We start from the raw sequence: 144179 nt of genomic DNA on the forward strand, positions 1-144179 counted from the left end.
ATTGTCACTTATTATATAGAGTAAAGCTTCAAATCCTTTTTACACAACGATGTCAAGTAAGGTAAGAAGGTTTAGTTGAATTACACAATAAGTTATTAATAATTTGGTATCAAACATTCTGGAGAGTCGAACGTAAAAACTCTTATTTATAAATTAAGTAAAATACTACTAAAAATGTTAGTTGTGAGGATGGATTCACAAATCACAATAAATTGAATATTTGTGTTAGTGTGTGATATTATTTTTTTCAACTGAATTGAAATCTCCAACATAATTTAAAGGGCAATTAGCTACAATAAATTTTGACGTTTCATTGCAAAAATAATCAATTTTCATGACATCATCATTGTATTGTCGTTATGTCATCATTGTATCGTCAATATATGATCAATATATCGTCGTACTGAAAAATGATTATTTGTGCAAACCAAATATCAAAATATGTTTTCTGTAACTAATTCCCTTAATTTTAACAAGGCCACATTAAAACATTTTAACCTCTTTTTTTTGTTTAAAAAATAATATTATCTACACTGATGGCTGGTAGAAGAGTGGGTGAAACCTCATAGTGGGTGAGTCAGAATAATGTGGTTCAAATTAGTCTTTGACGAGAATCGAACCTAAGACCTCTCACTTACAAATAAAGAAGAATATCATTAAACTGTAATACTAAGTGGCAACACATTAAACTGTAATACTAAGTGGCAACACTCTAACCTCTTACACATATTCTTCAACATGCATTCAAATTCAATAACCTCGAGGGGGTTGCAATTCGCCAAGAGCCCTTTCGATTTAAGTTCCCTGCACCTTTGCGACCTTTGTGCGTTGCCAAAGCTCTAGGCTTCTACAATCTTGAAAAGGAGAAGTCGTTCTCTTGTTCAAAGAATACCGCATGGAAGAGAATAAAGTTTGGAATAAACGAAAACGTGTCGTTTTATTTAGAGTAAATTGTACAAATGGTCCCTCAACTTTAATCAAATTTGAGCAATGGTCCCTCAACTAAAAATCCATTACCTTTGGTCCCTCAACTTATCAAAACATGCAGCTATGGTCCCTCAACTAAAAATCCATTACCATTGGTCCCTGAACTTTAATTCAAGTGGAGAAATGGTCCTTTAACTTTAACTCAATTGTAACAATGGTCCTTCCAATATAACTCGTTTTGACAAATTTTTTGACATAGTTGACGAAAAGAACCATAATTATATACTTTGATGAGTTAAGGGACCCTAATTATATAAATGGTCATTCCAACATAGCTTATTTTGACAAAATTTTGACAAAATTGATGAAAAGGACTATAGCTACACATTTTGATAAGTTAAAGGACCAATGGTAATGGATTTTTAGTTGAGGGACCATTGCTCCAATTTGATTAAAGTTGAGGGACCATTTGTACAATTTACTCTTTTATTTAATACCATTTCTATTTTTTCTCTTATCAATAGAAATACTAAATAAAATTATTAATGGTAGATAGCACTTACCGCAGTGGAAAAAAGAAATAATGCCTAAGCATCTATGTGTGAGTTTGATCTCCACCACTTCCTCTTTTCTTTAACAATTTAACTCATTAATGCTACCGTTTGTATAAAAAAAAATATAAATTACTAATAGAAAAATACTAAAGGAGGTGTTGTCAAATGAGGATTTTAAAGGATTTTAAAGGACTTTAGAATCATGGTGTAATCAACTAAGATTTTAAGGAGGGTGTATTCAATGGAATTTGAGATATTTCAATGGATTTATAAATCCATGAATTATTAAGGAGTTTAATTGATTTGTAAAGATTCCATGTAAAACTTTGACTCAATTCCCTCGAAATCTCAGGGGGTGTATTTGACACACCCCAACCTAATATCGAGGCATGCTGGCCATCACGTGAGGGTGGCGTAACCATGTGCACAGTGAGGAAGCAATAATGATATAAGAAATGCGAATAAATAAAAACCAACTGACTAAAACACTAGAGGAGATAAAGTAAAGGTGCGATATTAAAGGTGACTACACACCACCAAAGCGTAGGTAACCTAAGTGCAGCCCAGCAGGACGAATACTAATTATACTTTACCAAAGATGGTCGTACATTTGTGATGATCTGTCAGAACCACCGTCAGTTTCTCGTGAGCCACCAACGATCACTTATACCTAAAACCTGGAGGGGCGCAAAACAGAAAGTGTGAGTGGGCAAAAACAAAGCTTTTCAAAACAATTTCACTATCAAAAGTAGTAACTCATCGCCATAAAACCTGTATAATTCCCAGAAAATAACATATACGATTATATCTCAAAATCATATTCAAAATAACAAATCCACCGAATATACCATGTCAAATCTCAGAAAGAAATAAGTAAGCCAAGTGAAATAAATCAATATGAAATAGCATGCCAGCCGAAGTCACCTAAAGTGACCTGTACGGTTGGGTCCACAACTCATCAATCAAATTCTGCACACAAGTCGGAACCACCTAAAGTGGTCTGTACGACAAGCTACGTGTAAATAAATACGCTCAAGTACTACGGTCACGTGAAGGCCGTGCGAAGTATCGTAAGTCACCTACGAGTCGAAACCACCTAAAGTGGTTATGACTGGTTACGACAGGCTGGCACCTGCCTTGGATCCAAGGTGATCGTGTGGTGCGGGAGGTGAACGATAACGTGAAGGCTAGGCCCTGTCCTCGGGCAGAGCACTAACACCGGGGTGCAGAATAATAAGCTCGAAATACATCTTAGCACTAATATATTCACTACCATCAATATACTCATCTGAAGCTTACCTGAGCGTCCACAACATCGAGCAACAATATATATACAACCATAATAATGCACAATTAAACATAAAGAGCATTTGACATGGCATTTCAAAGTATCAAACCATTTAATTAAGTTGTCTGGAAAATACCAAGTGTATATATATACTGAAAGCCAAAAGCCCACTCACTGAGAAAAGACTTTTTGTTGTTGGAGTCAAAAAAGAAATCCTAAGAAATTCATGAAAAAAATCCTTATAAATCCATATAAATCCATAATAATCTGTTAAAATCTATATTGTCACAGCCCGTCCCGGAAATTTCATTTCCGAGGACGTGAAATTACGGAAACGCCCTTGAACAGGATTAAGGTGCGTAAATTTGGTATTTGTTTTACACTAAGATCCTAAACTAGGGTTAGAATTATTATTAGTATGTGTTAAATTATCTGTGTTTGGACTTAGGTGGGATCCCCACCTCCTGAAATCCTTCCCCAAAAACCGTGTTGTTGTCTCTCTCTCATCTCCCTAGTCACTCTCTCTCTCTTATTCTTCAGAAAACACTCTCTCTCTCTTACTCTCATTCTCTCTCAAACTCTCGGACAAACACCAAGAACAACCACAATTCTATACGAACGTCCAATCTAAGATCACCATCGTGATCTAGGGAACTTCACGATCACGGAGGTATAAGTTTCAGGTGAGTTCCATTTCGAGAAACCTAATTCTAAACACCCCGTGATTAAGCACTATTCACGAACTTAATTTTGGTTGTGTTTTAGGTTAAACAAAGATCACCACGAGTCTTAGGAAGTCCCAAGGAGGCTCGGAGTGCCTCGTTTGAACAAAATGGACGTCGAGATCGTCGGGTTCGAGTTTGGCCGAAATTGAGGAATTTTGGAAGGTATGATCTCGTAGTTTTTAGGCCTTAAAACCCTTCTAACATGTTAGAGGATGTTAAATGCTTCATTTTGGTATAAATTACGTGAAAAATGGACCAAAAACGAGTGAGAACAGTGAAGGGGAAGTTTTTCCCAGTTTTCCGGTGACCGGAGTCCGGCGAGGGTCCACCGGAGAAGATGACGGCATATTCCGTTATTTTTAACGGAATATGCTAACGCCGTTAGTTAATTTTAACGGAAACCGTTAGTTTTTAACGGAATATTCCGAGAATATTCCTGACGGCAGTTACTGTGCCGTCAGTGTGCCTGGCACGTGGGCCGCGCGTGGGGGGCGCGTAGGTCCGTGCCACGTCAGGCGCGTGGAGGCGCGTGAGGACTCCAAAAATTATTTTAAAAATATGGGGATGATCCTGAGGTTGTGTAGGTCACGGTGGTATATTCATATACCCAATTTGAGCAATATATGAGGAGTTATTAGCTAAGAGTGGGATTATGCGTTAAATAACGTCAATTTGGTTACTTCTCGTATAGGCGAGGATTATACGGACATCGGGCATGGCCAAAGGATGCTCAGGGACCTACGAGACGTCGATGTAATCTGTGAGTGGGCAGTTTTGTTTTCCGTATATATATATACTTGACGATTTCCCAGAAATTGAATTAGAATGAAATTATGTTTTAAATGAAAGGTATATAGAATGATATGAAAACGTGAATTGAAAGATCATGCATAGAAGTATATGAAATATATATATGGAAATATAAATTGAATTGCCATGCATGAAATGATATGAAAAGTATGATTTGAGATATATGATGCATATGAATGAATGGTGCGGCGGACGCACAGGTGAGTATCAGGTGAGTATTTAATTACTGTTATGATGATGTTGATGTATATTGAGCTCAAATCCTGCACCTTGGTTTAGTGCTTATAGTATTCACCGCATCGCACGCTCGCCTTGGATCCAAGTAGATGCTGGTCGCACAGTCCACGCGGAGTGGGTGCGACGGGCCAGTCGAAGAGTGTTAGTGAGATTTCGACTGGTGGGTGACCTTAGATTATGTGCACAGATGATTAATGAGAGAAGCACTAGAGCGTAACCTATGTGCAGAAGGCCGTACAGGTCACAGAGGTGACTCAGGCAGAGTGATAGTGATAGATTTTGAGCTCTAGATTCAACCGTACAGGGCTATTAGAAGGTCTCCGGTTGATTTCTTTCTTGCACCTGATATGATTATTGTTGATGCATTCATACTTAACTGTTCAAATTAGACATGGCATGGCATAACTGATATGAAAATGTTGAGTTAATGAAAAGTAAGTATTGAGAATATATATGTATTTTTATATTTTACATTTCTGGGAAAGTATACAGGTTTTACGGAGAGGGGTTATAACGTTTTGAGAAATGTTTGGAATTGGAAAAGAATTGTTTTACTGACCCACTAAATTTTGGTTTTGCGCCCCTCCAGGTTCAGGAATCACAAAGGTGTGGTGACTACGAGGAATTCAGCGGGCTTCTGACAGATTGGACAAAATTAGGACTCACCTTCGGGTGTATCAAATTATAAATTGTATAATTAAAGCTTCCGTACTGTGCAAATGGTTACGTCACTCTCACGTGACGGCCAGCATGCCCTCCTTCGGGACGGGGTGTGTCAGTTGGTATCAGAGCATGGTTGCAATCTTGGATATCTTGAGACGTTTCTAGTGAATTCTGTCAGAACTACACCGCCTCGTAGCAAACCACGTAGATAGAGGAATTTAGTCTCCCTAATATAGCGGTTTAGGGGAAACTATTATTATGGTGATTCAGTCTATTATAAAAAGAGACATTTTAAGACGGTTATGAGTTGAATTTGAATCACCTTATGAAATGATGAACCTGAGGGAACGAAGTGACGGTTTAACCGTTTGGAAAAGAAGTTTTGGATTATGCAAGTCAAAGGAATCTTCCTTCTGACAAGGGGTCGAGACGACTACCTGGTTTTGGGTATGAATTTGTATCCTGGTGGAAACAGGATTGTTAATTGTTGTCACCGGAGAAAACAGCTGATTGAGAATTATTTAAGGACTTGTTTAAGGAAAAGTTTATCCCTCCGGCATTTATCGATGGTAGTAAGCAAGAGTTTGCAAATGTGAATCAAGGAAGTTGACGATAAATGAATATTATAGAAAGTTTTCAGACTTGCCTCGTTCCATCCAGATATTTGAGACAAGGTGTCTCGAGTAAAGGAAATGTACCTTGTGCAGCAGGTACAAAATTAACACTTTGGGAAGTGTGAAATTAAGGAATGTGTTTATGTGAACAGAGGGGACACAAAATTGTGAATCGTCCCTAGAATCAGTTGTACTCAACAATTTTCCATGATATCATAGTGTTGATTCAGTAGAGTTATGGACTTAGTAGTTTGGTCGGATTGACCGGGAGTACAGAGAGATTTGATGAGTTATATGTTCAGCCGTACAGACCATGAGAAGTGGATTCGACTGACACATGAGAAATTGGTGAGTTATAGGCTCGGCCGTACCGACCACGCGGAGTGGATCCGGCTGACGTATTATTGAGATAAGAGTTGAATCAGCCGTATTGGTCATTCTAGTTGACTTCGGCTGATATATTTCTTATTATGTATGTTATTACCTAGAGAGTAGTAAATAAATGTAGTTGAGACGAGTGTATGTATTTGGTATTGAGTAACAAAATAGTAATGTTATATCTTTGAGAGTGGTTGCCTACTTATCGAGACAACGATGATTTATCAGTATTGCGGGCTGCAGACCGTAATATTAATAACTCATTCGTGGATTCGTTAAGCAAGCAAACCGGTAGGTTATTTTATGTTAGTGTTGTACTTATTTAGAATGTTCAGTAATAATAGAATATATATTGTGTCAGTTAATTCTGTTCCATTAGATTGGTTGGTTATAATTGTGACTAGATGGAATGTTACGGGAAACCAGTCACTTTCCAATGATCTGGATGATCAGAGGTTACCTTGATGGGTATGCAAAGTGGAGTGAGACAGACTGTTAAATTGCTGTGAGAGTAAAGAGGTAGTTATCGAAGATCTGTCAAGGATACTTAGCTTATGTGATGCTAAATAATGTGGCTCCTAGTAGTTGGAAAATGTAAAGGTAATTGGACGCTTTCTTAATGTTGTCCTTGAAAGTATACCTAGATTGCCTTCAGGCAAAGATGTGAGGTTCATTATTGAATTGTTGCCAGGTATAAATCTTATGATAGAGATTGGTTCATGATGAGTTAAGTGAATTGGAAATTCAATTGAGGGAATTGGTTGATAAAAGTTTATTCAACCCAGTATAACACTTTTGAGGAGCACCAGTTCGTTGGTGAAAAAGAAAATGGACTTAGAGATTGTGCATTGATTATAGATAATGGAATCGGGTAACGAATGAGAACCGTTATCCATTGTGGTGTATTGACGCTCATTTGATCAGTTCAAAGGTACTTGTATATTTTCTAAGATTGATTTGAGATCTGGGTATTATCAATTAAAGATTAAAGATGATGATGTTCATAAAACAGCTTTCAGGACTCGTTATGGACATTATGAATTTTTGGTGATGCCATTTGGATTGACTAATGCTCCTGCAGCTTTCATGAGATTGATGAATGAAGTATTCCAGGAATATCTTGACAGGTTTGTTATTGTTTTTATTGATGATATCCTGGTATATTCTAAGTCGAAATCAGACCATATTCGACATCTTAACTTGGTGTTAAGGAAATTGAGGGAACACCGATTATATGCCAAGTTTAGTAAATGTCAATTTTGGCTGGATCAAGTGGCATTTTTGGGACATGTGGTATCAGCTCAGGGAATTCAAGTGGATCCTCAAAAGATAGTAGCAGTGGAAAGTTGGGAACAACCTCGAACGGTCACTGAGGTGCGGAGTTTTCTTGGTTTGGCAGGTTATTATAGACGGTTTGTTCAAGACTTTTCTATGATTGCCTTGCCATTAACGAAGTTAACCAGGAAGGATGTTAAGTTTGAATGGGATGAAAGTTGTGAGCAAAGTTTCCAGCAGTTGAAGTATTGCCTTACTCATGCACCTGTGTTAATACTTCCTGATGATAATGGTAATTTCGAGATCTACAGTGATGCTTCTTTGAATGGTTTGGGTTGTGTTTTGATGCAGCATAGTAGAGTGATTGCCTATGCTTCTAGGCAGTTGAAGATTCATGAAAGAAATTATCCGACTCACGATCTTGAGTTGGCAGCTATTGTGTTTGCTTTGAAGATTTGGAGACATTATCTCTATGGCGAGAAATGTAAGATCTTTACAGATCATAAAAGCCTTCAGTACCTTTTCACTCAGCATGATCTTAATCTTCGTCAGAGAAGATGGTTGGAATTGTTAAGTGATTATGATTGCACGATTGAGTATCATCCGGGTCGTGCAAATGTGGTAGCTGATGCTCTGAGTAGAAAACCTCAAGAGCGACTTAATGCTTTGTATGCCAGTCGTGTTTCTCTTTTGGCAGAGTTGAGATCTACTGGAGTAGAGTTAGAATTGGTAGAACAAAGTGAAGCTTTTCTTGCCAATTTTCAAGTCAAGCCAGTCTTAATTGATCGGGTGCTTGTAGCTCAATCGTTGGATGAAGAAATCCAAGAATTGGTCAATTTAAGAAATGAAGGGAAGAAGAAAGATCTTAGGATCCGAGGATCAGATGGTATGCTTATGCAAGAGAACAGGATGTATGTGCCTAATAATGAGGAACTGAAGAAAGAAATCTTGGATGAAGCACATTGTTCGGCTTATGCTATGCACCCAGGAGGAACTAAAATGTATCATACCATTCGACCATTCTACTATTGGCCGGGTATGAAGAGGGAAATTGCGGAATATGTTAGTAGGTGTATTGTTTGCCAACAGGTTAAGGCTGAAAGAAAGAAGCCGTTTGGGAGATTGCAACCACTTCCCGTTCCCCAGTGGAAATGGGAGAATATAACGATGGATTTTGTGTATAAGCTGCCACGTACACAAAATGGTTTTGATGGCATTTGGGTGGTTGTAGATCGACTTACCAAATCAGCACATTTTATTCCAGTAAGGGAGAAGTATCCTTTAAGTAAGTTGGCTCAGTTATTCATATCGAAGATTGTAAAGTATCATGGTGTCCCAGTGAATATTATTTCTGATCGAGATCCAAGATTTACTTCTAAGTTTTGGATAGCTTTTCAAGAAGCTTTGGGTACTAGATTGCTTTATAGTACAGCTTATCATCCACAGACAGATGGTCAGTCAGAGAGAACTATTCAGACGCTCGAGGATATGTTGAGATCCTCTGTGATGCAATTTGGTGATTCTTGGCATGATCGCTTGGATTTGTTGGAGTTTGCCTACAATAATAGTTTTCATTCGAGTATTGGAATGTCTCCATTTGAAGCACTTTATGGTAAAGCTTGTCGTACGCCATTATGTTGGTCAGAGGTTGGTGAAAGAATACTTGAAGGGCCCGAGATTGTGGATGAGACTACTCAGAATGTTCAGGTAATTAAATCTAACCTGAAAGTGGCCCAGGATAGACAAAAGAGCCTAGCGGATCGACATACCACGGATAGAATGTATAATGTGGGCGACTATGTATTTCTGAAATTATCGCCTTGGAGAGGTGTGGTTCGATTTGGGAGGAAAGGGAAGCTAAGTCCCAGGTACATTGGACCTTATGAGATCACTGAGAGGATTGGTGAAGTTGCTTACAGGTTAGAGTTACCTCCAGAGTTGTCTAAGGTACATAATGTGTTCCATGTCTCGATGCTTCGGCATTATATTTCAGATCCTTCACATGTGATTCCTCCTCAACCATTGGAAATTAATCCAGACTTGACGTACGATGAGGAACCAGTGACTATTCTGGATTGGAAAGATAAGACTTTGAGGAATAAGACCGTGAGCTTGGTAAAAGTATTGTGGAGAAACCATTCAGCTGAAGAAGCTACTTGGGAGACAGAAGAACGGATGAGAGATATGTATCCGAGGTTATTCTATGACTTTTGATGTTCTGGTTGGTGATTGGAATTTCGGGGACGAAATTCTATAAGGAGGGGAGATTGTCACAGCCCGTCCCGGAAATTTCATTTCCGAGGACGTGAAATTACGGAAACGCCCTTGAACAGGATTAAGGTGCGTAAATTTGGTATTTGTTTTACACTAAGATCCTAAACTAGGGTTAGAATTATTATTAGTATGTGTTAAATTATCTGTGTTTGGACTTAGGTGGGATCCCCACCTCCTGAAATCCTTCCCCAAAAACCGTGTTGTTGTCTCTCTCTCATCTCCCTAGTCACTCTCTCTCTCTTATTCTTCAGAAAACACTCTCTCTCTCTTACTCTCATTCTCTCTCAAACTCTCGGACAAACACCAAGAACAACCACAATTCTATACGAACGTCCAATCTAAGATCACCATCGTGATCTAGGGAACTTCACGATCACGGAGGTATAAGTTTCAGGTGAGTTCCATTTCGAGAAACCTAATTCTAAACACCCCGTGATTAAGCACTATTCACGAACTTAATTTTGGTTGTGTTTTAGGTTAAACAAAGATCACCACGAGTCTTAGGAAGTCCCAAGGAGGCTCGGAGTGCCTCGTTTGAACAAAATGGACGTCGAGATCGTCGGGTTCGAGTTTGGCCGAAATTGAGGAATTTTGGAAGGTATGATCTCGTAGTTTTTAGGCCTTAAAACCCTTCTAACATGTTAGAGGATGTTAAATGCTTCATTTTGGTATAAATTACGTGAAAAATGGACCAAAAACGAGTGAGAACAGTGAAGGGGAAGTTTTTCCCAGTTTTCCGGTGACCGGAGTCCGGCGAGGGTCCACCGGAGAAGATGACGGCATATTCCGTTATTTTTAACGGAATATGCTAACGCCGTTAGTTAATTTTAACGGAAACCGTTAGTTTTTAACGGAATATTCCGAGAATATTCCTGACGGCAGTTACTGTGCCGTCAGTGTGCCTGGCACGTGGGCCGCGCGTGGGGGGCGCGTAGGTCCGTGCCACGTCAGGCGCGTGGAGGCGCGTGAGGACTCCAAAAATTATTTTAAAAATATGGGGATGATCCTGAGGTTGTGTAGGTCACGGTGGTATATTCATATACCCAATTTGAGCAATATATGAGGAGTTATTAGCTAAGAGTGGGATTATGCGTTAAATAACGTCAATTTGGTTACTTCTCGTATAGGCGAGGATTATACGGACATCGGGCATGGCCAAAGGATGCTCAGGGACCTACGAGACGTCGATGTAATCTGTGAGTGGGCAGTTTTGTTTTCCGTATATATATATACTTGACGATTTCCCAGAAATTGAATTAGAATGAAATTATGTTTTAAATGAAAGGTATATAGAATGATATGAAAACGTGAATTGAAAGATCATGCATAGAAGTATATGAAATATATATATGGAAATATAAATTGAATTGCCATGCATGAAATGATATGAAAAGTATGATTTGAGATATATGATGCATATGAATGAATGGTGCGGCGGACGCACAGGTGAGTATCAGGTGAGTATTTAATTACTGTTATGATGATGTTGATGTATATTGAGCTCAAATCCTGCACCTTGGTTTAGTGCTTATAGTATTCACCGCATCGCACGCTCGCCTTGGATCCAAGTAGATGCTGGTCGCACAGTCCACGCGGAGTGGGTGCGACGGGCCAGTCGAAGAGTGTTAGTGAGATTTCGACTGGTGGGTGACCTTAGATTATGTGCACAGATGATTAATGAGAGAAGCACTAGAGCGTAACCTATGTGCAGAAGGCCGTACAGGTCACAGAGGTGACTCAGGCAGAGTGATAGTGATAGATTTTGAGCTCTAGATTCAACCGTACAGGGCTATTAGAAGGTCTCCGGTTGATTTCTTTCTTGCACCTGATATGATTATTGTTGATGCATTCATACTTAACTGTTCAAATTAGACATGGCATGGCATAACTGATATGAAAATGTTGAGTTAATGAAAAGTAAGTATTGAGAATATATATGTATTTTTATATTTTACATTTCTGGGAAAGTATACAGGTTTTACGGAGAGGGGTTATAACGTTTTGAGAAATGTTTGGAATTGGAAAAGAATTGTTTTACTGACCCACTAAATTTTGGTTTTGCGCCCCTCCAGGTTCAGGAATCACAAAGGTGTGGTGACTACGAGGAATTCAGCGGGCTTCTGACAGATTGGACAAAATTAGGACTCACCTTCGGGTGTATCAAATTATAAATTGTATAATTAAAGCTTCCGTACTGTGCAAATGGTTACGTCACTCTCACGTGACGGCCAGCATGCCCTCCTTCGGGACGGGGTGTGTCATATATGAAATTGTAGAATTTATTAAAATCATTTGAAATTTGTTACTTTAAAATGTCCATTAAAATCATCTGAAATCTAAATTGACTGCACCTCCTTAAATAATAAGACTCCTAATAGTAATACGACATTTTGGAACACTTATTATTATTACTACATTAATTTTAATATTTTTAATTGCCGAATCAATCTGCTCCCAAATTAAGGTGTGGGATTTGACGAATCGCCAAATTCACCACTCCCGAATCTCAGCTCTCACTCTTGAATTCATATTTCATAGATCTATACTATAAGGGATTTTTCAGTGTGACGGAAACATGGGCTGATACACCAACTGTCATAATACAAATGATTGAAGATTTTTATTTTTTTTCCAATTTCTAACCATTTGTATTATGACATTTAGTGTACCGAAATATGTTTCCATCCTATAGAAAAATTTCTCCTACGCTAGAGGGAAATATTTGAACTTGAGAATGTAATGGATTGGAAAGAAAGACCCCAACTACCGAGGCAACACCATTTATAGTATAAAATATAATGTTGGCACGCATCCAAAGTAGTTGTGGGAAAGTAAAAGGTCATGGACAAGGATCCTCATTACAATAATGGAATCAATCAACCGTATTCGTTCATTGTACACCATGCAACCAGTTTTCGTTAAGCACTATTTATATTTAATTTTAAATTAAAATTTTAAAATAATTTCTAATTGCACGATATACGATGAACGATCACGATTGATTGATCCTCCGGATCCCCACAAAGAGGATCCTATTCCAAAAGTCATGGAGTTATTATATAAAAGACTCTTTTAAAGTGAAACTCTCTATAGACTCTCTGTCATATCATAATTTAACGTTACTTTTCATGCAAATATTATAAAACATTGTGTGAAAACATGAGGTGATAGAAAATCTATAAAAAGTCTCACTTTTAAGAGAGTCTTCTTAACATTTCTTCACATATAATATCAATACAAATAAATCCTACTTTTGCTTCTTTACCCTTGTTGTACTGTATTTTTCTTTATTTTACCACATAAGATTTGAGAAAAAAGAATAAAGGAGGAAATCAAAGAAGAGGTTGACAATGCCTCTTCTCGTAGCTCTCTTAATTATCTTAATTGAAGAATATGGATGTAGATAATATAGATCTTTTAGCCCGCCTCTCTGCACAACAAAGAGGCTTCATCTATTTGTATTCTTTCGTTTTATTTTTTGGTCTAAACTGTATAAACGGTCCTCATGACGACAGTGTATTTGGAAGATAGTTCTTATTTTATATATAAAAAAAAATTAAAACCTATATAGTGAAGATAATTAAAAATTGTGTAGTTGAAAATCAAATTTTCGTTTAGACTTCGCTCATTAGCTTAGCCTCACACGCGTGGTGAAATTTGCCCTTTTATCTCTTTTAATCTATTCAACGTCCCTCTTCATTTTGAAACAATAAAATCAGAATGTGCACATTTGCCATGTATAAAACAGCTTCCAAAAAGAAAAAAAAAAAAAAACACAACCGTGTACTTGAGCAATAGTTATAGCTTTAGATTTGAGAAGTTCAAAGTTTATCTGAATTATTGTGAAAGACCTTAACGTAGTTCTTGTTTAGAAGGTTGTAAATTCAACTTATGTACCATGTGTAACAAAGTGAAAGTTGAAACTAAATGAACAACGAATGGTATTAGACATACGGAAGAGGATTCTCTTCGGATTCATTTTGTGGGGATCGTAGGGATTCTCACATCCTAACCGTTCATCGTACATCTTGCGGTCAATTTTTGTCAGATATTATTTGTGTTTAATTTTAAATAAAAAAAGTCAAATGATTTCTAACCGCACGATACACGATAAACGACTAAGAAATGATCCCCACAAAATGGATCCAGATGGGATCCAATTCCTAGACATATGATAAAGATTCGAAAGCATAGTAGGCTCAATCACCACGGGATGACTTATTGGTTGGAGATGAATTTAAATCTCGTATTACACACGGCACGTCCTAAGTTTGATTTTTGAAATTGATGAATCACAAGATGATGATAAAAGAAAACTGAAATGTCTCTATAAATCTTTTTAATCTCAAAAAAAAAAAAAAAAAAAAAAACTACAAAGCTATTAGCTAAAAAAAAGAAGGCATAGACTCGCAAGAGGACATGTTCGTGGTTGGTGGTACGCATGGCCCGTGCCATTAAGAGGAGAAACGAGAAGCTAGCGTCCAATAATTCGAGGCATAGAATGCCTTAAATTCGGTTGAGGCAGTTGCGTCATCGTTCATCATCAAGTCGTGTGGTGATGCTTTGGTTTTAGCTCCCATCCAAGTTATAATTATGTACCAAAGCTTTGTCCTATTATCTCCCGAATTATTAGTGCCCTTTTCCATGACAGCAACCTATATGACAATGGTTATCTGATGAGTAGCGAAATGCTTTGATTTTTGGCATTATAGTTTATAATGTTGACATAAAAATTGACGTTAAACTAAAAAGTGACATAGAGTCATATTTAAAAAAAAAGTTCATTTAGTATTTCTCGAGGTAAAGTTCCTTTAGCATTTCTCGAGGTAGCCCATGTTTTTAGATCAATAAAAAATAAGCATGTTAATAAATGCTTAAATGATAATATAATCATCACCAACCGCGTCATACGATTTACAAAATATGATTTAAATTTATGATTCCCCTAACATTACCCTTATACTTTTATATTAATAATACATAAAAATAATACTTGCATTCGAGAGGATGAGCTTATTTCCTTCGTTGCAAACAACGTTATTCGTCATAGTTTACCAAAAAAAATAAACAAAAAACAACGTTATTGGTCATTAAGAGCATCTCCACCCATCCTCAATTGCCCTTGCAATTGGCTGAAATTGCCTTCTTGCCCGGAAGAAGTTGCTCCCTCCATCGGTGCAAACTGCAAAAATAGGAGGGCAATTGTAGGAAAGGCAGGTGCTTTGGTAGCTGACCTTCCAATTATTGTAAGGGCTTGTGCTCGAGTGGAGAAGCAGCAGAACTGGAGGGCCCGCCCCACGTGAAGGACCAGAGCTAAGCGGCTCAATTTTGATGCAACAACAGGGCAATCAGGACTGTTAGATTCTGAAAAATTGGAAAGTTCAACGGCCAGGATTAATTCAATTCTAAAAAATCCAAAAAAATCTTAAAAATTACCACAAAAATTTAAAAATTTATTTAAAAGCATTCAAAAACAAAAAATTTAAAAAAATTTAAAAAGTATTAAAAAAACTTACAAACTTCACACTTAAAAAATCTTACAAACTTCAACACACTTGCAAAGTAAACATTTAAAATTACGACGATAACAACATGTGGAGGATAAGACGAAGAAAAAATTTTAAAAAAAAATTTGTGAAGAGTAATCGGTCTCACTGTTGCCCTTCCTCCTTCCAAATGGGTGGCTTTTGCACAAAGACAATTACAATTTAGAGTGAATAGTGAGGGCAATTGCCCTTGTCCTTCCAATTACCATTATAAGATTTTATAATCCGGACAATTTTGTTTCTTAATCTTCATTTAAAAATAATTCATACAAAAACTCATTCGAATTCAAGATTGTTTAGTCATCCAAATGTATCAAATGTATTCACGGTATAGGTACCAAGTAATACTAATGATGAGCCGTTGATTTATTTGATACATTTGAATGATTAAGTGGTCTTAGATTCAAATAATTTTTTTTGTAAGGACAATCTGCAAATGAAGGTTAAGGAGTTGAGCAGTTCCAATTATGAAATTTGTAAAGTAAAATTATGTTATCTATAAGTGAAAGAATGAGCTCATACTCAAAAGGGTAATGCAAGTGTTATCCATACATAAACACTTAAAAAGAGAATTTATATATATCTTTGAATGATTAGCACAGAAAAGTCACCGTAAAATTATACACATCCATACAAGTCATTTACATAACATAGATATACCGCCTAATATGGCGCCCAATCCAATAAAATAGAGACGCGTACTATTTTATCTAAAGAATCTTATTTTATTAACATAAAACGGCACGAGAGGGTAATATCTGTGTCAATTAAGCTTTCGCCACTATTAAGCCAACCAATCTAGTATTCAATACTCCTATCAAAGGAGAGATTTTTTAGTGTGACATTCACACAAGATGGTACATTACGTATTATTATATAAATAGTGGAATGTGTGTGTTAAAAAGTTTATAACTTAAAAAATGAAATTTCTTATTATTTACATAAAAACACATGATATATCATCCGTGTTCTCGTCACAATTAAAATTTTCTCTTATCACAGTAGTGGTCCGTAGCTTGGGAGTTGGATGGGGCAGGGCTAGTAGGACAAGACAACGTAAGCACGACCACACAAAGTACAAGAGTGTCACACGCGCCCTAAATGCTTTGGTGGTTGTTAGAATCGACGAATTGCAGTTGAGGAAGTGCGTCTCTTATGCAGCAAATTGGCTGTGAAGCCACCAGAAAACGCTCAATTTATATAACAGTTTAAGAGAGATAGACGGACAATTTTGTCAAAATACAATTACAGCGTGGACTGATGAAGATAAGATGATTTTTTTTTTTTTTTTTTTTTTTTTTTGTAGTTATGGCAGCAATTCAACAAGAGGTTGATGACAACTCTCTTCTCGGTTATCTTGTTTATGGTGCTTCAAATTTTATTTTAATTTTTATATAATGGTATTGGAGATAAGGAGGTTTAGCTGAGTCACATAATGAATCATTATTAATTGGTATCAAACTTCCTAATTATGAGAGTTGGACTTAAGAATTTGTACTTGCAAATAAAGGAAAATATTACTAAAACGTTGTGTTAGTGGTGAGGATATGATTCACAATAAATTGTATATTCGTATTAGTTGTGATATTATTTTTTTGCTTAATTGAAAGCCTGACATATTTTTAAGGGTAATTAGGCCATCTCCAATCGAGGGGGTCATATTTAGCTCCCGTTTAGATTATAGCCCTGCAAAAAATTATTTTTTAATGAACAATGTTAGGTGATATTTATACGTCATCTTCAACCGAAGAGGGCTATTTTTTAGCCCCCTCAATATTTTTTTAAAGTTTGCCTTTAACATTATTGGTTAATTGAATTAAATTACCATATTTATTAATGAATAACTTTTTATATTTCTTATCTTTATGAAATCTTAGTAATTTTTCGGAATGCTATGTTTGTTTTGCTTCAAAAAAAAAAAAAAATTCAGACAAGAGTTTAAAGAATGCGAAAAATTGAAATAAAATGAGGTAAAATATTATGTAAAGGTGAAAAGGATGTGAGAAATAACTTAGATATTTATAGAATTTAAATTTCATCTAAAAAAAAAAATCTAACGGCTAGTTGACGCCAGCTAGCATGTGAATTGCTGACAGCTGGGCCCAGCTTTCGAGCTGATTGGCTTCAAATGCCCAGCCTGATGGCCATGGGCTAGAGTTTGGCCCAGTGGGTCCCCTTTTTCCTTTGACCTGAACCTCTATTGGAGATGGTTTTTTCTTCATTTCGAGTTATAAAAGAGCCTATAACCTTATGCTTGATCCGTTGGAGATGACCTTATCTACAATGAACTTTGATATTTTGTTCCAGCAATGATTAGTTATCAATATATTATTGTTGTTTTGTTTTTATATCATCGTTGTGTCATCGATATATAATCAACATGTCGTTGTACGAAAAATGCTCATTCCTTCAAAAAAAATGTCAAAATTTATTTATGGTAGCTAATTCCCTTAATTTTAACGAGGCCGCATTAAGCACTCTAATCTCTTCTACATATTCTTCAACATGCAATCAAATTCAATAACTTACTTTAAAAAATAAATAAAAAAAACTTAGTTTTCAATTTACTCGAAATGCAAGGCACTACACCACATTTTTTTTATAGAATTAAAAGACATTACAAAATATATTGGGTTTGATCATAGAAAAGATTATCTTCAAAAGAACCAAACTATTTTCGTATGGGGCTTAAGCCGTGAATAGAACAAAAGCACATTTTTTTTTATGTTGTGAACTTAAATGTGGTAGATAGACAAAGTCCCCATCGACAGTCACACACTTCAGCAATCCATTTTATCTTTGAAAATTTTGAACTTTCCACTTATAACATAACACGTAATGTATCAACGAGAAAAAATATCTCCAACTTTAGAAATAGCAGACATGGTTTGCACAAAACTATTGGCAAAAAAAGGTCACACGCCTATGTGTGATGTCATATCACTAACATAATCACAATACTTGGTTGCTGGCGAGGGCAATGTTGACTTTTCAGGGGCCGTCTTTTTCAAGAAAAAGTGTGGATGTTCCAATCTGAATGCACCGCGCTTCCGGGTTTGCTCAAGAAGCTCAGCCTCTTAAACTCAGGAGATGATCTTACTCCCCGACAGTAGTGACTCCAAAGGCTATTTATGTTACTTCACCAAGTACATATAATAATAATGGAGACATTATTTAAAAGGGAAATGTTCCGAAGATTATTTCAAAATAAGATTTTTTGTAAGACTATATGGTCTTTATCACTTCATATTTTAATTTCAATTTTTATGTTATCATTATAAAATATTTGTCACTTCACATTTGAATTTTAATTTTCATGCTATCATTATAAAATATTGTGCAAAAAACATGAAACGACAGTAAGTTTATGGAAAGTCTCACTTTTGAAAGAGCTTACTTAGCATTTCTCTTGCTAAGGAGATTATCTAAAAATGAAACTTTTTATAAATTATCTAACATTTTATAATTTAACGTTAATTTTTCTTTCAATATTATAAACTATTATGTAAAAAAATTAGGCCACAGAAAGTGGAGTCCCACACTTTGAATAGAGCCTTATTGACATTCTCTATTTAAAAATACCTAATTGTGTGTTTGTCACTCTGGTTGTCTCATTTTATTTTTTCGTTTGAAGAAAAATTGGGACGTACGTCTCTTCTCCTGCAGCTGCCCAGATGCGCCATGTTTCTCCAAATTTCCTATAAATTTTTCTCCACGGTAATTATATCTGCTACTGCTGAATTGCTCACGTACTTCTTCATCTCTTTCTCTTCCTTTCAATTTTGTTTGGTTTTTTTGTTTGTTTTTACTGCAAGAAATTGATTTTTGGTTTTGGTATTGGTTGGAGCATGGATGGTGGTGTTCTTCATGTATGACATAATTTACCATCTATTTTATATTTATTTATTTGATGATTTTGCATATTATTGAGTTAATTTCTGGGTATTTGACTTACTGGGTATTTTTCTTAATTAATTTTGGTGTAGATCTTGTATTTTTGTTATGGATTTACATGTATATGTAGTTGTTTGTTTTCTTGTTTGCTCTGCTGTTGAAGTTTAATGCTTTTTGTACTACTGTTTTGAAGGAAGGAGAGCAATAAATCTGAATTAGGTAACATATTTGGATGTTGAAATTATGTTAATGATAAAGTGATTTCAATTTCAAACAAGCAAGGATGGAGAGTTTAATTGCAAGCCGAAACCACATGTATCTGCGATTCTGTTCGGTTCTTTAGCAATAGTGAGTAGCAACTAGAGCCAGGAATCCAATATAAAGAATTCAACTCAATCGGAATAGTCTGGAAAGTTTGAATGAAATGTACTAAAAGAAAAATGTTGCATCTAGAATCGATACTTGGTAACACGAGAAATTGGAGAAATATCAACCGTTAATACGATACCAGATAAGTACTGGTTAAGAGTTATTAGAATTAAATCGAAGTCAATGTTTAGTTGTTTGTTAAATTGAAAGTACAGATAAACTGAGTATGGGGATTTTGTCCCGGGAGTGAAAGCGAGTTGGTAATGAGAAGATGCTCTGGTTTTGTAGAAATTCTGCGGTTGCCAAGGAACTCTAGAAAAACCTTGATATGCTACTTGTTTAGTTTAAGATTATTGACATTGATTTGTTTTTCCTTTCTTCTTTTTTGAAGGTTGCTGTCTTTGCTTAGGCAAATAAAAACAAACTCGGTTGCAATTGTCAGGATTTGGAAGTGCTTTGTTCTTGTCAAACTCTGTTGCAACATGGCGAAAAATTTAACAACAGTTAACTCATCTGTGCTCTATAAGTATTGGGTTATAAATGTCAAATTTATGTTATTGAGTTGTGCGGTCTCCTGTTGCTGTTGCACCTTTGGATCGTGGGTTCATGGTTATGAGTTGTGAGTTTATATCGGGGATTTAGTTTTTTAATTCATTTGTACTGGCATTTTATATTGGATGTTTCCATATTTTTTGTACTTGGTTTGCAGGAAAATTTATGGTTCAAATTCTTTCCAAGTTCAGTGCATTATTCAATCTCAAGTTTCTCCAAAATTTTCATTCGTTTGGTTAATATGTGGAAAGCTAGATATTATTTGTCAGACTGCACTTGATTGAGATTCAGACTCTCTTGCTTCTACTTATTTTTCTGTCATACATTATCAGAATGTGTCATGTTGGACTTTCTGAAAACTGTCTCTTCCTCTTGAATTGATGTTGGCCAGAACCTAGAATATTTTCCTTTTGTTTCTTGTTTTTTCGGAACTAAATTCCTGCAGTGGAATTGCATCACATTGTTTAACTTTTCAGCAGATATCATTTCCATCAATTTGGTTTATTCATTAATTCAGTTGAGTTTTCTGTTTTCCTCTTACTTCAGGGTTAATGAAGCTAAATGATTTCACAGAAGGGAGCACAACAAGCTCCAACGAACTCTGCACGGCAATATTAACTATTCTTATAAAGGGGTTCTATCCAAGAAACGTAGTCAGATATTTTTGGAAGTGATATTTTATTGGTTCAGGTGTTGGGTCTGAGTTTGTGTAAGATGGACAGGTCAGACACATCGGGCTTTCTTAGCGGTGGAGGTTGCACATTAGCTTCTACTTCATTTACTTCCGATGTGTCGACTTTCTAATTGCTTGTGGTAAAGAGTGATCTGTTACTTGTGTCTCTTAAAGCGCAATTATTAGAAAATGGATTTGAACAAGAAGAGTATGCTATTTTCCCATGATGGGCAGTTCACGAAAAATGACCACTTTGGTGATACTGCTCTATGCTTGAATAGCCCTGGCTCAGGTGGAAGCAACGCAGCCAGGTCTAGGTGTACGCAAAGCAATTTTAGGGTTAACTGTTCTAGTGCTCCTGATGACAGCTGCAAATTAGTACTTGGATTGGGCCCAACACCGAGCACATACTGTGATGATTATTACAAATTTGGACCCGCAAAGAATAGAGGATTAACCACTGCATTGTCTCAGGGATTTGCATCTGAGGGTGATTCAATCCTTCAACTTGGTCTTTCTGGTGGGACTTTTGAAGCTTCAACAGTGCTTGATTATTCAATTTCGAGAGAGACTGATGTAAATATTAATTATGGCCAGAACCAAGTATCTTCTGGAGATAATCAAGTCTCAATTGCACTTGTTGACGAAGGTTCTACTTCAGCCAGGAAATCAGGTGGTTATATGCCATCACTTCTTTTTGCTCCGAGGAGAGATTATGTCAATCTTTCTCTGTACGGTAAAGAGATTTTAGACCTCGGGGTCAAATGCCAGCTATCTGAGCCAAGGTGTGAACCTTCTGCTACAACAGATTACTCAACAGAATCAATCTCTGAGCAGACAGCTACAGGGGAATCTTCGGACTACCGAACTAGCAATCCAAAAAAATGCAAATTTTTGGGCTGTAGAAAAGGAGCACGAGGGGCATCAGGTCTTTGTATTGGTCATGGGGGCGGACAGAGATGCCAAAAACCTGGGTGCAACAAGGGTGCTGAGAGCCGAACGGCGTACTGCAAGGCCCATGGTGGAGGGAAGAGGTGTCAACACTTAGGGTGCACTAAAAGTGCTGAGGGGAAAACAGATTATTGCATAGCTCATGGTGGTGGCAAAAGATGTGGCTATCCAGGTGGATGTACAAAGGCTGCACGAGGAAAATCAGGGCTTTGTATTAGACATGGCGGAGGGAAAAGGTGTAAGGTGGATGGCTGCACTCGTAGTGCTGAAGGACAGGCTGGTTTGTGCATCTCACATGGAGGTGGTCGCCGTTGCCAGTATGAGGAATGTACGAAGGGGGCACAAGGGAGCACCATGTATTGCAAGGCACATGGTGGTGGAAGGCGTTGCATATTTCAAGGGTGCACCAAGGGTGCCGAAGGAAGCACACCACTGTGCAAGGGACATGGTGGGGGGAAGCGTTGCCTCTTTGATGGTGGTGGGATTTGCCCTAAGAGTGTACATGGAGGCACTAATTTCTGTGTTGCTCATGGTGGTGGAAAGAGGTGTTCAGTGCCAGGCTGCACAAAAAGTGCCCGTGGCCGCACTGATTGTTGTGTTAGGCATGGTGGAGGTAAGCGTTGTAAGTTTGATAATTGTGGAAAAAGTGCCCAAGGGAGCACAGACTTCTGCAAGGCCCATGGTGGGGGAAAGCGATGCACTTGGGGAGAGGGTCAATGTGAAAAATTCGCCAGGGGCAAGAGTGGTTTATGTGCCGCTCATAGCAGTATGGTTCAGGACCGGGGGATAAATAAGGGAGGTCTCATTGGACCAGGACTCTTCCATGGGCTTGTATCTGCGTCTTCAACTGCAGGGAGCAGCTTTGACAACAATCATTCATCTTCAGGCATCAGTGCCATTTCTGACAGCATGGATTCGCTGGAAAAGCCCGTAAAAACACATCTCATACCCTCGCAGGTATTGGTTCCTCTGTCGATGAAGTCTTCATCGTCCTATTCACATTTCTTGAGTTCTGAGAAGCCTGAGGAGGGGAGAGATGGGTATGGCGTTGGTGTTGGCAGTTGTAGCGGGATAAAGAGCTTGGACTTCAAAATCCCAGAAGGGAGGGTCCATGGAGGACCTCTCATGTCACTATTTGGCGGTGATCTGAAAAATGCTATCGATGGCATGTGAGTGGTAATTTTGTATCTTAATTTCTAGATTGATTGGGTTTGGGATATTTTTTGGTGGAATTGTGCATAATTTTGCCGCCTGTTCAAAGACTCGTATATAGTTTGTGTGTTTTACTGTAATGCTATGGATATTTGATCTTGTTTGTGGTTATTCTGATGAGTGTTTAGATCAGTGTGGTGCATGTTTTAGATCTGTAGGTTTAAAACTCAGCTCAGTTTCTTTTCTTTCGTTATCCGAGCTGACATACAATATCTGACAGTCTCGTTTGGTGTCTAAGATTGAATTGGATTGGATTAGACGAAATGTGAGGTCGAAGGAAAGAAGTAGATGCAACTTCTAATTTTTTTTTATGGATTAGTCACAAATGAAGCTTATCCGTTCCAATTTTTTGCCAGTTTTGTAGAGATTGAAAGGGATGAGAGTATTCTTTTATGACTACGTCATCTTTTACCTTCAACTTCACAAAACTAAAAGTTGACATTCATTTTTTCATCCAACATACATATAAATCTTGTGAGTTTTCTATTCCAATCTAATCCCTTCCTAGATGGCAAACGAGAAAGAATGCTTGACACTTGACACAGTCATCAGTGGCAGAAAGGAAGCACAGATTTGATCTTTAGCTTCTTGACAAGAAATAGAGAAACATATCAATTCGATAAATACCGATAGTCGATTTGTTGCCCATGTCTTAAACTGCAATGAAAGCAATTTTATCCCAAGCTTGAATAGACAAACGGCGCGCATAGCCGCACTCATTCAAGTGTCATTCTATTCTTGATATTATTGGGGAAAATACAAAACAAAATCTATGCTTCCATCAACGGGTTCAAAATTATACTGCCCAATCACTGAAGAAAGTTGAGGTTCCACCATAAAAATAATTGACAATATAAAGAGTTAGCTCAATTATTTATAAACACATTGTTGACCCTAAAAACTACCAAGCCTACGTGGCGCGCAGGCCGAGTAATCTATAAGCTAACTACGTCCTTCAGTGAATGCGGGGCGTGCCAACTCGTCGGTCGAGCTCGGCCGAGGAGTAAATTTACTGATGTTGCGTTGGGTGCGCGCGATTGACTTCTGCGTCTTGCGATTGCGACCGAGGAAGGAACACGTCTCGGCCTCTTGGGTTCTCGAACTTGAAGACAAGTACTATTCTTACGAAGTTCACGAATCTCCGTCGTTGGATTCGGTCACAATGATGTTATTCGTCAGAGTAAACTCACGCCGAATCGGCACCAAAGTGTAAGGGCACAAATACTCAAAGCGAATATAAGTCTTAATAGTGAACGTGGTTCGGCCGTCTGAATGCTGAACTCTAAATCCCACTTGAGAGTATCCAATCATAAAATAACTCGGCGTGCAATGCGCCGAGCTCAATAAACTGTAACACCTCACTTCGCCGAGAAGGCTAATGAGATGACCTCAATCAACAAGAATTCGGAAATCCTTCTCAACCGAGACTTGGATAGGTAACCAACCGTCCTCGCCGCAATGCTGTTGATGCCAACGGAAGATGCTGCGAGATCGGCTGATTCTACGACGACAGAGCTATCTATGCCGACTTAAGATATCACCGGTTGCTTTCACAGTGCTGTTGATGCCAACGGAAGATGTGTCAGCGAAAAGAGAAAATAAAAATCTCAAAGTTGTTGAGAGAGTTTGCACAGAGAAGTTGTGTGTTGAATTGGAGGGGGTTCGAACGATGTACATCCTCCTCTATTTATAGCACCGGATACCTTCAAGGTCGAGTTAAAACCCTACTCGGATTAGGTATTCTTCTCCTGATCAAACACCAACTCGACCAGTCCTATTCTCACTATAATTGTGAACCTAGTCCTTTATTGAGCCGGATTCACTTCCGGGTTATTAATCTTGTCGAGACTCCTCATTGCACCAGGATTCGACTCGTCTTGCAGCATGACTTAACCGACCCAGGTTTGGAAGCCCACGACCTAACCAATCCAGAACTAAACGATCCCTGATAACCCTGTCGTAAGGCCTTCTGGGCCGAGAATAATTCTATACTCGGCCCAAACTGATATTTTGGGCCCAAACACACATACAAGATCTCTCATTTCTCTGATGTAGAATTGGTACTCTTAACAATCACGACTACCATTTGGTCCGAATCGGATCCACAGTTGGATTGGTCTCAAACCCATAAATATGACCCGGATCTGGTCTGAGTCGGAAAATATATTGGTCGTAAGTGGGTGATATAATTGACTATTACCTTCGGAGGAGCACCGGCATTTAAAGCCGGGATTGTCCTCTTGCGGTGGCAGGAGCATTTGGATGAAAAGAAATTACTCAGTTTGACGGCATGGAACATATATATAAGGAGCCTTTATCATTCGATGGTCTCGCTAGATCATCCATGCCGTCTTTCTTCCCCACTGCCCTAGGTTTGCCATTTCTAAAGTTTCCCGCCCCTTTTATTTTTTCTTGTCAAGCAAGTTTAACCCTTCGCAAACTTTGCTCGTTAGTTTAGGGTTTTAGCCTTATCTCAAGTTTCAGGTGGCGGATTCTTGGCAAACTATGGTGTTGATCATGTTGGAGTTCATTGGTGAGATTCTTGTCCACTTTGTAAAATATTGCGCTTCCAAATTTTCGTTTCTGAGTTGTATTAATTGATTTTTGTTTCTAATAATTTTCTACTAACGCATTTACCTTCATATACTCTCTATTTTTTTTTTAATTTTTTAATTTTTTTTTTGCCAAAGAATGTCCTCTCTAATTTATTGTATCTTTATTTTTTTTTCTCCAATATATATTCATAATAATGTTCTTTTCCATGATAACAATGTTGGATTTGATGTGACATTATTTTAATTAAAAAAAAAAACTTTGCTCGTTAGTTAGTTTTTTATTTAGCTTATTTTTATGTATTATTCTTCACTAAATCTCACTTTACCCTCTATACTTTATTTTATCTAACTTTACTTTTTGTATTTTTATTTTTTTATCCACTTTATATCCTATTCTGTCAACTAAGTTAAGAGAAGCGTTAGTTTTAGTGACATAATAGAGGTTATTTGGTTTTTTCACCTCATTTTTACATTTGGGACATCTAAAAAAAAAAGTCGTACCCAGTGCACAAGGCTCCCGCTTTACGCAGGGTCTGGGAGAGGTGAATGTCGGCTAGCCTTACCCTCATTTGGGACATCTAAATCGCAAAAATCACCCTAATACAAAAAACAAAAAACCAAAACCCCCGCCATGATTACCTAAATTCTCTCATTTACAACCCTAAATGGCTCAACTTTCCCAGGTTTCATTACAATTTGGCCAGAAACGACCAAGGAATTACAGGAAGGATTTCAGCCATGATGTTAGCAGCTAAATTCAAGAAGAAAAAGGACCTCCTTTGATATTAGGGGACACTCTCTGCTGAATTCAAGGTTTAATCCAACGTAGAGTGCGGCTGATCTCCTTGTATATGAATCATGGTATATGAGGAGTAGCAGTAGCATGAGATAATTGATGGATGGCATTTTTAACATCAATGCTGAGAGAGAAAGTAAATACATTTTCATCTTGAACTTCTCTTGAAAAGAACCTTTAGTCTTAACTCTTTCTTCGTGCGATCACGCTTCTCTAATTCCCTCTAAAACCCTAATCCCTCACACTCGATTTTAGGGTTTTCAGGTGAAGGAAGATTTGTGGAAGCTCTAGCTAATACAGTGCTTAAATTGTTGGTATTCAAAGTTTACTAACTCAATACCAAAATATGTGGGTGATAAGTTTACAAACTCTATCACACCTCTCACTTTGCATTCTCAATAAAATTGGACAAACGAAAAGAAAGAAGTAGCAAGCTTGGTGATAACAAACACTTTGAAATATCAGAAGAGTTTACAACTCTTAAAGCTTACAAGCTGAAAATGAGAATGAGAATTGAATTGGTATTCTAAAGCCTAGCAAGAAGGCCTATTTATACAAAACAGAAATTGATTAACAATACAACAACATGCAATGAATGATGGTGTTTACCATCTTTACACCCTTTCACACATGCACCAGCTGCTAGACACTTTCACAAACATGCTTTGCATCCTTCCAGCTTGCAATCACCACCTTTTGGCCATCACATGGCAGCAAGCATGTTTGTAGTTGCTGGAAATGTGAATACAACCTGTAAAGCAACTAACAGCTAGCAGCAACCATTTACAACCTGTTTTTGTTTGAATTTCCAACATAAATAAGCCTCCCCTTTCTAATCAGTTTTCTAGTTACGACGTTAGGTTAAGGTGTTACAATGAGACTACCTTCGAATGTGAGTCTAGAAAGTTGAGTTTAGGTCAGTCACTTTTACATTTGTTTGACTAATATATAGTGGATTGTTTTCTTAGTGAGAAAGAGTACTTGAGAACACAGTCATCAGCGGCAGAAAGGAATCACAGATTTGATCTTAGCTTATTGATCTAAGAAATTGAGAAACATATGAGACTTTACACTGTTAGCTTTAATCATCTTTTTTAACCTGCAGTATTTTCTTGTATGTCTCACACAAAATGATGACAACACCTTACCATGAACTCAACCGCAATGACAACGTAAAATACAAACATATTAATACAGTACCGATAGTTGATTTGTTAGCCATGTCTTAAACTGCTATGAAAGCAGTTTTATTCTTAAAAAGACAAACGACAGACTAGAAAACGAACAACAACTTGCAGCCCTTTACCATAGCAGTCTCATATCGAGCCTAGTGAGGAAACTACACCTCATTGCTTATCAGTTTTTAGGGCATCCGCAGAACTGGATTCAGCCTCTAAATCCTCCGCAATGGCCTTTGGGACCTCCTTTAGTAGTTGTTCCTGAAACGAGGGTTGCTTCAGCATTTCTCTTTTCTCCAGAAGTTCCCACAGCGTTGAACATGAAGCTGGTTAAGGTCCTCTGTCGTCTAATGAGACAAAGTAACATAACACAAACGTAGGTTGACAGATGCTCAAGCAATTGTTCGTGTTTGTGTTTGTGTGTGCATGTAGTACAAGTGATGCATGAAGAACCAAAACCAGATATATCCAAGAAAATATTATCAAAATACTTGAAAACTCGGCATCTCGTTCTGCAAATGCTTTCGGCTTGATGCTATTCATGTTCAAAAATTGGGTCAACATAGTGTAATTGTAAACTAAAATAAAAGGGCAAAAGACTGTTTACTACCCTCATGTTTCGTGGTTTTTAACATTTAGTACATCAAGTTTTTTTCGTCTCAGAGTCATACCTAGAGTGTAAATTTTGAGACAGTCTCATACATCCGTTAGTCAAACTGTTAAGTCTCCAGTTAACTATGACGTGGCGCCCATATGGACAATGACTGGGCACCACGTGTCATCCACATGTCATTAAAAATATTAAAATAACTAATTTACAAAAAAAAAAACCAAATCCTCACCTGTCTTCCACCTCCCTTCCTTCTTCCCTCTGCAACACCCTCTTCGGCTCCCCCTTTTCTCTCCCCCATTTTTATCCCCCTATTCCTCCTCCTTATCCTGCACCCCGTACGCAAATCTCATTTCCCCAAATCCAATTGATTTTACAACCACCCAATTTCCCAAAATTTCAAATTGAATCAGAAAAATAAATAAAAAATTAAATTTATTGAGTTGCTTGAGCTGCTTCGGAAAACATGGCGAGCATGATGGCGTTGGCTTTCCGGCCTAACACCTTAGCCTACTCCTCGATCTCCGACGCCTTTGCCTTTTCCCTCCCTTATCGGCCTCCACTGCAAATCGTACGGCTCGGATCTAGTCATGGTGATGAAGACGAAGGATGAAACGATGTCGCCGTTCTTCACGACGCTGTCGGAGTACATCAAGAGGTCTAATCTGAGATTGCTCCTTGGAGTCATAGGCGCTCCTCTCGCCCCCTTTCACGTTAGCACCTCCGACCCTTTCCCCCATCTCAGCATCAAGGACACTCCCATCGTCAGTCTCTCTCTCTCTCTCTCTCACTTTCTCTCTCTAGCTTTGGGCCATTTTTTTCCTGAACTTTGTCTCTTCTGAGATGGCAACTACAAAATAACAACAACAAAAATATGGGGTTGCATTTGATTTTACGAAATAAAATTGATTTCATGCATTTTGATTTTGCTGCCGATTGCGACAAAGAATATAAGAGTTAGGTTTTGGGTTTTGGATTTATTTACAAAAATCGTTGGATTCTTTTTGCCTTTTTCTCCCCCAAAAAAAAAGTTTGGTTCGTTCTTTGCAATGGGTATGATTTGCTTCAAACTAAAAAAATTCAATTACTCAACAACTTGCATAAGCTCAAAATTGGGCATGTGGGAGGATAGAACTCATGAGCTTGTTCACTTTGTGAACCTTCTCGTTGCAAGCCCAGCATACGGTGGGAGGACAGAAATCATAAACTCAAAACTGGACTCTCGTAGCGATTTGACGAGGGGGAAGGCTAATTGGATGCTCATGGTGGTGATTTGATGAGGTGGGTTTGGCTAATCTTGAAGAAGAGGTGGCTGGAGGGTGAGGTAGGAGAGAAAGGTTGGGTGGGATGCGGAGGAGAGAAGGGAGGAGGGGATTGGGGATGGATGGGCGGATCGAACTTCCTCTGGGAAGAAGACGAGTAACAAAAGGGTTGTTTTGTTTTTGTTTTTTTGTTTTTTGATAAAAAAAATGTTTTTTTTTTAATTTTAATTTGCACGTGGAACCTTAATGACACATGGCGTCTAGTCATTGTCCACATGAGTGCCACATCATCAGTTTAATAGAAGACTTAACAGCCAGACTAACAGATGTATGAGATTGTCCCAAAATTAACATATAATTCTGGGACGAAAAAAACTTCATGTACTAAATGTTGAAAACCACGAAACTTCAGGGTAGTAAATAGAGTTTAACCCAAAATAAAAAGTGCCTTTCAACAACAACTTGAGTCTTAGACTCTCTCCCAAAAGATTTAGGTTTAAGGGACAATATATTTGAGGCTGATTGGCACAATTTAAAAACGTTGGACTGGATGCGGAGCTTGCAAACATGGCCTTTGAGGGAAATATGGTTCTCAATCTCTGATGGGAGGAAGAATGCCAAATCGGCCTATAATGTGTAATTTTCCTTAACAGTAAAAATAAGAAATAAAAAAGATGTAAACCAATGGAACGACTCTCACCAAGTTAAATAGCTTTCCATCGGCAATTGGCAATTTAGTTTATTATAACACAAACTCAGATTAAAGCACTCAAAACTATGAAAATTTAACTACCGAAGATTTGCATATAGACTCTAAGGATATTCTCTTCTTCGTCCTTTCTCGTTTGCTCGATCAATGCAGTTCTGTAATCTGACCAACTCTCTCTCAATCCACTTATAACAATACGTCAATGAGATGCAGAAAAGAACAGAAAAATGACGAGCAAGCAATTGGCCTCATTAACATTGTACTAGTACTATTCAGAGAAGCTCTATATGATAAAGGGTTCCACATTTGGTTATAGAATGGAGAATGGGGGCATGGAGGAAATACGCAATAGATATCAGATGTTAATGCCATAAAGTAGAAATACTTACATGCTTAGCTATATCATCATGCAGAAGTTGTGCCTTCTGCTCAAGCTCAACCTGTCGAACAATAAATTATGCTTGGTTATATATCGTTAATCTAGGAAGTATGATTCAACATAAGGTGTAAAGTTGAAAAACCATTGTTCACAAAAGATTCAAGTAGTATGATCCCTAAGAAGGGAATCTTACACTTACAACTGTAGGTTTCCTTAGCAGGCCGTTTGCCACATTTTTCTGCAACTCCTTGCATTCGTCCTGCAAGTAGCACAATTGAATTTCATATTACTCTTATCGACAGAAATTTCTGATCAAAATTATTATTATCAAAGAAACAAACCGATATGTCCATTCCATCAGCTGATGCATCTCTCCTTATGCCTGCAAGGATATAAAAGTAAAAACTTAAAAGCCTGTGGAGAAAATAAGAGCATTCCTGTAAGATAGCACCACCCTAACTTTTGAAGATCAATCTTACATTATATGCCGAGGAGGGGCATATCCAATCATTGATGTATCATGTTACATAAATATTATATTGGATCGAAACAAATCAGACTAGAAGGCTAACATTTTTCCAATCATATATATTTATCCTATCTAGGGACTTCTTTCTGAAAATAGAATACAGCTTCTCATCACATATAACCTTTTTCTTCTTTGTTGGGTCAAAAAGGCTTCTCACTTTGATATAATCAAATATGATTGACTCCACATCATACTGCGACAATTGTTTTGTTGTATCTGTACCGATTGATTGGAGGAACTTGATGAGAGCTTTGGATGCCCATCCGATATATTCTTGCGTCTTTCTTTTTCCCATCGGCCTCTGAAATTCTGTGTCCGAAGAGTCACTATCAGATATCAGGTCAATAGATTCTTCAGTCTCGCCAACTCTTCCTGAATCAAACCTGCATGTTTTATTTTCCCCCTTCTTTAACAATAACTCTGCAGAATCCGAGGTCAAACCTTCTTTTTCCTTTATGATTTCTCAATATTCTTTGAATAGGCATTCAAATGTATCTCGATCCTTGAAGTCTATTTTGTCCTGAAAATTCAACAACCAAAAAAGAAAACATAGACAATTAAACCATGATGAACATGAATAATCAAGAGACTGAAACTGAAATAAAAGAGAGGAATTTTATGTTTTTTTGTGGTTTTTAACTCTAGGCCTGTCATTAAGTTTATACAGAACATATATCTGTTGTGCCTTGGCCCGTTCGTTAGTGCGGAAACGAGATTCAGATTACAACCTCATCATATTCACACTCAGTTGAACATAATAAAATACAAGAAATAAAGACACTGAGATATTTACGAGGTTCGGCAAAAACCTGCCTACGTCCTCCAAGAGATATTGCTCTTCACTATGAGAATAACTAGTACAAGATACACTTGAGTTAAATCAACATAACCCAAACCCCAACCCCTTGTACCCTCACAGAATTTTACTAAGAGACTCACTCTTCCCAAGAGTTTCTCACTCTCACTCTATATTTTCTCTCACTTGTGTTTTCCTCTGGATGCTCTCCCAATCCTCACAATCGGCAAGCTCTCTCATTTTTTGTGAAAAATGCCTTCACTTATAGACATGCACCATCAATTATGTCAACCACAAAACATGCTTCCACAAAACATGCTTCCTCAAAACATGCTTCCACAAAACATGCTTCCAAAGTCCACAAAGTTGAGAGGAAATGGTTGCCAACTCATAATTATATGAGCCAAACACAACAATATCATGTACAACAAGTCCTAAGGATTCCTTATTTGTACAACAAGTCGTAAGGATTCCTTATTTGCATTAACAACAGAAACAGTCACAGATCCTAATATCATATGAAAAATCTCAAATGCTGTGAAGAAAAAAAAAAAAAAAATCAGATGAGGCGTTTATATCTTAGCTTATAATCAAGTAAAAACTACGAAGAGAGAAATTTTATCCAGATGAACTGCAGACAAGACTATACTCTCTCTCACTCTCCGGAACAACTCCGATGAGAGAAAATATACAATGCTTTAAAATTGCACAAGAAAATGACAGAGGTTTTGGAGTTCCGAGAAGGTTAACTTTTAGTATTGTAACGTATGCACATGACATTTTATTGTCTAACTTCATTCCACATGTATTTCTTTACTCTCCAATACTTTATTTTGTCTCACTTAACTCTTGTACTCTTTTTTATGTCCCACTTTACCCTATTCCGTTAACTGACTTGAGAGAAGCGTCACTTTCACTAACGTGGTAGAGGCTGTTTGGTCTTTTTCTACCTAGTTTTTACATTTAGGACATATGAATACCCTTAATGAAAAATAAAAAAACTAAAACCTCCGCCAATTACCTAAATTCTCTCATTGGAAACCCTAAACGCCCAGTTCTTCGATTAGAACTAGGCTCTAAAGCCATGTAAATCTTGGATTTGAATATGTATATGATATATTTTCAAAAAAAGGAACAAAGAATTTCAGAAAATGCAGAAAAGTGTATCATTGTAGCTTTCTGATGAGTTCATTCAATCAATATCACAAAATTCTTACATTCTTATCCTTTTTTAGCTTAGCTAACACCAGTTGTCAGACTCAATCTTAGCCCTACGACTTAGACTAATTTGAGGCATACACTTGTCATATAAGAGTCATACCTAATCACTTTTAAGTTTTTAACATTCAAACAAAGTAGCCATTATATTTAAAAGGAAAACTCATATTTCGTGCAGCTGAAGTAAGTTCAAAACCAAAACTCAATGTAGTTTCGAACACTCCCCGCTAAATTGATTCTGGTTTTGACCCCAAGTAGAATTTCCAGGTAGACAAATCTCTCTTTAGGTCTTTGGTTAAGATGTCTGCAGTTTGATCACCTGACTCACAGTGCAACAACTCAACTGTGTTCTCTTGCAGAGCTTCTCTCATGAAGTGGAATCTCCTCTTGATATGCTTGGTTTGCTGGTGAAACATAGGATTTTTAGTCATAGCTATTTCAGAAGCAGTTTCACACATGAGTGGTGTGGTTTGCATCTCCCCAAAATAATTCAAAACAAATCTCAGCCATATTGCTATTAAAGTAGCTTCAGCAGCTTTCACCTATCCTGCTTCTTCAGTGGACAATGCAACACTTTACTACTTCATTGATGCCCAACAAAATATGCAAGATCCAAGAGTAAGAGCATATCCTGAAGTACTTATCATGTCGACATCACTTCCACCCTAGTCACTATCACAAAAACCTATCGAAGTTGCAGACTTCCTCTTCTCAGTTTTGATTCCCACGTCAATCGTCCCTGAAGTATACCTGAGCACTCTTTTTAATGTTCCGATATGTGTCTTGGTGGGATTGTGCATGAATCTTGATAACAAGCTTGCTGCAAACATGATATCAGGTTTGGTGACAGTCAAGTAAAGAAAACTAACAATAATCTTCCGGTAGAGACTTTCATATGCTGGTTCAGTTGCATCTTCTTTGCACAATTTTTCCTTGGTAATCAGTGGTGTGGCCACAGGTTTGCATCATTTCAGTCTAAATTTTTCAAGCAAATTCTGAGCATACTTATGTTGATGAATGAAAATACCATTTGTTTCTTGAATCTCTTATTCCCAGAAAATGATGTAGTAGGCCTAAATCTGTCATTTCATACTCCTTTACCACGTCTTTCTTAAATTCAGTGTTCATTTCTTCACTACTCTGTGAACACCCCCGAAGTCAAACTGATGTCTGTTGTTGCATCAGGGGCCGTTGTGGGTGTTTTGTATCCACTGAGCAACAAAGACAGGTTGTAGTTGTATAGTGGTATCTGAAAACATATCTCGCAGGCGTCCTAAGGTGCTCATAGTATCATTATGAATATACAAACCAAAACTGTGAAAAGCCTAAAATTATACATACCCAGTTGAGATGTGATATGATTGCATCGCGATGCCTAAGGAAACAATCTAATAGATGGTTGGATAAGCGATGGATACACTCCTGCAACCATGACATATTTCCTTATTAATTTGGAGATAAACATAATGCAATTTCTTTCTAAACGAAAGGGAATGTTTAATTCCACAATGCAACCGTAGAAAATACTTTATTGGAAGATGGTGATGGTGCAAATACATTCCGTGCTTTTAACTCATCTCAAGCTGAAGAAACTTATTTGACATAATGAGAATGCTTAAGTCAGTTCATGTCTTTGTGTAAAGTGTAGATTCACTAGGATTTTCTTGAAACCTCTCTTGTTAAAATAGGAATTAATCTCATTGTACGAGGCCTTTAGTGCATGTTTTAGTTCATGCAGTGCCTTCTTTAACTTATAGACCTTGACTTCCTCATCTGCAGCAACATATCTTTATTGTTGATCAACATACAGTTCTTCTTCCAATAAACCATTTTGGAATGCTTACTTTACATCCCATTGATAAAATTTCCAAACCGTTTGACCAGCTAATGCAATCAAAGTCCTTATCCAATTGATAAAGTTTCCAAACCATTTGATCAGCCAATGCAATCAAAGTCCTTACAAAGTCCGACCTTGACACAGGTACAAAGGTTTCATTAAAATTCACTCCATGTTTTTGTGAGTAACCTTAGCAACCATCTTGGCCTTGATTATTTATTTTCTCATCGAATATGAGTTTGGTCTTATAAACCCATTTCACATCAATTACAGGCTTGTCTCGTCTGTTAACCTGATACCAAGTAGAATTCTTCTCAATCATGGCACTTTTCACCTTTCATTGCCTCTGACATGCTTGATCCTTTTTAGCCTCCTCAAAGCTCTCAGTATATGTATATGTGCGCGCGCACGCGCGCGCATGTGTGTGTGTGTGTGTATGTATGTGTATACATATATATATGTGTGTGTGTGTGTGTCACCGAGTCTTCTAATTCTCATTGGAGTTGTATATGGTGATGATTCATGAGATTCTGCTTTTCGAAGAGTTATTTGTAGGTTGAGGGGACTGAACTGGTGTCATAGTTTCAGTTGTCACTTCTGTCTCATTTTTAGCTTCTAAATGGGACCGGCCACTCAGTATTACAGTCTGGTGGTATTTCTCTTTACTTGTAAGTGAGAGGTTTTAGGTTCGAATCTTGTGGATGACGAATTCGATACCAAATTAAGTTGCTTCCAATTCCACATTGAATCGGACCGAGATGATGTTCTCTGTATTTGCTTCCAATTCCACATTGAATCTTCATTGGATATCACATCCTTGAGATACAAGTTTCAATTTTCAAGTTTAAATAAAGTGAGCCATATGAGAAATCTCTAAAGTGGCCCGTTCCCTTTACGAATATTCTGTTGAGAAAAATTTAGAATAAACAACTCTAAATTTTATATGTCAAAGAATAAATTCACTCGAAAATTTGAGACGCAACAAAAGACTTTATTAAACTGAAAATATTACAAAGAAAGCTCTCAACTCTAACAAACACTCAACACACTATAAGACTTGTAGTCTTATTTTCTTCTTCACTTCTTGATGATTTACAAGGCGGCTAGAGTACTTGGGTATTTATAGCAAGCTATATGACATACACACCACACATTTATTTAAACTAATTAATTCCCTACCACACAAAGTGCTTTGCAGCAAACTTGCCACAAAATATCATCTATTCCACACATGTTGAGAAGTTTCTACGAGCTTCAACAAATTGCTAGAGATAGGACTTGGGCTTTATCTTTGGGCTTTGTAAGATAACTTGCGTTGGAATTTTGGGCTGACATTGATTCTTAACATATTCGTTTTCCTATGTCTCACACAAAAAGATGAAAACGCCTGGCCATGAACTCAACCAAAATGATAACATAAAATACAAACATATCAATACAGTACCGATAGTCAATTTGTTGGCGATGTCTTCAACTGCAATTAATGAGTTTCATTCTAAGCTTAAAAAGACAAACGACATTCAGACTAGAAAACGAACAACACCACGTTGCAGCCCTTTTAACACAGCAGTCTCATTTCAATATGCTTATCGAGCCTAGTGAGGAAAACTTCATTGGTTATCAGCTTTTACAGCATCCTCAAAACCGGATTCATCCTCCAAAACCTCCGCAGAGACCTTTGGCACCTCCTTCAGTAGACCAACCTGGATAGAGGGTTGCTTTAGCATCTCTCTCTTCTCCATAAATTCCCACAGTGTTGATCATAAAGCTGGTTAAGCTCCTCTGTAGTTCAATGAGATAAAAGTAAAAAAGGTCGTACCCAGTGCACAAGGCTCCCGCTTCAATGAGATAAAAGTACCATAACAAAAATGTAGGTTGACAGATGCTCAAGCACTGGTGCGTGTTTTTGTTTGTGTTTGTGTATGCATGCAGTAAAAGTGATGGATGAAGAACCAAAACCAGATATTTCCAAGAAAATATTATCAAAATACTCGAAAACTTGGCATCCCGTTCTGTAAATGATTTTGACTAGATGCCATTCATGGTCAAAATTTGTGACAGGATGGTGTAATTGTAAACTACAATAAAAAGACTTTCAACAACAATTTCTGTCTTAGTTTGTTAAAAACGTTGGACTGGAAGCGGAGCTTGCAAACATGACCTTTGAGGGGAATATGTATTGAGAAATATATTTTCATTTACTCAATCAAATAAGATTACAGTCTGAATGTATATATACACCTGTGTTAGACTAACTAACTCATAACAAATAACAACTTTCCTTAACCTCTAAGTATTATCCCTTGATAGTGTATTGACAGTATTACCCTTAATATCCCCCCTCAAACGAAACTGAGGGACCCGAAGTTGAAGTTTGTCCCTGAGAAACAAAAAACGTGCTGCAGCTAAGGATTTTGTACAGATATCAGCCACTTGGTCTTGGGAGTAGATGTAGTGAAGGGAGATGTGCTTGGCAACTACTTTTTCACGGATGTAATGATAATCAAGCTCGACATGCTTGGTCCGAGGATGAAAAACAGGATTCTTGGCAAGGGATATAGCAGATACGTTATCACACCAAAGTTGAGGAGAATAAGGCAGACAAAAACCAATGTCAGCAAGTAATTGACAAATCCAAGTGATCTCAGAAGCAGTGTTGGCAAGGGAGCGATACTCTGCCTTGGTAGAGGAACGAGCAACAGTGGGTTGCTTTTTAGCGCTCCAACTAATGAGAGAATTACCCAGAAAAATGCAGTAACCACCAGTGGATCTCCTATCTAACTCACAACCAGCCTAGTCAGCATCGGAAAAGGCCTTGAGAGATGGAACAGAGGAGCACTTCGAGAACCAGATACCGTGATCAATGGTGCCCTTAAGATACCGGAGGATACGCTTGACAACTTGGAAATGAGAGACTTTGGGAGTGTGCATGAACTGGCAGACAAGGTTGACAACGAAACTAAGATCCGGCCGTGTCCAAGTTAGATATTGAAGAGCACCCACCAAGGACCTGTACTCAGAAGCATTATCAAGGAGAGGAGAAGCATGATCAATCTTGGAAGTGCTTAGTGGTGTGTTGCAGGGTTTTGCACCAACCATTTTGGCTTTGTGTAGCAAATCCAGAATATATTTAGTTTGGGAGAGGAAAATGCCAGTAGAAGAGCCCTTGACCTCGAGACCGAGAAAATAGTGTAAAGGACCAAGATCTTTAATAGGAAACAAATTGCTGAGCTGTGTGATCACATGTTGACAATCAACAGAAGAGGGCCCAGTAACCAAAATATCGTCCACATACACAAGAACAAAGACCAAGGATTTATCCTTTTTGACAAACAGAGAGTGGTCACTTTGAGAACCAACAAAGCCAAGAGAAGCAAGAGCATCATGTAGTTTATCATACCAAGCTCGGGGAGCTTGTTTCAGACCATATAACGATTTATGAAGCTGGCACACATGATGGGGCTTGGTAGAGTCTGCAAAGCCAGGTGGTTGTTGCATAAACACAGATTCAGAAAGAGTGCCATGTAAGAATGCATTACTGACATCAAGTTGGTGCAGAAACCAATCAAATTGAGCAGCAAGGGTGAGTAAGAGGCGAATTGTCACAGGTTTAGCCACAGGGCTAAACGTTTCAGTGTAATCGAGACCTTCCTGTTGGTGAAAGCCCTTGGCAACCAACCGAGCCTTGTAGCGATCGATGGAGCCATCGGGTTTTCGTTTGATGCGAAACACCCATTTGCAGCCAACTATGTTCTGTGAAGAATGATATGGAACCAGGGACCATGTTTGAGTATGAAGAAGAGCATTGAATTCCTCCTGCATTGCTTGGCGCCAATGAGGGTGTTGAGATGCTTGGAGATAGGTTGTAGGAATATAATCCAGAGACAAATGAGAGGGAAGAGGATGATTTGTGGCAGTAAAAGCTTTAGGTTTGTAAATGCCGGACTTAGAGCGGGTTTGCATAGGGTGAGTGTTTATGGAGGAAGAGGGTGGAGGGGATGGCGGTGGTGGTGCAGGAGGAGGAGGGGAGGAGGATGGTCCAGAGGGTGGTGAGGATGGCGGTGATGCAGTGGGAGGGTGGGAGGAGGGGAGGAGGATGGGCCAGAGAAAGGAAATGAGGGTGAGGAAGGAGTAAGGGATGGAAAAGTTAAGGAAGATGGAATAGCAGAGGATGGAGTTGCAGGTTGTAATGGGGAAGAAGGAGAGGAAGAAGGAGAGGAAGAAGAAAGATCAGAAAATGGAAACTTACTTTCATCAAAGAGAACATGCCGGGAGATGTAAAGGCGGCCCGTAACTGGATCAAGGCATTTGTACCCCTTATGATTGAGACTATAGCCCAAGAAAACACAGGGCTTGCTCTTAGCATCCAACTTAGAAGAAGTATACGGCTTTAACCACGGAAAGCAGAGGCAACCAAAAACTCTGAGGGTACCATAACAAGGTAATGTCTTGAAAAGAGACTCCCAAGGTGAGGGCCGAGATAGAGTAGGTAACCTGTTAATGAGATAGATTGCAGCTGCAAAAACATCGACCCAATATAAGTGAGGAACTTTAGATGCTGCAAAAAGAGTCCGGGCAGTTTCCACAAGATGCCTGTGTTTGCGTTCAGCACACCCATTTTGCTCGGGTGTGTGAGGACACGATAACTGATGCTGGATGCCATGTTGTGCCAAGAAAGTAGAGAAAAGAGTACTCATGTATTCACCACCAGAATCAGATCTCAAAGTAATAATTTTGGTGCACAGAGTATTTTCAACCAAAGATTTATATTTCATGAAGACTGATAGTACATCAGATTTGTATCTCAGAGGGTAGAACCAACAGTATCGAGTAAAATCATCTACAAATATGACATAGTACCGGAAACCATCCTGAGAAGCTATAGGTGAGGGTCCCCAAACATCGGTATGAATGAGTTCTAAAGGTTTCGTGGTAGTACATGTAGTAGATACAAATGGCAATCTAGAACACTTTCCTAATGCACAGGCTGAGCAAAAAGAAGAGGTCTTATGTTGGAACACAGAGATACAAGATTGAGAAGCGAGCTTATTTAAAATCCTGACTGAAGGATGGCCCAACCGTCCATGCCACAGAGTCCGGGAAGCTTTTGGAGTAGCAGTAAGAGCTGTATGCTTGGCACCAGTGTGAGATGAAGGATAAAATGGATAGAAGCCATGCTGAACAGGACCTTTAAAACGCATCATCCCCGAAGAAAGATCATTCACAGTAAAGTGAAAGGGATAAAGATGCATAGAGCATTGATTATCAATAAGAAATTGATTTGCAGAGAGGAGATTATGCTTCAGATCAGGCACAAATAAAACATTTTTGAGTGCAAAATTACTATGTGAAGTGGTAATGGAAGAAGAGCCAGTGTGAGTGATAGGCAAACCTTTGCCATCACCGATATACACTTGTTCAGGCCCTGTGTAGACTTCAGGATTCTGGAGAGTGGCATAGTTGTTGGTCATATGAGAAGTGGCTCCAGAGTCAACAATCCACGGAGAGGAGGAGTTGGAGGTGTTGGCAACCAACGCAGTTTGGGATGACTTGCCATTATAGTGAGGATCCATGCGATGAGGACAGTCACAAGCCTCATGGTCAAATTGACGACATATTTGACAAGAAAGTTTCCTGTTGGATGAAAAATTGGACCGAGGGCCTCGATTGGAACGCTGATTGTTGCCTCGATTGAAAGTGGAGAATCGCGGATTGTTGATCTGCTTGAAATTGCCACGAGAATTGTGGTTGCTTCGAGTAAAGTTGCGATCCAGTCCACGGTTTTGATTGTGAGGAGAGAACGACTGCTGAGCAACATAGCCATGAGAAATAAAAGGAACAGGCAGAGGAAGAAGACCAGTGGAGGTGTTGTAGGCCTGAAAGGAAGACACCGATGGACTTTGCTTGCGATTGGTCAATTGGATCTCTTTGCTAAGAAGCAAACCATGGAGTTCATCCATGGTAGTTGAACCAAGACGAAACTGAATGGCATCCACAAACGAGTCAAATTCAGGAGGTAAGCCATGAAGAATGACAGAAATCAGCTCTGAATCTTCAACTGGAGCACCAGCACTAGCAAGAGCATCAGCAATCTCCTCAGTGCGTTGAAGATATTGAGCGGCTGTGAGATCTCCTTTGGTGAGACTGCGAAGGCGAGATCTAAGTTCGTGGATGTGAGAATGCGAGGCAGCAGCAAGGCGAGACTCCAATTTGGCCCATAGTTCTCGAGCCGAGGAAACTCCAACAGTATAAGGAATTAGGGATTCCGAGAGAGTCGAATTGAGCCAGATGAGAATTTTCTGATCATTCTCAAACCAAGCAACATACGCCGGATTAAGACTGCGATTTCCGGAGGAGTCGGTGAGAAGTTGAGGCGGCGCCGGCGAAGAACCATCAATCAAACCGGTGAGATTGTATCGACGAAAAATTGGAGCAAAAAGAGCACTCCATGTCAGGTAATTGGTAGTGGTAAGCTTAATCGGAACCATAGATCCAATGTTCTGTATGGTAATTGAGGTAGAATTCGAGGAATTAGGGTTTGAAGCTTCCGACGGTGGAAGAATTGGAGAATCCGATGCCGTAGAGGAAGAGACGGCAGGAGCCATGATCAGAGATGCAGAGAAGAGGATGAAGCGGAGAAGATCAACAAGATTGGAGATCAAGATCGGAGTAGCAGAGAGCGGGAAGATTTGGGATCGAAGAGAGAGGTCGTCAGACGAGGGCGAGTGATACCATATTGAGAAATATATTTTCATTTACTCAATCAAATAAGATTACAGTCTGAATGTATATATACACCTGTGTTAGACTAACTAACTCATAACAAATAACAACTTTCCTTAACCTCTAAGTATTATCCCTTGATAGTGTATTGACAGTATTACCCTTAATAATATGGTTCTCAAGTTCAATCCCTGATGGGAGGGCAAAATTGCCCTCTGATGTATAACTTTCCTTAAGAGTAAAAAATAAAAAACAAAAAACTGCAAACCAATGGAAGGACTTTCACCTATTATGAAATAAACTCAGATTAAAGCACTCAAAGCTATGAAAGTTGAACTACGGAAGAGTTGCATATAGACTATGGAAGGGTATTCTTTTCTCCGTCCTTTCTCGTTTGCTCGATCAATGCAGTTCTGTAATCTGACCAACTCTCTTCCAATCCACTGATAACAATACATCAATTTAGATCAGAAAAATGTCGAGCAAGCAATTTGCCTCCATGGCACAAGTACTACATTCAGATAAACTTTATATGATTAAAGCGTTGACCTCTTGTTATAGTGGGAGCATAGGGGAAATAGGCAACAGATAAAAGAAAATTAATGCAATAAAGAAGAAATACTTACATGCTTAGTTATATCCTCATGCAGAAGTCTTGTCTTCTGTTCAAGCTCGGCCTGTTGAACAATAAAATATGGTTAAAGTTTGAAAAATCATCATTCGTAAAAGCTATTTATACAATGCAATAAACGAACTTCTCATGACATTTGATTTTTTAGTAGTTGGCATATGAATACAGATCTTCACGGTGACCCACACAAACCTTTTGCCAGAAACCAGAAAGAAGATAACCAAACATTTTTCCAGAAACCAGGAAGAAGATTACTAAACTGAAAAAGAAGAAAACTATTCACTGTTATCCTTACTAAGAAACAGTCAAGAAGGGAATCTTAAACTTACAACTGTAGGTTTCCTTAGCAGGCCATTTTCCACATTTTCCGGCAACTCCTTACTTTCGTCCTGCAAGTAGCAAATATTAATATCAAATCAACAAACCCTTCTGTGCATTTCCAGAATAGCGAAGAACATGATATTTATAGCTTAGATGTTGGACAAGACAAAAAGTTAAGTTTCTTAGTTACCTAACCTATGCAGGAGAAAGTTTAGTTGAATTTATTATACTTCTAATGAGTCCATGTTAGAGAATAAGATGCAATCTTGACAGCAAACAAATACACATACATGTTTGCACAATAACTCGTCATGTCAAAATGTTTTGTTTTAAGTAGACTCTAAAAACAAGGCGATACTTGTAATAAGAATTGTAATATCATATCAAGTACCAAATGTTCATACAAGCTTGAAATCTTACATCTCTGTATATCACATATCTATAGAAATTTGGTCTGTGTATCCAAGTCGTACTCCTCCCCGTCAAAACATGGAAGGTTGAGGGAGTGGAGACTCTCCAATTATTTAACCTTCTGAGGAAATTATGTTACGTATTCAGAAAACTGAATAATTCTTAAAGCAGTCAATTACCTTGGTGAAGCCTGAATCTGCCAGCCTACAAATGGGAATATCTCTATTGGAAACTTGCAGGAGAATTTCACCTTTCATTTCGTCAGCTGTTGAGTCTTTCCTTATGCCTGCAAGGAAAGAAAAGTAAAAAACTTAAATAAATCAAGGAATTTCAGCACCTTTAAAGCCTGTGGAGCATTCCTGTCAAGATAGCACCACAGTAACTTTTGACGAGCAATCTTACATTATATGCCGAGGAGAGGGCCATATCCAATCACTGATGCCTCAACATGTTACATATATATTGTATTGAATCGAAACAAATCAGACTAGAAGGCTAACATGTTTCCAATCTGACATTATTAACACAATATTCTACCATAAATATATTGCTAACAACAATTACGTTCAACTTGTAGAAGTAGGTGAGAATTTGTCAGACTAAGCCTGGCGTCTTCACTCACAAAAGTTCCCAGTAGCTTGCTTTCAGAGTTTTGAGGCTGCTTCAAGAAATTCTCCACTAAACTCCTCCTTAAGTAGACAAGCTTGATATTCTCGGGAACTATAGATGCAAAAAAAACCTTTTCTGGATGCTAGGACTCGCTTCCTTTTCAATGGATGCTATATCTGAGTTCACTCTTCGCTTCTTGCTTGCTATCATTGTATCTTTCTTCTTGTCTTCCAGCTCACGATCATCTTCATCCAGTATAAGTTTTGTTTGGATCAAAACTTGAACTTTGGGCTCAATGAGGGAATTGGCCCAAAAGGAGGCCCGAAAGGGAAGATAGCCGAAGCCCAGTCAAAGCCCAGAAAGCAGGAGCAGGCCTTTTCTGACTTGGTGCAGCTCATGGAGACCACTTGCTTACCTACCCAAAGGCCAAGTGGTGTAAACTGATCAGCTACACAGCCCATAAAGTACTTTATGGTGGCATTACATGTAAAATAGCTGATGAGTCATCACCCTCAAACCGCATTCGGGCAAAGCTGCTGCTACCAAAGGCCAAGTCGAGTTGTCTATATAAGAAGAAAGGAAATCCAGGATTAAGGACACTCAATCAAACAAACAAATGCAAGCACAAACTCTGCTCAAGTCAGATTTGCCTTAAAAACAAAGCTGTAATCAGCCTTCATCCCTCTCGGGACAAGCCTTCATCCCTCACGGGATAACTCTCTCTTCAAACTTTTGTAATAGCTCTGCTACCCTGTTCAACCTTGTTGTAGTATCGATTCATCTTCTGTAATCTCTCTCTATCCCTCCAAAGCTCTCAGACCCTTGACAAAACTGCAAAGATAGGAACCTACAAGAGGAGCAGCCTTACTCGATAAGGTTTAACCTTGCCCGACCTTCTTTGCTTTGTTTTTGTCTTTTCAATATGTTGTATACATCCAGTTATATACAAGTTATTTCAAGCACTGTGACCATTACAAGGCTTTCTCAATACTTGAATCCGATTTGAATATATCTTAAGTGTTCAAACCAGATCCAAGTCCTAAACCCTCGGGCATGTAAATCTGATCAATGAAAAGTCCTTGGCCTCAAGGCGACAGTCCTTGATAAATGAGAAGTCCGGAGTTACTTGGGGCACAAGTAATCGACCTATCCTCTAGTTTTCTTTCTATTATATTATGATTTCCATAGAACGCTTGAGCATGGAATGGATTCTGATGGAAAGCCTCAAGGCCTACACCTAAGGCCCCACAAAGGCATCCATTTGGATTCATTCCGTTCTACGATCTAAAGAGTCTAAGTATAAGAATGAACTTTGATGGGAAGCCTCAAGGCCTACACCTAAGGCCCCACAAAGGCACCTATTTGGGTTCATTCTACTTCTTGGATTCGGGTAATCAGAAGTATAATAGTTAGAAAACTCCTATAATCGCAAGAACAAATATGATGTGTTCGAGCACTGGTTTAGTTATTTATGGGAAGCCTCAAGGCCTATACCTAAGGCCCCACAAAGGCACCTGTTATAACTAACACGGTTTCTTGGATACATACATATATACAACTAAAGCACGACAACCATTTTACATCTGCCATGCTAAAGATGGCAGTGGCCTGCCTGAGCACTTAAATGTTAACCTTGATTGTGAGCCTCAAGGCCTACACCTAAGGCCCTACAAAGGCACCTCTCAAAGTTAATGCTGTCCTTCTCTTTCAGTCTTGCCCGACAAAGCCCGACCGCGAAGTAGAAGCTCGACAGCTGCCCTCAACCGGCGCCAACCTCCAGGGAAGCTGTGTGCTCGTCGGCCAGGAAACATCCCCGACGGAAATTCCTGCCACGAACATAGTTTTGGCACGCCCGGTGGGATTCTTAAACTTATTGATCTTGCATGTCCAAAAAGAAAAGCCAGAAAACTTGGCAAAAACAATCTAAAGGAAAGTCTTCACAAATGACAGATCAATCAGAAAACCCTTCCTTTCCATCAGGACAATTGGTCCTAGAGAGCCCAACTGCATCTGAGAGATCAGAGGGAAATGGGACTAATGAAGAACTACAGGCTACAATGATCCAAGTGCTGAAGAGTATGGAAAGAATCTCCTTGGAAACCAAGGGAGAAGTAAGTAGGCTCTGTACACTAACGGGGAATCTCCAGAGAAGACTGGATTTGGAGTTCTCCACTCCAAAAGGGGCTCAGGGGAGCGGGATGAGCCAAACAGTTATGAGAAATGAACCAATCATCCCTTTATTCCCACTGTTAGAAGAAGAAAAAGATAGGGGAAAGAAAAAGGTAGCTCCTGAAGGGAGTCAACCGGTGATAGAGCCAGTTCTGGAGAAGGAGCTTCCCAGCTTCCCAGTATTATCATTCAACAATAGAAAGTCAAGCGAGCAAGAGAGGACGAGGTATGGAATGCCAGCTACGATGGGCGAAACCAGCGGAAAGGAGGGCTCCAGTGCTTCAGATAAACCCCCACCTTATCGGCCACCCCCGTTGGTGAATACAGGCAGAGGAACTAGTTGGAGGAAGCCCAAACCCAGGAGGGAAGCAAGTGCGGGCAATGACCGTAGCCCAAAAATCGAACCTGCTCTATTCGGTCATAATGATATTCTAGCCACTCAGCAGCTGACGGAGGAATTAGCTGAGTTGAGAAGGGTGGTGGCTCAAAATGCTCAACCACGAGCTCGCCCAGTATTCAGGATTACTTATCAAAAGCCTTATCCTAAATATGTTGACGAGTTAAATCCATTCCCTCTCAACTTCAAGATGCCCGCGTTTCCAATATTCACAGGTGAAGATAGCAGCGTGTCCTCCAGAGATCACATTTTCAAATTTTCCAATCATTGCGTAGCATATGAGGACAACCCAAACTACAAGTTGAGGTTGTTTGGGAATTCATTGGCAGGATTGGCATCTCAGTGGTACTCTCTGTTGCCCCCTAACTCTATCGCCAACTGGGGGCAAATGGAGATGGCTTTCCATGAACAATTTTACAGGATAGAGCCATAATTGACTATCAATGACCTTGTTGAAGTCAAACAATATGATCATGAATCTACTGAAGACTTCATGATGAGGTTCAGGAGAACAAGGATGAGATGCAAATTCCCCGTCAACCAAGCGCAGCTTATATCGATTGCTCAAAGGGCTTTGAAATTACCATTGAGGAAAAGATTTTATGATGCACAGTTTAATGAACTGCAAGAATTGGTGATTGCTGCCACGAAGTATGAGAGGCTGTTACAAGAAGAGCAACAAGTAAAGCATACTTCCGAAACTCCCCCTTTCTACAAAAATAAAGCTGCAATTCATCGGGTGGAAGTGGGAGAAGCCAGGCCAGAGCATGAGGGTGGCCGTGACGAAGAGGATGTAGACGTGTGTGCCGCTGAGATGACCACACCTTTCAAACCATTAACGGTAAAGGGGCTAGTCCAGCCTGTCAAGGATCAGAAGGTCGTAATGAACGATGGTGGTTTTGTCCCCATAAAACCACCAAAGTACCAGAATTATTCGTTCGACCTATCCAAGACACCTGAGATCTATGAAGAATTGGTACGGGCGAGGGTAATCTTGCCCGACAATACTAAGAAAATGCCTAAGCCGGAAGAACTCAGGGGGAAAAAGTATTGTAAGGTGCACTATACCTTCAACCATTCCATAGTTAATTGTGTCCAGTTTAGAGATTGGATACAAGATCTTATAGTGAAGGGAAAGCTATTACTTGATTCCCCCCAACCCAGTATGATGGTAGATACTAACCCTTTCCCTGAGGCTCCTGTCAATATGATCAACCTCATTTTACAAGAGCCAGGGTCACCATTTGGTGTTGTAGGGAAAGAGGAGGGCCCAGGTTGTCCCAGCACCTTTGCATGAATAAGGTGCCATGAAGGGGATCAAGTGACCGAAATCAGGTCCTAAGATTAGTGTTAGCAAAAAAGAGGATTAAAGGGGGCAAAGAATTGCCCAAAGTCAATACAAGCAGTACCAATGAGCGGAGCAGGAAGTAATTTACATGTTCATTCCAATAAAAGAAGAGTTATAAATCATCTTATTCTAAAAAATTTACATCTTCACATAGGGTGATTATTCGGGAATGATATGTTTGCATGATGGTAAATATCCTACTGGGTTCGGCCAAAACAGTATGGATATTCACAAGTTGAGATCGGGCATGCTCTAACTCCAAATTTGACTTCTCCACTCCCTCAATTTGATTTTCAAGGGTATCTAGAAGAGTTGCTTGTTCTGCTTTAAGAGCAACCAATTGTTCCTCCAGCTCTTGGATTTTAGAAGTGACAACTCTGACCATTTCTTTTGTCTGTAAGCTTTCTGCCATCCTCTGATCAATTTGAGCAGAGGTGCTTGATTCTTTCTCCATGAAGCATTTTGCCCGATTAGCCTGTCTGTCCGCTCTTTGGTATTGTTCCCTAAGGGCTCTCAAGTTCTCAAAGAAGGATAGAAAAGAATCATGTTGAGGCTTTGATAGTCGACCGGTTTTGAAGGACTCAGTTATGATCTTCTCCAAATCACAAAGAGCCCTAAGGCTGAATGAAGCGGTGAAGTCCTTCCTTGCCCATTCCTGAAGGACTCGCTTTTGCTCTGAAGAAATGGGGGTAGCTGAAGATTGTCTTGAGGATTTCAACCGCGTCTCAAGTCGTCCAAGTGCTTCAAACAGTCTGGGCAACTTAGCAGGGCGTGGAGGTGTGAAAAAAGGAGAACCCTGCACTGCAGCTTCCTCTAATGAAGGAATGCCTATTGAGGGGGCAATTTCTGCCTGCCCGACCTGTTCAATTCCAGAAGGGGGAATCGCAGTACCTCCAGAAGATGAGTGAGGATGTGAGCGCTTTGATTTGCGGACCAGATGAGGGGGATAAGTTTCTCTTGAAGTTTGCTGTAGAAAGCCAAAAGACCAGGTCAAGACAATTGGAATATGGTTTGAGGCAAAAGAAGATTTGGAGATATGAAATGTACCTGACTCAGCTCTGGGGTTTCACCAGGAAAAGGACTAATTCTTGGTTGGCGGGAAGGTTCCTCACCACCAGCGTCACCAGCACCACCAGCAGGAGAATGATGAGCTGCACCTGAACCTGTACCAGTGCCCTAGAGGTACCCAGAAATGGCAGTAATGGTCAGTAAATAGAGCATAAGAGAAAGAACAAGAAGAGAATACTCTCATACCTGAGTGCGGTCTTGAGGAGGAGAAAGAGGTTTATCAACTGTTGGGCAAGCAAGTACCCGCGAGATTGCTACCTCTGAAGCTACTGGGATCTCAAGGGCTATGGGTTCATTATTTGAAACCACTATTGAAGGGGGTGGCTCATATACTGGAGAAGGCTGTGGAAAACATAAGTAAAAGTTAGTTGGGAAGCAATGTGCAGAAGTTCAATATGAAATATGTGACTCACCAAATTACTGTCTTCATCCACAAAGTGCAGCATAACTCCTGTGGATGGATCAAATTGAGAAGAAGGGGTTGCATCCAGAGCAGTAAAAGAAGTCATAGACCTCAGATGAGGGCCATGACAAGGCAAAGAAGCGGATGCTCCAGCCTAAAAATATTCAGACATTAGGTCCAGAAATTGGAAAATTATCTAAGAATTAGGAGAGAAGAAAAATCACCTCTGAAGGGTCGACCTGAGAAGAGGGTAGGCTTGTCTCTCGGGCAAATTGTGGAGAGGCTTCGGGCGGAGAGAGATTTTCCTTTCTTGCGGCCTAAGTCAAATAATCAGATTTAGAGTTATATGAAGCAAGAAGAGGCCTAAAGAAAAACATAAATCATACCTCAAGTTCTCTGAGGGCAGTATTTTGCAGTTCTTCGGCTTTTTTGAGCACTGCAGCTCTTAGTGGTTCCTCCTTAGAAGCAAGGATTGGTCTTTTAGATGCTTGGGGTCCTGTTCATCGGTGAAGGAGACAATTAGATAAAGGAGAAAGGTAACAGTTTGAAGAAAAACAGAAACTTACTTGAGGATTGTTGCTTCTTTCTGCCTGCCTCAGGAATTGAAGCAGATGGGGCTGAGGACTTGGGAGGAGCGGTAGTTCTTGCTCTCTTACTTTTTCTAGTAAGAGTTGGTCGGATGGTTTTGGGTAGAGGTACTGGATCAGGATCTGAAGTCTTGGTCACAGCCGCTTTCTTTCGCTTAGGTGCTTTGATAAGAGCTTCAGGTGTTTCTTCAGCTCCTGAATCCCCAAAGGATTCTGAGACATCTGCACCCTCCCCAGCTTCTCGTCTCCCAGCTTCTGCGGCAGCTCCATGAAGAATTGCAGCATCAGCAGAATCATCCTCAGATTCAATAGTTTCCGATTCAACATCCGCTGGAGCTGCAGAATTCAGCAAAAGTAAGGATAGAAGGACTTCAGAAGGGAAGCAAAATCAAATTGAAAGAGAAGTACCTATCAGAAGTAACCGATTCTTCTTTTGAATCATCTCCTTCCAATTTTCAAGTTCGCCCGAGCCAGGATATGACTTAAGTGAAAGTTGGTTGAAAAGGCGATCGTGAGTTTCTTTCAAGTCTCCTCCATACTTCTTAGTCCATTTGTCTTCCCACTAGGAAGAGAAGAGCGAGGTGCACTCAAAATTAAGAATGATGGATTTTCGGGCCGCTTGACTCATTATGTCAAGACTGCGTCGGGCAGCTCGGAATGTCACTTCAGATGGAGTTGGTAACCGGAATGAAGTGCCACAATGGACAGAGTCAAATAACGGAACAGGAATGGCTTGTTTAAATCCTAACTGCCTGCTGCAGAAGTTGGGATGGTACACCTCCAAGCCTCGGTCATATCTATTGCCCCGAACTCCCCAGGCCAAGTCTCTCGATTGAATGCAGCTAATAAATTTCTCCCGGCAAAGGGGGGTAGCATCTTTGCCAGGGGCATCTTGAAAGACTTGGTCAGAAAACCAAGGATATCTTCTTAGGACCGACGCACCCCATTCTAAATCTGATCGAGTCCTACAAACTCTGAAGAAATAGAAGCAGTCAAAAGTGGAATGATCTATAGGGGTAGTTTCAACCAGGATTCGGGCAGGGGCCACACCCTCAGGGAACTCCAGATTAGCAGCCCGAAATTCCGGAAAGTACCATTGAAGCCAAGTTTGTATCATCCATATTGGTCCATTCAAGTTGGTCTCAAATGGCTCACCTTGAGTCATTTCGAAAAGAAGATGATAAAGATGGGAAAGAAGGAATGGACCTGTGGCTACGTCATCAAAGTTGTGGAGAGCTTCTACTAAGGGGATCCATTCAACCCTCACCCCTTTAGATTTGTTGGGGAAGATGTGCTTGTTAAGCTAGTATAAGAGGAAATACATGTGCTCCTGATCTTTATCAACCCGAGGTGAGCCCACCCCAAAATTCTCCTTTACGAAGGGAATGAATCCTTTGAAGGAGGTCCCATAACTCTTGAAAGTTGCAGAATTATAGTTCAATGAGAGGAAGGCAGCTGATGAACCTGAGCTTTCAGTAGCAGATGACTGAACCCAGTCTTGAGTAACGTCCACTATCCTGCCCGAGGGCCTTAAACCGAAAACTTGAGCCATGTCAAGAATAGTGGGAGACATGAGGCCCATACGGAAGTCAAAGGTATTTGTGCCCGAATTCCAGAAAAGAAGGGCAGAAGCAAGCAGTTCGGGCTTGGGAATAATAGTGGTCTTCGAAAGCATGATTAACTCATAAATACCATTATTCATCCATTTCCTCTTAAAAGTAGGCTCTAAATCATCAATCCATTGAGCCCAGGTAGGGTCATTCATCATAGGAAAGCCCCGACGATATGATGACCATTTGGAGGAAGAGATGCCCGACCTAGCCGAATAGGGATTTGGGGAAAACTAGTTATCTCTAGGCATGTTGCTCTCCACCACTGAAGGGACCCGAGAAATCCAGGCGGGACCCAATGATTGTACCCCATGCATCTCAAAGAAAAGCTCGGAGTGCAGACCTGCCCGAGGGCGATGCAGCCCATTGAGTAGACGACGCAGAGTGGCGATTCCTTCGCCAGATTCGTAAGAAGGTTGAGTTTGGCTAGATTCCGCAGTCATTTGAAGGAGTTCGAGAAGGGAATACTAAGGAAGATGACAAGGGCGAAAACGTAGAGAAGGGTTTCTTGTTATGAATACAGGGGATCGAGGAGTTCAACCGCAAGGGATTCGTGGGTTTTATAAAGAGCTTTTTCAATCAATATTGGCGCCTGGAATTCCAGGCTAAATATTGATTGAAGGGGGCACTGTTTGGATCAAAACTTGAACTTTAGGCTCAAGGAGGGAATTGGCCCAAAAGGAGGCCCGAAAGGGAAGATAGCCGAAGCCCAGTCAAAGCCCAGAAAGCAGGAGCAGACCTTTTTTGACTTGGTGCAGCTCATGGAGACCACTTGCTTACCTACCCAAAGGCCAAGTGGTGTAGACTGATCAGCTACACAGCCCATAAAGTACTTTATGGTGGCATTACATGTAAAATAGCTGATGAGTCATCACCCTCAAACCGCATTCAGGCAAAGCTGCTGCTACCAAAGGCCAAGTCGAGTTGTCTATATAAGAAGAAAGGAAATCCAGGATTAAGGACACTCAATCAAACAAACAAATGCAAGCACAAACTCTGCTCAAGTCAGATTTGCCTTCAAAACAAAGCTATAATCAGCCTTCATCCCTCTCGGGACAAGCCTTCATCCCTCACGGGATAACTCTCCCTTCAAACTTTTGTAATAGCTCTGCTACCCTGTTCAACCTTGTTGTAGTATCGATTCATCTTCTGTAATCTCTCTCTATCCCTCCAAAGCTCTCAGACCCTTGACAAAACTGCAAAGATAGGAACCTACAAGAGGAGCAGCCTTACTCGATAAGGTTTAACCTTGCCCGACCTTCTTTGCTTTGTTTTTGTCTTTTCAATATGTTGTATACATCCAGTTATATACAAGTTATTTCAAGCACTGTGACCATTACAAGGCTTTCTCAATACTTGAATCCGATTTGAATATATCTTAAGTGTTCAAACCAGATCCAAGTCCTAAACCCTCGGGCATGTAAATCTGATCAATGAAAAGTCCTTGGCCTCAAGGCATAAAAAAGAACTTTATGTGGACTTAACCCATCCACGACAGTCCTTGATAAATGAGAAGTCCGGAGTTACTTGGGGCGCAAGTAATCGACCTATCCTCTAGTTTTCTTTCTATTATATTATGATTTCCATAGAACGCTTGAGCATGGAATGGATTCTGATGGAAAGCCTCAAGGCCTACACCTAAGGCCCCACAAAGGCATCCATTTGGATTCATTCCGTTCTACGATCTAAAGAGTCTAAGTATAAGAATGAACTCTGATGGGAAGCCTCAAGGCCTACACCTAAGGCCCCACAAAGGCACCTATTTGGGTTCATTCTACTTCTTGGATTCGGGTAATCAGAAGTATAATAGTTAGAAAACTCCTATAATCGCAAGAACAAATATGATGTGTTCGAGCACTGGTTTAGTTATTTATGAGAAGCCTCAAGGCCTATACCTAAGGCCCCACAAAGGCACCTGTTATAACTAACACGGTTTCTTGGATACATACATATATACAACTAAAGCACGACAACCATTTTACATCTGCCATACTAAAGATGGCAGTGGCACGCCTGAGCACTTAAATGTTAACCTTGATTGTGAGCCTCAAGGCCTACACCTAAGGCCCTACAAAGGCACCTCTCAAAGTTAATGATGTCCTTCTCTTTCAGTCTTGCCCGACGAGTCTTGCCCGACGAGTCTTGCCCGACGAGTCTTGCCCGACGAGACTTGCCCGACAAAGCCCGACCGCGAAGTAGAAGCCCGACAGCTGCCCTCAACCGGCGCCAACCTCCAGGGAAGCTGTGTGCTCGTCGGCCAGGAAACTTCCCCGACGGAAATTCCTGCCACGAACACGTTTATAACCAAGTTCGCGGTCATATGTTCCTCCAAAAGTGTTAAAGGAAAGAAAATCCCATGATCTGATTGTGAGCTATTCTACCACTTGGTGATTAGTCAACTCTTGGGCTAGAGTAATTGTAGGATGTAAATACAATTAGCTTGATTGTAGATTCTGTTTACTCTAAATAGCTTATAGCTTCTATATAAATCGATCTCCATGTATCAATATTCATATCAATGAAATATACAGCTCTCCAAGGGATTGGCACTTTCGGGCAAAGATTTCTCTGGAGAAGGTTCCTTGGACCTCAGCACAGCTCCCTAAGGGATTGTCACTTTGGATGTGCAGTCGGGCTCTCGCTTGTTGATATGCTACAAGAAGATGATAAAGTTAGTTCTGAAAGGTTCCTTTGTGGGGCCTTAGGTGTAGGCCTTGAGACTCATAATCAAAACTAAGTGCTAGGCGTGCCACTGCTATCTCAACATAGTAGATGTAGAACAATTGTGTTTTAAGTCAGTTACTTGCGCCCCAAGTTACTTCAAACTTCTTGTTCTCAAAGGATTGTCGTGGATGAGTTAAGTCCACATTAAGTTCTTTTTCTTGCCTTGTAAACAAGGACTTTTAGTTCATGGTCTTATATGTTCGAATGGAGGGAGTCCAGAGCCCCTTAAGTCCTTTTAGTCCTAGATTGCTTTTAATGAAAACATATTCATTAATACTAATCAGATCCAAATGCGAATGAGACTCTTATAATAGAAAAACCAGTGAAAATGACTTGAATACATGCTGGAGAATGCATTAAGTAATAGATCTATCAACTTAGAAAACAAACAAAGAGCTTCGGCCAAGATTTCACCTTGTATGGCAATGTTGAAACTTCTTGCAGTTACTTCTCTTTGGAATTACTGGGTTTATATGCTAAAAAAGAATGGATGGTAAACAAGTTTACACAAGGGAATCAATACCACACCACTGAGGGAGATATCAGAGCTTTTAAACTAGACAAGAGATAGATTCTTAAAGAACTACCACTAAAAATGACTGACTCAGGGTTGATTTCAGCTTTTGGATGCAAATTTGGCTTGAGAGCAGAGTTTGTATGTTTGTTTGTTTGATTGGTTGAGTATCATTGTCTCTGGGGCATTTTCCTCATTTTATAGACAAATTAGCCCGACTGCTGTGACTTTGACCTTGCCCGAAAACACTTTGAGGGTAGTGAGTCATCAGTTCTTTACTTGGAATGCCACTAGAAAGTGTTATTTGACTGATAGTAGGTTAGTCTCCATCACTTGTTGCTTCAATGGTGAGAACGTGGCTTGTATTTTGGCTAAGAAGGCTTCAATTTGTCTTTGGGCTCGATGTTGGGCTTCGGGCAAGTCCTCTTTTAATTGGCACCTTTGGGCTTTCCTTCATTCAAATCCAATGTTCAAATATTAACCCAAACAGTGCCCCCTTTAATCATTGTTGAGTTTGTAAATCGAGGCGTTAATAATGATTGAATAGCTGTCGCATGCACGTACTCGGGACTTACACCATTCCAGACAGCCGTTGTTTAACAAAACCTTTGCACTAACCCATGATTTCCAACGTTAACTAATCGTTTCCTATATAATCCTCACTTAAACCCTTTGGCTAAGTACCGTAGCAATTTCAAACCTTCGAATTTTCAGAACTTCCCAGATTCCTGAGAACTCTCACAATTTGTAGAAATTTCTCTCGTTCTTCCATTTTTGCTTTTCTAATCCCAACTTTCTTCCCATTTTCTTCTCAAAATCCTCAATGGCACCCAAAGTTGTTTGCACTCAAACTTCATGCGAGACTGGTGAGGGGATTTCCACCATGCGCCGCTTGCTCAATAGCCTTTATCGCCCTCAGGCAGGCCTGCATACTGAACTTTTCTTTGAGGAGGGATGAGTGCACTCATTAGAACCTGTATGGATTTTTCCAATCCCCATTGCAGTAGAGAATAACATGCCCAAGGAGAATTGGTATACCCCTAACCCATTTCAGGCCAAGTCGGGCATTTCGTCTTCCAAATGGTCAAACCACCGTCGTGGCTTCCCACGAGCAGTTTCCAAGATATGACGATTCTTTCTCTCAGCAACCCCATTTTGTTGCGGAGTATGCGGACAGGTAGTTTGATGAATAATTCCACGATCTTGTAGAAACCGGGATAACTCAGAAGCTATGTACTCTTCACCATTGTCAGAACGCAAAACTTAAATATCAGTGAAGTACTGAGTTTTAACCATCTGTTGAAACAGACGAAACACATCACAAACCTCACTTTTATTTTTCAACATATACAACCACGTCATACGAGTGCAATCATCCACGAAAGTAACAAACCACCTAATTCTCGAAGTAGTACTAACAGGGGAAGGGCCCTACACATCAGAGTGTACTAGTGCAAATGGAGAAGATCTTCTATTCATACTTGGAGGGAATGAAGCACGATGACTTTTGGCTAAAATACATACTTCACATTCAATTCTGAATCTTCAATACCACTGAAAAAATCAGGTACTATATGTTTCAAATAACCAAACGATGCATGCCCCAAACGACGATGCAATAACAATACCTTCTGTAGATTACTATTACGTGACGAATGAACCAAATGAGCTCTTCCAGGAACCACATCATCCACATAATATAGCCCATCTCTCTTAGTGCCACGCCCAATGATCTCCTTTGTTTGAATATCCTGAAGCAAGCAAAATGAAGGATACATTACTACAACACAATCCAATTGTTTAGTGACTTGAGGTACAGACAATAAGTGATGGGACAATGACGGAACCAATAAACAATTATGTAATGGAATAGAGGGTGTAAGAGACATTGTTCTCGCTCCAACAACGGCATCAGTAGTACCATTGGCAGTTGCCACACACTTTCTATGAGAATCTTTCATGGACTGAAACAAAGTTCTATCATACATCATATGATCCGTTGCACCGAAATCTAAAATCCAACCGGTATTGGTCATTGTAATAACAACTGCACATCAGTCTCTACACACTGCACAAAACAACAAGTACGCACAATACTTATACACAACAAACTACATAATTGCAGTCGTAGACACGCTGATCCACGGACAGAAATCACTAGCACAAACTGTAGCCCACGGTACAAGAGAACAATCCACACATTGCAATCAGCAGCAAGAACCCACAAATCTTTTTTTTTCAAAAAAAGAAAATTGCAGAACTTGCAGATAGAATCTGAAATACTAGTACTAACACGCACAAGAACAAAGGCACGATACTGGACAACAATTCAAGTGCAGCTCGGCACAAGAATTATAGTCATACTCACTGCAACAAACTGGACAACAAGCCAAATTGTATACTACCCATGGGATAAAGGAAAAGGTACTTTGACAATTGGTGGAAAGAAATTGTATGCTAACAATTGTACAACAATTGTACATTGTTAAAACCACAAGCGCAACAATACCATTCACACATGGCTGCACACACAGCAACAACACACACACTGCTGCACACATAGCAATATCACACACGTATAGTGACTGATCTCTGCGAGAAGAATTGCAGAAAAAACAGTTGACTGAGCACAGCGGAAAAAAACTAGGGTTACGGCAGCCTTGGCTCTTGATACCAAATAGAATTTTACGGGATTACTTTTCTGTATTCCATAATTCTGAATAAAAGGTACATACAATTCTTGTTACAAAAGGAAACAAAATAAAGGACACAATATCCTTCGTAAAACATGACTCTAATAATTACAAAATATTTACATGCATTTTTTCCTAAATATTGACTTGTTCCAATAAAAGTCTGATTTGAAGAAAAACAGGTCGGTTCGTGAATATAGTAACAGTGGAGAAATTGGACTATCTACAGATGAAAATGAGGTTATGTATAACAAAACGAATGAACAAACGAATGATTCAATTAACTGAACGAAAGAAAACTCTACAAATTTACCGAGATAGCTATATAACTCGAATGAACTATATTGTGTTGTGATTGACTTGTTCACAAGTAAATAAAAAGCATCTTATTTTATAATAAACTAAATTTAATATCTAAACAAAAACCTAATCCTATCCAGCTTGGGCCTAAAACCCAAACAATAAAATAATTCTAAATATTAATAATTTTCAAGATCTACTTGTGGTCTTAGCAGTTTTTAGCCTTTGTAATTTTGTAACTTTTCCGGTTGCTGGATGGACACAAGTATACAGTGACACTTTATCTTACACTACCATAAGAGAAGCAGGTCAATCTCACAGCCAGAGAAAGATCATTGTTGAAATATCTCACACTGGCAGTATAAAAGAGAAAAAAAGAGTTTAAATATCCAATTTATAACAGTTTTAACTTAAATCAAAATAGGGCATAATACAGAGGTTGAGTCCAATGCATGGTACCCAACTCCTCAAATCCACTTGACTCGCAAAAAAAACTGAGCATGGTCAATGGCTAACTTATACAAAGTGCGTTGTATTTCAAACCAATAACGTAAATCTAAGTATTCTCGCAATTCTTGTGATGCATATACACATAACATGCTTTAATTCTTAGATTGTTTCCCGAGAACCCATTGCAGGAAATTTTTTATGTGTAACTTTGAGTCGAGGCACATAGTATGCTTTAATTCTTAAGTTGCTGGTGTTTATCCCAAAGAAAACGCCAGCAATTGTCATGAACTCCAAGTTTTAGTTAGTTTAAGAACCCATTGAATATTAGAGGTGGTTCTTGTTATATACCCGATCCTTGGCTGGGCTCAAAAAAGTCTCAAACTCTTCCTTTGGGATGAACGATGGACTCGGATGCTGGGTTAAGAAAGTCGCCTTCGTACTTCCTAGTCGGTAGTCCTACTGATTAATGCGTTCTTGTTCATTTTTCTTCCCTGGCCCCTCTTGAATGATTGATAACTTAGTGAAGGACACTGTCTAACATTGAAGGGAATAAATTGAGAAAAAGCGACACTTAGGTGACCCATTGCAAGACCGTCAAAGAAGAAGTCTTTCTGTTACGAATTTTATTTGTCTTCTAGATGACGACTCATTCGTTGAGTTGGAATCTTATGCTTTCATTTTGTGTGGCCTCTTTGTGGCTTTTATCATTGATTGACACATGTTTATAAACTTAATCCTTCTTAACTCGGTTGTCATAAATTTAACACATGTCAACAATGATCTAAGCCATAGAAATGCTACACACAAAATGAGTGCAGAAGATTAGAACTCTCAGAGCATATTCAATGAGAGTCCCTAAGGACTCATTTAAGAGCTTTAGAGGAATATTTGAGTCCCAAAAGAATATTGTCTACAATGGAAATTCCTTATAGTATAATCCCTAAATGTAGGGACTAAAATGAATATTGTCTACAATGAATATTTGAGTCCTTATATGTAAACCTCATACTTGAGAATTTGTTTGAGGTATGAGGTATCCAACAAGTCCCTATATATTGAGATACTTTGAGGACTTCAAATCCGGCCAATTGGAAGTCATTTGTTCCTATATTTAGGGACTATACGATTGTAGGGAATCTATTTAGGGTCTCCATTGGAGATGCTCTAAGCGTGTATCGCATTACCATTCGCTATTGAAAGGAAATCTGGGTGTGCCTTGCAAATTTACAAACAAGATGAAACGCAGGAACTTTGATGTTCCTTATTCTCTTATTTCTTGAGGAAAACTAATGAAAAGGGCTTGAAAACTTTGAGTTTTAATGATAAGGACAAAATAAAGGGTAAAGTGAATAGTACCATGATTGACTTTTTAGTGTAAAAATATGGTTTTTCGTTAAAGTGAACAGTACCGGGTGCTTTTCGTTAAAGTTCCCTATTTCTTGTGGTTTGGATTTAGGGAGACTAAAATTTTAAACTAAATGATGTGGTTGTGATAATTTAGTTACTACTGGAGTGTTGATTAACGTGCTTATTAATTATTAGTAACACATTATTTGATTTGCAAATTTGGTTTAACAATTTGGACAATTGTAAATGACTGTATTATGTTTATATAATATAAAAGGGAACTTTAACGAAAAGCTCCCGGTACTGTTCATTTTAACGAAAAACCACATATTTACACTAAAAAGTCAATCCTGGTACTATTCACTTTACCCTTTATTTTGTCTTTATCATTAAAACTCAAAGTTTTCAAACCCTTTTCATTAGTTTTCCTTTTTAATAAACATAAAGATATTGATGTTTGGCTTTCTTGGCCCACTCAAGTAAAACAATTTTTCATCCATTGATCCGTTAAGTGCTATTACAACCCCATACAACATCTTTAAAACATTTCACTTTCATACCTCATGTACTATTTTATTTCAAAATAATACCTCCGTTACATTTTCCATCAATTGATCCGTTAAGTGCTGACGTGGCTGCCACATTTGTGCCACGTGGCAATAATAATAATAATAATTTTTTTAAAAAAAAACATGAATCTTCTAACCAAAAAAAAAAAAAAAAAACTCAAACAAAACCCCATCCCCTTGCACCCCCAACCAGAACCCCAGGAAGCAACCCCACCCCCACCCACCCCCCCTCACCCCCCCCCCCACAAACGAACCATAAGCCCAGAAAAGGGAAACCCCCCCCCAACGAACCAAAAACCCAGAAAGGAAAACCCCACCCCCCTCACCCGCCCATCGACCCTCTCCACCCCTTCCGGCGACCCACCCTCCCCCCAGGACCCACCTCACCCAGAAATCCACATCCCTTCCTCCGCACCCACCCTCTTCCCTCCTCTACACACCCCCACTCTCTTCTACACACCCCTCACTCCTTAAATCCACATTCATTCCTCCCACCTCACGAACCCGGCGATGGCGGTGTAGACGAGATCTGGATATTTTTTTTTTCTATTTCTTTCTGGGTTGCAGGTAGGGGGTCAGGGGAAGAAGATGAAGATTGGGGAGAAGAGAGGGGAAGAGAATAGGGGAATGACGAACTGAAGGGTTTTTTTTTTTTTTTTTTTTCTTTTTTCTGGGTTGCAGGGGGAAGAAGATGAAGATGAAGATGGGGGAGAAGAAAGGAGGAGGAGGGGGGATAAGGTTTCTGGGTTTGGGGGTTGCAGGGAGAAGAGAGGAGGAAGACGAAGGGATAAGGTTTCAGCTCTTGAATTTTGTTTTTTTGGTTGGAAGATTCAGGTTTAAAAAAAATATTATTTTTGCCACGTGGCACACATTTGGCAGCCACGTGGAACAAATGTGGTAGCCACGTCAGCGCTTAACGGATCAATGGATGTAAAAGGTAACAGATGTATTATTTTGAAATAAAATTGTACATGAGGTATGAAAGTGAAATGTTTTAAAGATATTGTATAGGATTGTAATAGACCTTAAACTTGAGGGGCTACTATGTAATTTACCCAACAATTTTTTCTATGTGCCTGATTTCAACCACGACTTTTCTTTGGGGATGATGAACCATTAGACCTGGCAGTTTCTGACAAGACATGAAAATAACGGGTTTCAGGTCAACACGATAACTTATCAGGTCATTATCGGGTGACCCGTTAATAACGGGTTCTTAATGGGTATACACGCGGGTAACACGTTGGTAACCCGTTTCGACCCATTAAGAAAAAAATTATTTTGATAATTTTAAAGTTTAATTACTAAAAGATTTATTATAAAATACAATAGTCATATTAATATATACAATATATTTTATATTAAATATATAGTTTTCTATTATTATTCTATATAAGTTTAAAAAAAAAGTTTTAGTCATTATTTATTTCTATTATGAGAGTTCCTTATTATCATTACTAAGATAAATTTTACTTAACATGTTGTCCAAAATTAAAATAAACTAATATAGTATTTGTATAGACAAGAACTTAGAAGACATACATACAAGTATGAAAAATGTGAAAGAATATATAAACACTCGTGATTCATCATTATTCATCCACGAGTAGATAATGGTTACACTTACATTATCGTTTAGATTTTTGAAATCCTCCAAACCTTCATGAATAATGTTTTTTATTTGAGGGCAAAACTAATAAAATTAATAATAATTATTGTAGAAGTGTAAAAAATGTAAAAAAATATATACAATCACTCATAGTGACAAACTTTACAACTTTCATGAAGGGGGTCAACTTCGAAATCCAACACTATAATTCATAAACCTTAAATTTATATTTAACCGTCGATTGCCATTTATGCTTTATTCTTCTTATTGAATTTCATTTTTTAAAAACATGATCATCTGGCGGATGTAAGAAGATGAATTGTTCAGGTCTTTGATATCACGTTTTGATATTTACGGTTAACTGAAATATGAGTCAATATCATATAGTTTGTAGAAAATTTATAAACATCAAGCAATATTTTCACTAACCGTAAAACTCTGAATATAATATCAACGATCCAAACCATTCATCTTCTTGCATCCTCTAATAGATCAAGTTTTCAAAAAAGAAAATCTGAAAAAACAAAATTTGATGAGAACAATGAAGCGTAAATGTAAACAACAATCAACGGTTAAATTTTGATCTATGATTTATATGATTATAGTGGCAAATTTCAAAGTTAAGCTCTTCATGAAAGTTGTAAAGCTTGTCATTACGAGCGTTTATATATTTTTTCTATATTTTTTTACACTTCTACATTAATTAAAAAATTATTTAAGACTTTAGGTAAGTGAAAATATACTTAAAAGAAAAATGCGTTTTTATGTTTTGGATGTGACAATATGGTATCTATATACTTATTTAGTATTATGTTTTTCATTTGATTATTTGTTGGTTTAAAATATATTTTCCTTAACGGATAACAGATTGGGTCATATTACCTGTTAATATTATCGGGTCGGGTCATTTTACCCGTTTATTTTAACAGGTATTACACGACACGACCTGTTAAGATATCGGGTATGACACGAAAACGACACGAACACGGAAAACACGACACAAATGCCAGGTCTATGAACCATCATTCCCTAGGTAGAATTAGTTTTGGGGATGGACCATCCTTTTTGTCTTACTTCTCTTTTTTTTTTTTTTTTAAATCAATTTGTCTTACTTCTCTTGATTGACTTATAAATTTTTCCATAAAATTTCAATGTAGATCAAGTAAAAACTTCTACCCCAATTATATTTTTCATTGTATGTTTCATTGGAAAAGAAAACATCTTAAGACAAAAAAAGAAAAAGAAATAAGTTGTAGAATATTATGCCTCGTGAGATATATCATTATATATACAAGTGGTAGATTGCTCTGGTTGATAGCCTTCTTCTTTGACCCGCTATGTCTCGGGTTCAAACTCTCCTTATTTTGTATAGCGTAGGTTAGAATAGTATTCTCGCTTGTAATACAAGGTTTTCATCCTTATTTTTACTACTCTATTGATTAAAACCTTATTACTTTTCAATTTTTGATCAAAGTCCTTTGTATTAATAATATCATTAATTATTTCAATAATAAAATATTTTTTATTTCTAAATATATTCATTTAATATTAAAAATGTTACAATTAGTATATTTATATTTATGGCTAAATTTTTTATCATATATTTTTATTTTTAGTTTGTACTCATTTTTAATTTGCAACCCTTTTTTAATTTGTACCAATTTTCCTTTCAATTTTAATTTGTACCCATATATTAATTTCTTTTTGTGCCCATATTTTTTAAAGTTTTATTTGTATTGTACCCATATTTTTTTATTTATTTGTACCCATTTTTATTTTTGCTAAATGTACCCATTTTGAAGAATGTACCCATGTTTTGATACAATAATTTTTTGGTTATTTTTTATGAATGTACCCATGTTTACACACACACACACACAATAGTATATTTATATTTTAATATTTTTAATCCCACAAATTATGGTATTTTATTTAAAATCTCATTACTATAAACAACTATAAATTTTAATTTTTAATTTAAAAAATATAGTAACGTACATAGAAATAAATTATCAATTAATTTTAGGGACTTGGATCAAAAATTGAAAAACAACAAGGTTTCAGTAAAAAATTGTTCATAACTAGGGACCGCATCTAAATTCTCCCAAAATATAATTATAATCCCTTTGATTCCACGAGTAGTTTGTGAGGAAATATAAAGAGTAGGCCCAAGTGTGGACCTATACACTCACTAATGTGTATATATACAGCACTCTAAATTACTGATTACTCACATCCATCACGTACTTGATATCTGTGGGTAAAGTCATGAGAGTTGTTTCACTAGTCAGGTTTCTATGCATTGCGTCTATTACAGTTAGCTTATGCAAAGGAAACCTGAATGTGCCTTGCAAAGAAAATGAGAGACAAACACTTATTATGTTCAAGAAAGATCTTAATGATTCTTCAAATATGCTTTCCTCTTGGGTTGGTGAAGGCGATTGTTGCAACTGGACCGGTGTTGCCTGCGATAATTTAACCGGTCATGTCCATGAGCTCCACCTTGGTGGTAATTACAATCAAGTGACTGGTGAGAAACATGGTTTGGGTGGTAAGGTAAATCCTTCTCTGCTCAATTTAAAGCAACTCAGCTACTTGGACTTAAGCTACAATAATTTTGAAGGACTACAAATTCCTAGCTCTCTAGGTTCTCTTAAAGGTTTAAGATATCTTAACCTCTCATATGCAGGGTTCAACGGAACCATTCCTCATCAGTTGGGAAATCTTTCGAGTCTATGTTATTTGGACCTTTCTGAAAACTTGTTGATGGTCGTGAATCTCAAATGGCTCTCTGGTCTTTCTAAATTGAAACATCTTGACATGAGTCTTGTAAATCTTGTTGGAGAACAATTTAGAAACAGAAATAACATAAATACAGAACTTGAATACTTATACTTTATTACTCAAAAAATTACTTGCAATACAGAATGAAATTACACAATAAATACAGAAACTAAAATGATACTAACTTGAATGAATCAAAGGTAGAGGCTAGTGCAAAAGCTATGTCCTTCGAACAAAATTTACGTCCCACTCTTGTTCTTGTGGTTCTACAACGCTTGCTTGACCAGGATGCAACTACCTAATTCTACAACCCGCACTGGATTATAAAATTCTAGCGAATTGTTTTGTGTGTTTACTCTCTGGAAAGTTTGTACGGAAGAGAAGAAGGAAGAAAATGATGATTTCACTTGGAAACTGGGATTACAAATATATAGGTTGTTTCACACCCTTTCAAATACCTGTTCAGCGTATTTGAAAGTACACAACTCTAAGAGCCGTGTCTCTTAATCAAAACATTTTTAATTAATAAATTAATTAAAAACTTAATCCGAAATTAAAATTAATGAATTTGATTAATTTTAACTTCCAAGGCTCAAGGCCCTTGTCTTGATTAATTAATATTAATTGTATTTAGGCTATATTATACAAGCCTAATCCACATAACCATATAAGGCCCAAGCCTTCAATTCATTTCCAAATGGTCCAAATCCTAAATACTGGTATAAAGGACTGGAGATATATAAAGGCAATTTGGAACATTGAGTTTCCCGATGTGGGACACTAAAATGAACATTATTGGTTTGAAATATAACGCTCTTTGTATAAGTTGGCCATTGACCATGCTCTTTTTGTTCGCGAGTCAAGTGGATTTGAGGATTTGGGTACCATGCATTGGACTCATCCTCTGCACCAAAGCAATATATTTTTTATTAATCAAGTCTACTGCTTGTACCATACTTGACCAATCTCGAAACTACTGAGCACCGGTCAACGTTATACCGTCAAGGACCCAGAAGAGTTTCCCTCCAACCAAGAGGCCAATCACAGCGCGACACGTGTCGACATCAGAAGCCAATCATAGCACGACATGTGTCAACATCAGAAGCCAACCACAACACGGCACGTGTCAATGTCAGAATGAAACTAGAAACTCTCTTCTATAAATAGAGATCATTCTCTCACAATATTTCCTAATGTCATTTGTACTAAATCATTCACTTGTACTCACTAAAGGAGAGCTTGAACCTATGTACTTGTGTAAACCCTTCACAATTAATGAGAACTCCTCTACTCCGTGGACGTAGCCAATCTGGGTGAACCACGTACATCTTGTGTTTGCTTCCCTATCTCTATCCATTTACATACTTATCCATACTAGTGACCGGAACAATCTAGCGAAGGTCACAAACTTAACACTTTCTGTTGTACCAAAGACCTCACTGATTTTGTGCATCAACATTTGACGGCGTCTGTGGGAACGACACTTATTCCCACTTTCTTCAGCTTTGTCAAGCTGGTTTCCACCATTCGTACACTCTCTTTTGACCAGGCATCCCTCTCCAACATGGGGACCGAAGGAAGCCACAACACACAGAATGACACCCATCTTGCACCTAGTGTGAAGCAACGAAAGAAGGAAGGAAAGATGGTTGCTCTTCAAGCTAAAGTCGATGAGCTAGAAGCTCAAAACAATAAGATAGCAATGAAGAACGAGGTCCTCCAGTAGCAGTATGAGAAACTCTTTGAGACGCTCCACGAAACTATGTGTACTCAAACACGCGAGCTTGTTGCCTTTGTGGACATCAACCATCATATGGGTGCCCCCCAACACGGAAGGTCACCTTCCTTCGACATGGATATCCCTGATGAGGAGCGAGCTAATCATCAAAACATTGATCAACATGAGACTTCTCTCAACCCAGCTGCAGGAGAAGTGGAGGAAGACATCTCCTTGCAGAAGGGTTGGAAGGATCGAAAATCGTTTATTGTGACTGCCGAGACTTCTTAAAGCAACGTTAAGAGAATCCCTTCCACATATGCTCGAAGATCAATGACCCAAGGGTTTCTGAAAGACTCGGTCCCCTCCTACGACCCAGGCCAGCTGCCAATCTAGGGAAGGAACAACATGTCCTAGAGGAACATGAAGGTACATGGGACTCTGAGGTATTCTGACAGACTCGCCCTAGAAGTCAGTACGGCGAGTCCAAGGAAAAATCACACGCCCTTGCTCAAACTTTCCTACTTCCAAGAGGCGATAGAGACTTACGAAAGAAAATCCCAGTGGTACATGACTCCACTCAAGACCCCTTTGTCCTACAGCTTCTTGAGGAAGTAAACAAGTTGAAGGCCAAACGTTAAGCCGAGATACTTGACTGGAACCAACCCAGGCCTGGCCCTCTCACAAGGAAGATCCTCGACACCCCCCTTCAAGCGAAGACAAAACAAAAGCTTGGTTTACAACTCTATAATGGAATGGAGGACCCAATTAAACACCTTAACCTCTTTGAGTCCATCATGGCATATCGGATGCACACCAACGAAGAGCGATGTCTTTTCTTCCCCTCCACCCTCTCTGGCGGAGCTCTAAACTGGTATTGTCGTCTTCCACCTGAAACAGTAGACTCATTTGAGGAACTGAGGAAACTGTTTGTCTCTCAACACATCTTCCAGACCGACCGCTGCATTCTGCAGATGGCTTGTACACTATTCGCCAGAAGCCGAACGAGTCACTACGAGAGTATGCTGGTCGTTTCAGCCATGAGTATTCTCGCTGCGCTGAGGCAGATGACAAGACCGCGCTCAAGGCCTTCACGGCAGGCCTACGTGATTGTTTTTTCAAGTACATGATCAATGCCAACACTTGGAAGACTTACTCTGAGGTGATGGCACAGGCTTACAACCATGCCTCCGTCGAGGCAATGACATATCAAGGGAAACCCCCCACAATCATCCCTTATCAGCAAGTAGGGAGTGGAAGCTAGATCCAACCAAATGAGAAGACCTCGACCTTCCAAACGGCAGCGGTGCCTCCCCCTGCCTTACTTAATACTTTGCCGAGTCAACAGACATATCAATCTCAGAGTAAAAGGAAATATTTCCATCCTCACCAGTCTCATTTTAGTAAAAGGAGTAAAGGACATTATCGCGATAACCAAGGGTATCGCCATGATAATCCCTGACCCCAGGCAGTTAACACAGTAGGTCAAGCACGTGTCAGGACAACCCCTACCCCGAGGTATGAGGCATACATATCTTTGAACGCCACATGCGTGGCCATTTACCCCAGCATAGCACACTTGATACCGAAGCCAAAGCCGATGCACCCGGATTACAAGCCCACGAAGAACACGGGCACGCTTTGCTGCTACCACGAGCATAACGGCCATGACGGCGAGAAGTGTATCACCCTTCATGATCATATTGAAGCTTTGGCACATGAAGGAAAAACTGATCAATTCCTCCTTCACCCTCCAAGAGGTAACCGTAACCAACGCCAGGTAAATGTGATATATTCCATAAGTGGTGGTACACCCATATCTAAATCTTCCAACATGGCCATGAAAAATAGTGAACGAGCTTTAAGGTCTGGCCACCAAGTGTTTCACATGGAAGACATCAGGGGAGGTAAGTATGAAAAGCCTAACTGGGATCCAATATGTTTCTACCCTGAGGAAGAAAGAGGTATCATCTACCCTCACAACGACCCACTGATCGTGGAAGCTCACATAGCCAACTTTGAAGTACGACGAATCCTGGTAGATATGGGGACTTCGGTTAATATCATGTTTGCTGAAGCTTTCAGGCCACTTAATGTAGCTGAACACTTGCTCGACCGCTCGATTTCTCCTCTGATAAGCTTCTCCGGTGATATCGTGCAACCTTTGGAGAGCATACACTTACCTTTCACCATTGGTACATGCCCTTACACAGCTACCATTACCACTAACTTCCTGGTGGTTGATTGCCCAACGACATACAATGTCATATTCGGACGCACAGGCATCAATGATCTCAAGGCCATGGTATCCACACATATGTTGTTGATGAAATTTCCAACCCCCTATGGCAATAGTTACATCATAGGAGATCAACTTAGTGAACGATCATGTTACAACACTTTGGTCAAGCAACATCACCTGCCTGTGCCCAAGGAAACCCTTTCTATACATGACCAAGTCATAAAGACCAGCCTAGACGAAGCCAACTTGGATCTTCACCGTGGCAACAGTCAACTCGACGATCCTCGAGATGACTGTTTCACCCAGCAAACACAACCCGCTGAAGAGTTAGAGAAGGTCTCTTTCTCAAAAGATTATCCGGATCGCATGGTGAAGATTGGTACCACCTTGTCACCACCCATTCGGTTGACATTGATCTCTTTTTTGCAAGAGAACATTGAGGTCTTCGCCTGGTCATACGAGGACATGCCAGGCATCTCTCCCGATATAATCTCTCATCGTTTAAGTATTGACCCCAAGACCAAGCCAGTGAGACAGAAGCAAAGATCTTATGACGCTGAACGGTACGAGGCAATGAAGGCAGAAGTTGAAAAACTCAAAGGCATAGGCTTCGTCCGCGAAGTCAATTATCCAACGTGGGTAGCAAATGTTGTGGAGAATATGTGTTGATTAGATCGACCTAAACAAAGGATGCCCGAATGATAGCTTTCCTCTTCCTCTCATAGACAGACTTATAGACTCTACGACAGGGTGTGAACTCCTGAGCTTCATGGATGCTTACTCAGGATACAACCAAATCCTCATGAACCCTCCGGACCAAGAACACACAACCTTCACTACTGACAAGGGACTATATTACTATAAAGTCATGCCCTTCGGCCTAAAGAATGCAGGAACGACTTATCAGAGACTGGTCAATTCAATGTTCGTCGAACAGATTGGGAAGAGCATAGAAGTTTACGTTGATGATATGCTAGTCAAGAGCAAACATGCTGACCAACACATCACCAACCTTATCTGAAACTTTCACCATTCTGAAGAGGTATCGAATGAGGTTGAACCCCAACAAATGTGCCTTCGGCGTAGGCTCTGGCAAAGTTTTAGGCTTCATAATAAACCAACGAAGCATTGAGGCTAATCCTGAGAAGATCAAAGCAATCCTCGACATGAAGGAACCGGTAACTTCAAAAGACATCTAAAGCCTTACTGGCAAGGTGGCAGCTTTAACTAGGTTCATCTTTAATGCCACCGACAAATGTGCTCCTTTCTTCAAAGCACTTAAGGGAAGTAAGAAGTACATTACATGGACTGATGAATGTGCTGAGACATTTAAGAACCTCAAAGACTACATGAGTAAAGCCCATTTGCTCTCCAAACCTGAGGTTGGTGACACTCTCATTATCTATCTGTCGGTATCGGCTTCAGTAGTAAGTTTCGTTCTCATTCGATAGAATGGTAATGTCGAACGGCCTGTTTATTACGCTAGCAAGGCCTTACAAGATGCGGAGACACGATACTCCAACATTGAGAAATTATCTCTAGCATTGGTCATGTCTGCTCGAAAACTTCCCTCTCACTTCCAAGCACACTCCATCATCGTGCTTACCAATCATCCTCTTCGACAGATACTCCAAAGTCCTGACACTTCCGGGCGAATGATCAAATGGGCGATAGCATTGGGTGAGTTTGACATCTCCTACCAACCAAAGCCAGCTGAGAAGGGCCAAGCAGTGGCAGACTTCATCGCCGACTTCACATATCCTGTTGACATTGTTTCTACACCTAAAGAAGTGGTTTCATTATCCTCAGAAGATTAGAAAATAGAACCAACAGCCCCAACATGGAGTCTATACGTTGATGGCTCGTCCAACCAACAGGGTTGTGGAGCAGGACTAGTCCTTACGACCCCTGACAAAGTGGCGATGGAGTATGCTCTTCGTTTCAAATTCAAGGCATCAAACAATGAGGCCGAATATGAAGCCCTCATAGCAGGCTTACGTTTGGCCAAACACCTTGGGGTTAAACGAATTCATATCTTCAGTGACTCCCAATTGGTGGTTAACCAGGTCACCAACAACTTTGACGTTAAGGATAGCTCTATGGCAGCATATCTGGCACAAACACAATTGTTGCTCAGGCACTTCCACTACCAGATCACCCAAATTCCTCAAGCGGTAAACAGTCATGCAGATGCTTTGGCTTGCCTTGCCTCAACGGTGGAAGACAAGATTGGGAGAAAAATTCAGGTTGAATTGTTGGCAGCACCAAGCACCATGGCTACGGAAGTGTGCAACTCACAACAAGGAGATAGTTGGATTACCCCGATTTATAGATTCCTTGTTCATGGCACCCTTCCAAATGACAAAGTCCAAGCTAAGCAGATTCGATACAAGGCTACCCGTTACTTGATCATTAATGACCAACTCTACAAGTGGGGTTTTAACCTACCATACCTAAGATGCCTTACGCCCACAGAGGCGGAAACTGTCATTCGGGAAATACATGAAGGAGTTTGTGGAGATCATGCTAAATCTCGATCCCTAGCACACAAGGCTTTTCACCAAGGATATTACTAGCCAACACTCTACCAAGATGCCATCAGAATATCCCGCTCATGTGATAAGTGTCAACGCTACGCAACTATTCCTCACTCCCCTCCCGAGTGCTCACTCCTATGATCAGCCCTTGGCCCTTCGCCCAATGGGGACTTGATTTGATCGGCCCAATGCCTGCAGGGAAGGGCAAGGTTCGCTATGCAATCGTTGCAGTTGATTAGTTCACAAAGTGGGCCGAAGTATAACCCTTGGCAACCATTACTGAGGAAAAAATAGAAGACTTCGTATGGAAGAACATCCTTTGCAGATTCGGCATTCCCAATGCGATAGTCATTGACAACGGGAGACAGTTCGACAACAAAAAGTTCAGGATGTTCTGCTCTAAGTTCAACATCAACTTATGTTTTGCCTCCCCAGCTCATCCTCAATCTAATGGATAAGTTGAAGCTATCAACAAAATAATCAAGCGAACTTTGAAAACCAGCTTGGACAAGGCTAAAGGTTGTTGGCCAGAATTTGTACCCCAAGTTCTTTGGTCATACCGCACTTCATATCGGACATCAACAGGAGAAACCCCATTCTTACTTGCCTTTGGTACAGAGGCAGTTGTCCCAGTTGAGCTTGAGCAAACAACGTTCCGAGTCCAAAACTACGTGCAAAGCGAAAATGACAAACAACTTACCCTTAACTTAGATCTAGTCGAGGAACACAAAAACCAGGCTCACTTGAGGAATGTCGCCTACAAGCAGTGCATCTCCAACTACTATGACTCAAGGGTCAAACCTCGTTCTTTCAAAGTGGGGGACTGGGTATTGAAGAAAAGATTACTTTGCGACAGAGTCCCGAGTGAATGAACACTTAGTCCAAACTGGGATGGATCGTTTGAAGTTGTTGGCATCAGTCGCCCTGGCTCCTACAAGCTTAGAAGCTCCAATGGCAAGACTTTTGGCCATCCATGAAATGATGATCACTTGAAGTACTATTACAAGTAAACTCACATTGTACAAGTGTTAAGCTTCAACCGTTCGGCATCCTATGTAACGAAGACTATTTGGCATGAATTCAATAAAGAGGTGATTTAGACAACTCGATCATAATCCTCTTACATTCCTAGCAATGAAACACTCGGGTTCAAAGCTTCAACATGAATGCTTCCAACATGAAACAAAGTCTAAGTATATGTCAACAAGACTATACAAATAAACGAACAACTTCACAGTATATTCGTTTAATCATACATTCCAACACATTCATACATAAGCCAACTGTGCTTTGAAAGGGTTCAACATATTTTGTGTCATTCGACACTTGCTACAATGTGCCTAGACACCTTGCCCTTATTCTCACCAACCAGGTGATGAAATGTGAAGAAGGAACTCATCTTCATACCACCAACCAGGTGATGAAATGTATAACTCGTACTTTAATATCATTTGGCAACTTGCCACTCATGCCACTAACCAGGTGAAGAAGGAACTCATCTTCATGCCACCAACCAGGTGATGAAATGTACAACCCGTACTCTCTTTCATGCCACCAACCAGGTGATGAAATGTACAACCCGTACTCTCATTCATGCCACCAACCAGGTGATGAAAAGTACAACCCATACTTTAATATCATTTGGCAACTTGCCACTCATGCCACCAACCAGGTGAAGAAGGAACTCATCTTCATGCCACTAACCAGGTGATGAAATGTACAACCTGTACTCTCCTTCATGCCACCAACCAGGTGATGAAATGTACAACCCGTACTCTAATATCATTTGGAAACTTGCCATTCATGCCACCAACTAGGGGAAGAAGGAACTCATCCTCATGCCACCAACCAGGTGATGAAATGTGATGAAAGGTTATGAAGGAACCCACCTTCGTACCACCAACCAAGTAATGAAAGTAACCCACCATTCATTCCACTTACCAGAAGACGAGTGGTACAACTTGTACATGTGAACTCCTAGCATTCACAAATAATAAAAAACCCTCAAGCTTGACAACTCAACTAGGGGAGCACTTATGCACAATAAGAGTTATAGTCACCAACAAAGTCTTATTGCAAGCCAACAACAACTTCAGTTCATGGCATACGAAGATCAAGCTATTCAGCCCTCTTGCATCTGCTTCAAACATTTCCCCTCGGTAACAATGCAAACACTACAACTCGTAGAAAGCTTCACACATTCTTGATCAAGACAGTGTGAAACAAAACCAATTTATGGTGCCAACAAGAGCTTCATCAATGGAGGGCAACCATAATTCTCAAAAGCTTCACACACTCTTGATCAAGACAGTGTGAAGCAAAACCAATTTATGGTGCCAACAAGAGCTTCATCAAAGGCGTTCAACCACAATTCTCAAAAGCTTCACACAATCTTGATCAAGACAGTGTGAAGCAAAACCAATTTATGGTGCCAACAAGAGCTTCATCAATAGAGGGCAACCACAATTCTCAAAAGCTTCACACACTCTTGATCAAGACAGTGTGAAGCAAAACCAATTTATGGTGCCAATAAGAGCTTCATCAACAGAGGGCAACCACAATTCTCAAAAGCTTCACACACTCTTGATCAAGACAATGTGAAGCAAAAGCAATTTATGGTGCCAACAAAAACTTCATCAATGGAGGGCAACCACAATTCTCAAAAGCTTCACACACTCTTGATCAAGACAGTGTGAAGCAAAACCAATTTATGGTGCCAATAAGAGCTTCATCAACAGAAGGCAACCATAATTCTCAAAAGCTTCACACACTCTTGATCAAGATAGTGTGAAGCAAAACCAATTTATGGTGCCAACAAGAACTTCATCAATGGAGGGCAACCACAATTCTCAAAAGCTTCACACACTCTTGATCAAGACAGTGTGAAGCAAAACCAATTTATGGTGCCAACAAGAGCTTTATCAAAGGAGTTCAACCACAATTCTCAAAAGCTTCACACTCTTGATCAAGACAGTGTGAAGCAAAACCAATTTATGGTGCCAACAAGAGCTTCATCAATGGAGGGCAACCATAATTCTCAAAAGCTTCAGTGCATGGTTGATCAAGACAATGTGAAGCAAAACCAATTAATGGTGCCAACAAAAGCTTCATCAAAGGAGTTCAACCACAATTCTCAAAAGCTTCACACACTCTTGATCAAGACAATGTGAAGCAAAACCAATTTATGGTGCCAACAAAAGCTTCATCAATGGAGGGCAACTACAATTCTCAGACATTCGAAGCAAATTCAATTTATATGGTTCATCCAAACCTTCGACTACTACAAGGTGTGGCTTGCATCACAATCTCTTGCTCAACAGTGTGGAAGCAAAATTTGTATATGTTGTCTTTTCCACATTTTCAAATTTCTAGTTTCCCATAAAAAAAAAAGGAAATTCAACAAAGCTTCAGCAATGGAGGACAACTACAAATTCTCAAAAGCTTCACACTATCTTGATCAAGATAGTGTGAAGCAAAATCAATTCATGGTACCCAACAAAAGCTTCAACTCCAAAGCTTCAACAACAAAAGCTTCATCAATGGAGGACAACAACAAATTCTCAAAAGCTTCACACTATCTTGATCAAGATAGTGTGAAGCAAAATAAATTCATGGTACCCAACAAAAGCTTCAACTCCAAAGCTTCACCTACAAAGCTTCAACTCTAAAGCTTCACCAACAAAAGCTTCATTAATGGAGGACAACTACAAATTCTCAAAAGCTTCACACTATCTTGATCAAGATAGTGTGAAGCAAAATCAATTCATGGTACCCAACAAAAGCTTCAACTCCAAACCTTCACCTACAAAGCTTCAACCCCAAAGCTTCACCTACAAAAGCTTCAACACAAAAGCTTGACCCACAAAAACTTCAACCCCAAAGCTTCACCTACAAAAGCTTCAACACAAAAGCTTCAACACAAAAGCTTGACCCACAAAAGCTTGACCCACAAAAGCTTGACCTACAAAAGCTTCACCCACAAAAGCTTGACCAAAAAAGCTTGACCCACAAAAGCTTCACCTATAAAAGCTTGACCCACAAAAGCTTCACCTACAAAAGCTTGACCCACAAAAGCTTGACCTACAAAAGCTTCAACCACAAAAGCTTCACCTACAAAGCTTCACCTACAAAAGCTTCACACTATCTTGATCAAGATAGTGTGAAGCAAAATCAATTCATGGTGCCCAACAAAGCTTCAACCTCAAAGCTTCACCTACAAAGCTTCAACACCAAAGCTTCATCTACAAAGCTTTAAAAAAAAAAAAAAAATATATATATATATATATATATATATATTTTCGGAATTTCGAAAATTCAAAAATTCGGAAATTCAAAAATTCAAAAATTCAAAAATTCAGAAATTCAGAAATTCGAAAATTAAAAAAAAAAAAAAATTGCCTAGGCCTCTTCTTCTTTGGGTCTAACAGCTTTCATAACAAATATATATGAAGAAGGAGTTTTGGGCTACCACTTAGAAAGGAAATGCCTCATTCGTCAACTCCCTCGACCGGAGACTTGGGGGACTCCTACCATATGCTACTGCACCTTGATACTCAGAAGTCTCACGACCACTCAGTGACTTGGATTTTTCAAGTCTCCAAACGAGAAGTTTTCCTCACTCGAGAAATTAAAGGAGCACTACCTCAACCTACATGCTTCACTCACAAAGCTTCAACATACAAGCTTCAACAAAAGGAAAACTTCAAAGAACTTAGTGAAGGTATATTTAACATAATACGTTGAAATGAAGCAAAACTTGTTTATTGATATCGCCGATAAGTTACAAATATGTACATATACATGAATCAAAATAAACAAACAAGAGGGAGCTTTCACAAAGGTTGCTCAGGAGAAGTCTCAGCAGTCAGCAGAGCCCCAGAACGAAGAGGCACCAGAGGGTGATTATTCGGTGCCTCAGTATTAGGCAGAACCCCAGAAAGAGGAGGCACCGAAGGTTGATCATTTGGAGCTTCATTACGCGGTACGGCCCCAGAAAACGAAGGCAATAAATGCCTTTAGAACAAACCCACAAACCTCTGATGATCAAGTAAAATCTGACCATCAGATTCCTGCAGTTGGTCGAGCTTCCACTTCATGTTTGTAGCATAGTCATGTACGAGCCTGTGCAACTGTTTATTCTCATGCCTGAGCCCTCTGATCTCCTGTTTGAGACTTATCACTTCAGCCGCCAATGATTCAACTTGACGGGTTCGAGCAAATAGGCGTTGAGCCATATTAGACACAGAACCTGCACACTGAATACTGAGAGCCAGAGAATCCTTAACAGCCAACTCATCAGACCGTTTGGAAAGTAGTCTGTTATCTTTGGGAGTGAGAAGGTTCCTGGCCACAACCGCAGCGGTCATATCATTCTTCATCATAGAGTCTCCAACGGTAAGAGGACCAGTAGGGGATAAGAAGGATGGGCGCCATATGTTGTCTTGAGAAAGCATGGTTGCCTCTTCACCAAAGTTCAAGTCAAAACGACGGTCGGATGGGCCAGACATTCTCAGAAATGATGAAGGAGAAATGAGGTGCAATAAATCTCTGAAGTAAGGGGAAAATTCCTACAAACAATAACTCTCTGAATGTACTCCTTGCACACAATTGGTGCCCTTATAAAAGAAAGGCAACATGGCCATTGATTCAAAAATCGAAGAGGCACCACTCTCCAGATTTTGAAGAGGCACCACTCTCCGGATTTCGAAGAGGCACCACTTTCCACACGCAACATCAGCTCCTAGGGTACCACAGATAACTTTGCCAAAGATCTCTGACAAAGTTTAGACACATAAATTTTGAAGGTCCAACTACCCTACTATTACCCACAAGGGTAAAGGAACAGCACCACTGCTTGATAACTAGAAAGTCCCAATATGTGTCAACCTCCGTGCTCTGTGGCAAGACAGACTGGCAAAAATGCCCAACCTTTACTCACATTCGAGAAAACACTCCCAACAAGATTGCTTGCTCAAAAATCAAAGAGGAACCACTCTCTGAATCTCGAGAGCCAGACTCCCACCATGATTACTTTCTCAAAAATCGAAGAGACACTGCTCTCCGAATCTCAAGAGTCAGACTCCCAACATGATTGCTTTCTCAAAAATCGAAGAGGCACTGTTCTCTGAATCTCAAGAGCTAGATCCCCGACAGGATTGCTTGTTCGAAAATCGAAGAGGCACCGATGTCCGAACTTCGAGAGCCAGATTTCCTTGGATAAAGCTTGTCTGCAATCTTCGAACGCAACATAAGCTTTCCAGATACCACATACCACTTTTTCAAAGTGCTCTGACAAAGTTAAAACACGTGAAGCTTGCAGCTCCCACTACGTTGCTACGACCAAGAAGGGTAAAGGAATAGCATTACTACTTGTTGTTAGGGAGACTCCTATATATGTCGACCTCCATCCTCCACGGACAGGCAGACTTGCAAAAATGCTCAACCCTTCCTCATATCTGAAAGGGCACTCCCAACGAAGCCTCTCGAAATACTCAGCTTTCTTCCCCCCAATAATACCTATACAAACCAGCCACACCAGAGCAAGAGTATCTCATATCATAAGGGTCAAAAGCAAGAGTATCTCATATCATGCTTTTCCCCTGTCTTTTCCTTTGCCCTTGTTCTTACCTGCAAGATAAGGAGAAAGAAAGCAATCAGTCAGCACTTGGAATCAAGCTTCCAGTCAGGAAATAACTGCCTGGAACCCCTTGCCTGATTACTTACCTGGCATTGCTCTCGAGTACTCATCTTCAACATCTTATGCTTCCAGAAAAGATACCACATCTGCCTGAGGAACAGATAGGGCAAGTGAGAAGGATACAAGGAAGCATGTGGAGACAAGCGCAACAGAACATGTGCCGATTCATCTATTACTTCGTCAACAGCAAAAGTATCTCATATCATCAAGGTCGAACGCACTCTTGATTTGATGGACTTGTTTTGACCCTCAAATTCTTGAGTCGGCCTTATACTCTGGAGGAAACCAGAAAACCCTCCAGCCCAATTCAAGAATAAGCCTGTGGAAAGTTACTTCTTCAAAAGCAAAAGTATCTCATATCATCTCTTCTCCATTTGCTTCTCCTTATCCTTGTTGCTGTTTACGACACAAGGAGAAGGAGAACAATCAATTGGAAGCCAAAGTCGAACCTCCGATCCAGGTTGCTTGCTTGGAAGTCTGATTGCTTACCTTGTCTGTTACCTCTTTCGGCAAATCTCCTAGCTCGGCGACTTGGGGGACTCCTACTATAGGGTTTTGTATCACACTTGACCAAGCCCGAAACTACAAGTAAGCTTCAAGTGAAATTGATACATTACCTTGTGCATCTTCATCGGTTAAAGATACCACCTGGATGGAGGAAAAGTACTTCCAGAGAAGATGCCACATCTACGTATGAGACAGATAAGGCAAGTGAAAATGATACCACACTTCGGTACTTAGAAGTTTCGTGATTAGTCAATGGCTTGGATCTTGCAAGTCCCCAACCGAGAAGCTTCCCTCACTCAGGAACTTAGGGGAGCAGTGTTTGTACCATACTTGACCAATCCCGAAACTACTGAGCACCGGTCAACGTTATACCGTCAAGAACCCAGAAGAGTTTCCCTCCAACCAAGAGACCAATCACAGCGCGACACGTGTCGACATCAGAAGCCAATCATAGCGCGACACGTGTCAACATCAGAAGCCAATCACAACACGACATGTGTTAATGTCAGAATGAAACTAGAAACTCTCTTCTATAAATAGAGATCATTCTCTCACAATATTTCCTAATGTCATTTGTACTAAATCATTCACTTGTACTCACTAAAGGAGAGCTTGAACCTATGTACTTGTGTAAACCCTTCACAATTAATGAGAACTCCTCTACTCCGTGGACGTAGCCAATCTGGGTGAACCACGTACATCTTGTGTTTGCTTCCCTATCTCTATCCATTTACATACTTATCCATACTAGTGACCGGAGCAATCTAGCGAATGTCACAAACTTAACACTTTCTGTTGTACCAAAGTCCTCACTGATTTTGTGCATCAACATCTACCATTTAAGGCTTTCTAGTACGATGTTAATAATTGATGAGTCGATATTATACTATATATTTTACTCTATTCTTAATTACAGTTTATTAGTTATTTTGGTAGAATTTCGATGCTTTAAATTATATTTCTAATGTATAACATTCGACTTCATCTGGAGCAAAAATCAAACGGATGAATTTTGGAGTAATTCCAATTGGAAGATGTTCGTGAGTCTTTCAGAATGATTGTATCAAAATTCCAGATTTTTCTACCAAGCTGTTTGACCGTGGCAATGAAAAGAAAGCTCAGCGCGCAGCTTTCCCAGATTAATGTTTCTGGACGTTTTGGGCATTTTGGAGGTCAATATGGCATATTTTGAGGAAGATTCCTTCTGAGGATTTGTTGGGGACATCTCCATCTTTCAAAAGAGACCTTTTGAGACCAAATCGGAGTTGATTTGTTTGGTCAAAAGTATGATTTTCTGATAAGTCTGAATTTCAATTTAAATAGGAAACCTTTTATTTCCTAGTTATTTTATTCTATTATGTTTTCTAGTTTTTAGAAGATCTTTTCTAGGTAGGATTTTATTTTGTAGTAGTATAAATAAGGTTTTTTAGCCATTATGGGTTTTTTTTTTTTTGGGAGAGAAAGAGGAGAGAACGCAATACTTGGCTTTAGAGAGCTTTTGACAATTCAAGTTTATTTTCAAGGTGCTATCTATTTATAGATATCCTCTATGATTATTCTGGCTTAGAACAAATATTTTATTCTAGAATGTGCGCATATCCCCTCCCCAATTTTAGGCTCGCTTTCGCTTTGTTCTTTGTTTTGCAGGTTACTTGAATCTGAGCATCACCACCATCCTCGAAAGTGTGCATATTTGGATTCATCACAAAAACTTAAAATATTTGACAACTTAATAAAGCAAAACAAGAAAATGAGTTTTCTAATGGTTCATAAATTTTAAGTTGGTTTTGTTTTATTAAGTTGTCAAATATTTTAAGTCTTTGGATATAAACTAATATAATCATGTGACTAATATGCATTTGAACCTCAGAGGTCCTCAAATTGAAGACCTTAGGCCATCTCTAACCGAATGAGGGTCATATGTCTCTCTTTAGCCCTATAGCCTTCCAAGAAATTAATATTTTAATGAACAATGTCTAGTCATATTTCTTACCATCTCCAACTGAGGGGGCTAAAAGGCCACAGGCCAAACATAGCCCTATGACAAAAAACCATCTCCAACCGAGAGGGTCATAGGCTAAACATAATTTATTATTTTAATTGAATTAATATGACTACTTAAATTAAACTATCTCAATAGTTTTTCGAGATATAATTTCAATAATTTTTCGGATTTGATTTCGAGTAACACATGTCGCTAAAGTGAGTAACTCTCTAGATTTCTTGTCGAGATGTAATCTCTATAATTTTTCGGATAGAATTTCAAGTGACACGTGTCTCTAAAATGAGTAACTCTCCAGATTTCTTGTCGATATGTAATCTCAATAATTTTTCAAATAGGATTTCGAGTGCCACATGTCGATATGTAATTGGTTGTGCAAATTTTAGATAGGATTCTTATTTGCGTGAAACTTCTTACTTTCAGCTTCCAATGTCCATAAATAATCTGAATATTGGGGTATAATTCACATACCTTCATCTTAGCCCTCTCCAATATCTCTTTCAATTCAAGTTTGCAATGAATTCCAACTTTGGATTCTCTTCGCATTCCAACTGAGGTCCATCCAATTCCGAATTGGAAGATAAATGGGCGCAAATGAGACAAGAAGATGAGGAGTCCGATGAAGAAGATAAAGCATGGCACAGCACAATATATCAAAGTTCTTCTTTCTGCTGACAGGCATCCAATGAAAGTGTAAAGCACCCTGGAAAAGAGGTAATCAGTGCCCAACAAGCTGAAGATTTAAAACTGAAAGAAAGAGGAAGCGGGAGCGTGAGGTGATTGTAATCCTGCATTTTCCTTTTCAATTTTTTATTATAATTCATTTGGGTCTAGTGTGTGACATGACAAGTGTTTGGAGCACAAAAATTTGCCTCGAAAGAAGCGAGGCAAGTGTATGAAGCACTAGGATCTTGTGATTAATCCTCCTTTCGATTTTGATTTGTATCTTACAGTATTACTAAGCATTTTTGTGCTGTACATAGACTTTATGTTATCGATTCAGTCAAATTTTTGAATGGGCACATATCACCTAACAAGAAGTCCTTGAGAAATATACGTATAGTTCACTCACCTGAAAGCTTTAAAATGAACAAACTTGTAGACTGTTTTTATAAGATGCTTTAGTGCAAAGGTGGCTTTGTTGGATTTGAAAACATCAGCACAGGTGATGAGACCTAGTCTACACCCTTGTACTACCCCTTATACGCGCAAATTTCCTTTTAACTGCTGACCTCGAGCTTGAGCTTTTGAGAGGATCCCTTTGGCTGAAATTCTGTTGATGATTGTGGTATAATTCCATAAGCTCTCCTGCTAGAGTTTGTTTTTGGTACAATAAGTTTAAATTGGGTGAATAGCGACTTCTTGATTTCTTCTCTATCTCGGTCCTTTACCATGTCTTGTTTCGTTCAAGGCCAGGTTTATCGGTTTGACATTGAAGTGCATAGAAAACTGTACATTTTAGTTGTTTAAGTAGCTCAAGTATATGTATTTCTATTCTCCTCAAGTAAAGGGAGCTTCCATCTTAGTAATAGCTCAAATGGTATCGCTCTCTGCTTGTTGAGGTTTCTCCTTTGCTGCTTGTATTACCTCAATGCACGAATGATCGAAATTTCGTAATATATCTTCTCTGTTTTGATTTCTAAACCAGGTACAAGAGGAGTTAGCTTCATCAAGCTGGGAATCAAAATTCCCCATAATGTGTTGGACATGCAGTGAAAGGGTTTGAAAAGTGTGGCAGTGTTGTTGTCATTCTCGGAGTGAAGACTGTTGTACTTTTATGCGCAAACGGAAACGAATTATAACAAAGTACCAAATATCAATGTCGTAGGTGAAAGCTAAAATAAACAATCTCAAATTAACACAAGAGATTTACGTGGTTCGGCGTAAAGCCTACTCCATGGGCGAAACACGGCAAGGAATTTCACTAAACAAACGGAGATTACAAAAGAGTGTTTAAACTCTCACAACCCAAATCCCACAATTTACAAACCCTAAACCAAACGAGTAGAGAACTCAAAACAAAAGGAGAAGATTCTCTCAAATTGCTCTCTAACTCACAAATTGACTCTCACCAAATTGCCACACGAATGAGTCACACAAAATACACTAACCATAAGGTCCTATTTATAGTGCATAGGACTTAGGTTACAATAAGAATCCTAATAGGAAGCAAATCCAAATGCTAATCAAATAGGTATTTAACAAAAGCTCTCCACCAAGAAAACCAACTAAGAAGTCAAAATCCAAACCCAAATAGGACACCAAAACCAAATAGGTAACACAAACCTAATTTATTGCATAATCCTAATTTTGAGCCAAAAACCCAACAATCTCCACCTCGGCGAGAAATTAGCAAACTTCCAAATTTGGGATACCAAAATACAAATGCAAACGTGCACCAAATTCTTTCGAAACTGATCTCCACCTAGACTCAAAAAATCCAAAAGTCTTCAAACTTGAAATTTCCTCCAACGCCTTCTCTAACAAATTCCATTATGGAAACTAACAAATACGAAATAAAATCCAAGCAAAAGCTTGAACATACGAATAAAAAGTGCGAATTGCACTCCACCCAAAGAGCTTGAGTCAAGCTCCACCTCCTCACATAACTTTTAGAGGAGTTCAAAACAATGATCTTCTGCAATGTTTGCATCAACACTAGCAAAAGACTTATCAAACGGCTTCATTTTGCACTTGAGTTTAGGGCAATCTACTTTCCAATGACCTTCCTTATAACAATAGCTACAAGTGTTCTTTCCAAGTTTGCCCATTTCCTTATTCCTTCCTTGAACTACCAAAGCTCCATCTTGTGTGTCAGACACTTTATTCTTTAGCTCTTTAGAATTTAAAGTGACTTTAACATCTTCAAACTAAGACTTTATCTACCAAATAGCATTGTATCGACAAAGTGTTCATACGAAGGAGATAAAGAACACAACAAAGTTATCGCATAATCCTCATCACTAATTTGGTTGTCCACACTTTTCAAATCCATCATAAGTTTATTGAATTCATCAACATGCTTATGAATTGACGTACCTTCATCCATATGAAGAGTATGCAAACTTTTCTTCAAATACAACCATTTAGCAAGGGATTTGGTCATATACAAGCTCTCCAATTTTTGCCACAACTCCGATGCAGATTTGATGCTACCAACTTCACGTAAGACTTCATTCGATAAAGTCAGCAGGATTGCTCCAAGTGCCCGCTCCATAACGTCTTCTTTTTCTTCATCAGTCCACGAACTCGGCAAAGCCTTCACACCCTTTAACGTTTTCAAAAGCCCTTGTTGAACTAACAAAGCATGCATCTTCAATTGCCAAATACCAAAGTCATTGCCGTCGAACTTTTCAATATCAACTTTCACCGATGACACAGAAGGCTTCATAGTGACTGCCAGGCAAAGCCCAAGCCAAAACCTAGGTTCTGATACCACTTGTTGTACTTTTATGTGCAAACGGAAATGAATTATAACAAAGTATCAAATATCAACATCGTAGGAGAAAGCTAAAACAAACAATCTCAAACTAACACAAGAGATTTACGTGGTTCGGTGTAAAGCCTACTCCACGGGCGAAGCATGGTAAGGAATTTCACTAAACAAACGGAGATTACAAAAGATTGTTTAAACTCTCACAACCCAAATCCCACAAATTACAAACCCTAAACCAAACGAGTAGAGAACTCAAAACAAAAGGAGAAGATTCTCCCAAATTGCTCTCTAACTCACAAATTGACTCTCACCAAATTGTCACACGAATGAGTCACACAAAATACACTAACCCTAAGGTCCTATTTATAGTGCGTAGGACTTAGGTTACAATAAGAATCCTAATAGAAAGCAAATCCAAATCCTAATCAAATAAGTATTTAACAAAATCTCTCCACCAAGGAAACCAACTAAGAAGTCAAAATCCAAACTCAAATAGGACACCAAAACCAAATAGGTAACACAAACCTAATTTATTGCATCATCCTAATTTTGAGCCAAAAACCCAACAAAGACCATATGTTAGCAAAGATGCATTCAACATTTTGCTTTTGTCCTTTTTTTTTTTTTTAAATATTCTTGTGTAAACATTCATTCAACATTTTGTAGTGCATGGGTTCTCTAGCATTTTATGCGGTGGCCACAGGTGTAACTAAGAAGCTCGTTATAACTTATACTGCGGACTGGTTTACGTAATATGGAAATGTGTGGGCCATTTCAAGTAAATGGCTTCAAATTTGTCCTGATTTAACATTGCCCTTTTTTTTCTTCCAGGTTTTTCAAACATTGCCCGCGTTAAGGGCCAACGAGACTTTCTAGAGAAATTACCTCCGGTAATGCTTACTGCTAGTGAGTGAACTTTTAATTTTCATTCAGTTCTTAACCTTTATTGTTTTTATTTGTTTGAGTAGATGGTTTGACATCAGTCTTCTTTTTCGGTCGCTTACCAATCCAGGCTTATAATTTGTAATATTTTTACAATGCATCAATCATGTAATAAACTGCTTCTCTCAACTTACTCTTTCTGTTTCGTCTTACCCAGGCAATATCTTTGCTCCAACCGTTGCAGAGTTGAGATGGAAGTTCCCACATGTAATCATATATGAGACAATACTTGATAAGGTGTGACATTCAAATACGCTACTAAATCATCAGATATCTGGTTTACTTGAGTTCTTTTACTTGAAATAGTAATTTATTAAAAAAAAAAGACTTGAAAATCATTTGTATAGTTCTAGTATGTCTTTAGTGATGGTGTTAGTGGGACCTCCATGTTTTGATAATGCCCAGTCAGGCTTGCATTTTTAATATTTTGGTCTTAGAGCCTCCACTTAATCAAAAAAGAAAAAGAAAGGAAAGTAAGTTTATTAGGCCACTAGGGTATATACTGTTTACTCAATTTATATAAGGTCATTGCAGCTCGTATAAGATGATTTGGGACTATTGCAGCCCGTTTAAGATGATGTGGTTACAATTACATACTGAATTATTCTTTTTCCTTTTCTTGTGCGGTGGGGTTGTTTTTTTGAAGTTATAACGAAAAGTCCGTGATACTCTTTACTCTAACGAAAAATCATATTTTTACACTAAAAAGTCAATTCTAGTACTATTCACTTTACCCTTTATTTTGTCTTTATCATTAAAACTCAAAGTTTTCAAACTCTTTTCATTAGTATTCCTTTGTTTTTTACATTAGTCTTTTTCATTGACTTCAAGTCACGCTACTTTAATTTTGCAGCTTGGCTAGATGCATTGAATTTATTTGTAGTCTTTATAGTTCGCACTTCCCAGATTAGTTTTAGACCCTTGTACACTTGCTTTTTGCAGCTTGCTGGATGTGTTGAACTTCTTTTGGCAGGGGATTCTAGGGAAACCATTTGCTTTTATTTCTGTAACAATTAATAAAGTTGGTGAATAATGTTCAACGGTTAAGTGATGAAATTTATTTTTCTTCTTATAGTCGTAATGACATCAAAATGTTGTATATTTCACTAGATCAGTTTGGCAACTAACTTTTTCTAGACTTTATTATCCTTCACCATGTAGACCTAACGTTTATATATATATATTCTCTATAGGAAAGTTTTAAGTGAAAGATACCACTGTGGTGAGTGATTCCATTCTTTTGTTTATTTGAGCACAAACTTCTATATGTGGGGACGTTCAAGATCAATGAATATCAACCTTATTGTTATCTTTAGATAGAATAATGCTTTGTAAATGTGAATATTTTTGCAGCCGTTGTTCTTTTTCTATAAAAATGGGAAATTTGTGACTGGGGTTATTGGACTTGATGCCACAAGAGTGGAACATAAATTTGAAAAACTCTACATGTAATTATTTCATAGGCTACTTTACTTTCATGCTTCTAGGCATTTGTGTACAGTAGTGATGCATGTTGTGGATTTTATGGTCAAAGTTCTCTTCATATGTGAATTGATTGTATATGTTGCAGTGTGGACTAAATGAGGATATTTACTATTCTCAGAGTTCACTAGATAAGATGACAACATCTCTTATACCAATATTCCATGCATGCATTACCGAGAAGAAGAAACATTCAAGTAATGTTTCCAACCTTTTGTTTTACACATTGGAATATAACCAACTTCAATTATTTGAGTGTGGTGTTAGTAAATATGTGTTGCAAATATTCACACAATACATATTTCGGAACATGTTCCTTCGGTAATCACCGGTAGGGTGAGTTCCATACTCGGTCGTTAGTTGGAAGCACAAAAGACGAGAGATGATTGACTAGCCCGGGTGAAATTTATATTGAGGTAGGTTAAGTACATTTCACTTAATTCAATGTTATTTTTATTTTTTTATAGTTTTTTGGTATCTTGTTTAGTCAATTATGTATATCATGCTAGAGAGAAGCTTGGGAAAGATAGTCATTACAGTTGATACGATTATGATCGCGGATGGACAGATTAAATGACCTTTTTCCTATCAAAATTCGAAGCGGGCAGTACATAAAGTTGGAGAGTTTGGTTAAAGAAGATCTAGACCAAATGCGTAATGTAGTTAATTGGATTTTAAATTGAAGTGGCATTCATATCAGAAGTGTTGATATTTATGAGCTAAAGAATATGTTTATGTTTGTGCAAAATGATAATAGGTAGGTGCCTTTTAATTTGTGTTTGATCTATTTATTTTATTTGTAGTTATAATTTTCATTTTGAATGATGACAAGTGTTTTTTTGTACTATAGGTTATTGAAAATCACACTGCAGGGCTTGCCATTAAATGATTCAATAAGGCGAAATAGAATGCGTTGTTGGGCATGATCAAAGTTTAAAGATAGTGGGGTTATGTTTGGTATGAACAAAGAACCTACAAAATTGGCTAGACTAGTGGTTGATAAGATATACACAAAGAGGGGCATACGCAAAAAGTATAATTGGAAGCAGAATCTAAGAAGGGTGTTAGGAGATGAAAGTATCAATATTGGACTGGTCATGTAGATGATTTTACTAGTTTGGTGAGTGTGATGTGTTAGCATACTTGAGGTTCAGCCGTATTACCATGGTGCACACTAAAGATCAGGTATTCTTATATGACTTCAGTGTATGCTAACACAGCTGAACCTCAAGTATTCTAACACATCACACTCACCAAACTAGTCAAAACCATCTACCTAACCAATCCAATATTGGTACTTTATATCTCCTAACACCCTTCTTAGATTCTGCTTCCAATTATACTTCTTACGAATGCCTCTTTGTGTGTATATCTTACCAAAATAACCCCACTATCTTTAAACTTTGACCATGCCCAACAACGCATTCCATTTCGTCCTATTGAATTATTTAACGCCGAACCCTGCAATGTGATTTTCAAGAAACCTATAGTACAGAATAACACTTGTCATCATTCAAAATGAAAATTATAACTACAAACCAAATAAAATAAATAGATCAAACACAAATTAAAAAGCACTCACCTATTATCATTTTGCGCAAACATAAACATATTCTTTAGCTCATAAATTAACACTTCCCATATGAATACCACTTCAATTTAAAATCCAATTAACTACATAACGCATCTGGTCTAGATCTTTAACCAAACTCTCGAACTTTATGTTATGTCCACTTTGAATTTTGATAGGAAAATGTAATTTAATCTGTCCATCCACGATCAAAATCGTATCAACTGAAAAGACCAAATGACCATCTTTCCCAAGCTTCTCTCTAGCCTGATATACATAAAGACATAATTGCCTAAACAAGATACCAAGAAATAATCAAAAAATTGTAAACAAATAAAAATAACATTGAATTAAGTGAAATGCACTTAAACTACCTCAATATAAATTTCACCCGGGCTAGGCAATCATCTCTCGTCTTTTGTGCTTCCAATCAACGATCGAGTATGGAACTCACCTTACTGGTGATAACCAAAGGAACATGTTTCGAAATATGTATTGTGTGGAATATTTGCAACACATACTAACACCACACTCAAATAATTGAAGTTAGTTATATTCCAATGTGTGAAACAAAAAGTATGAAACATTACTTGAATGTTTCTTCTTCTTGGTAATGCATCCACGGAATATCAGTATAAAAGATGTTGTAATCTTATCTGGTGAACCTGAGAATAGTAAATACCCTCATCCTGTCCACCCAACACACTACAACATACACAATCAATTCACATATGAAAAGAACTTTGACCATAAAATCCACAATTTGCATCACTACTGTATACACACATACCTAGAAGCATGAAAGTAAAGTAGCCTATGAAATAATTACGTGTAGAGTTTATGCTCAAATAAACAAAAGAATGGAATCACTTACCACATTGGTCTCTTTCATGCCAAATTTTCGAAAAACTATCAGTGGATATTTGTTGTACGAAAGCTTTGCTAGGTTTCGATAATTTATGTGATAACTCATTGTTGGCAATGGGATGTTTGGACCCTTTCTTTGTGTTCGGTGAGCATCAGTTATGTGGTTTTCCTCAGTTGTGCCTAAAAGATAACAAATAATTCGAAGCACTTGGTTAGCCAATAAACCTCACAATTGGCCAACCATAATAATTTAGTTCGATTTGTTAGCCATAATAATTTTAGGGGAGCCTAATTTGAGAGGTGAGGAGAATCCAACTCAAAAAGATGAAATGCCACCTCCTCCTCCACCACCTCAAGTTCAACAACGCCAATCAATACCTTTGCACCCCTTTCAAGAGCAACTAAAAGAAGACTAAGCAGTCAACCATCAACGTGTGGAAGGGGCCAAACTGGATGAACTTAAACTTAACGTTTTGCTTTTGGTTTGTTAAAATTCATTTGGAAATTTGATTTGTAACTTAACTTTTTGCTTTTGGGTTTGCAACTTATTTCATTTTGGTTGTATGCACTTTTAATTTAAGTAGTTTGATAGACTAGAGAATTTGGCTTCGTATGAATTGGAATTAGAGGTTGGTATGAAATTATGAATTTTTGTATGATCTGGAAAAATAGTGCTTGAATTTGTTACACTTGTTGCAAGAATATTTTTTTATATTCAGTCCAAAATCCAAATAAATTAAAAAAAGCCCAACAATTTGAGCTTGAAGGGCCAATTCCGAAATTTTGATTCGGTTTCAGGGTTATTTTGGTCCAAATATTTTTTTGAGGAAGCCTTGTGAGCTCAAAGTAGGGTTCTGCGTATTTAACGGTAAATATTTAGTTTCTATGATATTAGGGTTATTTGGATTTGTAGTTTTAGTTCTCGATTTAATTTGTGCCATTATTGTTTTGTGGGCTTCATTGTATTTAATTAGTTTGAATTATATATATATATATATATTGGTTGAATAAAGTGAGGTGGGTTTAAGAATAATTAGGATATAGTTGAGAAGGTCACAGAGCAATATAACTAAAAAGCGTACATGTGCTATGAATGCCCAATGAATTTAAATTTGTTGTACATCTGCCAAATCACATGCTTGGAATTAGGCCTGCGTTCCATGTCTCTTTTCCAAAATATGTGAATTTGATTATATTCACTGTCGTTTAATTTTGTTCCTGATATCGATTAATCAGTTTAATATGAAATAACATGCCCTTAGACTTATTAGGTGGTCTCCTTATACTGGGTGCATATGTTATGACTATTATGTGATTGTCAATCTTAGAACCATCTCCAACCAAAGGCTATATATAGCTCACTTAATTTAGCCTAAATTTGTGCAAAACTATCTCCACCTAGGGCTATAAGAATTGCTAATTAAAAAGCATCAGGACCCAGCATGTGCATCACAAGCCAATCATCAACCCCACATCATATTGTCTACAAAATATTTTCTAAGAACAAAACATCTCTAGAATTTTCCATTCTTTATAATAGTAATTTTTGAATGGCCAAAACAAAGCCCCCATGGCTAGAGGAGAGAGGATTTGCTGCACCCAAAATTGGATATGGCCTTTCTGTGACCCTAATTATTGATTGATACGTATTTATAAACTCAACTTTTTAAAAACTTTGTTGTCATAAATTTAATACGTGTTCGTCAATAATTGAGGCCACAACCACAACCATTTTAGGTGCAAAAAATCCTCTTAGAGATAGGAATAATAGCTGTCCTCTCTCACTTACCACCAGACACACTATTCGTTGCTTCAATCCATGGTATTGATATGTTGTTATTTTTTTTGCCAACGGTGAATATGAATCTTTACTATTGATCATAAATCACCTCTTGGTATTTTGATACCATATTTACCAAATTAACATCTTTCCTTTTTTATTTGTGTAATTAACTAAAAAAAAGTTAAACATAAACAAAAAATGCGCATCCAATCAAATTATCACATAAAAACTTCAAATTTAAAGATTATACTATAAGAACCCTACCATTAGAGGCATTATTCCATTAAGAACACAAAAATTCCCTTTAAAATTTTAAATGAGTACTCAAAAATAGCAGTGGGAGTCCCTAAACAGAGACTTCTATTAGTAAGACAGGATTGTCTATTTATTAATGGAGGATACTGAATCTTATTTACTACTTTTTCATGACTGGTGGCCCTTTTTTTTCATGATGCGCCAGACTGCAGAAATATTATGTCGTCCGCATGGGATGGTTGCTAGTTTTTGTACGTAGCATAGCAACTTTTTTTGTTGATCTAGGCGGGACATTCTGTTTTAGTTTAAGGAATCAAAGTTGAATTAATTTAAAGGGGCCATGAGATTCTCCCACCAACCTTTTTTATTCAAAGATGATCACACTATTAAGAATGAGCAATGTTGCCAACTACTCGCTTAGTTGCTATAAAGTTGAATTAATTGAGAGTAGCGCTATTCACATACCTATTTTCACATTTTTTTTCTTTAGTTTTTTGCTATTTGATCGAATGAATAGCAGAATATTAATAAACAACCATTAACAAGAATGTGTGGGAGGTAAAAAGAGATTTGTGGATTGCACCACCCTTGATTGAATGGGAGTCAATTTACCCTTATGCCCCTTCTTTGGTTTAGATTTCTCCACCCGTTTTGCACTTCTTTCTTTTTAGGAAAATGACTTACATGAAACGGACTAACGATCACATGACGTCCCTTGTCTAACAATGTATTGTCATGTGTAAGTTTTTTTTCACATAACAATGTATGGTCGGAACGCCATATGACGGTGAACCCGTTCGATGTAAATAACTCACCTTTTGCGGGTTCATAGTAGAGAACATAGAGCAACTAAAGGAAAACAATACACCTAGTCCTGGATATGAAGAACAGTGAAAGAAAATGTTTTTTTCTTTTTTATTAAATGGAACCTATATAAAGCCAATCTAAAAAAAAAGGATTTCTGGTCTAAATAAAATGTTGGAACCTAGTAAAATTGGACCAAATTCAACGGAAAGGTTAATTTCTTTTTGTTAAACGTTCCTGATTTTTTAATATCTCAAACATGTTTTATTTGTCTTCAATTTTAAGATGTGCTCTTATTTTCTTTAATGTATTGTGATTTTTTTAAAAAACACATTAAACTACATTTTGGTTTTCCAAAACAAATATTTTCATATAAATTCAAGTTCTCATTGAACAAACTAGGGGCATCGATTTTATTGTTTGACTGATCTAAGAATATTGATTGCCTTGTTTGTTTAATGTGTTCTAGAAAAATAAGATGAAATTCTAGGGTAAGAAAAAGAAAAATAAGAAACGTGGTGGAGGAGAAAGAGAAAGCAAATAAGGACATAAGAGTAACTTGGCTTTAGCAAGTGTCCTAGCAATAAACTCAAAAGTAGTTGTTAGCATTGCTTTTAAGAGACAATATATGCTACATGTATGACTTTAATGCTACATAACACTTAGTGCTAGACTACGAATGTTTTAGCCTTTAGATTTGATTTTCACTAAAAAAAAAAAAAAAAAACAAGAGGAATACAATTAACAACATAAAGAGACACATTAAACTACACTCATATAGCACGCATGCCTTCTGATATGGAGAGATATTATCAGGACAATAAGAGATTCTGTGATAGTATGAAAGAAGACAAAATAGCAAAGTGGTAAATAAGAAAATAAAAAAGGGTTAACATGCATTTAAAAGTTGTACGTGCATGTTTTCATAACTATAAATGAAGCCCTCCCCTTCACTCATCTCTCACACAGAGACCTCTTTGACTCTCAAGGATACCATTTTTGGAGCTTTTAATTACATTTTTCTCTATCTTGTCTCATTTCCCTTCAATCTTCAAACAAAAAATTGACCTATCAGATCAAAAATTTGCAAACAATTCCAACGGGTATTATCATATATGAGTTTTATAGGCCCATATGTCCCCCATTCAAAAGTCATAGAAACATAGACCCAAAAAGGTGCCCCCATCCAGTGGCGGATCCAGGAATCTTACCCCAAGGGGTCGCAGTGTAAAAGTTCAAATAAAAATTTAGGATGGAAAAACATATTGAAAATGAAATCATAGTACTTTCATTCATAATTCATAATGGAAACAATATTACAAACTATAATTGTCCACGACGAGGTTTCATATTTTGAAAACGAAGCATTATAGCTTCATTTTCAATACAAGCAAAAATATCTCTCTCAATATAAACAAGCAAGCTATCACTCAACCATTGATCTCCCATTTTGTTCCTAAGTGGACCCTTAACAATATTCATGACAGAAAATGCTCTCTCTACTGAAGCAGTTGCAACTGGTAAAACTAAAGACAATGTAATGAGCAAATATACATAATTGAATACTTGATGCATCCTTGTCTCCACCATTTTTTTTGCAAGATCACCAATCCCTTCCAATTGAGAGAAATCACTACTGGAACACACATAATGAATATAAATCTCAAGTTGATCTTCAAGTGCCAAACGATCTTCATCCGAAAAGTCTTGAGGATAAAATTGAGCAAGACGAAGTAACTTTGGTTTATCAAAAGCTACAAATGAATCTTTCGGACTCAAACATGCCATACAAATAAGCAACTCGGTATTTACCTCATTAAAGCGATCCTCTAACTCCGTAATTTGCTCATCAATGACATAAATAAAGAGCTCCACACGATAATGATGACGATTTGTCTTTATTGGAGCATAACGCCTTGACCTCCTTGGAAGTATAAATGCCTCTTCCATGTTAGGAACATCAATATGATGTTTTTCACAAAAAGAAGATACTTCATCAACCAATGCATCGAACCCATTATTCCTCATCCAATATAGCTTTTCCTTGCATGATTTCACTAAAGCCATTGCATTCACAATTTCTTGATCTTTCCTTTGCAATGCTTGTGACAAATCATTTGTGAGTCCCAATATGACTTTCATCAAGAAAAGGTGAAACACAAACTCAAAAGTAAGTATCACTCTCATTAACGTATTTGCTTCACCCGCACTTTCATTGGGATTATCATCAATAACCATTTGAAGCACATGAACCACGGATGAAAACATAGAAATGATGCTAATCAAGGTACCATAGTGTGAGTTCCATCGTGTGTCACCGGCATGTTTGAGACTTGTTTCTTGATTTAAGCCTCGCCCCGTTATAAGACAATCATTTTCAAAAGCTATCACAAGCTCTTCTTGAAGTTGCCCTCTAAGTGAATCACGCCGCTTACAAGATGCTCCAACATGATTAACCACATTATTAGCCGTTGCAAAAAAAGAGGCAATGTCTATATTATTCTTTGCTACGGCAACAAGAGCTAGTTGAAGTTGATGAGCAAAGCAATGAACATAATATGCACAAGGTTGTTCTCTCAATATCTTTGTTTTAAGGCCATTCAACTCACCTCTCATATTGCTAGCACCATCATAACCTTGTCCTCGTAGCTTGGAAATGCTCAAACCGTAGCGAGAAAACAATGTGTCAATAACATCCTTTAGTGAACTTGAAGTAGTGTCGGTAACATGTTGGATACCCACAAATCTTTCAATTACATGCCCGTTGTCATCCACATAACGCAACACCATAGCCATTTGCTCTTTCACAGACACATCACGTGCTTCATCCACCAATATTGAAAAGAATCTATCTTTTAGACCATCCATGATAGCATCAAGTGTTTCAAGGGCACATGAATTCACAATTTCTTTTTGAATGGAAGGAGCTAGTAATTTGAGATTCCCCGGAGCATTTTCCATCACAACTTCTCTAACTTTATCATTATTATCTGCAAGGAATTGCAATAACTCCAAGTAATTTCCCCTATTGCTTGAAGTGGCACTTTCATCATGGCCACGAAAAGGAAGACCTTGTCGCAATAAAAACTTAGTACACTTGATTGAAGCAATCAAGCATGTGCGATAAGCCTTACGAGTTTGGTCAGAGTGTTTGCTCACTGCCGTTTCAATATGTGTAGCTTGATTCATCAAATTTGTAGCAGCTTCTCTAGCCTTATTATGAACACTCCCAACCGGTCCAACATGCATCTTAAATCTTTCTCTCCCTTTCTTCCAATTCTTAAATCCATCTCCAGTGAAAGCTTCACTACCCACTTGTTCAAAATTGGTTTTAAAGAGATAGCAATAGAGACAAAATGCCGCATCTTTAGATACACTATACTCCAACCAATCAAACTCATCAAACCATTGGGGAATGAAGCGTCGATTAATTCCCGACATATTAGTTATTGGGAAATTATGACCTCTAGGTTGACAAGGTCCTTTTTGTAGATATAATCTTCGGACCTCATCTCTCAAATTAGCGTCATAATCTATTATTCGAGTTCTTAATCCAGGATCCGCTTGAAGATTACCCAAAACATCATCTAACTGACTTTGTCTTGAACTTGGAGTTCTTGAACTACCAACAGTATTTGAACTATCAACATTATTCGAACTACCCGAACCCGATGATGACTTTCTCTTAAAAAAACCGTTCCATAATAATGCTTGCTACATATACAAAATATTCAAAATAAATACTCACAATATAAACAAACCATAAACATAATCAAAATAAATATGAATTGGATTTTCAATTAAATTAAATATCTCATCTTGCATTCTAATTTCTACATATACAAAATAATGAAAATAAAAACTCACAATATAAACAAACCATCAATATAACCAAAATAAATATGAATTGAATTTCAATTAAATTAAATATATTCTACATATACAAAATATTCAAAATAAATACTCACACAATATAAACAAACCATAAACATAATCAAAATAAATATGAATTGCATTTCAATTAAATTAAATATCTCATCTTGCATTCTACATCTACAAAATAATGAAAATAAAAAATCACAATATAAACAAACCATCAATAAAAACAAACCAATAAAAACTCACAATATAAACAAATCATCAATATAAACAAACCATCAATAAAAACTCACAATAAAAACTCACAAAATAAATATGAATTGAATTTCAATTAATTAAATATATTCTACATATACAAAATATTCAAAATAAATACTCACATCACAATATAAAAACCAAGGGAGGAGATGGAGTTGGAGCCGCCAGCAGAGGAGCAGCAAGGGAGGAGATGGAGTTCACGTTGAAGGTTTGGGGGCAACAGCAGCAAGGGAGGAGAGGAGAGGAGTTGAGGATTTGGGGGTATTGAGTTAGGGTTGAAGGATGAAAAATTGGGGCTTTTAATTGTATAGGGGTCGGGTAGGAAAGGCTGGGATGGGGGGGGGGGGGGGACACGGTGGGAATTTAATTTTTTTTTTTTTTCGGCCTGGCCCAAAACGACGCCGTTTTGGCCAGGTCATTTAAAAAAATTTCCTGGGCCAAAACGACGCCGTTTTGCCCGTATGTTTTGAAAAAAAAGAAGCGCGCAGCTTCTTCTTCCTCTTCCTGCAGTGCCGAGCTTCGTTCAGGATTTTTGTCGAACACTTGGCATGCGACTCCGACCCCGACGACCCCGACGACCCCAGCTCCAAGAGGTCGCGTATGGGAGCTTCAAGGTTGTTTCCATGGTTTCCAAGGGGTCGTGCGACCCCGACGACCCCACTGTGGATCCGCCCCAGCCCCCATCCAATTCCGCAGACGGTAGATTTGAATTTGGTCATGAACTAGAAACACTAAATCAACCAAGAGTAAAGAGGTGGGGTGATTCTTGGTGAGAAAACTTAAAATGTTTTGTTCCTCTTTACTTTCTTAATTAATATTAAAACAAAGAATTTATCAAACAATCAAATAGCTACATAAGATGGAATAGAAATGAGAGAAGAGAGAAATATACCTTAATTAGTATATTGCAGATACCAAAAGAAGATTGAAGAGAAATGAGACAAGATAGAGAAAATCTTAATTAAAACCTCAACTCCAAAAATGGTATCCTTGAGAGTCAGAGAGGTATCTGTGTGAGAGATGAGTGAAGGGGAGGGCTTCATTTATAGAGTTATGAAAGCATGCACGTACAACTTTTACATGCATGTTAACCCTTTTTTATTTTCTTATTTACAACTCTTTTCATACTACCACAGAATCTCTCTATTATTCTGATAACATTTCTCCATATCAAAAGCCATGCATGCTATATGAGTGTAGCTTATTGTGTCTCTTTATGTCGTCAATTGTATCCCTCTTGGGATTTTATTTATTTAATTTTTTTTATTGTGAAAATCAAATCCAAAGGCTAAAACATTCGTAGTCTAGCACTAAGTTGAAGGCACACCTATAGCATATATTGTGTCTCGTAAAAGCAATGCTAACAATCACTTCTTAGTTTATTGCTAGGACATTTGCTAAAGCCAAGTTACTCTTATGCCCTAATTTACTTTCTATTTCTCCTTCACTTCCACGTTTCTTATTTTTCTTCTTTTTACTCTAGTAAATTTCTTCTTATTTTTCCAGAACACATTAAACAAACAAGGCAACCAATATTCTTAGATCAATCAAGCAATAAAATCAATGCCCCTGGTTTGTTCAATAAGAACTTGAATTTATATGAAAATATTTGTTTTGGAAAACGAAAATGTAGTTTAATGTGTTCTAAAAATAACCAAAACACATTAAAGAAAATAAGAGCACATCTTAAAATTCAAGACAAACAAAAAATGTTTGAGATATTAAAAAATCAGGAACATTTAACCAAAAATAATTAACAAAAAGAAATTAACATTCCCGTTGAATTTGGTCCAATTTTACTAGGTTCCAACATTTTCTTTAGACCAAAAAACTTTTTTTTTTAAATTGGCTTTGTTGTCATAATATATTAGCCCTTTATATAGGTTTCATTCAATAAAACGGAAAAAAAAAAAACATTTTTCTTTCACCCTTCTTCACATCCAGGACTAGGAGTATTGTTTCCCTTTAGTTGCTCTATGTTTCTCAACTCTGAATCCAGAAATGGTGAATTATTTACATAGAACGGGTTCACCATCATATGACGTTCCGACCACACATTGTCATGTGAAAAAAAAACTTACATCATGACAATACATTGTTAGACTAGGGACGTCATGTGATAGTGAGTCTGTTTCATGTAAACATTCTCCTAAAAAGGAAGAAGTGCAAAACAGGAGGAGAAATCTAAAGCAAAGAAGGGACATAAGGGTAAATCAACTCCCATTCAATTATGGTTGGTGCAATCCACATATCTGTTTTTACCTCCCACATACCCTTGTTAATGGTTGTCTATTAATTTTCCGCTATTCATTCGATCAAACAACAAAAAACTAAAGAAAAAAAAACATGTAAAAAGTGAAAATAGGTATGTGAATAGCGTTACCCTCAATTAATTCAACTTTATAGCAACTAAGCGAGTAATTGGCAAAATTGCTCATTCTTAATGGTGTGATCATCTTTGGATCAAAAAGGTTGGTGGGAGAATCTCATGGGTCCCCTTAAATTAATTTAACTTTGATTCCTTAAACTAAAACAGAATGTTCAGCCTAAATCAACAAAAAAGTTGTTATGCTACATATAGAAACTAGCAACCATCCCACGCAGATGACATCATATTTCTACAATCCGGCGCATCATGGAAAAAATGGCCACCCAATAATGAAAAAGTAGTAAATAAGATTCACTATCCTCCATTAATAGATAGAGAATCCTATCTTACTAATAGAAGTGTCTATTTAGGGGCTCCCATTGTCATTTTTGAGTACTCATTTAAAAATTTAAAAGGAATTTTTGTGTTCTTAATGGAATAATGACTCCAATGGTAGAATTCTTATAGTATAATCTCTAAATTTGAAGTTTTTATGATTTTATGTGATAATTTGATTGGTTGCACATTTTTTGTTTATGTTAACTTTTTTTTAATTAATTACCAAAAAAATGTTAATTTGGTAAATATGTTAGCAAAATACCAAGAGGTGATTTATGATAAATAGTAAAGACTCATATTCACCATTGGCAAAAAAAAAATCAGTATCATGGATTGAAGCAACAAATAGTGTCTGGTGCTAAGTGAGAGAGAAAGAGAGAAAGAGAGAAAGAGAGAAAGAGAAAGAGAGAAAGAGAGAAAGAGAAAGAGAGGTAGATAGAAAAGAGAGGACATCTATTATTCCTATCTCTAGTGAGAGGATTTTCTGCATCCAAAATGGTTGTGAGAGATCTTAGATTCGAATCTCGTGGATGGTGAATTCAATACTAATTTAGGCTGCCCATTATGTGGCTTAGCTGAACTTCCCCTTCCTTTAATGTAAAAATATCGATGTACTAAAAAAAATAAAAAAGGCTGTAAAAAATAGTTAAAACATGCTAAAATTAAAAACAAAATCCTCTATAAACCACCCACATATATACGATCACAAGTTTAAAGTACCCCGGTTGAGAGAAGATTTACCCGTAGAGAGCTTCAAAAGTATACTTCAATAGTGCAATCTTAGCACCGACACAGTTCGACACCCATTCCCTATCTTTGATGAAGGCCACCGCTGGCTGCAGAAAATTTTTACACACGATCAAAAAATTAAATTTTCCCTTCTCAGATGAATACAGGGATCACTTAGGCCCCCGCTTGACCCCACAACATTTGGGGAGCAAGAAACTCTAGCATTTTGCTCTGTGGGTACCGTGGGAGAGAGTTAGACCCCAAACCACTAGGGAGCAAAACCAAGGGCCTGGCCGCTAGACCAACAACTCTTAGTTGACACGTATGGTAAATATACAAACCAATTTTTTAAAATATCGTAATCTAACAACAGGAACTTACCACAACACGGACATTGAACTGCTGACTTGCATAGTCAGTCTTCTTGTAGGTAGAATAAACAATGTCACGACTATCATTTTTGGGGCATAACAAGAAATAATATCGTAACTGCTAAGCAGCTGCACATCAGATAATAATTAGCGTATCTGAAAAAAAAATTATTACTTGAACAAGTATTGATGCATAGCTAATGTAAATACATTTGTTTCATCAGGTAGAGAAAATACGTTATCCTTAAGCAAGAACACAGTGATCAGCTAAGCACCCATCAAACAAATGAAGATTGGTGAATATAAATGCAAATATAGGTTACCTGACCATGGTCAATGACAACGTTGGTCTCCGGGTTTATTTGAATTAATGAGGACAGATAATTATAAAGATAAATGAGGTAAAGGTTTAAACTGAGATTTTTTAGGGAGCTTTTAGATCCAAGTCCAAAAACTTAAGCTGGGATTACGTCCAATCTAGTGCCTCTGTTTTGGTTTATTTGGGCCAATTGACTTTCTTAAGCTCATTTTGCACATTGAGATAAACAATATAAACAAATTCAAGTCTTTGATTTCATGCATATTTTGCTCTCAATTTTGAATATACCCAGTCTACTCATCTTGGGAAAATGATCCAGAAATTCATCCACATATAAATATCAACCAACTCAACCTATGTGCAAACATTTATTAAATGGCTATACCTCTATACAAGTCACATTTAATCAACAGGCTAGGCTCGACACACGATGCATTAATCAAACAGCAACACCAATAACTAATACACATCAGAAAATATCATTCCACTGTTTCCAGTGGAATGTCATGCCCAATTTTTCTCTCAGCAAAGGCCATCATTCATGGATGCCAATTAAAATCAAAAGCATCAGATTCCACCAACAACAGAGTCATTTTTTATTTTTGATTTTTGGAAAGAATAAAAACCCAGTCAAATTTACACCAGAAACGACAAAAAAGGCATGCAATGATATAGGTACTTTAGATGCACTAGAATACTCTCACAAGCATGTAGTGATGAGTAGAGGTGTCTACGGTGGAGCTTTGGGACAGGTGGGAGAGCGTTAGGTATGGAGAAAACGATGGTGCAGGCAAAGATATAAAAGAAACCATTTTAAAACTGAAACAATGAGAGTAATTTAGTGATTTCTTTTAATCTTAAGACCCATGAGAAGATACAAGATTTCATAACAGACAGCTGTTCAGTTTTTCAAATCTTAATCTTAGAGCAAGTCCACCCCTAACGACTTTGCGCCAGCACCCAACGCATTTATCCACTCAAGTGAACAGTAATAGACTGGAGTGAATAGTAATAGGCCAAGGCATCCCCACCCCTAAAAAAATGCGCTGGCACCCAGCACATTTATTTGGTGTGTTTTTTTTTAAGTTTATTTCGGATAAGATTTTTAACCAATTTCAGATAAAATTTCAAATAAACTTAAAAAAAATACACACTAAAATAAAATTACATACTCATCAAATAAACTATAAAAAAAAACACACTAAAATGAAATTACATAAACTCATCAAATACACTTTATTCTTCAAAGCTTTTTGGTATTTTTTTTTCACACAAAAAGTATATGAAAGCTTTGGTAGAAAGTGTAGAAAATATTGAAATGTGGTGTAAGGTGGAAGATGAGAGTTAGGTATTTATAGAAAAAATAAATAATTTTTTTTTAAAATTTTCTGTATTTTTTAATAAATTTTATGTTAGTTGATTAACGTGGACCGTTGATCTGTGATCGGACGGTCTATTTTAAAAGTAAAATTTAAATTTTTTTTACCGTTGGAAATCCAACGGATATAAGCATGCCACGTCGCTGGTGGGATCCGGAACACAAGTGGGCTTACAGCCCTGTCTGCTACTCGCGCCCAGGCGCGCTTGTCGTGCACGCGCCAGGCCAACAGCCCGGCTTCTTGCTCAGTCTCTTTTGGGCTGGTCCAGAGCCCAGCTCGGGCTGGGTACCAGTCAGGTTGAGGGGGTGGACTTGGTTGACAGGGTGCTGGCCTTGTTTTTGTGCTGGGTCCTGGGCAAAGTCCACTCCGGTGGACTTGCTCTTAGAAGAGGGATTCCAACACTAAACAATAAGGGCATGCAATTCTAACTAGGGGTGGGTTCGGTACGGTTACCGTACCAAAACTCTTGTACCAATTACCGTACCAAACTTTCGGTTTGATAAAATCTATTACCATTACCGTACCAAACTTTCGGTATACCGAAGTTCGGTATTGCCAAAAGTTTGGTTGGCATGGTATGGCAATGGTAATTGCCATTTTGTTTTTTTAACCCAATTCAAGGGCAAAACTTTTTTTTTTGTACCTTTATCTCATACATTATAGATTAAATTCATCTATTATTCATCATTCACAATTCACACACATAATAATTCAAATGAAGCATCAAGATTCATCATGAAAATTAAGCTTACAATCCAAATAGAAGTTACGAACCAAAACAAATAGAAATTAACAATCCAAATAGAAATTAAAGTTTCAAACCAAATGAAAATTGGAAGTAAACTTCAAAAAAGAGAATTCATTGATCAGTTATTCAAGCTTGAGATGTCGAAACTTTTGGAGGAGGCATTGAACTTGTAGAAGATTGAGTTTGTGTCAAGCTTACATTACAAACAAAGAAAACATATTAATTAGTAGCAAGAAGAATTAAAGTTGAAAACCATTTAATAACAAATTTACTAAAAAAATTAAAGCATATCTTTCTTGTTTTCTCTTCTTCTATTTCCTTGTAAAATTGAAACATATCTTCCGTTGGTCCTTGTAGAAGTTTACTTCACCTGCCCTAAGCCAACCACTAGTACACACTAGTGCCTCAATTATTTTAGGAGTCAAGAATACCCTAAAAGGGTTCACAACCCTCCTCCCTAGACTAAATGCATTTTCACTAGCAACAGTAGAAGTGGGGGTTACAAAGATATTTTGGCTATTTGTGAAATAATTAGGAACTCTTTTGTATTTGATTTCCACAATTTTAAGAGATCAAAATCACCAACAACAATGCTAATATAAGTAGGGTTTTATTTTCAAATTATTGGAATATTATAAATATGTGTTATATAATTATGTATTATATAAATTATAAATTATATTGTATTTTCGGTATGGTACAGTAATACCGTGGTAATGGTATCCATTACCAATACCGTACCATGAAATTTCGGTACGGTACAATACCGTACCATTACCAATTGGTACAAAAAATTTAGCACAAAATCGGTATGGCACGGTTGGCAATTCGGTTGGCACGGCAATTTGGCAAAAAAATCCACTCCTAATTCTAACGAATGGGAAACCCAAGGAGGGCGACGGGTTTCAAATTCCCCCTTTCATGTATATACACCATAGCCAGGTAAAATGTAACATAAGAGTGATCTCAATCCTCTATTCCGCAAACAAAATAAGCTCTCAAACATTTTAAAGGATTAAAAAACAATAACCCAAGTTAACGGAAGACCAGATTGCAATATCGCGCACCTTAGAAGCGTCAATCTTGTATGCTTTTACGTGTGGAAATCGTTCAATCAAATCTTGAAGGACTGGAGAAACCAGGGTGCCTGCACAAAGAATAATTAGTACACAATGATTAATTTGAAAGGGGTTGTATTTAACTTTGATTGATAACAAAACAATGGCAAATTCTTTGGAACTTACAGAATGCAGAGGAGGGTGCCGAGAAGAAAAAAAATTACTGACGAGATTCCAATAGGTTATCTCAACGAAATATTTATGTCAAATTGTCAATGAATAGGGGAAAAACTTGATGAAACTGTACACAAGTTGCATAAAAAATAATCAATTAAAACCGCAGAGATACTGACCTTCAAGATCAAACATTACTTGACGAAATCGGGCATCTGAGTTAAAGCTGCAAATTCTTGAGCGAACTGGAAGTAAGAAATAAAACGATAAAAATTGCGAATATAGAAACAGAAAGTAGGAGCCACTTGGTATTTCCGAGGTCTTAGATTAGAATCTCGTTGTACAAAATATAAATAAAAGAAAACAGAAAGTAGGAGAGAAAGAGGGAGTAGTAGCTGAACCTGAACATGAATCTGAATGCAGGAAACGAGGGTTTGGGGAGTGGAAGCAATTGGAGAATGGTTTGGGTTGTGAAGATGGTGCTACGATTAGGATTTCCAGGTGTGATTTTTGATAGAAATAGAATTAGGGAGCAACTGCCGTACCAAAACCCCAAAATTCCTCGCCATTACTTCCCCTTCCTTTTCAGTTCACTACTTCTTCCTCTCTCTCGTTCTCTCTGCCTGCAAAAAATTTATAAGCGGTTGAAAGTTTTACTTTTTTATGTTATTAATGTTTTTTAACACAAAAATCCATTCCGATTTCCAAACCGAAGTTTTCGGGATTTTCAATTTCAAGACCGATCATAAATCAAATTTTCAGGAATCCTAAATTTTAAAAATCCCGAAATAATTTTGGATTTTTGGGTTATTGGGCTGAATTTTCTTTACAGAGTTGGGGTATGAATATGGAAGCTTCATCTAAATCCTATTAAAAAACCAAGATTGAGAGAGATAAGTAGCAAGACTGCAGGAGAAGAAAACGCAAGGAATTGTATGAAATTATAAGTTTATAACACAATTGCATACAAGACTTTCTGAAGACCTAAAGATCTAAATCCAAGTTCACATCACTACTAGGTTCTATGCAATTTTTTTTTTCCAAACACGACCACACAAACAGGTACCATATGATGTTACCTGTTACCATAATTTATAAGGCCAGAGGGGCACAATTCCACCTTGTTCCAATTGTAAAGCTTGACAAATAATTCATACAAAAGGAGTTCCTACTGAAACAAATACAGATAATCAATTCACAAATTATATTGCAGGTGGAATATTTTACACATGTTAATATGCTGTATATTTTGGTGCAACTACAGGTTGTGAAAATTTGCCAAAGATAAGAGTACATTTCCAAAAAATCTAAATTTAATGGATTAAACTAAAAATCAACCAACACTTTCCTTTTCCATTATGCAAAATTGCAAATTATGCAGATAATTGAATAACTTCAACGATGATAGTACATCTAAACTAAAAATCAATACAAAAAATGAATTACTTTAGACATCTAAACTAAAAATCAACCAACACTTTTAATAAAATCAAGAACAATGCATAATCAAGACTAGATTTCACAAACCCTAATCTAGATTTCACAAATCCTAATCTAAATTTCACAAACCCTAAATTTCAAACCCTAAATTAATTCCAAAATTTACCTGATTTGGGGGAGAATCGGTGTGCAGGGCACTGGAATCTAGATGAAGAAGTCGAGGGAGAGAGATCAAATGTGAGCGGCGCCGGTGGCCGTAGTTCTGCCTCAGTGCCGTGAAGGAAGGCTCCTCCACACAGTTAGGGTCTGAGGTAGGGATGGGCAAAATACCCATGGGTTGGGGTAACCGTGGTTATCCGCCCATTTAAAGTTCACGGTTACGGTTATGCGTAACCGTTTAGATGAACAAACGGTTATGGGTATAACCGTTTATCCATGAAATTTAAACGGTTATAACGGGTATCCATCGGTTATAGGTATTACCCGCGGTTATATGGGTATCCATTTACTCATTTAATTTAAGCGATTATATGGGTATCCATTTACCCATTTAATTTAAGCGGTTATATGGGTATCCATTTACCCATTTAATTTAATATATGTTAAAATAAATAAAAAATTATGGATTTTGAGGGGTTTTAGAAGCAGGCTCTCTCTCTCTCTCTCTCTCTCTCTCTCTCTCTCTCTCTCTCTCTCTCTCTCTCTCTCTCTCTCTCTCTCTCTCTCTCTCTCTCTCTCTCTCTCTCTCCTTCCCAGTGACCCTGCAACCCCAACCAACAAAGCCAAACTTCAATTATATTTCCGTACATCGCCAAGTTCGGACTCAAAGCTTCCCCAACTTCGCTTTTTTACCATAATTGAAATAATAAAATAGGTGTAAACTATTATTTTACAATAATTGAAAGTCGCATTTCTCTCCAAGAAATATGAAATAGGCGTAAACTATTATTTTATATAATTGAAATAATAAAATAGGTGTAAACTATTATTTCAATTATTAGAATTGTATGAGAACTTAAATTATTAAAATAGGGAAATGCATGCTAAAATGTACTTATAACAGTGTTTAATTGTCAGAAAACAAAAATTATGACCAATTTTTCTTTTGTAATTTTCAAGTTGTTAAAAAAAAACATGTAAACGGGTGAAAAAGGGTAAATGGGTAAAAAAATGGTAAATGGGTAAAAAAAGGATAAACGGGCTCAAAAACGAGTAAACGGGTAAATGGTTATGGTTATGGGTAAATAGGTACACAGTTATTGGTATGGATAACCGTTTATAAACGGTTATGGTTATGAGTATAACCATTTATGCAATTACCCAACGGGTAAACGGTTATGCGGGTATGAATATAAACTGTTATAGGTAAATAACCATGGTTACCTGCCCGCCATAACCGTTGCTCATCCCTAGTGTGAGGGATGAGAAGTCGAGAGATAGAGAGAGATCGAAGAGGGTGTGGTCGGATTCTGAGGTGAGGAGGTTGTATGAGGTGAGGTCGAAGAGGGTGGTGAGGTGAGGTCGAGTTGAAGTTGAGAGTCGGAGAGAGAGTGATTGAGTTGTGAGTTCTCTAGGGTTTGATCCTTGTGTTGTATTCAACAGTTGAGATTAAATCTCAACCAAATCCAACGGCTATTAAAATTCCGAATATATATTAAAAAAATTAAATAATACAATTTTTTTTATTTCGATTCGGTTTGGGATTACCGAAATCCCGAAAACTTAAGACCGACCCGTACCGAAATTTCAAGATCGATTCGGTATTGGGTATCAAAAATTTTGGGATTTTCAGTTTGGTTTCGGGAATTTTTCGGTTTGGTTTAGGAATTTTGGTATGTTTTTCCAACCCTACAAAAATCTTACTACTTGTATAAAGACACGTGGTATACCACTTAATATTTCAAGCACATTAAAAATTTTCTCCTCTTCCTAGTTCTCTCTCGCTTCTTCCTTTGGGTCCAAAGAATTTTAACTTTTAACTCAACCTACCGAGTCGAGTTGTAAAAACTGAAGAAAGATAAATAAGGGGTGTGCTATCCACACACCCTATTTTACTTCCTACACTCTCTTAATTTGTCGTTGTCGGATCAATTGAATTAAAGAATATTAAAAAACAGAAATTAATAAGGGATGTGAGAAGTAAAAAAATAGTGTTTGGATAGAACACCCCAAAAATAATAAGGGTTTTACAACAAATAGTCCCTTATTATGTTTTAACAAGTCATCACTTTAGTTTTTTTACATTGCAAACTCATCAATTTTGTCTTTCATCTATTGTGTTGTTCATCAATGTCCCCCTCCAACTTGAGAAATTTTGGAAGTCATTGCAAATACAAGATTCTTTTTGGAGCTTAGCAAAGTGGTGAACTACGATTGGTTTGATCATTTTCTAAGGTATGTATGCAGTCTAATTCTAAGGTTAGGTGCAATCATAAAATAAAATGAAAAGGATACTACACTATTGAACTATTGATTTATTTTTTATCATGTCTCGGAAGTGAGGCATAATAATTGAACAGGTACATTATGGCGTCACATGTTGATTTTGAATGTGTCTCGGGATTTGAGCATGACTAGGATCTTGACATCACATAGCAGGGCAGGCCCAGGCCTAGTGCAGGTAATGCGACCGTCAGGGGCCCAAAAAAATTAGGGGCACCCAAATTGTTAGTGTGGCATATTTATTTACGTTTTCATATGAGAATAAATTTATAAAATTTGCTTTAATGACAAAAAAAAAAAAAATAATTAGAACAAGCGATTTTGTTGTTTGAAATTAATGAGGAGGTCTTAGGTGGTTTGAATTCCAATTTTTACAAATTTCTTTTCATAACAGTATAAATTTATAAAATTTGGCTAAATGATTAGAAGTTTAATTAGAAGCAATGATTTTTGTATTTAAAATTAACGAGAGTTCCTAAGTTCGAAATGCTATGTGCATTTTTTTTAAGGGTAATGCATAGACTAAATTTTTAAACCAAATTTGCAAATTATATGACGAGTCGTCAAAATGTTTAATTTGGTGCCCATTCATTACTTATACATATCGTTAAAGACTAAAAAAATATCATTATTTTTTTAGTCTTATATTGACGAGGTTAGTAAAGAAAATAAAACAACTCACGATTTATACAAAAGCATTTTAAAAGTTCAGATAGAAGACAAAACTCATAATCTATCTACTTGTAAGCTTGAAGTTTTTTGGTTTCTTTCTCTTGATACAAAAGAAATTAGTTTTTCTATGTTTCTAAATTATTGAGTTTGAAGTGTTTTTCTAAATATAATTTTATCGATATCTTACGTGTAAAAACAAATAATTTTTTATATGAAGTGAGGACACATTTTTTGAAGTCGCCTTAGGCCTCAAAAATCTCTGAACCGGCCCTACACCCAGCATATTTCTTTGGCATTTGCCGACTAGAACTCATATGACATTAGACACCTGAGTGTTTGACAAATTTCCTCATTGCAGAAATTTTGTGCGCTATGCGCAGAGTTTATGTATAAATTAAACTTGAATGATCACCTGGACATATTATTTATGTCGTCTGCATATAATTTTGTAACACGTGTTGTGTCAGTTGGTGTTTCTCTTGTGTGGAATGGAATGTCACGGTGGCTACGAGGCCTCTTCTTGAACTAACTGTAATTAGTAAAAACTCGTGTTCTATCATCTCTAGCAACATATACAATGAATGAATGGCCTTAGAACACATGCTTTCGTCAAGATTGGGATTCAACAAGGCAGACTGTCTGTGCTCGAAATTTTGGCTCCAGAATTAATGGTCTCTCCTCGTCGGTTAGAGATGGTCAGAAACTTGGTGGAGAGCTTACCCTTCATCCAGCAAGTCTCAAGAAGAAAACATATGGCTGATGTGTGTGTGTAAATATGTATGTATAATACTTTATGATCCGTATCTGGAATTTCGTATTTATAAAGCAAGTCTTACAATTTTTATACCAAAAAAGAAAAAAACCTAGAAAAGATAAAAATAAATTGGCACAAAAAAGCATACAACGGCGTAAATTCTATCTCTATAGCAAAGTAGAAACATACCACACAAACTCAATCTAACTATACAAAATAGTTAATAACGTTTGACAATTGCAGCATAGAGCTTCTTCACAATGCGATTTTGGAACCGAGAAAATGCATTGCTCCATGGCACACTAGACAGCAATGAACCAAGAACAATCCAAAACCCGAATGCAAATCCAAGCCCCAAGCTCAGATAAAACCAATTGTCTTCAAGTAAATGACCTTCTCCTTGTTTCTCATTAGCTACCGGTGGCACGACGTCATTTGTAATGCGACACTCTTCCAATGGAGGTCCACAAAGTTTATTGCCAGCATAAGTGGACAGATCAAAGCTTTGAAGTTGAGTGCTTTTTGGAATTTGCCCTATCAGATTGTTATAGGACAAATTCAGATAATTAAGAAATGTCAAATTCGAGATGCTTGGAGAAATTTCTCCAGAAAGTTGGTTCACGGACAAATCAAGCGACTCTAACATTGCCATATCACCGATTTTGGAAGGGATTCTTCCGGTTAAAAGATTATCGGATAAATTCAATGTTTGTAAGCGAATGAGGCTGGTTTGCTCTTCAAGGATTTCTCCAGATAACATGTTGCTTGAAAGGTCAAACTAGCTACCAAACCAAGCATTGTGTTATATTTCACCTCTTTGCCTTTGGTCACAATAACTGCACTCTCTATGTAGGTGGTCATGTCATAATAAAGCACACCAGCTACCTCAACACCATACCCAGCATCATGCTCACTGAAAATGTCACGTCCCGATCCCAACATACGTCCAGGATCGACACGCGACGTCTCCAAATACTCGTATATCTAACATACCATGCCTCCTGGATATGAATAAAGCACCACTCAATGTCCAAATTGCGTAGTAATTTCCATATATTTTATGGCTACATCCAACCTTCTCGTTAGACAGCCTATGTACCCTCAACAGGGATCAAGCCATTCGTAGTTCGTCTAACATTCCTCTTATTACTGCCATGCATGATAAGAATTCCATCTCATGTACACATACACACACACACACATATGCAAGCCGTAATCAAACCAATAAACATCCAACAAAAGCCATAATTCAGTTCTCATCCAAGTGATCCAATGATGTACACATTCAACAAGAGTAATCAACCATGAGATAAATAATATAACATTTCATGATGTTAAATATAATCAATCTCCAGAAGGTATGTCGTATTTCCCTTACCTAGATTCCTAAGCATTGCTCTTAGTTACTAACTCAAGGATCCACCATCGTGGCCAAATTCTGTTTCACAAATGTAAGATACTACTAAATGCATGACTTGAATTCTAATCCTAATGAAAGTACTTTGGATTACTAATGTAACAGTATCCAAATTCAATGCCCTTTTGGTTGATCTAAAATAAATCATTGTAAATACACATGAAGGAATAATTCTGGACCATTAATAATGATGTGTTTTAGTAGGTATAAAATGCACCAAAACAATAAAATAATTGACCTTATAATCATATCACAACTTTACTCAAATTTATCTTATAAGCCAAGGGATGGAATCATATAATGCACACCTATATAAAATACATTATTTCTGACTTTAAAGAAATGCTTTGATCGATAAAGTTGGAACTACCCAACAGCCCTAGCAGCATATGAAAAAGAATTATGAACGTAAAGGCTATTTTGGTGTAGTTCAAGAACTTGCATGCTTATGCATGAATATACAAATATGTGTATACACAACCTAAATAGGTAAAGAATGCATAAATACGTTGGCACATAATTGTATAAGAAAATGGTTCCTTTGGAACCCAATACGTAACCTTATCAAGTGGTTTAAGCACAAACTTAAAACAGATAAGTAAATTAAAATTAAAGTTGTAAGAAGAATTGATATTGCAAAAGCAACAGCCTCATCTCCACAAAAGCTGCAGAAAAACAGTATTAGTCAACCAAGATTAAGCCCGATTTTGAACACCCATAACCATACCAAATGATGCAAACTTACATGAGATTCGAAGCTTGTTTTGAGTACATTAAAAACATATAAGATTTGTAGGAAACGGGGTTCCGAGTTGAAAGTTATGCAAGATACAGAATTGAACCCCGAAACTGGAAATCCAGTATTTGCTGCCGTCTGGCAGCTTCGTGACTCAAGTTTGTACATGGTTTTGACATATCAAAACTCAACAGAATTATGTGAAATTAGATGGGCTTTGATCATTGACATGTCTAGTTTCAAAACACATAATAATGGATCAAAAGAAATCCATTAGGACATAGAAATCAAGAGCCAAAGTAAGCTACGTGAAACATAGCTTTTCTCTGTAGACACATAAGTTCCCTGCAACTTGGAACCCAAACTCCTCTAATCCAAAACATAACTTCAGAATACTTCTATACAATTCAATCATATTTATAACTTTGATTTCAATTATGTCAACAATAAACAAGAATTGACCTTTTTACCCAAACCCTAAAACATGATAATTTGATCAACACACCCAATGTATAAAATTGAAAGTAATAAGAAGATTTAAAAGACGAAAATACAAACAATAAGGAACTCAAATTCTTAATTTTTCATTTCTAACTTGATTTTTTGGCTACTCCAACCTGTAGTTCCTCCCGACTTGATGGTATAGACATCTTGAGCATACGGCAGGCTGATCCCACACCTTTTCACTGTTAATCGGTCGCCGAAGTGGGCATCCCCAGTGTTGAACTCAAAACAGGCCTCAGTGACAAGTTTGTAAAAAGAAGTGGAGCGATTTAAATTTGCTCCCCTGCTGCCATCCAGCAGCTTCTAGAGTTCTCTTCTTTTTTCTTTTGGTTCCTCACTCTTTTATCTAATTGGTTACCATTCCCACATGGTGCAAGTTTTAAATAAATTTAAAAATTTATTGTTTAGTAACATAATTTCAATTGTCCGTAACTATACCGTTCAAACCCAAACTCGCAAACGGCTTTCGTCTATCCGTTCGTGGTTTCGAGATCTATTCGAAAACATTAATCGTGACCCCGAAAGGTCAACAAATTTTAGATAATTACTTTCCAAACTTCAAACTTCGTAACTAATTTAATTAAAATCTAAATCCAATAATTTAATATAATTTCTCAAAAAAATTAATATAAAATCTCAATAATACAAATACGTAGATTATAATAATGAAATCTGGAAACGGGATTTCACAGAAAACTTCAAAACTGGTATTTCTTGGAAAGGTAATGGCCATGGATGACAAATTTTTGGAAACATCTTGGTATCGTTCCCAAGAGATTGTTATACCCAAGGCCCAAGATCTGGAGATTCATGAGGCTATAGAGTTCATCAGGAATGGCGCCATGGAACTTATTTGAACGAAGACTAAGAACTACTAAACTTTGGCCAAACCATATTGGAATGCTTCCAACAAACTTGTTTCCACCAAGGTCAAGAAGTAACTGCTCATAGTTTTGCAGGGAGACAAGTAATTCTCCAGATAGGTTATTATTGCGCAAGTGCAATGATCGAAGGGAAAGTAAGTCTCCAATAGAGCTTGGATTTTTTTCCGTCAAGTTGTTGTCTTCTAAATTCAAAGATGTCAAGTTCTGCCAGTGTAACCAACAACCAAGAATTTCTCCAATGAGGAGATTTTTGTCAACATGAAGAACATGAAGGTGTTGGAAAATATTAGTATTTAGGTTTATTTTAGTATTTGAGTTTTGCTTGTTAGTTTAGGATTTGGGTCTAACCCATCCGAGTTAGGGTTTCTTAGGTTTAGTTATCAATAAATAGAGCTTGTAATTTGGTTTGAAAACAAGTTAGTCACAATATAGCTTCTTAGGGTTTTGTAGCCGTTTTGGCATTCTCAGTTTGTTTAATAATATTCCTTTTATTTTGTAATTTTGTTCGTTGCGCCCTCTGATATTCAACTTGGTATCAGAACGGGTTTGATCCTTAGGGTTCAATCCGTTCTCATTGGTATCAACTTGTTTGCCTTTGTCGTCGTTCGTTTTAGATTTGTTAGTTGGTATTGATTGTTTGCAAGAAAAAAGTTGATATGGACCAATCCACCACACCACTGCTATTTGGTTGTTTAAGAAGGTGTGATGTTGCACTTGTTTGCCCAGAAGAAGAGAGAAAAAGAAGGAATAAGAAAGAAAAAATTGTTTGGAGCTTTTGAGGGCCCCACACGGGCAAAGAAAAAATATGTTTTTTTGTTTGTTTGCTCAGGTTTGTTTGGAAGCTCGCAATTGGCATCGGCATTGGTATTGGTATTGGCATTGGCATCAGCATTGGTATTGGTATTGGTATTGGCATCGGCATTGGTATTGGTATCGGCATCGACATTGGCATTGGCATTGGCATTGGTATTGACATTGGCATTGGCACTGAAATTTAGAGTTTTCGTCCACATATACTTTGGCAAACCCATGTCGTGTACCGTCATGAGTTTGACGGAGGTGTTGGAAAATATTAGTATTTAGGTTTATTTTAGTATTTGGGTTTTGCTTGTTAGTTTAAGATTTGGGCCTAGCCCATCCGAGTTAGGGTTTCTTAGGTTTAATTCTCTATAAATAGTGCTTGTAATTTAGTTTGAAAACAAGTTAGTCACAATGTAGCTTCTTAGGGTTTTGTAGCCGTTTCGGCGTTCTCAGTTTGTTTGATAATATTCCTTTTATTTTGTAATTTTGTTCGTTGCGCCTCCTGATATTCAACTGAAGGTTTTTAGGTACATCACTCCTATCACAAAAGAAGTGAGAGAGAGTTCCCGAAAATGATGAATTGGTAATATCTAGTGCAGACACTACCGCAGACACGAGGCAATGAACCATTGAACTGGTTAGACCTTAACTAAATCGCATTTTTTTTTAAAACAAAGAATTGGAATGCTTTTGTTTTGGCCACTTGGCAGAAACTATGTTTGGAACCTAGCCAGACAACTGATTACATGAGAGATCCACAAAGGTCACTGCACTAAGCGAAAAAATGTTCCAAAACCAAGTCGGAATGGTACCTGAAATTCCTATATTGGACATGTTAAAAGATATCAAATGTTTTTTACTCTTAAGCCATGCAGGCAACTCTAATGGGTCCAGACGCCAAGAATTTAAAGTCAACATAGAGAGTTGAAAAGGAGGAACCCAGTTTGGGCTGGTTTTAAGAGTCAAGGAGTTGTTATTTCCAGCAAGGTTAATCAATCTTGTAAGATTAGTAAAATCTCCCTCCAATAGAGTGCTAAAAATGTACAACTACTCTAAGCGTGATAGATTGCCCAAGGACAGTGGAATGGAACCTGATATTGAATTAAATGAAAGATCAAGGTAGCGTAAATTTTTAAGACTTCCTAGCTTATCAGATAAATGACATGAAAAAAAATTATCTGAAAGATCTAAAAGATTTATTTGACCAGAAATACACTCAGACAAACTTTCAAAGATTTCTGATACCCTCCCCCTAAAATTGTTCCACCATAGATCAACAAAAGTCAACTTACAAAGAGTTCCAAATGAGTTTGGGATTTCCCCTTCAAGCTGATTCCAACCTAATTTAAGATCAACAAGCGATGTCAAGACCATGGAAAGCATTACCAGAAAGATCGAGGGACTCAAGATGGCTCAAACTGTACAACCAGGTAGGTATGGTAGAGTTGAAATAGTTAAAGTACAGATCAAGAACTTTAAGACCTGTCAAGTTCGCAACACCACTTGGTATGTGATAGAGTTTGCAGCCATCCAAATGTAACTCGACCAGTAGAGAAGGGAGTGTGTTTGCTTGTAACCAATGAGATGCGGTGGAAAGATTTGTTGGAGTTTTGAGACCTTTAGGTATCGTTTGGTATGAGTCGTTCTAGGGGAGTTTTGAGACCTTTAGGTATCGTTTGTTATAATTTTGTGTTTCACGGACGTGGAACGAGTCATTCCAGGGGGGTGAGGCAGAACGAAAATTCACTCAAAACTCGTCCAGTGGAATAGCGCGTTCCACCCGTTTTAGGTGCACCAAACGTGGGACGGAACGCCTTGTCCCACTTCGTTCGGTCCCGGCTCACGTACCAAACGGTACCTTAGGTATCGTTTGGTATGCAGACGGGACGGGACAAGACGGAACGGAGAGGGAGCAAAGATTCCCTCGGATGGAAACAAGGAGGAAGAAGAAGGAGACGGAGAGGTTATAATTTTGTGTTCCATGGATGTGAAACAAGTCGTTCCAAGGGGGTGAGGCGGAACAAAAATTCATCCAACATTCATCCCGTGGAACAACGCGTTCCACCCATTTTAGGCGCACCAAACGTGGGACGGAACGCCTAGTCCCACTCCGTTCCGTCTCGTCCCATGTACCAAATAGTACCTATAGAAATGGTGGGTTATGTGTATTAAAAGGTTAATAACTTAAAAATTAAAATTTTCCACCACTTGCATGAAGACACGTGGTGTACCATCCGTGTTCCCAACACAACTAAAAATTTCTCTGTACTTCCTAGTTGGTAGTCCTACTGTCCTACTGATTAATGCCTTCTTGTTCATTTTTCTTCCCCGGCCCCTCTTGAATGACTGATAACTTAGTGAAGGACACTGTCTACCATTGAAGGGGATAGATTGAGAAAAAGCGACACTTACGTGACCCATTGCTAGGCCGTCAAAGAAGAAGTCATTCTGTTGTGAAATTTATTTTCCCTCTTGAATGACTGATAACTTAGTGAAGGACACTGTCTACCATTGAAGGGGATAAATTGAGAAAAAGCGACACTTACGTGACCCATTGCTAGGCCGTCAAAGAAGAAGTCATTCTGTTGTGAAATTTATTTTCAAGGCACAAGTAGTTCTTAACTGTTGTTGAGAATATGTAGACTCCAGTTTGGACCTCTTCTTTCTCTGATATATAATTTGTCTTCTAGCTGACTACTCATTCAACTCGCTGATTTGGACCTCTTCTCTCTCTTATATATAATTTGTCTTCTAGCTGACTGCTCATTCAACTCACTGATCACATCTGCAGCGATAAACAGCGAAGATTCATGTCTGTATCGAAGATGAGACAGTTACATAAACCTACCAGATTTAGAGGAGGCCCTTCATGCTCGAGTCACAAATTGGACAACTTGCAGGCTTGCAGCAAGTAATCATCGCATCTCATTTGAATTACTAATGCACCCAAATGTAGTAGATTCCGAAGATCATCAAGACATGAAAAAAAAATTCCAATTATATTCCGAACTATTCAAAGATTGAAGAAGTGTTCCTTGTGCAGCAAGTCATTTTTGTTTTCTGTGCTTCCAACTTTGATTATCCTCTTTTGCAGAGGACGTGTCCTCAAGTATGACATGCAAAACCAGGAAACAATGCTTCCAGTTTTGGTTGAACTTGTCTGAATTCAGGTTTTGATTTACAGGTGGTGAGTCTCACCGCTGTACAAATCAAAGCTCTTGCCATCTTTGCTAATTTTAGTCTATTATAAATTGTACTTAAAAGTATATCTTACATGTTTTCCACAGTGGAGATCAAGATTCTATTATTCCACTAACGGGGACACGGACACTGGTGAACGGATTGGCAAAGGACTCGGGACTGAAAACGAATGTGCCTGTCTGTCAAAGTCTGGTCTGAAGAAAAACAGGTTGGTTCGTGAACATAGTAACAGTGGAGAAATTGGACTATCTGCAGATGAAAATGAGGTTAGGTATAACATAGACGAATGAGCAAACAAATTATTCAATTAACTAAATGGAAGAGAACTCTACAAATTTACCGAGACGGCTACATAACTCAAATGGATTATACTGTGTTGTGACTAACTTGTTCACAAGTGAATAACAAGCATCTTATTTATAATAAACTAAACTTTAATATCTAAACGAAAATCTAATCCTAACGGGATGGGCCTAAAACCCAAACAATAAAATAATCCTAAATATTAATAATTTTCAACTTGTGGTCTTAGCAGTTTTTAGCCTTTGTAAATTTGTAACTTTTCCGGTTGCCAAATGGTCACAAGTATAGGGCGACGCTTTATCTTACACTACCATAAGAGGAGCAGGTCAATCTCACAGCCAGAGAGAGATCATTGTTGAAATATCTCACATCGGCAATACAAAGGAGAAAAAAAGAGTTTGAATATCCAACTTAACAGTTTTAACTTAAATCAAAATAGGGTATAATACAGAGGTTGAGTCAAATGCATGGTACCCAACTCCTCAAATCCACTTGACTCGCGAAAAAAATGAGCATGGTCAATGGCTAACTTATACACAGCGCATTATATTTCAAACCAATAACGTAAATCTAAGTACTCTCGCTAGTTCTTATGATGCATATACACATAACATGCTTTAATTCTTAGATTGTTCTCCACCGAAAACAAAACCCATTGTAGGAAAATTTTTATGTGTCACTTTGAGTCGAGGCACATAGCATGCTTTAATTCTTAAGTTGCTGGAGTTTATCCCAAAGAAAACTCCAGCAATTGTTATGGACTCCAACAAGTTTTAGTTAGTTTAAGAACCCATTGAATATTATAGGTAGTTCTTGTTATATACCCGATCCCTGGCTGGACTTAAAAAAGTCTCAAACTCTTCCTTTGGGATGAATGATGAACTCGTATGTTGGGTTAAGAAAGTCGCCTTTGCACTTCCTAGTCGGTAGTCCTACTGATTAATGCGTTCTGGTTCATTTTTCTTCCCCGGCCCTTCTTGAATGACTGATACTAGTGAAGGACATTGTCTAACATTGAAGGGGATAAATTGAGAAAAAGCGACACTTATGTGACCCATTGCTTGGCCGTCAAAGAAGAAGTCTTTCTGTTCTGAATTTTATTTGTCTTCTAGATGACTACTCATTCATTTAGTTGGAATCTTATGCACTCATTTTGTGTGGTCTCCTTGTGACTTCTATCATTGATTGACACGTGTCTATAAGCTTAATCCTTCTTAACTCTGTTGTCATAAACTTAATGTGTGTCAACCAATGATAGAGGCTACAGAAAGGCTACACACAAAATTGGTTTAGAATATTAGAACTCTCATTCATCACGCAAAACGCGTATTTGAGAGAACCTTATCAGGGTTGTTGTATTTCTCAGGTTACTAAGCGTCGATAGCATTACCATTTGCTATGTAAAGGAAATCTGGGTGTGCCTTGCAAATTTGCAAACAAGGTGAAACACAAGAACTTTGATGTACCTTATTCTCTCATTTCTTGTGGTTTGGATTTAGGGAGACTAAAATTTTAAATTAAATATTTTAATCTAAATAATGTGGTTGTGATAATTTGATTATTTCTTAAGTATTGATTAATGTGTTCATTAACTATTGGTGAGACATAATTTGCTTTGCAAATTTAGTTTAAAAATTTGGATAGTTATAGATGGCCGTATTATGTTTATGTAACTGTTCTTTTCTGTCATTTTCAGTAGTTGATAATATAAAAATGAAAATAAATATCTTAACCATATCAATAAAGAGAAAGATATTGATGTTTGGTTTCTTAGCCCACTCAAGTAGAACAATTATTGCTATGTGCCTGATTTCAACCACGACTTTTGTTTGGGGATGAACCATCATTTCCTAGCTGGAATTAGTTTTGGGGATGGACCATCCTTTTGTCTTACTTCTCTTGATTGACTAATAAATTTCCATAAAATCTCAAAGTAGATCGAGTAAAACCCCAATTATATTTTTCATTGTAAAAGAAAACATCTTAAGACAGAAAAAAAAAAAGTTGTAGAATATTATGCCTCGTGAGATATATCATTATATATACAAGTGGTAGATTGCTCTGGTTGATAGTCTTCTTCATTGACCCATTGTGTCTCAGATTCAAACTCTCCCTATTCCCTATAGTGTAGGTTAGAATAACATTCTCGCTTGTAATACAAAGAAAAGTATAATTATAATCCTTTTGATTCCACAAGAGTGGTTTGTGAGGAAATATAAAGAGTAGGCCCAAGGGTGGACCTATACACTCACTAATGTGTGTATATATAGCACTCTAAATTACTGATTACTCACATCCGTACTTGATATCTATGGATAGAGTCATGAGAGTTGTTTCACTAGTCAGGTTTCTATGCATTGCGTCTATTACAGTTAGCTTATGCAAAGGAAACCTGAATGTTCCTTGTAAAGAAAATGAGAGACAAACACTTCTTATGTTCAAGAAAGATCTTAATGATTCTTTAAATATGCTTTCCTCTTGGGTTGGTGAAGGCGATTGTTGCAACTGGACCGGTGTTGCCTGCAGTAATTCAACGGGTCATGTCCATGAACTCCACCTTGCTGGTAATTACAATCAAGTGACTGGTGAGAAACATGGTTTGGGTGGTAAGGTAAATCCTTCTCTGCTCAATTTAAAGCAACTCAGCTACTTGGACTTAAGCTACAATAATTTTGAAGGACTACAAATTCCTAGCTTTCTAGGTTCTCTTAAAGGTTTAAGATATCTTAACCTCTCACATGCAGGGTTCAACGGAACCATTCCTCATCAGTTGGGAAATCTTTCAAGTCTACGTTATCTGGACCTTTCTGAAAACTTGTTGATGGTCGAGAATCTCAAATGGCTCTCTGGTCTTTCTATGTTGAAACATCTTGACATGAGTTATGTAAATCTTTCCAAAGTATCTCATTGGTTACAAGCAAACACACTCCCTTCTCTGCTGGTCGAGTTACATTTGCATGGCTGCGAACTTTATCACATACCAACTGGTGTTGTGAACTTGACAAGTCTTAAAGTTCTTGATCTGTACTTTAACTATTTCAACTCTACCATACCTACATGGTTGTACCGTATGAGCCATCTTGAGTCCCTCGACCTTTCTGGCAATGCTTTGCATGGTGAAATTTTGAGTTCCCTTGGAAACTTGACAGCCCTTGTTGATCTTATATTAGGTTCGAATCAGCTTGAAGGGGAAATCCCAAACTCATTGGGAAATCTTTGTAAGTTGACTTTTGTTGATCTATGGTTCAACAATTTTAGGGGGAGGGTATCAGAAATCTTTGAAAGTTTGTCTCGGTGTAGTTCTGGTCAAATAAATCTTTTAGATCTTTCGAATAATTCTTTTTCAGGTCATTTATCTGATAAGCTAGGAAGTCTTAAAAATTTACGCTATCTTGATCTTTCACTTAATCCAATATCAGGTTCCATTCCAGTGTCCTTGGGCAACCTATCACTCTTAGAGGAGTTGTACATTTTTAGCATGTTATTCGAGGGTATTGTCTCTGAAGTTCATTTTACAAATCTTACAAGGTTGATTAACTTTGTTGCAAATAACAACTCCTTGACTCTTAAAACCAGCCCAAACTGGGTTCCTCCTTTTCAACTTTCTATGTTGACTTTAAGTTTTTGGCGTCTGGACCCATCAGAGTTGCCTGCATGGCTTAAGAGTCAAAAACATTTGATTTCTCTTAACATGTCCAATACAGGAATTTCAGGTACCATTCCAACTTGGTTTTGGAACATTTTTTCGCTTAATGCAGTGACCTTTGTAGATCTCTCATGTAATCAGTTGTTTGGCGAGGTTCCAAACATAGTTTCTGCCAAGTGGCCAAAACAAAAGCCTTCCAATTCTTTGTTTTCAAAAATCGCGATTCGGTTAGGGTTTAACCAGCTCAATGGTTCATTGCCTCTTGTGTCTTCCATAGTGTCTGCATTAGATCTTTCCAATTCATCATTTTCGGGAACTCTCTCTCATTTCTTTTGTGATAGGAGTGATGTACCTAAAACCCTTCAAGTTCTTCATGTTGGCAACAATCTCCTCACTGGAGAAATTCCTGATTGTTGGTTACACTGGCAAAACTTGACATCTTTGAATTTAGAAGACAACAATTTGACGGGAAAAATTCCAAGCTCTATTGGAGACTTACTTTCCCTTCGATCATTGCACTTGCGCAATAATAACTTATCTGGAGAATTACCCGTCTCCCTACAAAATTGTGAGCAGTTGTTACTTTTGGACCTTGGTGGAAACAAGTTTGTTGGAAGCATTCCAATATGGTTTGGCCAAAGCTTAGTAGTTCTTAGTCTTCGTTCAAATAAGTTCCATGGCGCCATTCCTGATGAACTCTGTAGTCTCATGAATCTCCAAATCTTGGACCTTGGGTATAACAATCTCTCGGGAATGATACCAAGATGTTTCCAAAATTTGTCATCCATGGCCATTACCTTTCCAAGAAGTACCAGTTTTGAAGTTTTCAGTGAGTATGATGCTGGGTATGGTGTTGCGATAGCTGGTATGGTTTATTATGACGAGACCACCTACATAGAGAGTGCAGTTTTTGTGACCAAAGGCAAAGAGGTGAAATATAACACAATGCTTGGTTTGGTAGCTAGTTTGGACCTTTCAAGCAACATGTTATCTGGAGAAATCCCTGAAGAGCTGACCAGCCTCATTCGCTTACAAACGTTGAATTTATCGGATAATCTTCTAACCGGAAGGATACCTTCCAAAATCGGTGATATGGCAATGTTAGAGTCACTTGATTTGTCCGTGAACCAACTTTCTGGAGAAATTTCTCCAAGCATCTCGAATTTGACATTTCTTAATTATCTGAATTTGTCCTATAACAATCTGATAGGGCAAATTCCAAAAAGCACTCAGCTTCAGAGCTTTGATCTGTCCACTTATGCTGGCAATAAACTTTGTGGACCTCCATTAGAAGAGCGTTGCATTACAAATGAGGCCATGCCACTGGTAGTTGATGAGAAACAAGGAGAAGGTCATTTACTTGAAGACGGTGGGTTCTATCTGAGCTTGGGGCTTGGATTTGCATTCGGGTTTTGGATTGTTCTTGGTTCATTGTTGTCTAATGTGCCATGGAGCAATGCATTTTCTCGGTTCCAAAATCGCATTGTGAAGAAGCTTTATGCTGCAATCGTCAAACGTTATTAACTATTTTGTATAGTTAGATTGAGTTTGTGTGGTATGTTTCTACTATGCTATAGAGATAGAATTTACACCGTTGTATGCTTTTTTGTGCCAATTTATTTTTATCTTTTCTAGGTTTTTTTCTTTTTTGGTATAAAAATTGTAAGACTTGCTTTATAAATACGAAATTCCAGATACGGATCATGAAGTATTATACATACATATTTACACACACACATCAGCCATATGTTTTCTTCTTGAGACTTGCTGGATGAAGAGTAAGCTCTCCACCAAGTTTCTGACCATCTCTAACCGACCAGGAGAGACCATTAATTCTGGAGCCAAAATTTCGAGCACAGACAGTCTGCCTTGTTGAATCCCAATCTTGACGAAAGCATGTGTTCTAAGGCCATTCATTCATTGTATATGTTGCTAGAGATGGCAGCACACGAGTTTTTACTAATTACAGTTAGTTCAAGAAGAGTCCTCGTAGCCGAGAAATTTTTCATTGTGACGGAAACATCGGTGGTACATCACATGTTTTTATGTAAGTGGTAGGAAATTTTATTTTTTAAGTTATTAACTTTTTAATACACATATCTCACTATTTGTAAAGTAACATGTGACGAACTCATGTGCCGGTTACCCTAAAAAATCTCTCCTCGTAGCCACCGTGACATTCCACACAAGAGAAACACCAACTGACACAGCATGTGTTATGAAATTATAAGCAGACGACATAAATAATATATCCAGCTGACTATCAAGTTTAATTTATACATAAACTATGAGCACAGCGCATAAAAATTTTGCAATGAGGAAATTTGTCAAACACTCAGGGTCTATTGTCATATGAGTGATGTCAAATGCAAAAGAAATATGATGAGTGATGTCAAGACCCAAAGTCAAGCTCAAATCCCAAGACACGTTCAAAATCAACACGTGACACAAGAACGTACCTGTTCAACTATTATGCCTCACTTTCAAGACATGGTAAAAAATAAATCAATAGTTCAATAGGGTAGTATCCTTTTCATTTTATTTTATGGTTGCCCCTAACCTTAGAATTAGACTGCCTACGTACCTTAGAAAATGATCAAACCAATCGTAGTCAGTAGCAAAGTCAGGAATTGACGGGAGGAGAGGCGAAGTTAAAAGATTGCAAGGTTCAAAAGAATAGCAACAACTAAATCCTTTTATATAGTAATGTCTTCCATAATTTATCAGTACAAACAAATTACAATTGTTGCCAGCGATATTTCATATCATGAAAACGTCGCATAATAGGCTCATTATCAATAAAAGCAAATACATAGTTGAATATCAGAGTGCACAACGAACAAGACTAAAATAATAGGAATATTATTAAACTAACGGAAATGCCGGAACGGCTACAAAACCCTAAGAGCTACATTGTGAATGACTTGATTTCTGATGAATAACAAAACACTCTATTTATAATAAACTAACCCTAACCCTAATGCTAACAGGCTAGGCCCAAACTAAACTTATAAGAAAACTTGCAAAATAATACCTAAAATACTAATATATTCCAACACCCCCCGTCAAACTCATGGCGGTATACGACATGGGTTTGCAAATAAGCAGATGCGAACTAGCTCCGTTAGGCGGACTGGCAGGCATGCAAACTTGACTGGACTTGACTTGACTTGACTTGACTAGCGAACTTGACTTGATTCTTGACTTCACTGCCAAACTGGCAAACTTGACTTGATTCTTTATTCTTGCTGGCAAACTGATTCTGGTTCCGACTGACTAGAGTTGAGAGTATGGAAAGAACCCGTCACTAAACGGAAGAGATTTTCATATCTCAATTGTAGCAACGAACAAACAAATACAAATACTATCACTCAATTGGTTACAATCCAAGCACTCGAATAACGGTCACAAAACAATTCCAAACAGGCCAACAACTCGTGTGGACCTAAAAATAAACTTAAACATTTTGCCCGTGTGGGCCTAAAGCAACAGCAAACAATTTTTTTTTCTTTCCTTTCTCTTTTTGCCTTTTTTTTTATCATTTCCTTGCTCCTTATTTTCTATTCATTTACTTCATGGTCCCAAACTAATCAAACAAAAAAATACCATACTAATAGTCAGATCAACAAACTAATCAGATGCAACTTGGTGGCAAGAAAAATTAGCAACAACAAAAGAAACAGGCAGCAGCGGTGGTAGTTTGGTTGCAACAGCAAGAGACGCAAATCGTGAGGATGGTGGTGGTGCGTAGCAGGTCTGATGTGGGTGAGAGCAGCGGGCAGACGGGTGTGTAGTGGGGGATGAATCTGAGTTGCAGCGGTACGACTTCAAGATGGTGTGATGTGAGTCTGGTATAACTGAACAGGTGTGGCGAATCTGATGCGGGTCACAATTCGAGCGGTGCAGGCCATGCGGGTTGGGTTATGGGTTCCTGATTGCAGCGGTAACATGGGTGGATGGTGATTGGGTGCAATGATGTTAGGTCACGTACGGCGGTGATGCAGGTTGGATGATGAAAATTGCAGAGATGACAAGTGAGTTCAGACTACGACATTTTTTTTGTTTTTTCATACTAAACCAACGACAATCTAAACAGCGAACAAGACCGACAAACAAACTGATACGAATCAAAGGCAGATTAAATCCCGAAGGATCAAACCTGCTCTGATACCAAGTTGAATATCAGAGTGCGCAACGAACGAGACTAAAATAATAAGAATATTATTAAACTAACGGAAATGCCGGAACGGCTACAAAACCCTAAGAGCTACATTGTGAATGACTTGATTTCTGATGAATAACAAAGCATTTTATTTATAATAAACTAACCCTAACCCTAATGCTAACAGGCTAGGCCCAAACTAAACTTATAAGAAAACTTGCAAAATAATACCTAAAATACTAATATATTCCAACATACATCTCTCTCTATGTAAACAAGTATGCTATCACTCAACCATTGATCTCCCATTTTGTTACACAATAGTGTTTTCACAATCTTCATAGCAGAAAAAGCTCTCTCCACCGAAACGGTTGCAACCGGTAACATTAAAGCCAATGTAAGAAGCTTATACACTAACATATAGCTTGCACACCTCCCGGTCTTCACCAACTCCTTTACAAGATCACCAATTCCTCTCAATGATGAAAACTCACTATGCATCTTCATATCGTGAATGTAATTGTCAAGTTGAATTGGACGATTCATGAGGTCCATATGATCAAAATCTTGAGGATAAAGTTGGGCTAGACGAACAATTTTTGCCTTGTCAAAAGATGCAAAATTATTCATCTGACTCAAACATGTTATACAAAGAAGCAACTCGGTGTTTACCTCATTGAAGCAATCATTCAATTCCTTTAATTGCGCATCAAGGACTTAAAAATAGAAGTCCACATTATAGTAATGGAAGTTTGTGAGTCTTGGAGCTTTATGCCTTGATTTTTCGGGTACGAAATGCAAATCCTCAATGTTAGGAATGACAATATCATGCTCTTCACAAAACTTTTGTACATTATCAAGTAAGTCCCCAAAATCATCATCTCGCAAAGATTGTAGTATTTGCTTGCATACTTCCACTAACGTCATCGCATTCACAATATCTTGATCTTTCTTTTGTAATGCTTGTGATAACTTATTTGTAATTCCCAATATGAGTCTCATAAAAAAAAAGGTGAAACACAAAATCAAAAGTTTGTATGTCATGGAATAACTTACTTGCTTCACCGAAATTGTCTTGGTTGGTATCATCTTTAATTCATTCAAGCACCTCCACCACGGCTTTAAACATGACAATAATACTAACTATAGTACCATAATGTGAGTTCCAACGTGTATCACAAGGACGCATGAGACTACTTTCTTGATTTAAACCTTTACCCGTTTCAAGATCACCAATATCAAAAGCTTTCTTAATTTGTTCTAGTTGTTTCTCTCTAAATGCATCACGACGCTTACACGATGATCCAATAATATTAACCAAAATACTAGTATTGTTGAAGAAAATGGCGACACCCTCAATTCCCTTTACAATGGCTACAAGAGTTAGTTGAAGGTAGTGTGCAAAACAATGAACATAAAATGCTTGAGGATACTTGTTCAAAATCTTTATTTTAAGGCCATTTAGCTCACTTTTCATATTACCAGCTCCATCATAGCCTTATTCCCATAACTTGGACATACTTAAATTTGTTGTAGAAAAGAATCTCTCAATAGCCTCTTCAAGCGAGCTACTAGTTGTAGAGGAGACATGTTGCACACCCAAAAACTTTTCAATTGCTTCTCCTTTGTTGTTCCCATAACGCAAAACCATCGTCATTTGCTCTTTAGTTGAAGCATCATTTGATCCATCAACCAAAAGAGAAAAAAAAAATGTACCTTTTATTTCTTTAGTGATTGCATCAATAGTTTCAATGGCACAAGCACAGACAATATCTTTTTGAATATCGGAAGAAGTATACTTAAGATTCTTGGGAGCATTCTCAAACACAACCTTCCTAACTTGCTCATTATGTTGGAAAGAAATTGCAAAAGCTCCAAATAATTACCCCTATTGCTTGATTTCAACGATTCATCATGGCCACGAAAAGGCAAACCTTGTCCCAACAACCATTTTGTGCTCGTAAGTGAGGCACTCAATAAAGTACGATAATTAATGCAAGCTTCAGCGGTTTGCTTAATCACAATTGTTTCAATGTGTTATTTTTGTGTCATCAAATCTCTAGTTTGTTGCACAACTGTTGTACAACTTTATTATGAAGACTTCCAACACTTCCCTCATGGACTCGAAATTTTTCAGGTCCTTTCTTCCAATTTGTAAACCCTTTCTTAGTGAAGACATCACTTCCAGTACTACCCATTTGATCGAAATCACATTTGAAAAGATAGCAATAACGGCAAAATGCAACATCTTTTGATATACTATACTCCAATCACTTAAACTTATCAAACCAACTGGTGATAAAACATTTTTTGTCGCTAACTTTTCTTGGCATGATGTGGTCTCTAGGTTGACAAGGATCATTTTGGAAATAGTGTCTACGAATTGCTTCACGATAATTAGGTGGATAATCAAGCATTCGATGTCTATGTCCAGGGTTTGCAGAAAGATTAGCCAATATTTTATCCAACTCAGTGGCCTCACTTTGTTGTGAACTACTCGGAATATTTGAAGGAGAAGAACTACCTGAAATGTTTGAAGAATGATTTAAGCATTGCTTCTTATAGTATCATTCCATTACATAACTGTAAAATGGAGAGGAAAAAAAAATCTTAGACTCTTAATCCTAGAGTAGACTATACGAATATGCATAATAACTAATCCAACCGACAATTCAATTAATCAATACCAATAAGCATACAAATTATTCAATAAATAAATATTCAATTCAACTAATCATATGAATAATTGTATACATTATGTAATAATTCAATTAATTAATCAATAATCAAAATTCAAATTTTAATTTTCATCCTAAAAAATAATTTCATAATTTCATATCAATAATCATAGAATCATATAAATAATCAATAACCAATAACCATATTAGTGCATTACCATAAGATTCTATACCAATTAAACAAAATTCCTATTAAATAATTAATTAGAGTTAGGGATTATAAATTTAGGAATTAAAAAATTTACCTTTGAAGTCCGAAAGCCGACTGCTCAGCGGTTGGAGCCTGGAGTAGCTGGTGTAGCAGCAAAAAGCCAACGGGAATTGGAATTTAAAAAAAAATCCTTCTGTTGCTGTTAGGATTTTGGGGGGTAGCTTTGCTCTGCTCTCTGTCTTTGATTGGCAATTTGGCAGAAATGTTGAAAAAGAAAGGGGGACACGGGATTGAGAGGGACAGAAAGGTTGAACGAAACGGTCCCCCTATTCCAACTTATACAAAATGGCGCCATTTCGTTTTATTTTAAATTTTTTTTATTAGGACCAAAACGACGTCGTTTTGACCTGGATGTTAAAAAAAATGAACTTAACTCTGCTTTGTGCAGAGCAGAACCAGACAGACACCAGAGACGGAAAGCAGCAGCAGTAGAACCAATTGGGTTTTTCGGCAAGGGGAGTGGTGGCTGCCACTCCTTGCCCTCACGTGGCTTCGCCACTAATCGTAGTTCACTACTTTGTTAAGCTCCAAAAAGAATCTTGTATTTGCAATAACTTCAAACATTTCTCAAGTTGGATGGCAGGGGGACATTGATGAACAACTCAATAGATGAAAGACAAAATTTCTCATGCACGTTAACTCTTTTTTATTTTCTTATTTACCACTGCTATTTTGTCTTTTTTCATACTATCACAGAACCTCTTATTGTCCAGATAACATCTCTCTCCATATCAAAAGACATACGTGCTATATGAGTGTAGCTTAATGCATCTCTTTATGTTGTCAATTGTATTCCTCTTGGGTTTTTGTTATAGTGAAAATCAAATCTAAAGGCTAAAACATTCGTAGTCTAGCACTAAGTGTTATGTAACATTAAAGTCACACCTATAGCATACATTGTGTCTCTTAAAAGCAATGCTAACAACCACTTCTGAGTTTATTGCTAGGACACTTGCTAAAGCCAAGTTACTCTTATGTCCTTATTTGCTTTCTCTTTCTTCTCTACTCCCACGTTTCTTATTTTTCTTCTTACTCTAGTAAATTTCATCTTATTTTTCCACAACACATTAAACAAACAAGGCAACCAATATTCTTAGATCAGTCAAACAATAAAATCGATGCCCCTAGTTTGTTCAATAAGAACTTGAATTTATATGAAAATATTTGTTTTGGAAAACGAAAATGTAGTTTAATGCGTTCTAAAAAAAAACCACAACACATTAAAGAAAATAAGAGCACATCTTAAAATTCAAGACATACAAAAAATGTTTGAGATATTAAAAAATTAGGAACTTTTAATCAAAAAGAAATTAACCTTTCCATTAAATTTGGTCCAATTTTACTAGGTTCAAACATTTTCTTTAGACCAGAAAACCTTTTTTTTTTTAGATTGGCTTTGTAGTCATAATATATTAGCCCTTTATATAGGTTCCATTCAATAAAAAAGAACAAACATTTTCTTTCCCCGTTCTTCACATCCAGGACTAGGAGTATTGTTTACCTTTAGTTGCTCTATGTTTCTCTACTATGAACCCGCAAAAGGTAAGTTATTTACATAGAATGGGTTTACCGTTATATGGCGTTCCGACCATACATTGTCATGTGAAAAAAAAACTTACACATGACAATACATTGTTAGACAAGGGACGTGAGTCCGTTTCATGGTCATTCTCCTAAAAAGAAAGAAGTGCAAAACGGGAGGAGAAATCTAAAGCAAAAAAGGGGCATAAGGGTAAATTTACTCTCATTCAATTAATGGTGGTGCAATCCACACATCTCTTTTTACTTCCCACATATTCTTATTAATGGTTGTATTTTAAGTTTCTGCTATTCATTGGAACTAAAAAAATATGTAAAAAGTGAAAATAAGTGTGAATAGCGCTACTCTCAATTAATTCAACTTTATAGCAACTAAGCGAGTAGTTGACAGCATTGCTCATTCTTAATAGTGTGACCATCTTTGAATCAAAAAGGTTGGTGGGAGAATCTCATGGGGCCCCTTAAATTAATTCAACTTTGATTCCGTAAATTAAAACAGAATGTCCAACCTAGATCAACAAAAAAGTTGTTATGCTACATACAAAAACTAGCAACCATCCCACTTAGATGACATAATATTTTTGCAGTCTGGCGCATCATGGAAAAAGGACCACCCAGTCATGAAAAAGTAGATTAGATTCACTATCCTCCATTAATAGATAGACAATCTTGTCTTACTAATAAAAGTCTCTATTTAGGGACTCCTACTACTATTTTTGAGTACTCATTTAAAAATTTAAGGGAAATTTTTGTGTTTTTAATGGAATAATGCCTCCAATGGTAAAGTTCTTATAGTATAATCTCTAAATTTGAAGTTTTTATGATTTTATGTGATAATTTGATTGGGTGCACATTTTTTTGTTTATGTTAACTTTTTTTTAATTAATTGCAAAAAAAAAAAAAGATGTTAATTTGGTAAATATGGTAGCAAAATACCAAGAGATGATTTATGATCAATAGTAAAGATTCATATTGATCGTTCCATGAAGCAACGAATAGTGTGTCTGGTGCTAAGTGAGAGAGAAAGAGAGGACAACTATTATTCCTATCTATAGTGAGAGACGATTTTCTACACCCAAAATGGTTGTGGTCATGGCCTCAATTATTGACTAACACGTATTAAGTTTATGACAGCAAAGTTAAAAAAAATTAAGTTTATGAATACGTATTAATCAATAATTAGGGTCATAGAGAGGCCACACCCAAGTTTGGGTGCAGCAGATCCTCTCTCCTCTAGCCATGGGAGCTTTGTTTTGGCCATTCAAAAATTAGCATTCTAAAGAACGGAAAATTCTAGAGATGTTTTGTTCTTAGAAAATATTTTATAGACAATATGATGTGGAGTTTATGATTGGCTTGTGATGAACATGCTGGGGTCCTGATAATTAGCAATTCTTATAGCCCTAGGTGGAGATAGTTTTGCACAAATTTAGGCTAAATTAAGTGAGCTATATATAGCCCTCGGTTGGAGATGGTTCTAAAATTGACAATTACATAATAGTCATAACCAAGGAAGAAAATATCGGTAATATCGGAAATATCGGTAGTCCGAAAACACGGAAATAGCGATGGAAATATCGGGATAATATCGATATCGATAAAAATTACATGGAAACCACGGAAATTGTAAGAAAAACTTGGAAATTTTTATTGAAACTTTGCAGGATGTTATTTAGTCAATTATCTATTAGTTTATCACAAAAAATTGGAAGGAAATACATTGCATGATGGATTTAACATTATCAAGTTGATTATATAGCGAGCTGACAAACATTGTGAGTGTAGAAAATATGTAGTAATTAATGAAAGAAGTCTAAACACACCATAATCATTTATATATAATGAATTAGTACAATATTTTACACTTTATACATTGCATGGTAAGATACATGAGTGACTTAGTACCACATAGAGTTCCTATGAGGTTCAAAATTTTGACTATCTTCATCATCTCTATGTGTAGAGTGAGTGTATTGTGAAAAGTAGTTATCAAATGATAAATCCCTAAAATAATTTTGCATGTAATTGTTAACATGCCACCCATATGGATCTGAGATTGGTTGACCTTGTCCATAAGCAAAATCATTTGAAGATTGAGTCTCGGATTGTTTCCATGAGTCGCTCGATTCCATCCCAAAAGGAATGGGATATGAAGGGTAGGGAAATGGTTGGTTATGAGTATTACCATAGTTACTACTTCCCACTCCAACAGAGTCCGAAGTTCTAGATAACGAGTCATCTTCTTGACTTGACAAAATCCCCTTGCCTCTTTCTTTGCGAGTATAGTCCTTCCCTATGGCACCAATTCCTGGTCCTGCCCGCCTACTGCCATGGTCATCATCCTGTGTTGCATGTGTGAAGTTTGCCTCACCAGTGAAGGGGCTTATAAATCCGGGAGGTGGTCCATAATAGTTTCCATATCCAGCTCCACTACCTCCAGCTCCACTATGTCCTTCATCATTCCCACCTCCAGTGGTAGGTGAGTCTCCTGATCTTGTACTAGAGCTATCATTAGTATCAGCACGATGTTGTGGTTGTGTAGGATTGGAAGAAGGTGGAATTCCAGTGTTTCTTGGTCTTGGGCACAAAAGTTCTTCCAAAGAGTCAGAGCTGCTAGATCCCACCTTCTTCTCTAATACTCTTTCTACATTTATCCCTTCATTACATGCTTCTTCAGCAATTCTAGAAGCTGGGTTGCCTTCATCATCATCTAAATGAAGAGGTCTAATCCATTGAAAAAGTTGGTTACCCTTTGTATCATCATTTTCACCAACAATATCAAACACATCTAGTGGGTCACCACGGTCGACATGATCTATTTCTGCTTCCTTATCTCGAATTTGAAGCTTCATGTTGTAGTAGCAATAAACTAATTTTTCCAAGCTACTATGAGCCAACTTATTTCTTTGCTTTGTGTGTATGAGTGCAAATGTGCTCCAATTTCTTTCACAAGCAGATGAGGAAGCTGTTTGTGATAATACTTTGATTGCTAACTTTCTCACAGTTGGTGCATCGGTCTCATACATGATCCACCATTCAGCTACAATGAAAAACAATGTTGATAAGCCTAATAACTCCAACAAATTCAATTATAAACTTATAGTGAAATATGTTTATACTCACTAGGAGACATATTTGTTCGAGCAGCAACTGATGTTGGTTCTCCAAAAGTTCTTCTTGCATCTTTAAACCATGTTAGCTGAATTCAATAAATTGTGTTAGTTTAATCCAACAAAGTAATTATTATAATTTAAGTAATTGTGTACCTCATTTCCAAATTGGCCAACTGCTGGTGATGCAGGGTCTAATTTAGAGTATACATTATGTACAGCACGTATAAGGTTACCATCATCTCCAACACCGGGTCTGTATTGGTATCGGGGATTCAAATAATATGTTGTTCAAAGAAACACATACTCTAATAAGAGAAATAATACTTATGCAACTAAAGAAATGAATTGCAAATTATGACATAATTTATACCTGCTGCATGCAAATCGTGGTATAATGTTTTATACCATCGGTCTTCAATTATCTTTATGACCCACCTTGCACCATGTTTTCTTTCCAATTCATCCTTCACTACACGCATCAACTCATATACTGCCCCCATAGTAGGATACACTTCTGTGTCAACGATCTGTAAAACTTTGTAAAGAGGTTCAAACAGTTGACACACATGTTCTGATTGAGTCCAAAAAGCATGATCAAGCACTATACTTTCCACCATATGACCTGTATTTGAGCGGCTCAAATTGTGGTTGGCCCAATCGTCACTAGTGAATAGTTGCTTCAACCCTGCTTTCTTCTTGAGTAGGCTGTCAAATGCAATATAGTTGGTGGCGAATCGAGTGGTAGCTGGACGAATAATTTCTCCTTTGCAAAATTCACGCATCTTTGCCAACAACCAACCGTGATTGTAAATATAATTTGTGATCGTTCTAGCTCTTTTGACCACAGTAGTAACATTCTCTCTCTTCCCCATTGCCTCAAACATGAGATCAATACAATGTGCTACACATGATGTCCAAAACACATTATGATGCTTCATTAACTTTTTTCCAGCTTTGACAAATGCAGAACCGTTGTCGGTCACGACTTGGACAACATTATGCTCTCCCACCTCCATGATTACATCCCTCAATAATTTGTAAATATACTTGTAATTCTTTATATGGTCTGAAGCATCAACAGACTTCAAAAAAATTGTCTTTCCCTTGGAGTATACCATGAAGTTTATGATAGACAATCTGGTCAGGCCGGTCCATCCGTCACACATGATTGTGCAACCATTAGTTTCCCACTTTGACCTCAACTTGTTAACATACTCGCCAATGTCTTTATACTCCATATCCAAATATTTGTTTCTTATCTCATAGGGAGTGGGAGGTTGTACTCCAACACCGGCCTGTTGACATCCCACTACCATATTTTTGAAATGATGTGATAATGCCTTCGCAGCAGGGACATTTTCATAGATAAAGAACTTGCTAATTAGACGCCATATTCCCTCATTCACATTACCTCCAGTGAAATAACTCCAAACACTCTTTTGACGTGCTTTGGATGACTTATATAAACTTGGGGCTATTGGTGGTGTTGGTTGTGATTCTCTAAGACTGCCTCCCCGTCTCATTTGTGCACCACCACTTGTCCCGGAACCTTGTGCTCTATTAGGAATTTTATGAAGGTGTTCTCTTTCCCATGCTGACTGTTTGGAGGCACGTAATGCTTGTTTCAAACTGCGTCGTTCTTCAGGTCCCATGTCATCATCACATTCGTCCTCATCGTCATCATCATCACTGTCAATCGCTTGGCCATAGACTTCTCCCCGTAGCCCAGCTCGAATATTTTCCATTCCCTGTGTTATCTTTTCCTTCTGCTGTTTTTTATTTTTTAATAATATGCTGATGAATGCCTTCACTTCTGGGGGGACATTATCGCATCGTTGGACATTTTTTACTGGATCTAATCCACTAAGATGGTACTTAAGTCGTGTCACTCCGCCACTCTTCATTACCCGACCACAATATTTGCAAATTGTGCCATGTTTGTTTCCGTCTATTGGGTATCCATGTTCCCAAGCTGGATCACGTTTAGTAGCTCCACTGGACATCGTAAATGTACCTACATTTATTTTTCATGAAAATTAGACAAATATTTTTTGGCCAAAAAATATAGTAGTGATGACGGTTATATAAAAGAACCTAAATAATAAAGTTATTCTACAGAAGAATTAAATATGAAGTAAAGAAAATGATTGTAAAAATTTAAGTAATTAAAAAAATAATATGGAATAATAAAACCTAATATTAATGAATAATAATCCAATTTGATAAAAAAATAATCCTAATATAAATGATGAATAATATTCCTTTTTGATAATAATCCTAATATAAATGATGATAATTATTTTTCATGAAAATAATCCTAATATAAAACATAGTGATGAATAATATTCCTTTTTGATAATAATCCAATTTAATAATAATCCACTTTAATAATAATCCAATTTAATGAATAATCCAATATGATAATAAAAAAAACCTAATATTAATGAATAATAATCCTATTTGATAAAAAAATAATCCTAATATAAAACATAGTGATGAATAATAATCCAATTTGATAATAATCCAATTTAATAATAATCCAATTTAATGAATAGTCCAATTTGATAATAAGCCAATTTAATGAATAATCCAATTTAATGAATAATAATCCAATTATCTTAAAAATAATCCTAATATAAAACATAGTGATGAATAATAATCCAATTTGATAATAATCCAATTTAATAATAATCCAATTTAATGAATAGTCCAATTTGATAATAAGCCAATTTAATGAATAATCCAATTTGATAATAATCTAATTTAATGAATAATAATCCAATTTGATAATAACAAAACCTAATATTAATGAATAATAATCCTATTTGATAATAAAACCTAACATTAATAAAATAATAAATAACATTAAACATATTAAAATTATCCTAGGGAATAATTATATGTCACAGCCCGTCCCGGAATTTTTAATTCCGAGGACGTGAAATTACAAAAACGCCCTTAAACGGGATTAAGGTGCGTAATTTTGGTGTTTGTTTTACTTAAAATTTCTAAGCTATTGTTGTGTTGGACTTTAGGTAGGGTCCTATACCCTAATTTCCTCCCCATTTTTCGTAACCTTTCCTTCTCTTTCTTCTTCTTCCATTTCAGATCTCTCTCTCTCTCTCTCACCCTCTCGAACACACGGCAACCACCAAGAACCACCACAATCTTGTACCAACGTTCCATTTAAGACCACCATCGTGATCCTGGGGACTTCACGAGCACGGGGATACCAATTTCAGGTGAGTTTCACTTCGAAAACCCTAGTTCTAAAGTTGCCGTGAGATGACACTGTTCATGAGCTTTGAATTGGTTACGTTTTAGGCTAAAACAAGATCACAACGAGTTTATTAAGGTCCCAAGGAAGCTTGGAGTGCTTCGTTGGAAGTTTTTGGACGTAAGAACACGGAGATCGACAAGTTCAAAGTTTGGCCGGAGCTTTCGAGGCGTTTTCCGGCGAATCCCTGGCGAGTTAGGAGTCGAGGTAGGTATCAATCTCTTCGTCTCGTCAAGTACTACAACTTTCCTTTTTGTTTCACTCAATTTCGTTGAGTATTGAAGAAGTTATACTCATTTGAAAAATACCCAGTTTCCGGCGACCTCCGAGGCTTTCGAGGCAGTTTCCGGCCAAACTACGGCGAACTAGGTGTTGTGCAAGGTACCATTCTCTTTGTCTCTTCAAGGGCTACAACTTTAGTTTTTGAATCACTTGATTTCGTTGAGAAATGACAAAGTTATGGCAATTTGAAAAACTGCCCGGAAAACGGCCGCCGGAAAAACCAGTCCGGCGACCCAAGGAAGAAGAAGGTGCTACAGTAAAAATAAAAAATAAAAATAAAATTATTTTAAAAATATGTCGACGTCCGTGACGTCGAGTAGATCACTGTGGTATATTCATATACCTAAATTGAACACCGTATGAGAAAGTTATTGAGGATTGTTGGTTAGGTGTTCAAATAACGTTTTATAATTTTCACATTAGGTGAAAATGTGAATTGATGATCCGACCGTTGGATCATCACCAAACTTTGATACGTTGCAATACGTAATATTTGAGGATTATTGGAACTTACAGATTGGGAATCCGATTTGCGGATCTTCCGGAATTGGAATTGTAAGTCCATAATATAAAATGTTAACCGTCACTTAGTTTTGGAAATTGACGGAGATCCGACCGTTGGATGGTAATGAAATTTTAGGATGTTGTCCTAGAGGTATAATGTGGACCTCTGGAAGTTATGGATTTAAAATCTGAGGGGTGGATCTTCCGGATCAATCTACGTAGTGACGTATTTTATATAAGTTATATATTCTATCGATATGAATTCTGAGGTTGGATTTGATTACTATTCTAGGCGGCGATCGTCGTGACGCCTTGATGTGTGGTGCTAGGGAGTTGTTGGACGAACTCCAGGTGAGTGGGCAGTTTTGTTTTCCGTATATATATATATACTTAACGTTTTCCCAGAAATTGAAAATGCATGAAATTATGTTTAAAATGAAATGCATATGAGTTATGTGGAAAAACGGGAAGTGAAATACCATGCATAGAATTGATATGAAAAGTATATAGAAATGTGAGTTGAAATGCCATGCATGAATTAATATATGATGCTTATGTATGAATTGGTGCGGTGGACGCACAGGTAAGAATTGATTTATGATGCATATGTATGAAATGGTGCGGTGGACGCACAGATGAGTATTTAATTACTGTTATGATGATGATGATATATATTGAGCTCAAATCCTGCACCATGGTTTAGTGCTTATAGTATTCACCGCATCGCACGCTCGCCTTGGATCCAAGTAGATGCTAGTCGTACAGTCCACGCGGAGTGGGTACGACAGACCAGTCGCGAGAGTGTTAGTGAGATTCCGACTGGTGGGTGACCTTAGATTATGTGCACAGATGATTTATGAGAAGCACTAGAGCGTAACTTGTGTGCAGAAGGCCGGACGGGTCACAGAGGTGACTCCGGTAGAGTGATAATGATAGATTTTGAGCTCTAGGTTCAACCGTATAGGGCTATTAGAGGGCCTACGGTTGATTACTTTCTTGCACCTGATATGATTATGTTGATGCATTCATACCTTATTACTGTTGAGATGATGTGGCATGGCATAATTAATATGAGAAATGTTGAGATGACATGGCATGGCATGATTGATAAAGAGATAATGTTGAGATAGTAAAAATGAAGTTTTGAGATTATATATGTATATTTATATTTTACATTTCTGGGAAAGTATACAGGTTTTACGGAGAGGGGTTACAACGTTTTGAGAAATGTTTGGATTTGGAAAAGAATTGTTTTACTGACCCACTCAATTTTGGTTTTGCGCCCCTCCAGGTTCAGGAATCACAAAGGTGTGGTGACTACGAGGAATACAGCGGGGTTCTGACAGATTTGGACAAAATTAGGACTCACCTTCGGGTGTATCAACTTATAAATTGTATCTTAAAGCTTCCGTACTGTGCAAATGGTTACGTCACTCTCACGTGACGGCCAGCATGCCCTCCTTCGGGACGGGGTGTGTCAGTTGGTATCAGAGCATGGTTGCAATTTTGGACATTTTGAGAAGTTCTAGTGAATTCTGTCAGAACTACACCGCCTCGTACCAAACCACGTAGTTAGAGGAACTTAGTCTCCCTAATTTAGCGGTTTTGGGGGAAACTATTACTATGGTGATTCAGTCTATTGTCTAAAGGGACATTTTAAGACGGGTTATGAGTTGAATTTGAATCACCTTATGGAATGATCAACCTGAGGGAACGAAGTGACGGATTAACCAATTGGAAAAGATGTTTCGGAATATGCAAGTTAAAGGAAATTTCCTTCTGACAGGTGGGTCGAGACGACTACCTGGTTTTGGGTATGAAATTGTATCCTGGTGGAAACAGGAATGTTAATTGTTGTCACCAGAGGAATCAGCCGATTTAAAATTTTTTAAGGAAAAGTTTATCCCTCCGGCATTTATCGATGGTAGTAAGCAAGAGTTTGCAAATGTGAATCAAGGAAGTTGACGATAAAGTTAATGATTCGTCATATCAAGGATATAGAAAGATTCAGAGCTTCGAAAGAAGTGAAGCTAGAGTTAATTCTTCCAGCTGAGGTTTTAATGTCGCTGGTCAGAGTAAAAGTGATGGATATACTGGTAATCCCAGATATTTGAGACAAAGTGTCTCGAGTAAAGGAAATGTACCTTGTGCAGCAGGTACAAAATTAACACTTTGGGAAATGTGAAATTAATGAATGTGTTTATGTGAACAGAGGGGACACAGAATTGTGAATCGTCCCTAGAATCAGTTGTACTCAATAATTTTCCATGATATCATAGTGTCGATTCAGCAGGTTTATGGACTTAATAGTTTGGTCAGATTGACCGTGGGTACAGAGAGATTTGATGAGTTATATGTTCAGCCGTACAGACCACGAGAGGTGGATTTGACTGACACATGAGAAATTGGTGAGTTATAGGCTCGGCCGTACCGACCACGCGGAGTGGATCTGGCCGACGCATTATTGAGGTAATTGTTGAATCAGCCGTACAAGTCATTCTAGTTGACTCTGGCTGATATATATATATTTTATTATGATTGATATTACCTAGAGAGTAGTAAATAAATGTAGTTGAGACGAGTGTATGTATTTTGCATTGAGTGACAAAATAGTAATGTTATATCTTTGAGAGTGGTTGCCTACTTATCGAGACAACGATGATTTATCAGTATTGCGGGCTGCAGACCGTAATATTAATAACTCATTCGTGGATTCGTTAAGCAAGCAACTCGGTAGATTATTTTATGTTAGTATTGTACTTATTTGGAATGCTTAATAATAATAGAATATATATTGTATCAGTTAATTCTGTTCCATTAGATTGGTTGGTTATAATTGTGACAAGACGAAATGTTATGGGAAACCAGTACTTTCCATCGATCTGGATGAACAGAGATTACTTTTGTAAGTATGCAAAATGGATTGAGTCAGGCTGTTATTTATGCTGTGAGAGCAAAGAGATTGTTTTCGAAAGACTGTCAAAAATACTTAGCTCATGTGGTGCTAAATGATGTTGTTTGGAGTAGTGTGAATAATGTCGAAAGAGTTAGACTTTTCTTGATGTCTTCCTTGAAAGTATACCTGGATTGCCTTCAGGCAGAGATATGAGGTTCATTATTGATTTGTTGCCAGGTATAAATTTATATTGGAGATTGGTTCAGGATGAGTTATGGGAATTGGAAATTCAGTTGAAAGAATTGGTTGATAAAAGTTTCATTCAACCTAGTAGAACACTTTTGAGGAGCCCCAGTTTGTTGGTGAGGAAGAAAATGGATCTTGAGACTGTTCATTGATTATAGACAATGGAGTCGGGTAACGATTGAGAACCGTTACCCATGGTGATGTACTGATGTTTATTTAACCAGCTCAGAAGTAATTGCGAAGATTCAAAGATTGAATTGAGATCTGGTTACTACCAATTGAATATTATAAGTGACGTTGATCATAAGATGGTTTTCTGGACTCGTTATAGTCTTTATGAAGTTTGGTGATGCTATATGGATACTCATGCTGTTTTATGAGTTGATGGATGAAGTATTCCAATAATGCCTTGATAAATAGATATCATTTTCATTGAAGATATTCTGGCATATTCTGAGCCAGATCAGAGCATGTAAACGTATTAAGTCGGTGGAACAAAGATTGGAAGAATGTCGGTTGTATGCTAAGTAGCAAATGCTAAAGTTAGATGAATCAGGTGGCATTCTGAGATTTGTTATATATTCTTAAGGTATTCAAGTGAATCCTTAAAAGATAGCAGAAATTGAGGAATTAGAACAACCACGAACTGTAATTGAGATTCGGAATTTCTTAGCTTACCAGGCTATCTTGGATGGTTGTGAAAGATTTTTCAGTCATTGCTTTGTCATTGACGAGACTGTTGAGAAAAGAGGTTATGTATGAGTGGGAAGGAAATTGTGAGCAAAGGATTCAACAACTGAAGTATTTCCTCACTCATGCACGTATTTTAGTAATCCTAGAAGATAGTGGTAATCATAAATTTTTAGTGATGTTTCTTGAATGGTATTGGAGGCATGTTGATGCAAATATTAGGGTGATTGTATATGTTTCACGACAAATGGAACCTCATGAGATGAATTACCCTACTGGTGATTTGGAAGTCACGATTATCATCCTTGCTGTGAAGTTATGGAGACATTATATGTTGATAAGAATGCAAGATTTTACAAATCAAAAGAGTCTCCAATATTTGTTTACTCGGAAGGATTTTGATATGAGGCAACAAAGGTGGATTGAATTACTTAGTGATTATGATTGTACGATCAGGGTGATCGTGAATTGTTGTAGCTGAAGCACTTGATGAGAAGACTCCAGTAAGAATTAATGCTTGGTACGTTTGCCAAGAGTATCATCTTGTGGATTGAAAACCAATGGAAGAAAAATTAAAAATGGAAGATCGAGAAGAAGTTATACTTGTTAAATTTCAAGTTAAGTCTATTTGGTAAGGTCGTACTCGAGACTCAAATGCTTGACGAAGGAATTCAAGAATTAACCGAGGCAGAATTGGATGGTATGTTTATGCAAGAGAATGGGACGTATGTGCCAAATTATGTGGAATTAAAGAAAGCAATTTTGACGATGTACACTGTTAAGTTTTTGGGTATGTTGGTTACTTCTAAGTTTTGGATAGCGTATAAGAAGCTTGGTTACCAAGTTACCTTATAGTACACCTTTGTGTTGGACAGAAGTTGTCAAAAGAGTTCTTACGGGCCCTGAGACTATGGATGAGTCTCCTCAAAATATTCAGGTGAGTAAGTTAACCTGAAAGTAGCCAGGAATGACAAAAGAGATTAACAGATGGATATGCCACTAATCGAGTGTATAACGTAGATGATTTTATATTTTTGGAAATTTCATCATGAAAAGAAATAGTAAGATTTGGAAAGTAGACAAGATAAGATTTAAACACATCAGACCGTTTTGATCATTAAAAGAATCGATGAAGTTGCATACAAGTTTGTGATGCCTTCAGAATTGGCTAAGGCACATAATGTATTTTGTGTTCGATGCGTTGTCACTAGGTGACAGATTTGTCACATGGGATTATGGTGTAACTATTGAGAATTAAATTGGATTCGACTTGATAAGGAACCAAAGACGACTTTGGATTGGAAAAAGAAGGTCCTGAGAATTAAGACAGAGTAAGCAGTAAAAGCTTTGTGAAGGAAATCATTCAGTAGAAAAGTATGTGGGAGAAAGAGAATCAGATGAGAAAGATTTATCCGAGGCTATTGTATGAGTATAGATGATTTGGTTGGTTGCTGGAATTTCGGGGACGAAATTCTATAAGGAGGGGAGATTGTCACAGCCCGTCCCGGAATTTTTAATTCCGAGGACGTGAAATTACAAAAACGCCCTTAAACGGGATTAAGGTGCGTAATTTTGGTGTTTGTTTTACTTAAAATTTCTAAGCTATTGTTGTGTTGGACTTTAGGTAGGGTCCTATACCCTAATTTCCTCCCCATTTTTCGTAACCTTTCCTTCTCTTTCTTCTTCTTCCATTTCAGATCTCTCTCTCTCTCTCTCACCCTCTCGAACACACGGCAACCACCAAGAACCACCACAATCTTGTACCAACGTTCCATTTAAGACCACCATCGTGATCCTGGGGACTTCACGAGCACGGGGATACCAATTTCAGGTGAGTTTCACTTCGAAAACCCTAGTTCTAAAGTTGCCGTGAGATGACACTGTTCATGAGCTTTGAATTGGTTACGTTTTAGGCTAAAACAAGATCACAACGAGTTTATTAAGGTCCCAAGGAAGCTTGGAGTGCTTCGTTGGAAGTTTTTGGACGTAAGAACACGGAGATCGACAAGTTCAAAGTTTGGCCGGAGCTTTCGAGGCGTTTTCCGGCGAATCCCTGGCGAGTTAGGAGTCGAGGTAGGTATCAATCTCTTCGTCTCGTCAAGTACTACAACTTTCCTTTTTGTTTCACTCAATTTCGTTGAGTATTGAAGAAGTTATACTCATTTGAAAAATACCCAGTTTCCGGCGACCTCCGAGGCTTTCGAGGCAGTTTCCGGCCAAACTACGGCGAACTAGGTGTTGTGCAAGGTACCATTCTCTTTGTCTCTTCAAGGGCTACAACTTTAGTTTTTGAATCACTTGATTTCGTTGAGAAATGACAAAGTTATGGCAATTTGAAAAACTGCCCGGAAAACGGCCGCCGGAAAAACCAGTCCGGCGACCCAAGGAAGAAGAAGGTGCTACAGTAAAAATAAAAAATAAAAATAAAATTATTTTAAAAATATGTCGACGTCCGTGACGTCGAGTAGATCACTGTGGTATATTCATATACCTAAATTGAACACCGTATGAGAAAGTTATTGAGGATTGTTGGTTAGGTGTTCAAATAACGTTTTATAATTTTCACATTAGGTGAAAATGTGAATTGATGATCCGACCGTTGGATCATCACCAAACTTTGATACGTTGCAATACGTAATATTTGAGGATTATTGGAACTTACAGATTGGGAATCCGATTTGCGGATCTTCCGGAATTGGAATTGTAAGTCCATAATATAAAATGTTAACCGTCACTTAGTTTTGGAAATTGACGGAGATCCGACCGTTGGATGGTAATGAAATTTTAGGATGTTGTCCTAGAGGTATAATGTGGACCTCTGGAAGTTATGGATTTAAAATCTGAGGGGTGGATCTTCCGGATCAATCTACGTAGTGACGTATTTTATATAAGTTATATATTCTATCGATATGAATTCTGAGGTTGGATTTGATTACTATTCTAGGCGGCGATCGTCGTGACGCCTTGATGTGTGGTGCTAGGGAGTTGTTGGACGAACTCCAGGTGAGTGGGCAGTTTTGTTTTCCGTATATATATATATACTTAACGTTTTCCCAGAAATTGAAAATGCATGAAATTATGTTTAAAATGAAATGCATATGAGTTATGTGGAAAAACGGGAAGTGAAATACCATGCATAGAATTGATATGAAAAGTATATAGAAATGTGAGTTGAAATGCCATGCATGAATTAATATATGATGCTTATGTATGAATTGGTGCGGTGGACGCACAGGTAAGAATTGATTTATGATGCATATGTATGAAATGGTGCGGTGGACGCACAGATGAGTATTTAATTACTGTTATGATGATGATGATATATATTGAGCTCAAATCCTGCACCATGGTTTAGTGCTTATAGTATTCACCGCATCGCACGCTCGCCTTGGATCCAAGTAGATGCTAGTCGTACAGTCCACGCGGAGTGGGTACGACAGACCAGTCGCGAGAGTGTTAGTGAGATTCCGACTGGTGGGTGACCTTAGATTATGTGCACAGATGATTTATGAGAAGCACTAGAGCGTAACTTGTGTGCAGAAGGCCGGACGGGTCACAGAGGTGACTCCGGTAGAGTGATAATGATAGATTTTGAGCTCTAGGTTCAACCGTATAGGGCTATTAGAGGGCCTACGGTTGATTACTTTCTTGCACCTGATATGATTATGTTGATGCATTCATACCTTATTACTGTTGAGATGATGTGGCATGGCATAATTAATATGAGAAATGTTGAGATGACATGGCATGGCATGATTGATAAAGAGATAATGTTGAGATAGTAAAAATGAAGTTTTGAGATTATATATGTATATTTATATTTTACATTTCTGGGAAAGTATACAGGTTTTACGGAGAGGGGTTACAACGTTTTGAGAAATGTTTGGATTTGGAAAAGAATTGTTTTACTGACCCACTCAATTTTGGTTTTGCGCCCCTCCAGGTTCAGGAATCACAAAGGTGTGGTGACTACGAGGAATACAGCGGGGTTCTGACAGATTTGGACAAAATTAGGACTCACCTTCGGGTGTATCAACTTATAAATTGTATCTTAAAGCTTCCGTACTGTGCAAATGGTTACGTCACTCTCACGTGACGGCCAGCATGCCCTCCTTCGGGACGGGGTGTGTCATTATACAACATTACTTAATTACTTAAAAAAATTAACATGTAATTGTTAACATTACTTAACTACTTACAAAAATTAACATGCAAGTATTAATTACTTAAAAAAATTAACATACGAGTCCACACAAATTTATTTGTTGTTGTATAAATTACAATAATATAAATATAAGTTTGTAAACTTACCTTAAATATGGAACCCTTTGTGTTCAAGCTTTGGAATGGATCTGGAATGGCTTTGAAAATGGTAAGGGAAATAAAATAATAAATAACATTAAACATATAAAAATTATCCTAGGGAATAATTATACAACATTATTTAATTACTTAAAAAAATTAACATGTAATTGTTAACATTACTTAATTACTTACAAAAATTAACATGCAAGTATTAATTACTTAAAAAAATTAACATACAAGTCCACACAAATTTATTTGTTGTTGTATAAATTACAATAATATAAATATAAGTTTGTAAACTTACCTTAAATATGGAACCCTTTGTGTTCAAGCTTTGGAATGGATCTGGAATGGCTTTGAAAATGGTAAGGGAAATAAAGTAATAAATAACATTAAACATATTAAAAGTATCCTATGGAATAATTATACAACATTACTTAATTACTTAAAAAAAATTAACATGTAAGTGTTAACATTACTTAATTACTTACAAAAACTAACATGCAAGTATTAATTACTTAAAAAAATTAACATGTAATTGTTAACATTACTTAATTACTTACAAAAACTAACATGCAAGTATTAATTACTTAAAAAATTAACATGTAATTGTTAACATTACTTAATTACTTACAAAAACTAACATGCAAGTATTAATTACTTAAAAAAATTAACATACGAGTCCACACAAATTTTTTTGTTGTTGTATAAATTATAAGAATATAAATATAAGTTTGTAAACTTACTTTAAATATGGAACCCTTTGTGTTCAAGCTCTGGAATGGATCTGGAATGACTTTGAAAGGGGTAAGGGAAATAAAATAATCGAAAAGGCTCTGAATGGCTCTGATACTCCACCTCTTGAAAGAATATCA

At 37.7% G+C, this 144179-nt stretch overlaps 3 protein-coding genes, 3 long non-coding RNA genes and 2 pseudogenes across 10 annotated transcripts; 5 read left to right on the forward strand and 3 right to left on the reverse strand.

Annotated features, from left to right (window-relative positions):
* Positions 1-9950: 9950 nt before the first annotated feature.
* LOC139192153 (uncharacterized) lies at positions 9951-12058 on the forward strand. Its single transcript, XR_011576026.1, has 4 exons — positions 9951-10139; positions 10222-10343; positions 10873-10941; positions 11818-12058. It is a non-coding gene; the product is annotated as an uncharacterized lncRNA (long non-coding RNA).
* A 6594-nt stretch (positions 12059-18652) lies between these two features.
* Positions 18653-23053, forward strand: LOC103416331 (uncharacterized). Of its 5 annotated transcripts, none has more exons than XM_029093790.2 (3): positions 18653-19008; positions 19946-20173; positions 20653-23053. In XM_029093790.2, the coding sequence occupies exon 3, from the start codon at positions 20969-20971 to the stop codon at positions 22901-22903; it is 1935 nt and encodes a 644-aa protein (XP_028949623.1). In that variant the 5' UTR covers positions 18653-19008; positions 19946-20173; positions 20653-20968; the 3' UTR covers positions 22904-23053. The 5 variants fall into 5 exon arrangements, with proteins under 5 accessions (XP_028949623.1, XP_028949624.1, XP_028949627.1 ...); XM_029093791.2 differs by having other exon boundaries at positions 18870-19008; positions 19946-20057; XM_029093793.2 differs by having other exon boundaries at positions 18918-19040; positions 19946-20057.
* Positions 23054-55222: 32169 nt separating this feature from the next.
* LOC139192002 (uncharacterized) lies at positions 55223-104315 on the reverse strand. Its single transcript, XM_070813048.1, has 7 exons — positions 104148-104315; positions 103628-103709; positions 102721-102786; positions 102377-102456; positions 92732-94633; positions 55955-56077; positions 55223-55300 (listed from the first exon to the last, which is right to left on the reverse strand). Exons 1-7 carry the CDS (start codon positions 104313-104315, stop codon positions 55223-55225), a joined length of 2499 nt encoding a protein of 832 aa, XP_070669149.1.
* Positions 104316-108069: 3754 nt separating this feature from the next.
* Positions 108070-108791, reverse strand: LOC114821440 (receptor-like protein EIX2; annotated as a pseudogene).
* Positions 108792-111204: 2413 nt separating this feature from the next.
* LOC139192003 (receptor-like protein EIX1) lies at positions 111205-114174 on the reverse strand (annotated as a pseudogene).
* A 3832-nt stretch (positions 114175-118006) lies between these two features.
* Positions 118007-120865, forward strand: LOC103421366 (receptor-like protein EIX1). The gene is made up of 2 exons (XM_070813049.1): positions 118007-119042; positions 119115-120865. Exons 1-2 carry the CDS (start codon positions 118007-118009, stop codon positions 120863-120865), a joined length of 2787 nt encoding a protein of 928 aa, XP_070669150.1.
* A 13303-nt stretch (positions 120866-134168) lies between these two features.
* LOC139192395 (uncharacterized) lies at positions 134169-136648 on the forward strand. Its single transcript, XR_011576539.1, has 5 exons — positions 134169-134346; positions 134429-134588; positions 134694-134762; positions 135460-135518; positions 136459-136648. It is a non-coding gene; the product is annotated as an uncharacterized lncRNA (long non-coding RNA).
* A 3973-nt stretch (positions 136649-140621) lies between these two features.
* Positions 140622-143245, forward strand: LOC139192394 (uncharacterized). Its single transcript, XR_011576538.1, has 5 exons — positions 140622-140830; positions 140913-141072; positions 141178-141246; positions 141944-142002; positions 142943-143245. It is a non-coding gene; the product is annotated as an uncharacterized lncRNA (long non-coding RNA).
* The last annotated feature ends 934 nt before the right edge of the window (positions 143246-144179 follow it).

Source organism: Malus domestica, chromosome 15 (assembly GCF_042453785.1).
Source record: "Malus domestica chromosome 15, GDT2T_hap1".
Taxonomy (NCBI): Eukaryota; Viridiplantae; Streptophyta; class Magnoliopsida; order Rosales; family Rosaceae; genus Malus; species Malus domestica.

What these genes read in the sequence shown, in the direction of transcription:
- LOC139192002 (XM_070813048.1), bottom strand. Translation starts at nt 104,315, where the DNA reads ATGGGTATTTTGCCCATCCCTACCTCAGACCCTAACTGTGTGGAGGAG. An exon ending in CCGATTCTCCCCCAAATCAG is followed by an intron (nt 103,710 to 104,147) that starts GTAAATTTTGGA and finishes TTGTTTCAGTAG; the next exon opens with GAACTCCTTTTGTATGAATT. An exon ending in GTAATAGTAATCTACAGAAG is followed by an intron (nt 55,301 to 55,954) that starts GTATTGTTATTG and finishes AAATCCATACAG; the next exon opens with GTTCTAATGAGTGCACTCAT.
- LOC103421366 (XM_070813049.1), top strand. Translation starts at nt 118,007, where the DNA reads ATGGATAGAGTCATGAGAGTTGTTTCACTAGTCAGGTTTCTATGCATT. An exon ending in TTCGAATAATTCTTTTTCAG is followed by an intron (nt 119,043 to 119,114) that starts GTCATTTATCTG and finishes ATCCAATATCAG; the next exon opens with GTTCCATTCCAGTGTCCTTG.
- LOC103416331 (XM_029093790.2), top strand. Translation starts at nt 20,969, where the DNA reads ATGGATTTGAACAAGAAGAGTATGCTATTTTCCCATGATGGGCAGTTC.